The 144,179-nt window shown below is 39.4% G+C and overlaps 2 protein-coding genes across 7 annotated transcripts in view; both read left to right on the forward strand.

The window, feature by feature from the left end:
- The first annotated feature begins 1,180 nt into the window (after positions 1-1,180).
- Positions 1,181-74,852, forward strand: ranbp2 (RAN binding protein 2). Of its 4 annotated transcripts, none has more exons than XM_073043577.1 (31): positions 1,181-1,448; positions 1,948-2,015; positions 7,585-7,696; positions 11,519-11,674; positions 12,339-12,569; positions 12,973-13,118; positions 13,952-14,147; positions 14,265-14,355; positions 20,197-20,403; positions 20,778-20,959; positions 21,036-21,211; positions 21,295-21,418; positions 22,305-22,466; positions 23,143-23,280; positions 23,362-23,511; positions 24,528-24,737; positions 25,806-25,889; positions 26,469-26,604; positions 27,427-27,521; positions 27,599-31,955; positions 32,877-32,954; positions 39,600-39,737; positions 40,485-40,568; positions 40,645-40,734; positions 46,249-46,448; positions 46,860-47,073; positions 56,706-56,792; positions 57,246-57,388; positions 70,453-70,726; positions 70,957-71,291; positions 73,760-74,852. In XM_073043577.1, exons 1-31 carry the CDS (start codon positions 1,374-1,376, stop codon positions 74,066-74,068), a joined length of 9,048 nt encoding a protein of 3,015 aa, XP_072899678.1. In that variant the 5' UTR covers positions 1,181-1,373; the 3' UTR covers positions 74,069-74,852. The 4 variants fall into 4 exon arrangements, with proteins under 4 accessions (XP_072899678.1, XP_072899679.1, XP_072899680.1 ...); XM_073043578.1 differs by having other exon boundaries at positions 27,602-31,955; XM_073043579.1 differs by lacking the exon at positions 32,877-32,954 and having other exon boundaries at positions 1,182-1,448.
- Positions 74,853-99,646: 24,794 nt separating this feature from the next.
- Positions 99,647-144,179, forward strand: part of LOC140726769 (coiled-coil domain-containing protein 138-like) — a 62,992-nt gene continuing 18,459 nt past the window's right edge. For 2 of the 3 annotated variants that reach the window (XM_073043574.1, XM_073043575.1), the window contains exons 1-11: positions 99,647-99,810; positions 105,713-105,767; positions 110,811-110,949; positions 114,740-114,861; positions 116,626-116,807; positions 126,338-126,496; positions 132,181-132,300; positions 135,164-135,241; positions 136,437-136,550; positions 138,001-138,159; positions 141,201-141,320. In XM_073043574.1, the coding sequence (XP_072899675.1) occupies positions 99,700-99,810; positions 105,713-105,767; positions 110,811-110,949; positions 114,740-114,861; positions 116,626-116,807; positions 126,338-126,496; positions 132,181-132,300; positions 135,164-135,241; positions 136,437-136,550; positions 138,001-138,159; positions 141,201-141,320 (1,359 nt within the window). In that variant the 5' untranslated portion in view covers positions 99,647-99,699. Of the gene's footprint in view, positions 99,811-105,712; positions 105,768-110,810; positions 110,950-114,739; positions 114,862-115,238; positions 115,368-116,625; positions 116,808-126,337; positions 126,497-132,180; positions 132,301-135,163; positions 135,242-136,436; positions 136,551-138,000; positions 138,160-141,200; positions 141,321-144,179 lie in introns of those variants that run through there. The other variant, XM_073043576.1, reaches the window with a different exon arrangement.

A 144,179-nucleotide genomic window follows, 5' to 3' on the forward strand; every position in this document is an offset into this window, starting at 1 on the left:
AACGTTGTCTCATTTTTACTATGTACTGTACCAGCAGTTATGGTCGAAATGACAATAAAAGTGACGACTTGACTTGATAAAGGGCCAAAGTACCGAAAGCTCTCTTTATGACCCTATCTACCTGTAACACCACTTTTAGGGAATTATGCATCTGTATTCCCAGATCCCTCTGTTCTACTGCACTCCTCAGTGTCCTACCACTTACCTTGTATGTCCTTCCAAAGCGCAATAACCTCACACTTGTATGCATTAAACTCCATCTGCCATTTTTCAGCCCATTTTTCCAGCTGATCCAAATCCCTCTGCAAGCTTTGAAAACCCTCCTCACTGTCCACTACACCTCCAATCTTTGTATCATCAGCAAATTTGCTGATCCAGTTTACCACATCCCTTTCACATCATTTCTGCTAGTCTCCATTCTTTAGCAGACCTGTCTCTTTCGTTCTTTCCTGTCCTTAGGATCAGAATATCTATCACATCTCCAACTGTTCCCAGTTCCAATGTTGTTAGGTTGGAACTGGACAGAGTTGGTGATGTAATAGGTGTCTTAAATATATATTCAATAAGGTAGTTCCCAATGTTTCCATGGGCAGAGAATTCCAGATTCACCATTCTCTAGAAAAAAAGCTGTCCTTGTCATCTCTGCCCTAAATCTACTTCCCTGAATCTTGAGGCGATGTCCCCTAGTTCTATTCTTACCTATCAATGCAAACAAATTTCCTGCCGCTATCTTATCTATCCTTTTCATAATTTTGTTTCTCTAAGATCTCTTCTCTTCCTAGTTAGCTTCGTTAATATTTGATCAGAGAAATAATCGACTGCAGATGCAGATGGCAGAAAAACAAACTGCTCAGCGGGTCAAGCAGCATCTGCGGAGGGAGGATGGTCGAAACCCCCAACCCTGCTTCTGGAAATATGATTCCAGTTCTCTAAATGGGGTGGCGCTAAAAATGGAGAGAGGTACAGTTCAAGCAGAGAATCGCCAATCCAAGAGGCCAAAATGAGTCATTTGTTAGCAACGTGGAAATTACTCTCACCGACACCCACCGGCTTCACTCACGTCAGTCGAAATGTGAAACCTCGCGAGATTTGAACGTAGTCCCGTTTCTTTTCAGCCTGCGTTTGCTCTGCGCCGCTCGCTCGCGAGAGACGTCGGGGTCTCCTTGTGACGTCAGCCGGGTCCGTGGATCGTGAGCAGGCGCGGAAGGGGCAGGACGCGTTGGTTGGTTTCGTTTCTCCCGCGGAACGGCGCTGGAGCTGCTGCTGCTGCTGCGTTCCGAACGGAAGCGACAGCACGGGGCCGGAACACGGCCTGTGAGGGGCGGCGTTTGCCGGCCGTTGTGCATACAGCAGCTTGAAGCTGCCCAGCAAACATGATGCGCAATAAGGTGGAGGTAGAGAAGTATATCGCTTCATTGCAGGGCTTCAAGCCGCTGCCGCCCCGTGAGGTGAGTGTCTCGACCCGTCAAGTGAGGTGCCGGTGACTAACTCAAGGGTGTGGAAGGGCCGCCGACAGTGGATTGGGTTGTTGGGCCTTCTTTCTGGTTGGCAGGCAGGCCGGAGTTCGGTCGTGCTTTCAGCACCACGCTGTTTCTTTTACTGCAGGAGAGAGCTGTGGTCATTACAGCAATTGCTGTAAGTTATCGCAGTTCTTCGATCTGGAGGCAGCGCCTCTATCAGATTTTTGGCGGTATATTTATGTCTATAAATTATTTTGAACTTACATTTTAGTTGTGATGAGTTTCGGTTTGAATGCCTAAAGCTGCCTTCCACAATTGTTTTTACTTCCTTTTGAAGGTTTGAACTACTTGGTTGTAATACTTTTAGGTATTTATTTATAGTCCTGTTATTTGTGCTAATTGAAAGAATTTTCTCTAATAGTTTTATAGTTTGAACTTCGAAGTTTTATAAAAGCTTTTGGTTGTAATTTGTTTTACTTTGTTTTAGAAATCACTCAAAGGATTTTTGTTTGCAAAACTCTATTATGAAGCCAAAGAATATGAACTTGCTAAAAGGTAAAATAAATATTTCTAATTGTCTACAATATTGTCTTTATTGAACAAATGCAGGTTATTGACTTGTTAAGTAATGGTGTTTAACACAGAAAGCTGTTTGGTTCATTTTTATGTCAACTACTTAGATCTATTTAGCTGACTCCACTTCCTCTCTGTCAATAGCCTTACAGGTTATGGCCCATCTATTCTAAATACTGTTAAAGTGTGCAAACTATTGAAAGTGTGTGTATTCTATTGGTGGACTAACGCAGACCCCTGAACATTGGTTTTTCTTCCTAACAACTCTTATCAGTTGCTGTAAATTTATATAACTAAAACCTTATCACTTATCATGTATTTGTACACTTTTAATGATTAACTGTGAAGGAAATATCACAACAATATAGTCTTAATATTCTGTATGCCATTGTTTGGCTTCAACATCAGAGTGCTAATTTATCACGGGGTTTATTGAATGCTCTCGCGTAGCGGGAGGAATGGTTTACCTTTCTCCCAGTGTTAGCATGTTATAATTTTATATATAGTTGATACTGATTAATTGGGGCCAGTACATTTTGATCCAATTAAGTAGCTACCCCAATTAGCTGGAGTTTCATGGAAATAATTAAAGGTATAAAAAGATAAACTACTGGGTTTAACTAAGGAACAAATTTGAGCACTATCAATACTACTACAGTGCTATAAAACTGTATTAGTTCCTAATAGTTATTGATGGACTTCAACCGCTGTGTTCTTTTGATTGACAGTAAATGAGCAAAATCAATGCAGACACCTAAGTGCAGATAATGGACTGCCTTCATACAATGCTTTTGATGATTGAATCCTCCAAATCTTCATCTTCATTGCAACATTCAAGAGTATTTTTTGTACTTCCAAATTCTTCACAGTTCCTGAATTGCTGAAGTAATGAAATTGTTTTACTTTCAATTCCTGCCTTTTATGGCATCTCCAAGCTTGAATGCTTGAAACTGCAGAGAGCAAGACAGCACATCTAAGTTGCCTTACTGTTTATTTCTCACCAACTGTCAGTGACAAAAGTACTGTTCTGTGCAAAAATAACTTTTTTGAAAATAAGCACATTCAACTGGCTCTATTTAGAACTGCTCTATGAATGATCTTAACAGCACAAATTAGAAGCTGTTTCGCAACAGTCTCCTGTCCCAATTAAGTGGCATAGTGTCCACAATAAACAAAGGGAATCTGGCTAATATCTCAGTTAGTTTTTGTTCTTTAAGTGTTGACCCAAGTAAGCGACTCTCCCAATTAACTGTAATCAATAAAGCTTCAATTAAATCTTCCCTTTATTCCAAAGAGAACCAATTCAGCATAGTTACTCACTACTCAAAATGAGAATTTCAAGCCCCAGCAAAGTCCTCAAATTTTTGTTTTCTCTTTACTAGGAGGATGTGATGTTAATGTGAGCAGAATTGTGTGCAAAGGTGTGGCCTGCCTTTTGACAGCTCTAGTTTGGCTCCATTCCTCATTACTTAACTGTTGTATCCACCCATTTGAAGACTTCTGGGAATCTATAGTTTGGTAGAATGAAAATAGACCAGTCAAATTTGCAATATTTTTGCAGGCTTTGACTAGCTGTTTGTAGGGATGTTTCCCTGACTGAGGAACCAGAAGTCACATTCTGGGAATATGAGCCATACTGTTTTCTGGATATTAAAGCAAACCAAGAGATGTACAGTAGTGCAGAAAAATGATACAGAAGTACAGTACTGTGCAAAAGTCTTAGGCACATTAATATAGCTGAGACTTTTGCACAGTCTGTTCTGTGTCAATGTGGAACAGAGCGAGTTTGTAGATCTGGTAGGAGCAAAGGGTGTTGGGAATGGCGAAGGTGGGGCCGCAGGAGGGATGTGGGATAGGTGGCAGAAAAGAATTGCTGGGGCGGTGGGTGGGAGTGGTGCGGATGCAGACATATCCAGCCCTGAGGCATGTGGGAAGGTCATTTAATTCCAAACAATTGGTTTATCGATCATTACAGAATGTCTCTCTGGTGCTTCCCATTCCCTCCCTTCTCATTTTCCTAACCACTATTCCTCTCTCCCTGCCCCCTTTCCACTCTCAGTCCGCAGTAGAAACCCGTTACAGAATCAGGTTTATCATTACTCACATATACAGTGCAATATGTAAAATCACTATAGTATTGTGCAAATGTCTTGGTGCACCCTAGTGATCTATACTTATGTATATTTAGTGATCAACAACTATCTTAATGGATGCTTGCAAGGTTGGACAGTCTAGTTCTGCTGTTTGTTTTTATCTGTGATGTGGATATTAAGATTCCTGTTTCTCCACACTATCAGACCAGTTGTTGTATATTTATACCTTTAGATTATTTTCCTTCTCAAAATACATTGTCACATACTTTGCAAATTGAATTCCATCCCATTTTTTAACGTCAGACTTTTTTCTGTACTGTTAACCACTTTTTTGAAAATTTTATTTTGATATGGCTGTGCTGAGACCTGCAGAACTCAGCGTTCCTGCATTTATTCTGCTTTCCTGTCACTGTTGGTCATTGTTCTTGCTTTCTGTAGCAGATTAAACTTTGTGTTTCCACTTTCACTATTCTGATTAGATTCTTACAGCAGGCATAGGAATCGGGTTTATTAAATCAGGCCATGATTTTTTTTTTGTTTTATGGCAGCAATACAGTGCAACATAATATATTGTCAGTTGCGATAAAAATGTATATAATTTAAATACAGTATTGTGCAAAAGTCTTAGGGACTTGTAAACAAAAATCTCTAAAGCAAAGATACTTTCAAAGTGAGAAGCTTCTAAATATAAAAAAAACTATAAAGATCGGTAAACAGTAAAAAAAACTAAATCAAATCAATGTTTGATGTAATGACCCCTTACCTTTAAAACTGCATCAGTTCTCTTAGATACGCTGTTGTGCTGTTTTATAAGAACAAGTTGGTAGATTGTTCCAAGTATCTTGGAGAACTTGCCAGTTCTTCTGCAGACTTGGCTGTCTTGCTTCTGTCTTTCCAGGTAATCCCGGATAGCCTCAATGATGTTGAGATCAAGGCTCTGTGGAGGCCATTCCAACTGTTGCAGAACTCCTTATTCTCTTTGCTGAAAGTAGTTCTTTGTGACCCTGGCCATGTGTTTGGTGTCATTGTCCTGCTGCAGGATGAAGGTGGGACCAAACATCTCTCTGGTGGTATTGCGTGATGGATGAGAATCTGCTTGTACTTAGCATTGAGGATTCCATTAATTCTAACCAGATCACCAACAACACTTGCTGAAATGCAGATCCAAACCTGCAGAGTACCTCAACCATGCTTTTCTATTGGCTGTAGACACTCATAAATGTGGTGCTCTCCAGCTCAATAATTTCAAATTTTGTCTCGTCAGTCAAGTGCACTTGGTGCTGTTGTTAAGCACTCCAGCCCTTGTGTTTTTGTGCGTAAATAAGTCTCTTGGCTTTGTTTCCACTTTGGAAAAATGGCTTTTTGGCTGCAACTCTTCCATGAAGACCACTTCTGACAAGCCTTCTCTGGACTATAGAGGAGTGTACTTCCAGTGGGTTCTATGAATTCAGAGCTGATAGCAGTGTTGGACTACTTCCGATTTAGAAGACGTCAGTTTGATGTATCTCTTTGCTGCTGCACTCAGTCTCCATGCTGTTTCTGGTCCTCAATCTTGTCCGTTTCTTCATGCTTTTTCAGAAGAGCTTGAACAGCACATCTTGAAACTCCTGTCTCCCACAAAATTTCTGCTTGGGAGAGACCTTGCTAGTGCAGGATTACCACTTTATGCCTTGTTGCTATGCTCGCTCTTGCCATTTTGTAAGAATTGATGATCTGAAGGTTAAACTATCACATCTGCCACACCCTCTCTTTTAGTTTGGTTGTCATCTGCCCAGCTTGATTCCTTCTGCACCAGTTTTGTTTCAGTTAATCAGTTTAGTTTATTCAACTCTTTATGTCATTGATCTTGTTTGTTACCTTTGTTTATATACCAGAGTATTTTTTATTTGAAAAGTAGTCTCTTATTTAATATGGTCCTTTCTTTAATGAAATACAGAAATTTCTCTGCAGCATTTTTTTTTTGGAAATTGAATGTTTGAAAATCTTAAAATTTGCTCTGCTCTACTCTACTGACACACTTTTGTAGACGACAAAAATAAACATTTATAACTAAATTTATATAAAAATTCTAGGGAGTCTAAGACTTTTGCACAGTACTGTAAGCAGTACAAAAAGAGAACAAAAATAATAGGGTAGTGTTCAGAAATCTGATGGCAGAGGGGGAAAAACTATTCCTAAAATGTTTAGTATGTATCTTCAGGCCACTGTACCTTCTCTCCTTGGTGTTTGACGCCCTTAATGACTGATGATACCTTTTTGGGGCATTCCCTTTTGAAGATGTCCTTGATGGTAGGGAGCTTCGTGCCCAAAATGGAGCTGTCTGTATTTACAGCCCTCTTCAGCCTTTTCTGATTTATGCAGTGGCCCCTCCCTACCAGAAGGTAATGCAACCACTTACAACGCTGTCCACAGTACATCTGAAGAAATTTGTTATTTTTTTGCTGACATAATAAATCTCAAACTTCTACTGAAGTCTTGCCACTGGCATGCCACCTTAATAACTACATCAGTATAGATCTTAAGAGATGTTGCCACCCAGGAACTTGAAACTGCTCACCCTTTCCACTACTGACTCCTAGCTGAGGACTCGACTTCCCTTCCTGAAGTACAAATCAATTCCTTCAGTTAAGTCATTGTGCTTTTAAAATACAAATAAAACCAAAACTTTGAGCAATTAAGGGGCGCTCTGTGCAAAGCCATGTTGGTTCGTGAACTCATCAGTTGGATAGACTTGCAACACCAAAGTTCAACAGTGGTGTATATTACCAAGGGTGGAACTTATCCAAAAGTCATATCTCTGGTAAAATGATTATGCTTTAATTTCTTGTGATATCTATTTCAGTGTTGTAAATTTTACGTGCATTACTTGTGACTGTTTGGAATTAGCAGCAAGTTGAGATGCAAATAGCCAAATTGAACTGTGGGCAAGCTGAGGAAGTTGAATAATTATATTATAATGAGTTTGCTAGAATAATCTTTTTGCTTAAAGGGAATCAGAATAAATAAGGCCTATTAATAATTGCTGCAAAGAAAAGGTTTTGTTTGACTTTTTATCTTCAGTGCGTAAGAAACTATTAATAGGCCTTATTTATTCTGATTCCCTTTAATGTTTTTCATATCGTCATCCTGAAATGAGCCAGCAGAATTAAGCAACTAATTGATTTATATTGTGGATGCAGTTCAGAGACTCATTCATCATAGGAGGAGGTCATTTAATGAACATGGTGGCCTAAAGAGCCTGTTTCTGTTCTTGACATCTGCAATTCATGGGTGTGTTGTCTCTTGGAAGAGCCATCCAATTAGCTCCATACCCCTGCTCTTCATTTGTGGCCTGCCATATTCTTTTAAAGTGTGTATGCATTTCACTTTTTATATTTATCTCAAGTTTTGAATTGTAGATACTTGTTTTGCTGATTGTTCAGTGTAATAATCACTTTTTTTTAAAATGGCTGTTGCAGGGAGGTGTCAGCATACATAAAGGTACAGGAAAGGGATCCAAAAGCGCACAGGCTGCTTGGCCAGATTTATGAAATTCAGGGTGACATTGAAAAGGCCATTGGTTGTTACAAGGTATGGTCTAATATGTATAAAAAATTTGTTCATTTGCTTTGTATTAATTTAAAAAAATGGAAAAATGAACAGTTGATGACCTGTAAATATTGTGGAATTTATTTAGCATATGGTTTGAGAATTTTAAGGTGGAGGTAAAAAATTAATTCGTTGTTGAATCCATTCATTCCTTCCATTGTTGGTTTTAAAAAGTCAAAACAACATGAGCTGAAAGGCCTACACTGTTCACTTGTGTTTTACTGCCATTGCTGTTAATAATACAAGACAGTAGGCATAAGTACACAAGGATTCAATAGATACCAAATTCCAAATGTTAAAGATTCAATGTTCTTCATCACAAATATAGAAATTCTTAATACAGATTTAGTTAAATAAAACCATTGAATAAGAATATTTTGGGCTTGGTATGCTTGATGAAATTATATTACATGCAAATCAATTCTTAAAAATATGAACAAAATTAAATCAAGAATTTGTTTTAACATGTGGCGCCACCAAAATATATTGCAAACCATTTGTTTTTAAAACATAAGATTTGGGAATAACTGTCATCCTATGAACTGGTCATTGCCATATATGCATACTTAGTCCTATGTGGTACATCTGGATCAGGTTTAATATGCTTTGAAATTTGTTGCTTTACAGCAGCAGTACATTGCATTACATAATAAAAACTAAATTGCAACGAATACATTGTTTAATATATAAATATATGTATATTAATGCAAAGAGGAAAGAAGAAACAGTGAACATTGGTAGTGTTCATGGGTTCATTATCCATTCAGAAATCTGATGGCAGAGGGGAAGAAATTATTCCTGAAATGTTGACTTGTGTCTTCAGGCTCCTTGATGGTAGCAATGAGAAGAGAGTATGTCTAGGATGATGGGGTTCCTTATTGGTCAATGCTGCCTTTTTGAGGCATCACCTTTTAAGGGTGTCTTGAATCCTCGGCAGACTAGTACCCATGATAGATCTGGCTAGTTTACAATTTTCTACAGCTTTCTGTAATCCTGTATAGTGGTCCCTTCATGCCAGATGTTGATGTAAGCAGTTAGAATGTTCTCCTTGGCACATTTGTAGACATTTGCAAATGTCTTTGACCTAGGAATTCTCCTCAAACTCCTTATGAAATGCAGCCACTGTTGTGTCTTTTTAATTGCATAAATGTGTTGGGCCAGGAGAGTTCCCTCAAGGAAGATGACACTCGAACTAGAAACTGCTCACCCTTTACGTTTCCAGTCCCTCGAAGAGAACTGGTGACGTGCTATATTAGAAGTATGATGCCATGGTGTGGGATTGTTAGAGGTGTTGTAGGAATATTGGTGGAGAGAAGGGAAAATCATCAGTTGTGGTCCATGTTGGCATTAATAATACTGAAAAGAATAAGGTGGTTTCTTTTTCAGAGTCTAGTAGGAATTAAAGCTGGAAGTATTTTTTTTGACCAATACTTAAGTCACCTGGAAATTCTTACAAGGATAAGATGTGTAAGAAGATGATCATTGAACTCAGTAGCAAGGGGATGAAAATTCCATTTCATGTGGTGCTGACTCTTTCTAGCAGAGGCAGAAATGGTAATATTGGTGAGCACTATCATAACTGAGTTAGGTCCAGAGTGCTAGTAGAATGGATAAATGAGTTGATCAATGAGAGCTAATAAATGAAGGCAATGAGAAATGTTATTAATAATACATGCAAACAAAAATCAAGAGAGTAGGCAAATACAGTCGGCCCTCCTTATCTGCGAGTTCCGCATCCGCAAATTCAACCAACCACGAATCGAGAAAACCTAGCACTTGTTGTTTGAGCATGTACAGACTTCCTTTTTCTTATCATTATTCCCTAGAAAATGCAGTATAACAACTATTTTACATAGTATTTACATTGTATTAGGTATTATAAGTAATTTAGAGATGATTTAAAGTATACGGGAGGATTGTGTAGGCTATCGTGAATTGGGATTGAAAAAAAATGGAAGTTCTCTTACTAAGTAAGTCGGAACAGGTACATCTGGTTTTATTTAGCGTCAGTCAAACGTTTGTCTTATAGTATATATTTTACCTTTCTATGCATATAAAACACTTAAACATATATATTTCAATAATTAAATCACTGCATTGCTTAGCAATAATTGTAGCTTTCATCGGGGTAGGGCCTTTCACATGCTTCATTATTCACACTTCATCCTTTAAAATTGTTCCGATCATTGACCGACTGTAGCCTAAAGATTTTCCAATCACCGATGGCGTTTCACCTCTCTCCGATCGCTTTATTATTTCCACTTTATTTTCAATCGTGATAGTGATTATTTTTGTGATCAGAAACACTGCGGATTCAGAGCTCCGCCGGGTCTTAGTGTCCACCACATTGAGACAGGTTAAATAAGGGACTTGAGCATCTGCATTTTTTGGAATCCACAGGGGGTCCTGGAACCAATCCCTTGCGGATAAGGAGGGCCGACTGTAATCAAAAATTGGGCAAGCATTGGGAAAACTGAATTTTACAATGATCTGACTTGAGAAAGCTGTAACAACTGTAGAAGAATGAATTGCTGACTTGAATGTGATTTTAAAAGGGCTTGGCATGTTATTAAAATGTTGCTCCAAGATGATCATAACTGGGAACTGAAAATACTAGGTTGTAAGCTCTACAAGAGTGAAAGTAAAGATGATAACATTTGACTATTAGACTCTGTGATTAGGGTAAAGAAATAGTTAAACAGCATGACAATCCTTGTAATTAAGAACAGTGTTCAAGATTCTCCAGAAACTGCATAGAGGCCTTTTGGTAGCAGCTGTACCTGGTTAGAATCAGAGTTTCAAATAATAACTTCTACATAAGTCACATTAGGAAAAAAGCATTATGTGCAAAAAGATAGCAAGCCTATTGTAAACAGGGATAACTAATGAGCCAGATTTATTTAACAGCATAGAATGTATAAACATCTATCTAAATAGCAGCTATAATTGAACATAGTTTGTTGTTGCAAACAGCTATAAGCTTCTAGATTTAAATAAACGTGCAATGAGACGAAGGATTTGTGGTAGTTGGATAACCTAGAGAATAATGTTCAAAAATTAACTTGATGCCATTCACAGCCAATGACTGCCTCTAAGGTGCAGTAACTTGTCAAAATACCACAGTAGAATAGCACAGCATAACACTAACTCAATGGACATTCAATGAAAAGCATATTATGGGAAACCAGGCCAAACAAAGGTGACAAATAGTGTCATGAAGAGGAACTGGCATGGGTATGTTGTTAGTTACTGGAAAGCTATGTAACAAGTGTATGGTCTTTCGAAAGCTGATTGAGGTAATGGTCTAAATAAAAGTAGGGAATTGGGTGTGCTAAATAATTCGCATCATCATTTATGGTGGAGAGTTTTGTGTGCTAAATATCCTAAGTAAATTGATAATGAATTGGGGATAGTTCAGAAAAATTAAGAAGCAAAATAATAGAGGTTGCTCTTTAAACCAACTCTGCATTAGTGTTTGGTTGTCTGTCTTGCATTTCATTTTTCTTAATCCTGACAGTATATTATTTTGAGCTAGCAGTTACGACTGCTATTTCTTATCTCTTCAGAGTTGCAACTTAAGATATTAAAATATTGGTGTTCTCTTGTGCAAAATGATGGATAAAAGGTTAACTTGTCCTAAAGTTCTACGTTTCCCTCTTTGTAAGCCTGTTGCAAGGCTTATTTATTTGATCTTGGGTATTTGCACCCTTCCTTTCAGATACTTATGTTTTTTCCAACACTTTATTTATAAAGTATATGCAAGTTGTTTTAATTTTCTTTAAATTCTTTCTTAATTTTTACTAGCGAGTTATTGAACTGAATCCAGTGCAGAAGGATATTATCCTGAAAGTGGCTGATTTGCTCTGTAATAATGGAAACCTTATTGATGGAAGAGCTGAATACTGGTTGGAGAGGGCAGCCAAGCATTTTCCTGGTAATAGGATTGTTTATAAACTGAAGGTACGCATAGTACTAGAAATAATGAAAGTGAATCAAAATTCAAGAGCACTGATCTATAATTTTTCTGATTTTTTTTTCATTCTAGTGATATTTGCTGATTAATTTCATATGAGCTTTTGTGCTATTTAAAGTGAATTATGGACAATGCTGAGTTAGATGGATAAACTCGCAGCAAAGAATTTGTTTTCTGTTTACTAAACAAAATCTACAAAGAGAAAAGAAACATTTAATGGCAAACTTGCAACAGTCTAAATTCTTTACAGCAATACATTCAATCAACTTGTTTGACAGTAGTTTCCCTTATATAAAAGTATTAATGGCAAAATATGCAGCCAATTTAAATATTTTTAAAATCACTTCCAAGTTCTCAGACAATATGTGGCCCTGATATTAGAAATACCTACATGTAACTCTCCATGCTTGAAGATTCTGGGTTTAAGATATTTTTTGTTTTTGTTATTGTGCAATCATATTTCTAGTTTAAAACAACTGCTGGAAGAACTCAAGGTCTTGACACAGTGTCTTCACCCAAAACATCAATTCCTTCCCTCTACAGATACTCCTTGTCCTGCTGAGTTCTACTGACAGTTTTGTTTGCTCCAGATTTTGTCATCTGCAGCATCTTGGATCTTCATTTTACAATCTTGCTTTTTTATTTCTGAAGGAAAAGCTACTGAGCTCAAAGGGACAGTTGGACCATTCTCAGCTGTTTGATCTTATTCAGTCTGAACTGCAATCCAGACCAGATGATCCACATGCTAATATACGCTTAGTGGAATTCTACTGTCAATTTGGAAAACTTGAAGAAGCAGTGAATTTCTGCATGAACACAGAGAAGAGAAGAGCTCTCTCCAGAAGTCTGGAATGGAATGCCTGTCTAGTACAGACATTAAAGGTATATGTCAGTGTTATTTTATTTGCAACAGTTGTACTCTTTTTTTTAGCAGATCAGCTATGTCAGTATTTTCTAGCTGATGAACTTGACTTCAGTTAGATATACACACAGAATGCTGGAGGAACTCTGGGGCAGGCAGCATCTATGGAAATGAATAAACAGTCAGTGTTTTGGAAATCTTTCTCATTCTTGCTTTAAAAATGTGGGTAGTTCTAAAATGTAAATTGTTTGAGGTAGGCATCTATACTGTTTTTCATTAGTGAATACAAAACTCGAATTCTGTGGAAAAGCAGGGATTTTTTCCCCCCCTGTTCAACGTGAATTTTGATATTCAATTTGACATAATGTTCTAGTGCTTTAAACTTTTCTAATTGTCTAAATCATTTGTTCTTTTATTCTGCAGCGCTGTCTTGATTCATCAGATGTCTTGGGAACTGATAAAAGTAGATCGCGATCAATGCAGAGGGAGTTGCTTCTAGCTTCCTCTAATCTTATGTTTTTGACATTATCAAACAGAGATGTCCAAGATGCTATAGATGCTCTAATGAGGTAATCTTTTGTGAGGCTCTTAGTTTATTTTCCTAGTAACATTTAATTTGTGCTGGAGATTTATTTGATGAGTGATTAGTACTATATTAGGGACATACAGCACAAAGGCGATTATATGTCATTTAACTTCTGACTGAACAGGACAAATTATTCATAAAAGTTAAGACTGATCATTTTAAGGGACTGACCCGTGATCTGTTACTGCATTTCAAAGAATCCTCTTAAACTAGGAATTGAACCTTGGATTTTGCTCATACTGACAATGCTTTAATGAAGAAAGACTTAAATTTTATAATTTAAAGTAGAAAAATGACGAGTTATTTCTGAGTGGAATTAATTAGAAATTTGAAGATGCTGAAAAGAAGCAGCAAAAAACATGAATGAGTGTAGTAGTTTTCTTGATGATTTTAAAATAACAAATTAACCGTAGCTAATTTTGATCTTTCTGTGATTTCCAATAATTTCATAACCATCTAATGCTATTTTAAAATACTTCAAACTTCTGTTAAATTAACAATGCTACATGATTATATTGTTAATAAACTGCAAATTGTACAACTTTTTAAAACTGGTGAGAAAGGACTTAAGTGCTTTGGGATTGTAAATTTGATACTTTGGGAATCCTAATGTAGATGGTTAAAGTTAACTTGTTTCATCTGATCTGAATGAGATCAGACAAATTGGTGAGGTGTGCTTGGATTTCTTCACTTGGAGTTCAGGTCCAAACAGTTCATTGAGTTAAGAAATAGAATTTAGCTCAGTTGTAGATGTTAATTGTTCATATATCAGCCATGGGGAAAACATACCAATTCTATGCTTTGTGTATTTTTTAGTTTTGATCATACAATGCATGTCACAAAATCATATATTACCACAACTATGGATGATCTTTCTGCTGCTTTCATTGAAATAAGAGGACACCTGTATTTGCATACTGGATCATTACTTGTAAAGATGGCTCAGCAGAATGAGATCAAATGGAAAGCAGTTGTAGATCTTGCTGCATTGTGTTATCTGATTGCCTATCAGGTATGTTTCTTCAATGTTTAGAAAATCTTGAACCATTGCCTTTTGGGGAAGGGATTTTGTTACTGATTTTCTTTGTAGTAGTATTGCTGTAATACAAGTATCTATATGTAAATGCAGGTTCCTAGACCCAAAATAAAATCTATGAAGGCACAAGAGACAAACAAGGAATTGCTGAGCTGGTTAGCATCAGACAGACAAAGTCAATCAGGTAATCTACTTCAAAAAAACAGTTTCAAAGAGTACCATTCATGATCTTTTTGACCATCCCAAATGTGTTTGCAGGTATTGATATACTTTATGAAATGTAAGAACTTTTGGTCCTGGAAATGGAGTTGCTAATTTGTGTACAGAAAACTATAATAACCAGAGTTTAATACATTACTGTTTATTGGTTTAATATCAACTGGAACAAAGGTTAATTCCTTTATTCTTGTCCATAATAATCTCATGGTGTTTTCATAATCCCTTTGGAAAAGAGTTTCAGTAAAACAACAGTAGAGAAGCAGAAAATTGGAGTAGGCCTCTTCCTCATTCAAAATGTCTGGCTGATTATCTACAGTGCCTTGTAAAGGTTTTCAGCCCCCAACACTTTGTTCACATAAATGAGTATCACAACTGGAGATTCTGATCAACTGAGAATTGTTACTCTTTTGTGAACCACATGCTCCTTTTTTTTCTCAGCAGTGAAAACAGGGAAAATTGTAAAGCATGAAAGAATAAATATTCAAAATCTAAAATCGCTCTCTTCCCTACTACCTCTTACTGGCTATGACAGCTAGTCGTCTTTTCAGATAAGTCTCTATTAGCTTTGCACAATGTGATGGAGCAAGATTTTCCCATTGCAGAATTGTTCAAGCTGTGCCAGGTTAGTTGGGGAGCGGTAGGGGACAGCAGTTTTGAGGTCTTGCCAGAGATGTTGATCAGGTTAAGGTTAGGATTCTGACTGGGCCACTCAAGAACATCAATTTGCTTCATTTAAAGCAGGGGTGTCAAACTCATTTTAGGTCACGGGCCGGATTGAGCAAAATGCAGTTTCATGCGGGCCGGATCAGTCGGACGCATGCGAACGCAGCTTTCGTTGCCTCCGTTTTTTCAGCCTGCTCTCATGTGTCTCAGTCTCTGCTATAACTACAAAGTGTTTCACTTTACAAATTCCGTTTCTTATGAAGAAGACTGCCGAGCAAGACTGTCGAATAAACACTAAAAACCCTGAAAACCTGGTACCTGAATAAACTCAGCATTAGCCATATCATACGCCATAGGCGCTTCAATTACTGGGGCCAGCTTTAATAGTAATTAGATATTATCTCGCGGGCCAAAGTTAATTCCACCGCGGGCCGGATTTGGCCCGTGGGCCTTGAGTTTGACATATATGATTTAAAGCCAATCTACAGTTGCTCTGGCAGTGTGCTTTGGGTCATTGTCCTGCTGAAAGATGAACTCATCCCCCCCACGGGTTTAAGCTTTATCGCAGAAGCTAGCAGGGGTTTAGCAGCATTCATCTTTTCATCAACTCTGACCAGCTTTCAAGTCCCTGCTGCTGAAAAACATCCCCAGAGCATGATGCTACGTCCACCATACTTTACATCATGGGTGGTATTGCCAGGCTGATGCTTTTACACTACACGTACTCTTTAGTGATAAGGCCACAAAGTTCTACTTTAGTCCCAACTGAGCACAAGACCTTCTTCCACATCTTTATGGTATCTTCTAAGTGATGCTTTGCAAAATCTTTAAGGGAAAAGTTATTTTTTCAGCCACGGCTTCTTCCTTGCCACTCTTCCATAAATACCCTTTTAGTGCAAGGCCTTAGAGATTATGGAGTCGTGAACTTCACCTCCAGTTGCAGCCACTGACTTCTGCAGCTCAGTGAGAGTGCCTGTTGGTGTCACAGTAGTTATGATTTGTTCTATACTTTGTTTAGATACATAATTTATTGCGCAGTTAAAGGATAGTTCATCTTTTTATTTACTTTTTTTAACTATTTCCATGAAACTTGGCTAATTGGTGCAGTCGTTTAATTGGGCCAAAATATACTGGTCCCAATTAACCAGAATTCACTGTATTGCATTTAGTTCCCTTAACTAAATCATTAATACATATTGTGAATTGCCATGCACTACTCCATTAGTCATCACATTGCCATCCTGAGGAAGTTCCAATTATTCTCATTCTGTTTCCTTTTATAACCCATGACAGTATTGCACTTAACCCATATAACCCATGACAGTATTGCACATGCCATGAAATGCACTTAATCTTCTGCGTTAAACTCTCAGGTGGGTCTTCATCAAAATACTTTGGGAAATCAGAATACAGTATATCCACTTGTTCTCATCTATTCTACCAGTTACATCCTCAAAGGTCCAGTAGATTTCTTCTTGTTTCACTTCAATAAATCTTTTAATATTGTCGAATCCTGTTAATATTTTCTAGGTGTCCTGTTAATGCACTTTTTTGTACACTGTCCATTCCTGACAATTTTAATATTGTTAATTAATTCCATACCTCCACTGGTTCTTTTTTCCTGTTGGGGATCTTTAACATTACAGATTTCACTTCACTATTGATGTTTCCCATTCCTTTAATCCTCTACTATTTGCCTCCACATTTTTCAATTTGACTGAATTCCAATTTCAGCATTGTTGTAATGTAGTCCATGCCAACGGAGCAGCTATTTTCCCTGTACTGATGCCTGTGCCCCACTTTTCCCGCACCAGTCTTTGAGCCTCACTCATCTCCCTGATCCAATTAACACTGCCCATCTGTTTGTGGGTTAAGTATGATTGAAAAATTATTTGTGTACTTCTGTTTTTCAATTGGTGTCTATTTATTTAAACTCTTAGAGGCCTTTTTTGTATTCTGGAGTTTCTGTGTGGGCCATGGCAACCATAATTTATCCCCTCCATTTCATGTTTTCCTGGTTTCGTATCATTATGTGTTATGTGGGTGATCATGGTCTTTAATCTGAGAAGTTCCAATAAGCTCCTGAAAAATTTTGCCTGTCCATCCCTTAATGTAACTCATGAATGTCATGCATTGTTGACCACAACTCTTTCTTCCATCAGTTTTTCCCGTCACTCACTGCAAGGTGTTCAAGGTCGTTCCTCAGCACATGTCCCAGAAATTCCAGCTGCAGTTTCTTGAATGATATCAGCTATCTTCCAGCTTTTCACAACACTGCCTCATTTCTTGCTCTGTCCTTCTACAATCTTTTGATCATTCTTCTCAAAAACCACATTTCTGTAGCTTCGTCTTCCTTCATTTTGTGTTGATATTGTCCAACATTCGCTTTGATATGTTCATGTGCAATGAACATAGCACCACAACACTCTGCGTTTCATACCTATAGAAATTGTTATTCTTTAGTATCTTGCTTGTCCTTCTAATTTTGACATCAGCCCTACTGTCAGATGTTACCATGATTCCAAAGTAATTAAACTTCCATTTTTTGTTAAATTGCTTTGTTGCCTGCTTTCAGTTCACATTTCTCTACTTCTTTGTGACAACCATACATTTGGTGGTTTTGCAGTTGATGGTCAATCCTCTGTGTACTTTTGACCACTTCAGTATTTCTTGGAGCTTCTCTTTAGAAGTAGCTATTAGCACTGTTGTCTGCATTATCGTATGTTGTTCAAATTATATCCACCAATTATTATTCCTAGAACACTGCTGATTTCTCAAAATCTTCTTGCTATAAAGGTTGAATAGATCGGGCAAGAGAGCACAGCCCTGTCTGACACTCCTCTTAATCTGGACAAAATCACTTGTCTCATTTTCAACTCATTTCCATTCTTTGTTCCCAATACAAATTTCTGATGACTCTTTATATCTTTCCCATCAATGTTCAAATGCTGAAGGATATTTAATAAGCTCTTTATGTCTCACCTTATGGAAAGTTTTGGTAGAATTGATGAAACATAGGTATAGTTTTTCTGCACCTCTATGGTATGCTCACAAATCATTTCTAAGGATGAAGATGAAGATTGCATTTTGTGGTAATTGAGGTTTCGGATGATAATGTTTATACAACTCCATTTTCCATCTCTAACTATCTTCCTTTTCATTTCACCCTCTCTTCTATTTGCTTATCTGTCTCCATGTAGTTTAATGTTTGCAGTTGTAACACTTGCCCAACAGGCTGGTATATGTCTAGGAGGGAAAAAAAATCCAGCCACTCACCAACCCCGCCTCCTGTATACGCAGGTGCTGTGGGAATCAAGTTAATGCCGTATCGTACACACAATATCAAACTCACACCGGATACCATTATGGAATATACTTTAAAGATTTGACTAAAACTAAATGAGTACTAACAATACAGTATATAGTAGGCCGTATCTTGGGTAATGATGAGTCTGGGTACAGAGGAAATTAAGAACCTGGTGGCATGGTGCGAAGACAATAACCTATCCCTCAATGTCAGCAAGACAAAGGAATTGGTTGTTGACTTCAGAAGGAGTAGCGGACCGCACAACCCCATCTACATCGTGGTGTGCAGGTGGAACAGGTCAAAAGCTTTAAGTTCCTCGGGGTGAATATCACAAATGACCTGACTTGGTCTAACCAAGCAGAGTCCACTGCCAAGAAGGCCCACCAGCGCCTTTACTTCCTGAGAAAGCTGAAGAAATTTGGCCTGTCCCCTAAAACCCTTACTAATTTTTATAGGTGCACTGTAGAAAGCATTCTTCTAGGGTGCATCACAACCTGATATGGAAGTTGTCCTGTCCAAGACCGGAAGAAGCTGCAGAAGATCGTGAACTTAGCCCAGCACATCACACAAACCAATCTTCCATCCTTGGACTCACTTCACACTGCATGCTGTCGGAGCAGTGCTGCCAGGATAATCAAGGACAAGACCCACCCAACCAACACACTTTTTGTCCCTCTTCCCTCCAGGAGAAGGTTCAGGAGCATGAAGATTCGTATGACCAGATTTGGGAACAGCTTTTTTCCAACTGTGATAAGACTGCTGAACAGATCCTGACCCGGATCTGGGCCGTACCTTCCAAATATCTGGACCTGACTTGCACTATCTTATTCCCTTTTTTATTTTCTAATTATGATTTATTATTTAAATTTTTATTATATTTACTTCGACTTGCACTTCAGGGAGCGCAAAGCGCAGAAACAAATATCACTGATGATTGTACACTGTAGTATCAATTGTTTGGTGACAATAAAGTAAAGTGAGGTAAAAGAAAATAAAGTAAAAGGCGCCAAACTTATCAGAATTCAGTCAGTTTAGTGCACATCGTTGGAGCTCAACCATCGAACCATTCGACCCCTCGTCGCTTTCTTCTGACCTCCACATCCTTGCACCTGGGACCACCCTGGTGGTCAACCGAGCAGTGCAGCACACGTCCACCTTCTTTGGCGTCTTCTTCCCGACTCCCCCGAAAAGACCGCGAAAAACTCAGCTCCCAGACCCACAAGACAAAGTAACATTCCTCCATTGGTTAACAAAGGAACACAATCCCCATTGTCAGCAATTCTAAAGCTAAACAAACTGCTAGAAGCTTCGAGAATGCTCTGCAAGAAACACTCTGTCACCAGTTAGCATAACAAAGAAGCAGGTTCACTTTTACCCACAAAGAAGCCATTTTGATTAACGTACGCAATACATTCTACACAGTTTACTAGAATGAAATTTAAATGCTGAAGGTTAATCTAAAATTTAGCCAACAGTCACCTATACACAATTACCTGTCTCAGCTGTGACTTCCCACTGCTGATTCCTCTTGTTGCAGCTTTTAAACCATTTCCATATTCCTTTCCAAACTCCTGAAGCCTATTTTGAATATTAAATATAATAGTGTAGCACTGTCTCAATATTCTGCTGAATATAGGTTCTTGTTTTTAATTCTGAAGAGATCTTGATCTTGCAGCTGTTGATCAGGCAAAAGTACTAAGAACTTAACCACAGCTGACATTAATAGTGTTTTGCTTGATTTTTTTTTGGTATAACCTAGTATAATTTATTCATAAATTCACTAAATTTTTCTCTACTGAATTCCTTCCTAACAAAACAGCTCCTTCTCTTTTGTAGGTCACATGTTATTGAACTTAATGGTTGGTAAGCCTGACTATCACAAAGAAGTGGTGAAGACTTTTGCAAATAAAAGTGGCCAAACCGCATTGATTGAAACACTGTTTGGAAGTCTAACTTCTGAAAGGTCTTTTCTAGCCAATGATGACATCCGAGATGTTACAGGAAGCCAACCAGACATGAACTATCTTGTAAAATGTGATGATGGTAAGAAGAAACTTCTAAGATTTGAAATATTACAGTACTTCGTTGTTAAATTGCTGCATAATCCTTGTGTTTTCCTATGCAGTTTTGATTTTATAGATTAGTTGTATGGAGTGTTGTAATTGGAATTTTCATTCTGTTCATTCCCCTTTCTGAAATAACGAGATAAAGGGATGCTGCAGGTACATACATATGTGTAAAGTAAATTTTATTGCAGAATTGAATGGGGTATTTTTCTCTCAGTAAAAATAATCCTACATCAGGCTTTGATAAACTACAATTTAGATTAGCACATAATTTGGGTATTCTGTATTATACTTGAGTACATGATAAAACTTTCAGCTAAAACTAGTTTTGTTAATCTATGCTCTCTTTAGGTTGTGTTAGATTGCATGGTTCAAATTTGCAGCACCTTGTCTGGCTTGGCTTGCAGCAGTTTTCAATGGCTCAGTTACCTGTGGTCCGGAATTGGCTGAAGCAGTTATTTCCTAAATTGCCCCAGGAAACATCACGGCTTGACACAAATGCTCCTGAGACTATTTGTATTTTAGATCTTGAGGTATGATTAAAAGCAATACTAATTTTTTTAAGTGCTGTTAAAAGTGAACAATACTAATTTAATAAAATATTTTCAGGTTTTTCTTCTTGGAGTGATATTTTCAAGTCACACACAGTTACAAGATAAAGCAGCTCATCATTACAGTTTACACCAACCAAAGTGCTTGCCCCTTTCAATCAGTAAGCTACTCTATACAGAGCGACAAAAAGCCTGGTGGGATGCTGTTTGCAACCTTGTCTACAAAAAAGCACAGTAAATATTCTATTGCTTTTGTAATTTTTGTTTGAATTAAAAATTTGTTAAGACAGTTTACTGCAGCATCGTTCTTTTTTTAGACCAGGTACATCAGCTAAGATGAGACTTATAATCCAGCGTGAGCTTGCTACTCTAAGGGCATTAGAAAAACACGGACTTCAACCTGCCCTTATCATACACTGGGCACGAAGCTTGGTCAACATTGTAAGTCCTGAATGGTGTGCATTTTAGAAAATGTTAATTCAGTTTTATTATACTGTTATATCAGCTACTTAATGTATGCATTTGATTTATTAAATCAGTAGTATTACATTTTATAGTACTTTCAGCAGCTTTAAAACCCAAAACATTCACATTTGCTTGCGCAAAGTTTTACATTTATGTATTGTTAGTGTTCTGTCAAGCACTTATTACTCCTAGCTCATTCTGTTAAGCAAATCTTTTTTTTTCAATTAGTTGCCAGCTCTAGAAAATAACCCTTATCTCCACAAAATTTTAATCAGCACTTAAATATTATTACTGAGGTTTGATTGCTTTCCGCTGCACACACTCATTGACTGCTCCTCACAGACATAATGAAAGTATTATATCTCCATCTTTGCCTAGATCTTTATTTTTTTACAATTTCACCTCATGCACTCCATTTTTATCCTGTCCCTGAGGTGTATGTGCTTCTTTCCCTTTTTATAAGCATTGTCTTTGCCCTTTTGACATGAATGACTCTTCCCACCCCAAGGAAGACAATCTGAGCTCTTCAGGTGGTACTATCTAGCAGCCCTCTTTCCCCTTACATTCCTTTATTGTATTGTTGCTCTGAAATCTGGCATTTTATACTATTCTGTTCCTCACTTCCCACTGTCAACATTATGTGCATCGGACTGTAATTGTGATGTACTATTGGGAAAAACTGAAAACGCAACCTTTGTGTGCTCTCTTATCTATTCCATTGCCCTTAACAAATGTTTTTGTTTGAATCAGACTGCCTGAAACCTAGGTTTTATTTGCCTGAAATTATGCTAACATGTAATTTTGTTAGCCTGTCTTTAATTTAAAAAAATGCAGATCCTAATAGTTCGTATTGTCCGTATAGGGAAGTCGATTAAATTCGTATTATGACCAAAAAGACTACATTGGACGGGGTGCCTTCTATTGGAAGAAAGTTCAGCCATTGCTACAGATCATTAGGAAAAAAAAGAACATTCATGAGCCTATCGATCCGTTGTTTATGCACTTCCATAGCAAGGAAATTAAGGTAACTATGAAAAGTCTTATTTCTTTTTGGAACTGAAATATCTCTCTGTACTTGAAAAATCTTGTCCATGCAACTTATCTTGTAAAGATTTGGGTTAAGTTTGGAAATGCGTTTATCACTGAGGTCCCACATTGCCTAGTATACAACACTATTACTGTTTGGATATGTTGACATTCTCGTTTTTTTCCTAACTCCTTATGTAATGATATCAGTGCTTTGAAATACAGTTTACATTGTCCACAAATGAGCATCACCTTTATATTAAAAATAACCTATTAAAGCCATCAATTTGAAATTTGTCCATTTTATTTGAATTAGACATTTGTTGAGTCTTACATTTACCTGATTCTGTTTAAGTAGAATTCTTGAAATCCTTACAATGAGGATCCTATTTGCCATCGCTTCTCCTCTGAAAGCTGTTTTGCTTTTAGTCAAAGATTTAGCTATGGATTAAATATTGCTGCCTTGCCCCTGAAATAAATTGCTGTATTTGGTCTTTAGTTTTGCAAAATACTTCTGGCAAAGCATGATGGGTTCATAGAATTTAACCTGAAATTTCAGTTACAATGATAGACATTCATAAAGGAAATTATAGTAAATAAAAATTTACATATGCTATAGTATTATATACTAAAGTGACTGATGGCTACTTCAGTTAAGACTATGCTTATTTTAGGTTGATGAAGTTAACGATTATGAAAGGGAAGCGGAGATTGCTTTTGCTACACTTGATGTAGTTGATGGAAAAATTGATGAGGCAATTGCTGCTTTTGAGTCCATCAATAACATTGCTGCACATTGGAATCTTGCTTTGGTAAGTGACTGGTATATCTCTATTTATTTATTTATTCCATGTCTGTAAGTGCTATAATTTGGATTTTACCTTTTTTGTCAGATATTTCACAGAAGGTCTGAAGAGTATGAGAATGGTGATGGAATGACACCTGATGAACATGAAGAATGTAAAATTTGCTTACTGCGTAGCAGAGCATATCTAAAGAAAGTGCTGATTGAAGCTGAAACTAACGTAACAACTATTGACAGTGTAAGTGTCCATAAACTAATAGGGCATTTGCATTATGTAGAATTAATCTTGCTGACAGGTGAATTTTTGATCTTCATGGACAAAGTCTAGGCAAAATTGAATGCATTTCTCAACCATATGGATAACATTTTGTGCTTCATTTTGTTTGTTGACAATCATTTGTTTAGATTCCAAACTTCGAAATACTTGTCCAGTGAATAGATGAATTAAATGACCTATAGTTGTATTCTCAACTTGCAGAAATTCTAGTATTAGCAAGAGTGTTGAAATTGTACTCGGTGGCCATTTGTTAAACAATGAGAAAAATTGATCAGGGATCTTTGGGTAGATACTTGGTTGAACTCAGCTAAATAGCTGCTTGGTAGTTCTTTCCAGATCTGAGCATAACCAGTGTCAATTTGGCTTGTGTTTAATGGAGACTTGGCACTTAAGAAGAAATCTGATTTCACTTTAACAGTTAAATGTAAATTAGTTTTCCCTGATCAGGCCATTTAAAGTGGAAATTTTTCCATCCAGTGCCACTAAAGCAAATTAATTGGTTATCTCAATTGCTGTTTTAGAATGTTTCAAATTAATTACAATATTTGATAAGCTACTCTTCCAAAACAACTCTTGTCCATTTTTTGATCAATCAAAAATAGAGTATTAGTCCATTGGCATCATCTCATCTTGCTGCCTGCTGTTTGCAGTCATATCTTTACAGATAACATTTAGATTCTTCTTTTGCATATGCATGTTTCTGTAGTTTTCATCTCACTTTCTGAATATTGCACAACAGGAGGTCATTCCTAATCTGTTTATCCAATTTCCAAGACTTCATGTTATTGTGATTTACTTGCTTGTCTCTGTGTTTTAATTTGAAATTAAAATTGATTTATTGTCCTTACTGAGGTACAGTGAAAAGCTGTGTCTTGCATAATTTCCACTGTTGCTATGAAAATATTTAACTATTTTCAATTCCCCCTTGGTCATCCTAAACCTTTGGTTTAATTATTTATGCAACCTTTCATCCCCAGTTGCCTGTGCCTTTAGATGCAGTAAAAGAAATGCTAGAATTGGTAAGTCAGCATCTTCAAGAATATAATAATGATGAGCTTGACCAGGTTGAAGAAGACAACACATTTTCCCAGATAGCTGAAAACAGCACTTCTCCGGAGTTGACTCCAGTGAAACATTCTACCCTATCTCCGGTAAAGCTTAGTCCATCGCCAACCAAAAGTTACAAGGTAAATTCTTTTCAAATTGTTTTAAGTCTGCAACAAATAAATTTGTAAACTTTAACTTCATAGATTTAATATGAAAATTTTTAGTCTTGTCTAATAATTGTAATGCTATTCCTGACTCAATTCTTTCCATCCCTGTTCATTTTAGTTATGTACTTGGGGTGAAGGACATGCTTCAATATTAGTGATGTTCTATTTATAATTTATTTAGAGATGCAGTGTGGCACTTTGAGCTGCACTGCCCAGCTACCTCCACCCTGCCCCAATTTTTTAAGCCTAGCCTAATCGGGTCCATTTACAATTACCAATAACCAGTACATCTTTGGATTGTGAGGAAACTGGAGGAAACAGAGAAAATCCATACATTTCAAGGGAAGAATGTATAGATTCCTTATAGATGATGTCGGATTTGGAACTCCGAATGCTGCCCCGAGCTGCAATATCTTTGTGTTAATGTTAGCTTGATGCTATTACAGCTTGCAGCGTTGGACTTCAGGTGCATATGGGAAAGCAAAGATTGCTTTTGCACTGATCACGAACTTATTTACTGAGGCATTTAATCTGTTGGAAGCTATTCCTTATTAATGCTTTGCCTTAAACAGAAATTGTAATGATTAGGCAAGATTTACAATTTCATTGGCAGTGCAGTGACTTAACAGGTAGTGCTCCTTCTCCAGCATCTGTTTTTAATACTGACAGCAAATGGTGTCTGAGACATTTTCCCTAGATGCTTTGATTTTCTCTGACATCCTGAAGTTATTTGGTATGTTACTTGGCTGCTGTAAGTTACTGAGTATAGATGGGGTAATTGTGATGGAGTTGATGGGCACATGAGAGTGGAAAGATTATTGGGAAGTAAGTGGGGTTACTGGGAGTGGTGGGCTAGCTCTGCCTAGGCCAAATTGTGAGTAATATGAAATAGCACATATTTAAGAAGTTTGTTACACATGAGGGACGTAATACTTTGAATAGGGGTCTTTAACTGCTGGAAATAACTTCCATGAATTGTTTAGTTCATACTTCAAAAGGAAGGAAAAATTTTTGAGAGCTTAACTTGGGATTTTTCTTCAGTGGTCTCCAAAGACTCCTCCACGCTGGGCTGAAGATCAAAAACATTTGCTCCAGATGCTTTGCCAGCAAGTGGAACAGCTAAAGGTATGTCATCTTCAGAAAAGTAGAAATTTGCGTAGATTGATGAAGAGTTTGTGGAATAATTGGTTAAAAAAGTTACCTTCACTGGTTCTTGTATCTTTTTTTTTGCTGCACTTCATGTTGCTTAACATTTAAAGCATTGTGATCTCCTAAACAGCATGCAAAATATGCATGTTGTTTCCGGCAGCATGCAAACTTTATACATCATGATTCATTTGCGCAAGAAGCACTCTAAAGAATGTCAGGGAATGTCGGATTCCTGTCAAAGCAAATGAAAAGCTTGTCATTCCAGTTGAGGCATAGATAAAATTTCCAGTAGAAGATCCATGTAAATTTGACTGGTAATACCTTGTGTTGGGATAGAGTAACTTTCAGAATTTATGGTGGGGGGGTGGTTGGTGGGGGAATGTGTAATTTAAGTCTGTAGTGAAGTTGTGCTGAGAATTTTGGTTCCTTAGGAAATGCATTTTGAGTAACTGATTTGAAACTTCTCATTAATGTTTTTGTCTGATGCATTAAAATATGTACATTTTAAAACAACTAGAGCAGATACAATTTGCTATTTATTCAAAATATTACCAGGGTGAAGTCCGTGAGCTGAAAATGAATAATTCAAGTTCAACAGAATCCCCACGACCCCAGTGGCAAGCAGATAGTTGTGATCCCCATACAGAAAATTATCAAGGAGTACAAAGTTTTCAGGGGCCACCTTTAACAGGTAAATATGAAGCAAACAATTAAATGAGTGTCTCATAATAAAGGAGTGACATCTGTAAACTGCTTTGAGGGGTGGCATTGGAACTTCCGTTCCATGCAGCAAATAAAGTTACTAGCATTTTTATCTTGTATTGAAGTAATTTACCAATACAGAACTCTATTGATCTGTTTATTTAAAAGGCAAACACAAGGAAATCTGCAGATGCTGGAAATTTAAGCAACACACACAAAATGCTGGTGGAACGCAGCAGGCCAGGCAGCATCTATAGGGAGAAGTGCTGTCAACGTTTTGGGCCAGACCCTTGGTCAGGACTTCGTTGGTCCTGATGAAGGGTCTCGGCCCGAAACGTTGACAGCGCTTCTCCCTATAGATGCTGCCTGGCCTGCTGCGTTCAACCAGCACTTTGTGTGTGTTGCTTGATCTGTTTATGTTCAATTAGCAATATAACTTGGCTATAAATAATTAATTAAATTGTAACAAATTTTGTGGTCATATCACCTGAATGTAATTTACAACTGAGTTTTTAATTTGTGATAGCATGCCATTCATATTTGGTTTAAATAAATTTAGTTGTAATTCATTTTTTGATTGTTCAGGCAAACTGTAAAGAATTTTTACTAAGAAACATTACCCAGTAATGGCAGCAACAGGCTCTAGGGCTTCTAATTTAATTTACTCGGCCTTCAGATTATTGTTTTAGCTTTGCCAAATAGTTTAAACTACACATTACCTGAAGCAATTTGAATGTCATAATAGAGTGTATCATTAATATTTGTTAGTGAGATATTTTATGAAGGTACAAACTAAAACATATTCTCTCAGTTGCTACTTCAGGATCAACTGTGTTCTACAATCAATCTCCAATGTACAATTCCCAATATCATCTTAGAGCAGCAACCAACGTGGCTCCAACCAAGGTATCCAAAGTGATATTCTCTATTTGGAAATGTATATGTATTGACAGAATAACATTGTTTTTTCTCTTTTTTTGAAGCAGACTCCTACATATGGAATTGGTCGGATTCCACCGCAACAGTCTGTGTATGGATATCAGCAGCAAGCTCACACACCTCCTATTCAAACCAATTCGGCATGTATTTATTCACAGGATATGTATGGGCCACAATTGCATTTTGAATCTCCCGCAACTGGATTGCTTTCTCCATTTGGTGAAGACTACTACAACCATGGCATACCACAAACAAGCACAAACCCACCTTTGCCAGAGCCTGGTTACTTTACTAAACCACCTGTTGGAATGCAACCTATGAAACCTACGGAAACTAAAGGACGATTTGGAACACCTAATCAACAAATACAAAATGAAGCTGCAAAGAATTCATTGGTTACTGGACTATTGCACTCAACACCAGCAACAACATTTAAATTTAACTCAAATTTCAAGAATAATGAGGGAGATTTTACATTCTCATCACCACAGATGAAAGCCCAGACACCACCGTCATCTGCTAGTGATAGTCTCCTAGGAATTTTAACTGCTGGAAGGCCTATAAAAAATGATTTGATTCTGGGGCAAATGTCTACACAAGGAATGCACAGTCGAGAGAGTCCCTTTTCCCAAGGGGAGCAGCATTCTTTTAATGACGTTTTGCCTCAAAGACAAAATAAGAATACATTCAATGTATTGAGTAATCAGGTATTTGGTTTCAAGGATACTGGCAAGCCAGCAACTTATGGAGATAATGCTGAAGACAAGGATGGTGAAAGTGATCGCGACAGTGTACCTGATGAAGATGATGGGCCACATTTTGACCCAGTTGTACCACTTCCTGACAAAGTAGATGTAAAAACAGGAGAAGAAGATGAGGAACTATTGTTTTCCAACAGAGCTAAACTCTTCCGTTTTGACACTGAGACCAAAGAATGGAAGGAACGAGGCATTGGGTACATAAAACTACTGCAACACAGGACTTCCAGGAAAATCCGGCTTCTAATGAGACGAGATCAGGTTCTTAAGATCTGTGCAAACCATTATATTACTGCAGATATGAAGTTGAAACCAAATAAAGGATCTGATAAATCATGGGTCTGGTGTGCCTTGGATTATTCTGATGAAAAGCAAGTATTTGAGCAACTTGCTGTTCGCTTTAAAACAGCAGATGAGGCTGCATTGTTCAAAGCCAAATTTGAAGAAGCACAAAACTTGGTTAAAGATGATGAATTAAAACTCAGCAGTTTGTTTGGTCAAGAACAGAAAATGGGAATCAAATTGAAGTCTGATATGGTGAACTTGGGTACTGTTAAGTCTACTGAAGACTCTGGATTTGCTGCAAAGTTTTTTAAGAAACCTGGTGAGTGGGATTGCAGCACATGTTTTGTACGAAACACTGCTTCAGATTCCATGTGTCAATCTTGCCAAAGCCCTAACGTCACTAATAGAAAACAAAGTTTACCTTTTGCTTCAGAAATGGAAGTTGCAAAATTAGTGCAAAATGGAAGTGCAGTTGAAGGACCTGAGAAGATTACAGCTTTTACCAAGCCAAGAGGGTTTGGTGACAATCTTACCAATACTGATGCAAAATCTGCAACCTTTCAGGCACCCAAACCTAATGGCAAACTTCCTATTGTTACTTCATTTGGCCAGTCAGCCTTCAGTGAGAGAACATCTACTTTGACACGAGACGCATTACAAGGAATATTCGCCAGAAAAGGACAGTGTGATTGCAGCACTTTGCAGAAAAATTTGGAAGTGACAAAATGTATGACCTGTCAGGCATCGAAACCCAATGACAAAATTCCAGTTGTTACTACAGTTGCCCAACCAGCATCCAGTGAGAAACCCGCCACACAAAGCTTGGCAGAATTATTTTCCAGAAAGGAAGGGCAATGGGATTGTGATTCATGTTGTGTGAGAAATGAACCAGAAAAGACAAACTGTATTGCTTGTCAGGCACCCAGAGCAAGCAATAAAACGGCTGGAGTTTCAGCAGCTTCTACCACAACATTTGCTCTTGGCCGAGCTTGCCCCAAATCAGATGCACCTGAATTTGGATTTAAAGTTAACTTCCCAGCAAGTAGTTTTAAATTTGGGAATGGTAGTGTAAACAATACTGCAGGCTTCAAGGTTGAGCCATCATCATCTCAGTCTTCAAGACAGTTTTCCAGTCCTGCATTTACATTTTCTTCCTCTAGTTCAGGTGGTAACTTCACATTTGGTTTGCCAGATGCATGCAAAGATTCTGCTAAAAAAACTAGTCAGCAAGGATCGGCTGCACTCTTCTTAAAAGCCTTTGCTGAGCAAAAGGAGAGGGACAGAATCACTGCACAATCGGACAAAGATCAAGTTCCAAACTCTGCGATTTCAAACCAAAGTCAAGATTTTGTTCTAGGTAATGATATGAATGTCTCTACTTTTGCTGATTTGGCAAAGTCTGCAGATAAAGGTTTTCAGTTTGGCTCTAAAGATCCTAATTTCAAAGGTTTTGAAGGAGTAGGTCAGCAATTGTTTTCAACATGTACAATAGCTACTTCTGCTGATGAAGATGATGAACTGTACAAAACTGAAGAGGGGGATAATATTCATTTTGAACCTGTGGTTCTTATGCCTGAAAAAGTAGATCTGATTACTGGTGAAGAAGATGAATTGGTACTTTATTCACAGAGAGTTAAGTTATTTAGATTTGATTCAGAAAGCAGCCAGTGGAAGGAGCGGGGTGTTGGAAACCTCAAAGTTCTCCAAAACAAAGCCAATGGCCGGCTTCGAATAATAATGCGTCGAGAGCAAGTTTTAAAAGTGTGCGCAAATCACTGGATAACTACGACAATGAATCTCAAACCCTTAATGGGCTCTGATAGGGCATGGATGTGGTTGGCTAGTGACTTTTCAGATGGTGAGGCAAAGGCAGAGCAGCTAGCAGCAAAGTTTAAAACACCTGAATTAGCTGAAGAGTTTAAAGAAAAATTTGAGGAATTCCAAAGATTGCTGTTGGATATACCACTACAGACACCTCATAAACTATTGGACAATGGCAAGACTGCTCGGCTAATACAAAAAGCTGAAGAAATGAAAAACGGTTTAAAAGACCTGAAACACTTCTTGAAAGATGAGAAAGGAAGCTTGCAGGATGAAGGGAATATATTGAGTTCTGTATCTGAAAGCAGCAGTACATCTGGTTTAGTAATTAAACCACATTCTGAAAGTACTGGACCTACTTTGGAGTGGGATAATTATGATCTACGTGAAGAAGCTTTGGATACTAGTGTATCTAGCACTGGGTATGGATCTCCTGACACTAGCAGTCCAGTGAGGAAAAACCTTTTCCGTTTTGGTGATTCAGCAACTGGTTTTAATTTTAATTTCCAACCCTGTTTGAGTCCATTAAAATCTCCTAAGTTGAACCAGAGTGGGTTGTCTGTGGGTACAGATGAAGACTCAGAATTTGGCCAAGAGGAAGAAAAGGACATACAGCATTTTGAACCAGTTATTCCATTGCCTGATTTGATTGACGTATCAACAGGAGAGGAAAATGAGCAAGTTATCTTCTGTCACAGAGCTAAACTTTACCGTTATGATAAGGAAATGGTCCAGTGGAAAGAGAGGGGGATAGGGGACCTGAAAATTTTACAAAATTATGATACCAAAAAAGTTCGGATTGTTATGAGAAGGGATCAGGTGTTGAAAATTTGTGCCAATCACTGGTTGACACCAGATGTAAAAATTGAGCCCATGAAAGGAACTGAGAAAGCTTTTGTTTGGAGTGTAATGGATTTTGCAGATGATGTGGCAAAGGTGGAACAGTTAGCTGTGCGTTTTAAGCAACAAGAGGTTGCTAACTCTTTCAGAGACCTCTTTGAAGAAGCCAAGAAGGCTCAAGAACAAGGGACATTAGTTACACCATTGTCTTCAAGGGAAACTACCCCAAGGGAATCTCCTTGTAAGATTTCAGTGTCAATGATAGAGGAGACTATTAAGGAAACGACAGAGCAAACAAATAGTAATGTTTCAATTTCAAATAGTGCGGTCAAGTCAGCGAATACTAGCTTGACAGAAGCACCTCCATTAAAGTTTGTATTTGGATCTGCTTCTGTGAAAACCATTTTCAGCAGTGAGAATGAGAGACCTTTCACTTTAGGTAATTCAGCAGCCGGATCCTTTGGTTTCAGTTTTAAAAGTACAGGCTCAACGTTAAAAGACCAAGTGCAAAGTGACTCCTTTGCTGTAAAGAATAAACCGCAGGATGTTGCTAATGGTGGATTTGATTTTAGTAAAGCAGCTGCATCTCTCTCATCAATGGCCAACTTGTTTTCAAATTCAACAGCAGAATGTGTGGAAACTGCTTTTGCAACTGAAGATAAATCCAAGCAGACTCTATTTAATAGACCACAACCTGGTAAGTCACTCTATCTGAAAACTGAAAACAGCCTTTGATCACATTGTCTCCTTTGTACACCAATTTCTTGCTAGATATTCTTCCACAATTATCCTTCTGCTCTTAGAAGGAAAACCACCCCAGCCACACAGTATTCCCTTTCTGACAACTTTTCAAACTTGGCGTCATCACTTCTGGCTGAGTGCTTTTTAAATCCACTCTGTAGAAAAGTTTTCACTACCATTGTTCAAAGGAATTTCCAAACAATTTTCTTTGTTAAAGGCATTCTTAATGCATATTTTATCACATGCAAGAAGTTTCTGCAGAGGTCCTTTCGATTTAAAACAAAATTGATCTGCTTTTCCATTATAAAGATTCAATCTCTTGCACTGAAATTCTGATGTCATTGTTCATTTTTTTTCTGGAAATTCATTATTTTTGGTAGGATGACCACAGGAAATGCACGTATCTAGTGTAGTATAATCCAGTTTCTCTTTATGGAACTGCCTTTCTTGCAATTCTGAAGTCTAGTAGTTACTTGCAGGCACAATGATTGAATAAACTTGTATTGTCCACAAGAAAAATTAAATAAGAATCTGATTGGATTAGAGAAGTCCTGGGTAGGCACAAGGGGAAATCTGAACACTAGGAATTTTAAATTTTAACAGTAGTTATAAAGGCAAAGCATTTTCATTTTACCATTCAGAAATACTGTTATTACCATTTAACAGCATGGTATTAATTATGATTTCTTTGGGTTATTAATGTGTTATGAATGCTGATTTATGAGTATATTTAAATGGGGTGGATATAATTTTTAATTTGATTTGAATAAATGGTAAGAGTAAGTAGCTAACGTTCAGTAATTTGTGCTTTGCTTGGAAAGGATCCTTTGGCTATCTCTTTACAACTAGACACTTATGTGCACATTCTTATTTTTAGGGTTTAATTTTAGTCTTTTCAAATCTAATCCATCTGCCTTTTGGACAAGCACATCTATCCCATGGTGTGAATATAAAGGTATTTCTGGTATTTTGTATCTGAATTGTAGGATGATTCTGCAGTGGCATTTTTCAAAGCATATACTACCACAACACAGTAACTTCTGCATGTATTTTAATTTTTTGTTTGGCTTTTTGAAAAACGTTGAGCATGTTTTTAAAGGTGGCTGATGGGTAGAAATGGCTGCACTGAGACATCTTAACTCGTTAGCCATGTATTTTGAGAGAGTTCAAAGCAAGTTATAATGCAAATATTTTTTCCTTTACACTGGTAGGTTTAGGTCACCCCATGTATACCATTAGAAATCGCCCAATCAATACACTAATGCTCTCTGTATTTGATAATTATTGTAGAGTACTATCATACTGACAGATTACTGAAACTATCTTGTGTACTGGTACTTTCTGTGAATCTACCATCTCAGAATCTCTGCTTTTTTTGTTTTTCTCACTTCTGTCTCTTCCTAGCATTGCTTGTATTTACCACTACCTCTCCATGTGCCTGCTTCAGCTCATCACCTTCTAGAAGGTTCTGCCAATAAACTAGCTATTTAGGTGCACCATGCACTTCATTTGCTCATTATTTCCATGTGTTATCCCTTCCATGTGATGTCCATAAGTCAGGTTCATTGGTTGTATTTGCTTTCCTCAAGGGATCATCTGCCTTGCTAGTTACTTGCCCATGGTTCTCCCAAAAGCATATGATAGCTCTGTCTTATTAGTGTTGTCCATCTGGTTATATGTTCCAAACTTTTCCTACTGTAGCAGCTAACAATATGGCTCTCATCACTGATTAATATTTTACCTTTTATCTAGCTGTGATTTGTTGGTGTTGCTATGGTTATCATCCAAGTAAAATGAAAATGCCACAACAAATTTTCTGTTCATGGAATGCATGTAATATCATATCTTAATTTAATCTTTCCTTGTATTGCCCTCGTACCTGGAGTGGACAATCGATTCCTGTTGTCAATGCCAGCATAGTTTCATTTTCTGAATCTTTATCCATAGAATCGTATTAAACTATGAAGCTATTGAGGTTTCTAATACTGAAGTCAATATTGAGTGTTTGTTTATTTTAATGACAGCATTTGTTTGCCTCTTCTGTAATGCCTTGCTTCAAAAGTGCAGTTACAGTTCATAGTACAGTAGATAGAAGAAAAAGTAGAGTGGCTTTCATCACATATCTGAGGGCACTTAAACAACAGTCTCTGCATGTCAATTTTTTTTCACTCAAGTTTGAAGTTATACAACATTCTTGTACATGTAGAAAACAAATGTGTGAAAGCCTATGCTTAAACAAGCACCATGAGCATTCTTTCAAAAATATTCTTGTCCTTTAATTTCATCACCAGAGACTCACTTCTGTACATGTTCAAGTTGCTTTTAAGCTCTATAAGCAGCAGGAACTTCTGCCTTTTAGAGTTCATGAGTACAAGCATGGTTAGGTTTTGAGTAAATACCCGCAATTCTAACATCAATATTGCTTCCCACTTCAATGCACATAACATTGCAAAGCTTTCCATACTTGAAGTAAAATAATTTGGTACTAAATTGCATTTTTGATGCAGAGTATAAATGCTCCACTAATGCAATTGTTGTCACATTATTTAACAGTGAATTTTGTTGGCATCTTAGCTAATAATGGAAAACATAACTTAAGTTTAATGGCTTGCAACGATTATCCAGCCTCCTGATTGAGAACACTGGTTAATCCAATAGATACACTTTTTAAATAACTAATTCATTTTTGGAGCATTTCAAGCTAAAATTTAATACTGATTATAGTTTATGAATCTTCTGTGCTGTGAAATTAGTATTTGTAATGATGTGGTTTTGATTTAGTTGAGGCATGGTGATGGTTTCCAAGTACTGCTTTATAGTTAGCAAGCTCTTAATTAATGGAACTTGTATAGGGGAAAGTAAAACTGAATCACTGCCAAAATTTGTTAAACATTAGATGTAAAACAAGTCATGCAAGAAATCTTAATGTGTATTAAAATGCATATTTGTTTAGCATAGTCATTTAGTTCATTGTATTCAATGCCTTTTTAAAAAAAAGTATTCAGGCCCCACAAGTATTTTCACTTTTTACTGTCTCATTTTCTAAATTTAAAATGTATTGAAGTAGGATTTTCTGAGCTAATTTACAAACATTGTGCATAATATCAAATTAAGAAATTCCAAAACCTGTTAACAATTTACTTAAAAATTATGACACTGAAAAACTATTCATCCCCTATTTACTACGCTAACTTCTTTGGGGTGCAATATATTACTGTAGCTCACCCAATTTGTTGATGTAGAAAATTGGCAGATCAACTGTTTTCAATGAATTCATACAAACAAATACCCTCCTCTCTCTGTAAGCTATAATAGTATGGTAGATTTTCAATAGACCAAGTCAAAATGCAGATATAAGCGTTTTCAAGACAAGTCGGGGAAATGATAATGGAGAAGCACAAATCTGGGGAAGCCCATTTCAGACACATTCCTCTGAGTATACAGTCCATCATGACAAAGTGGAAAAAGTATGAAACCACAGCCAAACTGCCTAGTTCAGGCTGCCCTTCTAAAGCTAGTCACCAGAGAAGAATGATACTTTTAAGAGAGGTTACTGTGATGCCAACAGTCACTCTGAGCTACAGAAGTAAGTGGTTGCAACTAGAGGTGAAGTTCATGGCTCCACAGTAACAAAGGCTGTACACAAAAAGGATATTTATGGAAGAGTGGCAAGGCAGAAGTCCTAGATTTTAAAAAGCGTATCCTTACCCATAACAAATAAAAAGTCTGCAGATGCTGGAATCCAAGCATCACACAAAATGCTGGAGGAACTCAGCAGGCCTGGCAACATCTATGGAAAAGAATATAGTCGATGTTTTGGGCCGATACCCTTCAGGCTTGGAGAAAAAAGATGGAATCAGTTAAAAGGTGGAGGGAGGGGAGGAAGAAATACAAGGTGATAAGTGAAACTGGGGGGTTAGGGAGATCCCATCCCCTTCTCTATTCCTCCATCTCTGCTGCATCTGCTCTCAGGATGAGGCTTTCCATTCTAGTTCGAAGGAAATGTCCTCCTTCAAAGAAAGGGGATTCCCTTCCTCCATCATCAACACTGCCTGCAACTGCATCTCTTCTATTTCATATATGTCTGCCCTCACAATATCCTCCTGCCATTCCACCACCCTTCACATCCAGCTCATAATTCTCTGTAACTTCTGCCATTTCCAGTAGGATCCCACCACCAGGCACATCCTTCCCCCCCCCACCCCACTTTCTGCTTTCTGTAGGGATTGCTTCCTATGCAACTCCCTTGTTCATTCTTCTCTCCTGGCACTTATCCTTGCAAGCAGAACAAGTGCTAAACCTGCCTTTAGACCACCTCCCTCACTACCATTTGGGTCCCCAAACAGTCCTTCCAGGTGAGGTGACACTTCGCCTGTGAGTCTGTTGGGGTCATCTGTATCCGGTGCTCCCAGTGTGGCCTCCTGTATATTTGTAAGACCCAATGTAAAACAGGAAACCGCTTCTCCGTGCACCTACGCTCCATCCACCAGAAGAAGCGGAATCTCCCAGTGGCCACCCATTTTAATTCCACTTCTCATCCCATTCTGACGTGTCAGTCCATGGCCTTCTCTACTGTCAGGATCAGGTTGAGGGAGCAACATCTTGTATTCCATTTGGGTAGCCTCCAACATGATGGCATGAACATTGATTTCTCAAACTTCTGGTAATGTCACTCTTCACCGTTCCCCATTCCTATTTCCCTCCCTCCTTATCTCCTTACCTGCCCATCACCTCCCTCTGGTGCTCCTTCCCCTTTTCTTTCTTCCATGGCCTTCTGTCCTCTCCTATCAGATTCCCCTTTCTCCAGTTCTGTATCTTTCACTAATCAACTTCCCAGCTCTTAACATCACCACTCCCCACCCGAATCACCTTGTGATTTTTCCCCTCTCTCCCCCCCCCCCCCACCTTCTAACTCTGACTCCTCATCTTTTTTTCCCAGTCCTGATGAATGGTCTCAGCCCGAAACGCCAAGTATACTTTTTTCCATAGATACTGCCTGGGCTGCTGAGTTCCTCTAGCAGTTTGTATATCCTTTTCCCATAAAGAGTTTGCAATGTATCACTTAGAGGGAGAAGGATACTGTAAAGAGATGAAAGAAGGTCTTGTGATCGGATGTGACTAGAATGGAACTTTCTGGCCTCAACACTAAATAGCATGGGTGGCGTAAATCTAATGCGCATTTGCCGCGTAACACCATCCCTACTGTAAAGTATGGTGGACGTGGTATAATGCTCTGGGTATGTTTCTCAGCAAACCTGGTCAGGGTTAATAAACTCTTCTTGGGCTTCCAGCCAGATACAGATATAGATTATAACCAGTGTTCCAATGACAAACTGCCATCTTATTCAGGGATGATGCCTGAGAATGTCTCAAAAGCCATTGGTGCAGCACAGTAGTTGTTGGACTATCTGGTAAAGGAAACCATTGAAATAAAACTGGAGGGAAAGCATTTTAACTGAGGCAAAGATCTCACTCCAAGTAGGAAATGGAATTTGATTGTAAACAGGGTGGGAGAGCAGAAACCTGATTGGATGAGGACTAACCAATCAGGAGGGATGGACTGCAGGGTATAAGTACCACTGGACTAGACATGCCTAGGTATCATTCCTGAAGATGGCAGAATTTGTCTTCGAAATGTTGATTGTAATTGATACTTGTACCTGGCTGGGAGCCCGAGAAGAATTTATTCACTATATATCCCAGGAAAGCACTAGATCCTTTTTCACTAGTCAGGGTTGTTGGGAAGATGAATGCTGCTAAATACAGAGAACCTGGATAAAAACCTGCTAGCTTCTGCCAGAAAACTTAAACTGGGGAGGAAACTTGTCTTTCAGGAGGACAACAACCCAAAGCACACAGCCAGAGCAACCATAGAGTTGGCTTCAAGTGAATAAAATTGAGAGTACTGACCTTGACCTGATTGAGTATCTCTGGCAAATCCTCAAGATTGCTGTCCACTGCCGGTCCCCAACTAACCTGGCTCAGCTTGAGCAATTTTGCAAGGAGGAATGGGCAAATCTTGCTCTATCACATTAAGAAAAGCTAACAGATTTATCCCAAAAGACTACTGGCTGTAATTACTGCTAGAGGTGGTCAATTCAGTACTGAGCAAAGGGGGATGAATACTTTTGAACAGCTGACATTTCAGATTTTGGATATTTAGTTTTTCCGTGTTTTTTTTTGGACTCTACTATGGGGGGGGTGGGGAAGAAAGGAATGTGATTCACAAATAAAAATTCTCAGTTGAATTGATCAAAATCCCTAATTGTAATACTGATGTGAACAAAGGGTTTGGGGGCTGAATACTTTCAAAATGCACTGTGTTTTCTATAAAGCTGTCAAACTCATTCAGTTTTTTTAAAGTTTCTGATAGCCGTGCAAATTTTTAAAGATGTAAATCAGCTAAACTTTTTGAAGTTGCTTTTGAATTTGCTTCTCTTTTCTTTCCCACTCCTTCCCATCTCAAAATTAATTTCCAGTTCTTCATTGCTAAATGAGGATGTTCTCAACATTCCATGTCCTTTGATTACTGGAGATGTGGGGTAGCGTAATGGTTAGCACAATGCTTTACAGCATCGGTCGAAAGATTGGGGTTCTATTCCTATCGTTATCTGTAAGGAGGAGATTTTTGTGTTCTCCCCATGACTGCATGAGTTTCCTCAGAGTACTGTGGTTTCCTTCCACATTCCAAAGATGCACTGTTAAGGTTAGTGAGCTGTGGGCATGCTATGTTGGTGCTGCAAGAGTGGTGAGATTTGAGTGCTGCCCAGCACAGTCCTCACTGATTTGTGTCAAATTAAATGACACATTTCACTGAATGTTCCAACGTAAATGTGTCAAATAAAGCTAACTTTATAACCTATACTGCCAAGTGGAATATATTTCTCAGAAATGGAAAAGCAACAATCAAATTACCACCTCATACTCAAAAATTAGAATGGAAGTCTAGCTCATTATTTCACTTTGGAGCCTTGGCAACATTCGGAGGAATCCTTGTTACATACACCTATTTTTATGATATATATCTACCTGCGTCTCTATTTGGATTAGTCTATTGCATTCCTTCCAAGACCAGTCTATCTCTTGAAAGATCAAGTGTTCTACAGTGTTCTCACCTACTTCAAAGTTCTTGGGTGGAATCCATTGAATGCCGAAGATTTTAAGTTGATGATACATTTTATCTTGCAATGCTACTTTCTTGCTTTAATGAACAGAATGTGACACTGAATTGTCAGCCTGGATATTATTCCAAAGGCTCCGAAGTTGGAAGGCCCCAACAGACTTTCTTCTGTCTCACAGTCTTGTGCCATGTCTTGCCTGTTAACATTGTTATTGCTCTTGGTAAGATTCACACCCATGGAAGGAATGTGGTTCTTTTGTCTCATTTCATTTCCTAAGCTAAACCTAAATTTGAATTTTAATAATTTGAATGAGGCAACACTGAGTATAAAGTGTTGCTTCATTTCTTGCACTTGAAATGGATTGATCAATTAACATCATGTCAATGCCTCTGCCTAGATCTTGGTTCATTATCATTGTTATTTGGATTTGTGTCCTCTTGCATAAATTTTGTTTTCTAATGCAATTAATTCCTCTTTAGTTGAAGACGAAGACCTACAGATTATTTTTGCATCTGTACCCACACCTGAACAAGAAGCTCTTGCAAAAGAACTGAAGCTTCCTCCAACGTTTTTTTGCTACAAGAACAAACCTGGCTATGTTAGTGATGATGAAGATGGTAAGACTTGTAGATGTTTGTCTATCTTGCTGATAAAAGGTCAGTTTGTATGTATGTGTTTTTATTTGTGTGTGTTTGTGTGTATATAATATAGTTGCTAAGCACTTAATCCAAAACTTAAACTCCTAAAATTTCCTCAGTATTTTTCCGTCTACATCTCCATCTGATTCCACTTGTTTTTATATTTGCTTTTTTCCATCATTTGCTCCTCTCTCACTATTTTCTAACCTACATTGGCATCTTGTTGAGCATTGCCGCAATGTTGTTGTTTTCATTCATGTTTTTAAATTTGTCTGTGGCTTTTCTAATCTCCATCATATTCATACCCATTGTAATTGTGGCATCTTGTTCATCCTAAATGTAACTTGGTGGTTTTGACTTTGGCAAGGAAAATATTTTGAATTTGCTACATAAATGGTTTTCTCTTTGATCTAGTATTTCAGATATTTATGATTTGCTGTGCTAAAGGTGTTAAAAGGGTTGTTGTTGTGTGCCTCACTTTGTGTATGGTGACGCAGGAAGCCCTTCCATCTGCACTATATGGATTTTTTAAAAAACTGATGAAACTACTCTTTTTGATTAGGTTATGTGGTTACTATGTTTATGGAAATAAGTTTACTTAAAATACAGGTTTTTTTCCATTTAAAAGGAAAAACTATCAAATGTATCAGACAAATTTGCTAATTAGATTTCTTTTGGTCTTGAATTTCACGTAGCAAACTAATGTTAAATTATTCCTCTTTTAAGATGAAGACTATGAAACTGCAGTCAAAAATCTCAATGGAAAATTATATCCAGATAAGCCCCAAAGGCAAAAATCAGCTATCACAGGTACAGATAAAACACTTCAAACTATCTTTTAAGTTAAAAATGCAGGTTAAATTACCTAAGAATTTTCCAAACCTAGGTAAAAGCTGGAGAACTAACGCGAAACTGGTTCCAGGTGCGTCAGGGGGACAATTGGCTACTCTTGACTCAGAATGTGTGTCTGCACCAGGTAAATAAATTTCTTCATCTAAGCTCTCTTTTTAGACTAAAATAACTTTAACTCCGGTATTCATACTTAAAGTCAGCTGATAGAAGTCTCGGTAAAAATCTACACCCAGATCAGTGTAATGATTGGCTTCATCAGGATGCATCTCAACAAGAAGTCTCCAGTAAAACAGGTACAAGTTTTATACAAACAATACTGTCTCTTTTTTGATCATGTAAAAGTTCTAATTCCTAGCATCTTTTCAAGGCATTTTCTTGAAATCAACTGATACCAAGTTATGTTATAATGAAAAGGAGCAAAAGTCCTGTATGATAGGTATACTTTTTTTTGCAGTTTTGTAATTATCCGCTGGAATTCGTGATACCAATTTTTAGCAGTTGATGTCATTTTTAGAAATACATTTGGATATTTTAACAAGTAGTTTCATTCTTGATGTGGATCTAAATGGATCGACATGATTTTCAAAATAGATTGAGTTGATACGAAATTGCCAGCAATTGTACTCCTAAAGTAATCTGTTGTTAATATAGAGCAAAGGCTTTGGATATTTTAGCTAGTGTGTGTGATAACATTGCTTCAAAACTCAACTATATTAGATGCTAGGCTGGGTATTGTTAATGAGGAAGTGAAGGAGTAATGCAAAATATTCTCCATTAGGTCTTTTAAGAGGCTCCTAAATAGGTACATGGAGCTTAGAAAAATAGAGGGCTATAGGTAGCCCTAGGTAATTTCTAAAATAAGTACATTTCTGGCACAGCATTTTGGGCTGAAGGGCCTGTATTGTGCTGTAGTTTTTCTATGTTTCTATGTTAGTTCTGTTCAGGACACCAAAATCTGAGGGGCATTGGTACTGCTGAAGACTTAAAGGGTTGGACACAGTTTAAGTGACTTCACAGCAAATCTTGGCCAGATCTTTGTGCTGTGATTTGGAGCAATAGAGCCTCAGTGAGTGGTAGAAGTTGATGAAGAGGACTGGTGAGATCGGTTGTTTTGGAGTAGATGGGAGTTTGGTTAGGAGGTCAAGGGGCAGATGCTAGTAGGAAAACAATATATTTGAGTGAGGTTCCAACCCTAGGCTGGGATCTGTCCGAGATAGCTATTAAAATGTGTCTGTCCTATTGATTGGTATGTATCAAGCAATGTTACCTAATTTGTCTTGGAGCTCTTAAGGAATGTCCTTAGGAATTGGATGATTCTACAAATACCTGTGGTGTTGCATATTGGTGCAAGAGGATTCAATTTTATAAGAGTTGACAATGACATAAAAAACTTATACAAATTAAACTATTCACCACTTTTGAAAAAAATTCAGGAAGATCTTGATAAATGGATGGCATTACCAATAACATTAGTAGGTAGAGTAAATACTATAAAAATGAATATATTCCCTAGACTACAATATTTATTTCAATCATTACCAATACAATTACCCCAGAAGTTTTTTCAAGAGATAAACAAATATGTGAGGAAGTTTCTCTGGAAAGGTAAGATGTCAAGAATATCGTTGGAAAAATTGACATGGAAATTTGATCTAGGAGGGTTACAACTTCCAAATTTCAAGAATTATTATAAAGCAAATCAACTTAGATTTATTGCATCTTTTTTTGAGAAAGATAAACCGGCACGGATGAGAATAGAACTAGACAAAATAGGAGAAAACGTACCAGAAGATTTTATATATAAATGGGAATCTAAATGGATACGGGAAAAGAATCTCCTATATTAAAACATTTGATTGATTTATGGAATAAGATAAGTGTTGATGATGAGACAAAAAAATCTTTATTAGCAAAGAGATCTTTAATTCAAAATAGACTTATTCCTTTTACAATGGACAATCAACTTTTATATAATTGGTTTCAAAAAGGGATTAAATACATAGGAGATTGTTTTGAAGGAGGTATATTAATGTCATTCGATCAATTAAAGAATAAATATAAAGTATCAAATAACACTTTATTTTGTTACTTTCAATTAAGGGCTTACATAAGAGAAAAACTAGGTCAAACAATGTTATTGCCGAAATCTAAAGAAATAGAAATTTTAATTCAAAAAGGAAATATTAAAAAATTTATATCTTGTATGTATAATTTGATTCAAAAACAGGCAATTAAACAAGGAGTCCATAAGTCAAGACAAAAATGGGAAAGTGATTTGAATATTAAAATTGAAGAAACAAATTGGTCAAGACTATGTCTTGATAGTATGACAAATACAATAAATGTTCGGTTAAGATTAGTGCAATATAACTTTTTACATCAATTATATATTACACCACAAAAAATAAATAAATTAAATCCAAGTTTATCTGATCAGTGTTTCCGATGTAACCAAGAAACTGGTACATTTTTACATTCTACATGGTCTTGTTCTAAAATTCAACCTTTTTGGACAAATTTAAGACTTTTATTGGAACAAATTACGGGAATACAACTTCCTCATAATCCAATATTACTTTTATTAGGTGATATTGAAGGGACAAAACCGAAACTCAAACTAAATAAATATCAGAAAGAATTCATAAAAATTGCACTGGCTGTAGCCAAAAAGGCTATTGCAATTACTTGGAAATCAGATACATATTTAAGTATAGATTGTTGGAAAAAAGAAATCTATGGCTGTATTCCATTAGAAAAAATTACTTATAATTTAAGAGATAAATATGAAACATTTTTGAAAATTTGGGGCCCTTATTTACAAAAGACAGGATTAAATATATAGGTGCTCTGAAGATGAAATAATTGGCTACTTGGGGAAAGAAATAAATATATATACTAAAGTTATTAAGAACTTCATGGAGCATGTGGAGACCTTCCAACAACCAGGCACTCTTTCTTTCTTTTTTTTCTTTCTTAATTTTTCTTTTTCTAAATAGGGAAGTTAGGGGGGAGGGGTTAAGGGGAGGGGGGAAGTGATATATACTTTTTTTTCCACGCTTGTAATCATTTAAAAATGCAATTAAATAAAATTTTAAAAAAAGAGGATTCAATTTTTAGTGATTTACTACCACTTTGTAAATTTTATTAATGCAAGAAGCATAACTTCTGATTTCTAGATAGTTAGAAAATTAAACTCAATTTAAATAAGTAGCTCTTCAACCATGGTTTCCATCTGTTACTATTTTGTCTCATCCAATATGGGCAGCTCTTTAATCACCATAGAACTGGTGATCCAGTTTAGAAAAACAAAGTTGAACTGTCATCTGAGATTTTCTACAACAAGAATTGAGGCAGAATCCAACAGCAATATCTTTTTAAGATAGTGGTTAGTTAGTTCTGTCTGGTCTTAGAAATTCTTAGATGTGCATGAGCACAGTAAAATATTGGGAGACGGTTTAAGGATCCAAAAGTAAGCATAAGCAAGATGGACTTGTGAACAGCTTGTAAAATTGAAATAAAAACAATTCTGAAGCTGCTCAACAGATCAAGCAGCCTCTGGAGAGAGAAAAACTGAGTCATGTGAGCAGTAAATGCAGTACACTAAATAAAAAGGAGTGCAGATGAGCTATTGAAAATCATCCTTGGGTGGCTGGATGAAAGAGAAGGGCACCTTTGTCATCTGGATTCTCTTCATCATAATAATTATTCCTGGCCTGCTGAATTCTTTGCAATTTCAAACACACTGCTTTTTCACTTTTTCCAATTCTGACAAAAGATCATTGACTTGAACTTAGAACATTCTCTGTCTTTCCACCCCTCTCCCCCCCCCCCCCCCCCCCCGATCCTCTGCATCTCGAGCATTTCCAGTTTATTTTGGATTTCCAGCCACTGGTGTGTTGCCTTTAGACTGATAAAATTAGCTTGTTTTGAATTCTTATTGTTTGTTGACTTTCAAGCCTTGAACAAAAGAGAATGATGTGAGGAAATGGGTATAATCTTTTTGTAAAAATAGCTTTTACAGATTAGAATATACAGTACTGTGCAAAAATCTTAGGCTTTAGGGAAAAAATTCTGTAAAGCAGAAGTGCTTTCAAAAATAAAATGTTTCAGAATATCAAAAATTTACTATGAAGAGCAATAAACAGTAAAAAAAAATACATTAAATCAATATCTGGCATGGCCACCCTTTACTTTTAAAATTGCATCAATTCACTTAGGCACACTTTTGTGCAGTTTTATAAGAAAATCAGCTGGTAGGTTGTTCCAAGCATCTTGGAGAACTTGCCACAGCTATTCTACAGACTTTGGCTGTTTCACTTCTGTTTCTCAGGGCAATCCCAGACATCCTCAATGATGTTGAGTTTTGTGGTCTGTAGTTGCAGAACTGCCTGTTCTTTTCACTGAAGGTAGTTCTCTTTGACCTTGGCCATGTGTTTGGGATCATTGCCCTCCTGCAGAATGAAGTTGGGAGTGATCAGATGCTCCCTGACAGTATTGTGTGATGAATGAGAGTCTGCGTGTACTCAGCATTGAGGATTCCATTAATTCTGGCCAGATCACCATATCCATTTGCAGAAATGCAGCCCCAAACCTGCAGGAGATGTCAGCTATGCTTCACTGTTGGCTGCACACACTCATGTAGTGCTCTCCAACTCTTCTACAGACAAACTGCCTCCTATTTGAGCCAAAGATTCAAATTTTGATTCCCAGTCCTTGAGTTTTTGTGCATGGGTGAGTCTCTTGGCTTTGTTTCCAATTTGGAGGAATGGCTTTTTGGCAGCAACTCTTCCATAAAGGCCAACTATGACAAAACTTTTCTAGACTGTAGAGGGTGAACTTGGGTTCCAGTGGTTTCAGTGAATTCAGAGCTAATAGCAGTGCTGGACTTCAGATTTAGAAGATACATCAGTTTGATGCACCCCTCTCACTCAGTTTCTGTGTCTGCCCACTACATTTCTGGTCCTCAGCCTTGCCTGTTTCTTTGCGCTTTTTCAGAAGAGCTTGGGCAGCACATCTTGAAACTCCTGTCTGCCACAAAATTTCTGCTTGGGAGAGCCCTTGCTGAAGCAGGATGACCACATTGTATCTTGTTATGATGACCCTTAACATTTTGTAAGAACCGATTTGAAAGTTAAACTGTCACATCCAGCACACCCTCACCTTTTAGTTTGGTTGTCCTTCGTCCAGTTTGAGTCTTCCAACACCCATTTCTGTTTCAGTTAATCAGTTTAGTTCATTCAAAATCATTATGTCATTGATCATTAGCATCCTGTTTGTTACTTTGTTCAATCATGCACTGGGCTGTATTTTGACAGTAATATAGTTTTTATTTGATTAGTAGTCTATTATTTTATATGGTACTTAATGAAACACATTTTTCTGTAGCGTTTCTTTATTTTTGGAAAATGAGAGTTTGAAAATTTTGCTCTTTTTAAATTAAAAATTAAAATTAAAATTTGCTCTTTTCTACTGACACTAATGCAGAAGAAAAAAATTGTATAAAAATCCATGGAGTTCAAGATGTTTGCACAGTACTGTAGTGTATTATGTGGTAACTAGTGCTAAAGGTGTTTTGTTTAAAATCATGATTGGGATGAAATTTTCCTAGTATTTTGTGACCATCCTGCTACTTTTGTAGGCTCCAGTGTGGGTAATCTGGAAGATGGTGAGAGTGACTGTTTCATTGTCTGGGAGAAATTGCCAACAGATGAACAGAGGATGAAAGCTAAAAGTCTGCTGCTCCCTTCTACCTTCTTCTGTGGTTTAAGCAGCGATACAGAAGGAGAGAAGGATGATGATGACTTTGAGACTGAAATTAGAAAAATCAGGGACTTTCAGGTGAAATTAAAAATATCTTCTTTGTATTCTATTAACTCTTGAACAGTGTATCAAATTTCAATTTCCAGCTGGATGACTATATTAAAATATTGGTCCTTATTTCATAAATTGCATCTTTCATAGGAATAACTTTTGTCAGTTAGCAACAATAAGACTATATGTCTAGCGAAGTTAATTTGTATCATTTTGTTATTTCTTAAGTTAATGTGCCAGTGTTCTATTTTCTGTCTGAATTGTGTTATATATTAATATTTCATTCATGTTTGGCTTAAAATGTTCACATGATTTCTAAATTAATCCACTGAGGTTTAATAGAGCTTAATTAGAGCAATTGTGTTTTTAATTTGCATCCTAATGATTATTGCAGGTGAACCATCCATTTTAACCGCAATAGTTTTCTTGTAACTATAGATTGCTCAAGAAGGGCACATCAGCAGCTCCACTGATGCACAGTCTACAGTACAGTTGAATAAACAGACAATGGATACACCAGCTGCTGTTTCAAGGATTGAACCAGACTCCACAACAAATTCCATACCGAAGGCAGAATTTCCAGCATCAGATGATGGCTGCCCCATTGATTTGTCAGCTAGAAAAGAAATGGAACCAGATTCTACCACTCAGGGTACAAAAAAAATGGGATGAATTAATATGGAATTGTTTTCAATTGAATGTAATGGGATGTTAGTGGACCTTCAGATTTATTAACAGGGAAGTTATTAGTGGGGAAGGAAGAGGAAATATTTCCATTTATAGGGAACCATTAATTGATGGCATTGTAGATCAAGAATTTGAATTGTTCTGAAACCTATTAAGCTGCTGACCCTGGGGAGCTAAAGTTTTCTCATACTGCTTATGCAGCCTGTTCTTATTGAACTAGTGGCAAGGCTTTCAGAGTAGATGAACCTTTAATTTTCTTATTTTAAAAAAGATTATATTTCTGTCACCACCTCTGAAGAGAAACAAAAATTAGTTTTCAGAGAATTTCGCAATGTAACATTAAATATAGTGAACCAGCACAACCTTGATAATTAAGAAATGCAAAGTCTAACAATTCTCAGGGTGAAGTAATTTTTTTCTCTCATATCAGAATTAAGAACAGAATAGGAGTAGGAGTAAACCATCTGGCCTGTCGAGCCTGCTCCACCATTCAATAAGATCGTGGCTGATTTGGCCATGAACTCATCTCTACCTACCTGCCTTTTCCCCATAACCGTTAATTCCGCTGCTATGCCAAAATCTACTCAACCTTGTCTTAAATATATTTACTGAGGTAGCCTCCTGCTTCATTGGACAAAAAATTCCACAGATTCACCACTCTCTGGGAAAAGCAGTTCCTCCTTGTCTCTGTCCTAAATCTACTCCCTGGAATCTTGAGTCCATGTCCCCATTGAATGACTGGCCTTTACTTTGGGACTGTCTGTTGGTTCTTGATACCCCAGTTAACAGGCAAAGCTCAATGTTCATCTAAAAAAACTTCCAAAAATGTTGTGTATGTTTCATCTCTAAGGCCAGTACACAAAACTGTAGGCCCGTTCTCAGCGAAAAACCTGCCATTCCCGGAGTCAATCTGTCAAACCTTAGTTGCACCTCCTCTACTGCAGATATATCTTTCCTTGGCTATGGAAACCATATGTATCCAAATTTCTGTATGTAGAATCATTGGGGCCCATATAATTGGAGCAAGATGACTGAACATGTGTTTTTTTGCATTAGAGGTGAGCTTATTTGCCTTCCTACTTGCCGTATCTTCAGTTTAACCTGGTGATTTGTATACACTAACACCCAGGACCCTCTGAATACCTTTTTAATCTCTCACTTTTTGAAATACTTCATTTCAAAGTGGATGGCTTCACATTTTTCAGTATGTTCCATATACTTTGTTCTTGTCTGTTCATTAAACCAGTCTTCACCCCCTGAAGCTTCTGCATTCTCCTAATAACCAGCAGTTCCACTCAGCTTTGAATTGTCAGCACACTTGTGTGTATGTATATGGGTCCATGAACTTCACTATTCTTCTTCTGAACCATTTAATTATTGTAACTTTTTGGTTTTTTTTTGTCTTGCACTGTGGTGCTGTCATAAAACTAATTTCATACCATGTCAATGAAAATGAATCTGATTCTGAACTAATCAGCTCATTCAAATATCAGATATACATTTTGAATGGCTGGGACCCCACCTTTAATGTCAATGCACTGTCCACGTCCCTCGTAACATCATGACAAAGCAGTGGAAACTAAATGCTTGTTTGGCACACCGTCTTAACATCCCACGTCATTAAGAAAGCTCATCACTTTCTGAGGAGGCTGAAGAGAGCTGGACTATACTCATGTCCTTCTACAGGTATGCAGTCAAGAGCATCATAACATGCTGCGTCACGACTTGATATGGAAGCTGCACTACAGCATACAAGAAGGCTCTGCAACAAGCAATCAAAACTGCCCAACGCATTACTGGCTCTGGCCCATCCACCATCAAGTACGTAGCCACAGAAAGGTGGTGGAAAAGGGATCATGCAGGATCCCACCCACCCTACTGATCGATTTTCGTCACACTTCAATCAGGGACGAGGCTACATAGCATCCATGTCAGGACTGCAAAACTCAAGAACTGTTACTTTTCCCAAACAGTAAGGCTGATCGACACCTCTACCCACTAACTCACCCCTCCACAACCTACACCAACACTACTTCATAATTTCCTATCAGTCACCTTATATACAGACACTCCTGTGTCTAATGTCACTTTACAGACATACAATCAATCTATGTATATATTTTGTGTATTTATGTTTATTGTGGTTTTTTTATTATTGTGTTTGTTGTGCCTTTTTTTAAATGCTGCATCGAATCCGAAATAACAATTTGTTCTCCTTTACACTTGTGTACTGGAAATAACATTAAACAACTTGAATTTAGCATACCACTTAACACCATTTCCAATATAGAAATAGCCGATTTATTCCAACTGTTTATTACTCTGCAATAATCAAATTTATTTAAAAATTAAGTGGTGCCTTATTGAAAACATTCTGAAAGTCCCAAGACATATCAGCTGGTCTGCTTATTCTTTGTTACAACTTCAAAAGGCTCTTGTGTATTTTGGAGATGTGATTGCTGTTTCATAAATCCATGAATATTCTGCTTTATTTATTTATCTTTTTTTGAGGTATGGTGTGGAATAGAACCTTCAAGCAGCGCTGTCCAGCAACCCCCAATTTAACCCTTTCCTAAACACAGGACAATTTACAATAACATATTAACCAACTAACCAGAACACCTTTGGACTGTGGGAGGAAACGGGAGCACCCAGAGAAAACCCACACATTCCACAGGGAGAACTTACAGACTCCTTACCAACGACATCAGAATTGAACTCAAAACACCTCCCCGAGCTGAACTGGCATCACACTATCGACCACACTGCAGTGTGGCCACTTCCTTTATGAGCAATTCCAGCATTTTTCTTACTACAGATACCATGCCAATTGATCTGTAACTCCTTCTTTCCTACTGGGTTGGATAGAGGGATTGCAAGTGCCGTCTTTTAAATTGTGGGAACTACTTTGTGTACTCTTGAAGATAAATAACCAGTGGGTTCAAAGGTGCACGGAAATACATAGTTATAGAGTTCCTCTTGTCCTTGCTTACCACTCTATCAGCCTTCTCATCCAACGCGTTCTATGCAACTTCCGTCATCTCCAAAGGAAACCTACCATCAAACCTATCTTTACCTCTGCCTTCCCTTCCCCCCACCACAGCTTTCTGCAAGGATCATTCCCTCTGTGATTCCCTTATTCATTTATCCCCACTTATCCCTGCAAGTGGCCAAATTGCTACAGCTCGTCTCATTTCCCGTTCAGGGCCCCAAATAGTCCTTTAACGTGAGGCAACACTCCAGCTGCGAATACACTGGGGTCGTGTATTAATTCTGGTGTTCGCATTGAGGCCTCCTTGGTGAGACCCATCGTAAACTGGGAGACCACTTTGTTGAGCACCTCTGCTCCATCTGCCAAAAGCAGAACTTCCCACCAGTCTAACATTTAAATTCCAATTCCCATTGTCGGTCCATGGCTGCCTCTGGAGCCACGATGAGGCCAACCTCTGAGTGGAGGAGCAAAACTTTATTCTGTCTGAGTAGCTTCCAACTTGATGGCATGAATATAGATTTCTCCTTCCTGTTTTTTAAAAAAAAAATCCATCCCCTTTCCTCCTATTCCCCACACTGGCATCTTGCCTCTTCTCACCTGCCCATCACCTCCCACAGGCCCCGCCCCTTTTTCCTATGGTCTTTTCTCCTCTCCCATCAGATCCTTTTCTCTCCAGCCCTTTATCTTTCCTGCCCACCTAGCTTCACCTATCACCTTCCAGCTAGCCTCCTTCCCCCCCCCCCCCACTTTTTTATTCTGATGTCTTCCCCTTTCCAGCTCCAAGGAAGGGTCTCTGACTGAAACGTCGGCTGTTTATTCATTTCCATAGGTGCTGCCTGACCTACTGAGTTCCTCCAGCAGATTGTTGCTTCAGATTCAGCATTTGCAGTCTCTTGTCTACTGTACCAAAGGCTATTTTTTTTTTTTCACACATCAGTAAGTTAACATGGACCGAGTTTGGTGAAGGCACTCTTTGCTGATTTGGAAAGTTGTTCAAGCCTGACTGCAAGAACTGGCAACAGAGATTCACACTACTTTGGAGTGCTTCCAGAGTACTGTTGATGATGGAGAGGAATTAATAGCTTCTGTGACTATTTAAAGAACAGCAAGGATATTCTTCCAGTCTTTTAATACAAACCCAGACCTAGTTGAAGAATAACTGGCAATTTACTGCCTTTCTGCTGTTCAACAATATGTACACTAGTTGCTTTGTCTGCATGACATGAAATACAGAATTCCTAGTGAAATGTTTTGATATGCTAGCAATGAGGCCTGTATATTAATATGAATGTACTCTCTTTTGTAAAGGACCCATGTTAGTTTCACAATACCGTTCTCTAGAACAAGGGTTAGAACCATAGAACACTACAGTGCAGAAACAGGCCATTTGGCCCTTCTAGTCTGTCAGAACTTTATTCCGCTAGTCCCATTGACCCGCACCCAGTCCATAACCCTCCAGACCTCTCCAATCCATGTATCTATCCAGTTTATTCTTAAAACTTAAGAGTGAGCCCACATTTACTGCTTCAGATGGCAGCTCGTCCCACATTCCCACCACTGAGTGAAGAAGTTCCCCCTAAACCTTTCCACTTTCACCCTAAAGCCATGTCCTTCGTATTTATCTCTCCTATTCTAAGTGGAGCCTACTCACATTAACTCTGTCTATACCCCTCATAATTTTGTAAACCTTTATCAAATTCCCCCTCATCAAGTCCTAACCTGTTCAATCTTTCCCTGTATCTCAACTCCTGAAGACCCGGCAACATCCTAGTAAATCTCTGCACTCTTTCAGTCTTACTGATATCCTTCCTATAGTTAGGTGACCAGAACTGTACACAATACTCCAAATTTGGCCTCACCAATGTCTTAAACAACCTCACCATAACATCCCAACTCCTATACTCAATACTTTGATTTATGAATGCCAGGATGCCAAAAGCCTTCTTTACAACCCTGTCTACCTGTGACGCCACTTACAGGGAATTATGTATCTGAACTCCCAGATCCCTTTGTTCCTCCGCACCCCTTGGTGCCCTACCATTTACTGTGTATGTCCTACCTTGATTTGTCCTACCAAAATGCAACACCTCACACTTGTCTGCATTAAATTCCACCTGCCATTTTCTGGCCCATTTTTCCAGTTGGTCCTGATCCCTCTGCAAGCTTTGAAAGCCTTCTTCGCTGTCCACAATGCCTCCAATCTTAGTGTCATCGGCAAACTTGCTGATCCAATTTACCACGTTATCACCTAGATCATTGATATAGACAACAAACAACAATGGTCCTAGCACAGATCCCTAAGGCACACCGCTAGTCACAGGCCTCCAGTCTGAGAAGCAGTCATCCATTACCACTCTTCTCCTACACAGCCAATTTCGAATCCAGTTTACAACTTCTCCATTGATACTGAGTGTCTGAACCTTCTGAACTAACCTCCCATGTAGGACCTTGTCAAATGCGTTACTAAAGTCCATGTATACAACATCCACAGCCTTTCCTTCATTTACTTTCTTGGTAACCTCCTCAAAAACTCTACAAGATTCGTTAAACACGATCTACCATACAAAGCCATGCTGACTGTCCTTAATCAGCCCTTGACTGCAAATACTCGTATATCCGATCTCTCAGAACACCTTCCAATAATTTACCTACTACTGATGTCAGGCTCACTGGCCTGTAATTACCTGGTTTATTTTTGGAGCCTTTTTTAAACAATGGAACAACATGAGCTACCCTCCAATCCTCCGGCACTGCATCCATGGCTAAGGACATTTTAAATAATTCTACCAGGGCCCCTGCAAATTTCTACACTAGTCTCTCTCAAGGTCCGAGGAAATATCATGTCAGGCCCAGGGGATTTATCTACCTTTATCTCCCCCATCTCATGAGGCTCCACACATAGATGACCACTCTGATCTTCTAGAGGACCAATTTTGTTCGTTACTATCCTTTTACTCTTAATATACTTGAAGAAACCCTTCGGGTTTACCTTCACATTACCTGCCAAAGCAACCTCATGTTGTCTTTTTGCTTTACTGATTTACTTCTTTAGTATTTTCTTACATTTTCTATACTCTTCAAGTACCTCATTTGTTCCTTGTTGCCTATACCTGCTATACACCTTTCTTTTTCTTAACCAGATCGCCAATATCCCTTGAAAACTAAGGTTCCCTGTGCCTGTTAGCTTTGCCTTTAATCCTGGCAGGAACATGCAAACTCTGCACTCTCAAAATTTTGTCTTTGAAGGCCTTACGCTTACTGTACACATCCTTGCCAGAAAACAACATCCCAATCCATTCTTCCTAGATCCTTTCTTATTTCCACAAAATTGGCCCTTCTCCAATTTAGAACCTCAACTTGAAGACCTGACCTATTCTTGTCCATAAGTAACTTGAAACTAATGATATTATGGTCACTGGACCTGAAATGCTTGCCTACAGATACTTCTGTCACCTGACCTGTCTGGTTCCCTAATAGGAGATCAAGTATTGCATCCTCTCTTGTAGGTACCTCTATATATTGATTTAGAAAACTTTCCTGAACACATTTGACAAACTCCAAACCATCTAGCCCTTTCACATTGTGGGAGTCCCAGTCAATATGTGGAAAGTTAAAATTTTTTGTTTCTTACATCAGTCTGCTATCTCCCTACAGATTTGTTCCTCCAATTCTCTCTTGACTGTTGGGCGGTCTATAATACACCTTATTAGTGTGGTCACGCCTTTCCTGTTCCTCAGCTCCACCCATATGCCTCTGTAGACAAGTCCTCTGGACAGCTGTGATATATTCCCTGGCTAGTAATGCCACTCTTCTCCCTTTCATCCCTCCCCCTCTATCACATCTGAAACAACAGAACCCTGGAACATTAAGCTGCCAGTCCTGCCCCTCATGCAACCGAGTCTCACTAATAGTAATAATGTCATAATCCCACGTGCCAATCCACACCCTAAGCTCATCTGCCTTACCTACAATACTCCTTGCATTGAAATAGATGCACCTGAGAAAATTTCTATCACATACAAACCTTTGATTTCTGTCTATACATGCAGTCCTTGCATGACCTTTATCCTCCTCCACTTCACTATCTGCTCTAACACTCTGGTTCCCCTTCCCCTGCAAATCTAGTTTAACCCCCCCCCCCCCCGAGCAGCACTAGCAGATCTATCTGAAAGGATGTTAGTCCCCCTCCAGTTCAGGTACAAACCGTCCTGTTGGAACAGGTCCCACCTTCCCTGGAACAAGGCCCAATTGTCCAGAAACATGAAGCCTCCCTCCTGCACCATCTCCTTAGCCATGTATTTAGCTGCATTATCTTCATATTTCTAGCCTCATTAGCACGTGGCAGGGATAGCAGTCCTGAGATTGCAACCATGGAGGTCCTGTCCTTCAACTTTGCACCTAACTCCCTAAACTCTTTGCAGGACCTCTTCCTCCTTCCTATCCCATGTCATTGGTCCATACATGGATCACAACATCTGGCTGCTCATCCTCCTGAGAATACCTAGAAGTCGATCCAAGATATCGCAGACCCTGGCACCAGGAAGGCAACAGACCATCGGGGATTCTTGATCTCTCCCACAGAACCTCTTATCTGTCCCCCTAACTATCAAATTCTCTATCACTACTGCTCTCCTCTTTTCTCTCCTTCCTTTCTGAGCTGAGGGTCCAGTCTCGATGCCAGAGTCGCAACCACTACAGCTTGTCCCTGGTAGGTTGTCCCCACCAACTGTATCCAAAACACTATACTTATTGTTGATGGGAATAGCCACGGGGTCTTCTGCTTTTTCTGTCTATTCCCCTTCCCTCTCCTGACAATCACCCAGCTACCTGCCTTCTGAGTTTTAGGGGTGACTGTCTCCCTGAAACTCCTGTCTATTTCTCCCTCACGAATGATCTGAAGTTCATCCAGCTCCAGTTCCCTAACTCGGTTTGTCAGGAGCTGCAGCTGGATGCACCTTTTACAGGTGTAGTCATCAGGGACAATTGTGCTTTCCCTAACTTCCCACATACTGCATACAGAGCACTCAACTGTCGGAACTGCTGCCTCCACTACCTACTCCTAAGTTAATTAAATTAATTAAAGGAACTTACCCAGCCTTACCTCACTGGGAGCAAGCTCGTCCTCAGCCAAGATCTTGAGCCAAAGCCTCAAAGTGCCACTCCTACCCTGAGCCACTCACACCACTGGCCGCTCCTCCTTTTATTTGTCCCTGCCAATTATATCAAGTACTCCCTCCCTCTAATCAACACTGTTTAACCCTTCAGTTGCCCTCCACGCTCCTTTTAAAGCACACTCACCTCAGGTCTTTAGCTGCTTCCCAGCACTCAGCACTCTCCCGAGCCCCTTGCTCCTCCTGCTGCGATGGCTCCGTGATCACACATAAAGGGTTCTCAGCCTTTATGCTGTGGACCCTTACCATTAACCAAGGGGACCCCTGCTCTAGAATCTTAACTGTTGATATTAGATGTTTCTAACCATCTGGAATTATGGAATGTTAGATCATTGGTCAGCAAGTTGTTAAATTTTAGCTAACATTTTTCAATATGATTTGTATGGACTCTGAGTACCACAAGAAAACAAATTTGTATTAATAGAAACAAGAAATTTTGCAGATAACTGGAAATCCAGAGCAACACACGAAATGCTGGAGGAACTCAGTACATCAAGCAGCATCTATGGAAATGAATAAACAGTTGACATTGGTGCATGAGAAACAGAACAATAAATTTCCAGATAATGACATTATTTGAAAAATACTTGTTAACTTAAAAGAACTTTCTGAGGCCGGGGAAAGTGTGGAGGAAATATCTGTTCAGTATAAGCTTACTGCTATATAGGATGAACTATCTAATTTTCCTAAAGATGTTTCTCAGAACTAAAAGTGCTGTTTGAATACCTACATATATACCTGCAGAAAAATATTACTTCTCCTTGGCATCCCTATTTATAGATTTTTGGTGTGCTCCAAAAACACTGCTTTAAACCTGGATCTGTTTAGAGCAATAGCATAAATGTGACTTGCTCTAGCAGAATTCATGTGATTTTCACCATTTCTATGTAAAATCTAAACAGGCAGCTTTCATCCCAACCTTTGACTAGGTTCCAAGATAAATAATATGTTGGTTTTACTAGAATCTAAAGTGGTAAGAGAACTGTTAAACTTTGAAAGCACCTGTAGCAAATGTAGCTGACTTGCAGTGGGCTCTCTGTTTTGATGCTAAGTATGCATTGAATAAAGTTTTATAGATTAGCTGTTTAAAATAACAGTAAAATATAATACATATTTGGGACTATATGATGGGATGCTATTTAGTAAAATCCCCAGTGGCTGTTTGGTGATCAGTTGTGTTTTAAAAGCTCAACATTGGTTTGGATTTATTTGATAAGATGGACTCTTAACCTCAGTCTACCTCGCTATAGCTTTGCACGTTATTACCTGCCTACACTGCACTTTATCCATAACCAGTACTGTATTCTGCATTTCTCATTGTACTGTTGTAATAAAATTATCTGCATGGATAGCATGCAAAACAAAGTATTTTTCACTGTGCCTTGATACGAGTGACAAATAGTTAACCAAATACGTTTTCTTTTCACTTCACAGAGAATGGCATGTTTGCATTTAACTCTACAGGAGTTTCTTTTGCAGATTTGGCTGCAAAGAATAAAACTTGCACATTTGCAAAGAAAGGTAACATCTGAATTCAGTTTGATAATCTACACGAAAATAAAGTTCATTTCTTATTAGCTGTTGTGTTCATTAAGGCAACAAAGTAAAATAGTGGTATATATTTTAAAATATATTAGAAAAGGATCTGTGGCACTTAATCACATGAATTTTCTTTTATAGAACCAGTTCATCTGATGAGTTGCTGCCTTATATGGTGGTCTTTTAAGAGACTAAGAAAGTGGATTATTGGTATTTCCTTGCATTTTTAGGAATTGAATTTGCCCAAAACTATACTAAAATTGGAGCTCTGCTCCTTTAATGATTTGTTGATCTACTTTCATTACTACGCAGCGTTGATGTTTTTAATTTTTCTTTGTCATTTGTTTAAGGGTGCAGAAAAATAATAAAATTGGATGTTGTATTTAACTGCAATGCTCTTAATAATACTTTTTTTTTCCTCCCTTTTAAAAAAAGAGACCGATTTTGTATGGAAAAATGCAGGAATTCCTGTTTTTAATTCGATGGTGACTCATACTCCAGCTGATGCGGAAGATGATGGTGCTGATGTGGTAGCTGGTGAAGATATCCATTTTGAACCAATAGTTTCTTTACCAGAGGTAAAAAGTAAACATTGTGCATTATCTGTAGGTTGTCCCTGGGTTCAACAGTCTTAATTCCAGTGACATTACTTCAGGAGTGATAGTCATACAGTAGAGAAACAGAATCTAGCCCAGCTGGCTCATACCACCAAGGTGTCCCATCCAGGCAGGTCCCATTTGCCAGCATTTGGTTAATAACCTTCTAAATGTTTCCAATTGATGTACAAGTCGCTTCAAGTTTCTTCAATTTTTTTAAAATATGTATGCCCTCTAGTTCTTGATTTCCCCAAGCCTGGGAAAAATTAGTCTATTCACCCTATCTATTCCCCTCATGATTTTATATACAAGATCACTTCTCAGTCTTGTATTATTCAAGAAATAAAGTCTCAGCCTGTCCAACCTCTCCCTATAATTCAGTCTCTCAAGTCCTGGCAGCATCCTTGTAAATCTTTTCTACATTCTTTCCAACTTAATAACATATTTCGTATAGCAGAATGAGCAAAATTGAACCTCACTAGCTTCCTATAGAACAGCACCATGACCTTCCAACTTTTATACTCAATGCCCTGGCTTAGGAAGGCAGTGTGTTAAAAGCTGCTTTCACCACCCTGTCTACATGTATCTCCACTTTTGTTGAACCATGTAGTTGTATTCCAAGGTCCCTTTGTTTTTCAACAATCCCAAGGGCCTTGCCATTCACTTTGAAAGTCCTATATGGTTTTGGCTTCCCCAAATGCAACACCTTGATCTTATCAAGCTTAAGCTCCGTTTGTCATCTCTTGGCCCATTTACACATTTTGTCAAAGTCCCCCTGAATTTTTTGATAATCAACTTCACTGTCAACTCTAGCACCTATCTTGGTGATATCTGCAAACTGTCTATTTCTTGTACATTTTTATCAAAATTATTGATATAAATAATAAATATAGTCTCCATACCAATTCCTGAGGCACACTACTAGTGATGGTCCTCCGGTCTGAGAAGCAACTTTCCACCATAACCCACTGCTTTCTCCCATCAAGCCAGTTGTGTATCCAGTCAGCCAGTTCTTCATAGATCCCATGTGATCTGATCTTCCAGAGCAACCTACCATTTGAAACATTAAAGGCCATATAAGCTGTCTTACTACCCTGTGTTCATCATCTTCCTTGGCCACGTCATCAAAAAATTTAAATCAAGTTTGTAAGATGTCCCATGCACAAATCCATGTTGACTACCCTGAATCAACCTCTTTACAGATGTATGCAGATGTATCTTTTGGAATCATCTCCATTAATTTATGTACCTCAAAGATTAGACTTGCTGATCTATAGTTCCCAGTTTTTTTTTGCTCTCCTTCAATAAAGGCACAATATTTTTACCAGCACCTCACCCATGGCTAATGATGCAAGTATCTCAGCCAGGGCTCCTGCAATTCCTTCTCTTGCCTCTTGGTTATCTTGGATATACTTGGTTAGGCCCTGGAGATTTGTCCAACTTCATACCTTTTAAGGTCATCAGTAACTACTATAATGTGGTCTATCCCCAAATCATACTCGTACAGCATGGAAACAGACTCTTTGGCCCATCTAGTCTATGTCAACTATGTTGCCCAGCGAGCTAGTTCTATCTGCCTGCATGTGGCTCATTACCCTTTAACCCTCTCCTATCTATGTTACTTATCTAGATATCTTTTAAATATTCCTAATGTGCCTCCCTCAACCAGTTCCGGCAGCTCATTCCAAGTGGGCACCACCCTTTTGTGTGAAGAAGCTGTTCCTGATGTCCCTTTTAAATTTCTCTCGTCTGATCTTAAACCAATGCATTCCTGTTTTTAGCGCCACCTCCACCCGGGAAAAAAAGACTGTTTTCACCCCACCTGTGTCCTTCATGATCATGTATACCACTATTAAGTCACTCCTGTATTCCAGGGATAAAGTTCTAGTCTATGCAACCTTGTAACTCTGACCCCAATCCAGGCGACAGACCTGGTAAATCTCTTCTGCACTCTTTCTCATTTAAAAACATCTTTTATATAAGAGGGGGACCAAAACTGTGCACAATACTCCGCAGCCTCACCCAACATTGCTATAACTGCAGAATGATTCCAATTCTTAGATTCGTCGCCCTCACTGAAAATCAGCAGGACAAAATCCTCCATAACACTTCCCAGAGCTGTACCCTGCTTTATCTCCCAAAATGCAATATCTCACATTTAGAACAGTACTGGCCCTTCATCCCACAACGTTGTGCCAACTTTTAATTTACTTCAAGATCAATTTAGACTTCCCTCAGACGTAGCCCTCAAATTTTCTTTCATCCATGTGCCAATCTAAGAGTTTCTCAAATGTCCCTTATGTACCTGCCTCTACCACCACTCCTGGTGCCAGATTCCCCACACCCACCACTTGGTCTAAAAGATAAACTACCTTTGACACCCTCCTTCTCCCCCCCCCCTCCTCCAAGCATTCCTCCATTCATCATAAAATTATTCTTTTGTATTATTCATCTCCACCCTGGGGAAAAAGGCAGTAGCTGCCCGCTCTATCTGTGCATCATTATCAAGTCACCTCTCATCCTCTTCCACTACAAAGAGAAAAGCCCTGTCTTGCTCAACCTTTCCTCATAAAACATGCTCTCTAATCCTGGTAGCATCCTGATAAATCTCTGCACCTTCTCTAAAATTTCCACGTTTCCTATAATGAGGGAACTGGAACTGAACACACTATTCCTAGAGCAAACACGAGAAAATCTGCAGATGCTGGAAATTCAAACAACAACACACACAAAATGCTGGTAGAACACAGCAGGCCAGGCAGCATCTATAGGGAGAAGCGCTGTCGACGTTTCGGGCCGAGACCCTTCGTCAGGACTAACCGAAAGGAAAGATAGTAAGAGATTTGAAAGTAGTGGGGGGAGGGGGAAATGCGAAATGATAGGAGAAGACCGGAGGGGGTGGGATGAAACTAAGAGCTGGAAAGGTGATTGGTGAAAGTGACAATATTCCTAGTGTAGTCTAACCAGAGTTTTGCAGAACTGCAACACTATATCATGGCTTTTGAACTCGATTCTTTGATTTATGAATCCTAATATATATGCACCTCCTTAACCACTCAACTTGTGGAGCAGCTGAGGGATCTATGAATGCTGTGTGTCTCCACACCACTGAGAATCCTGCCATTAACCTTGTATTCTTCCTTCAAGTTCAACCTTCCAGACTACCAATTTACATTTTTTTGGATTGAACTCAGTCTGTTCAGCCCAGTTCTGCATCCCAGCCACGTCCCTTTGACAACATTCCATCCACAACATCACCAACCTTCATGTCATCTGCAAATGTACTAACTTACCGTTTCACTTCCTCAACCAAGTTGTTTATAAAAATCACAGCAGGGATCCCAGAGGAACAAATCCCTGCAGAACACCACTAGTCACAGACCTCTATGCAGAATGTGCTCCATCTGCTCCCATCTTCTGCCTTCTGCAAGTTTCCCTGGGTCCTATTTAAACAGATTAAAAACCACTTGCCAATCCTTAGCCCGTTTATCAAGATCCTTCTGTAACTTTTCATAGCCTGGATTATCAACGCTTATTTTGGTATCTGTAAACTTACTCACTATACCTTGTACATTCACATCCAAATCATTTATATAAATTACAAACAACAGAGATCCCAATGGCATGCAAAAGTTTGGGCACCCCTTGTCAACATTTCTGTTACTGTGAATAGCTAAGTGAGTAAAAGATGACCTGATTTCCAAAAGGCATAAAGTTAAAGATGACACATTTCTTTAATATTTTAAGCAAGATTACTTTTTTATTTCCATTTTTTACAGTTTCAAAATAACAATTAAGAAAAGGGCCCGAAGCAACAGTTTGGGCACCCTGCATGGTCAGTACTTACTAACACTCAAGTTCACAGCTTGTAAACGCTTTCTGTAGCCAGCTAAGAGTCGTTCAGTTCTTGTTTGGGGGATTTTCCCCCCTTCTTCCTTGCAAAAGGCTTGTAGTTCTGTGAAATTCTTGGGCTGTCTTGCATGCACTACTCTTTTGAGGTCTCTCCACAGATTTTAGGTTGGGGGACTGTGAGGGCCATGGCAAAACCTTCAGCTTGCGCCTCTTGAGGTAGTCCATTGTGGATTTTGAGGTGTGTTTAAGATCATTATCCTGTTGTAGAAGCCATCCCCTTTTCATTGTCAGCTTTTTTTTCAGACAGTGTGATGTTTGCTTCCAGAATTTGCTGGTATTTAATTGAATTCATTCTTCCCTCTACCAGTGAAATGTTCCCCATGCCACTGGCTGCAACACAAGCCCAAAGCATGATCTATCCACCCCGTCCTTTACAGTTGGAGAGGTGTTCTTTTCATGAAATTCTTCACCCTTTTTTCTCCAAACATACCTTTGCTCATTGCAGCCAAAAAGTTCTATTTTAATTTCATCAGTCCTCAGGACTTATTCCCAAAATGCATCAGGCTTGTTTAGATGTTCCTTTGCAAACTTCTAACGCTGAATTTTGTGGTGAGGACACAGGAAAGGTTTTCTTCTGATGACTCTTCCATGAAGGTCATATTTGTGCAGATGTTGCTGCACAGTAGAACAGTGCACCACCACTCCAGAGTCTGCTAAATCTTCCTGAAGGTCTTTTGCAGTCAAACAGGGGTTTTGATTTGCCTTTCTAACAATCCTACGAGCAGTTCTCTCAGAAAGTTTTCTTGGTCTTCCAGACCCCAACTTGACTTCCACCTTTCCTGTAAACTGCCATTTCTTAATTACATTATGAACTGAGGAAACGGCTACCTGAAAACGCTTTGCTATCTTCTTATAGCCTTCTGCATTGTGGGCATCATTTATTTTAATTTTCAGAGTGCTAGGCAGCTGCTTAGAGGAGCCCATGGCTGCTGATTGTTGAGACAAGGTTTGAGGAGCCAATGTATTTATAAAGCTTTGAAATTTGCATCATCTGGCCTTTCCTAACAATGGCTGTGAACAAGCCATAGCCCTAACAAGCTAATTAAGATCTGAGACCTTGGTAAAAGTTATCTGAGAGCTCAAATCTCTTGGGGTGCCCAAACTTTTGCATGATGCTCCTTTCCTTTTTTTTCACTCTAAAATTGTATAAAACAAAAATAATACACTAACCCTGCTTAAAATGTTGAGAAGAATGTTCCATCTTTAACGTTATGACTTTTGGAGATCAGTTCATCTTCTACTCAATATTCACAGTAATAGAAATTTTGACTGGGGTGCCCAAACTTTTGCATGCCACTGTACCTCCAGTCTGAGAAACAGCCCTCAGCCACCTTTCTCTGCTTCCTTCCACTGAGCTAATTATGAATTTATCTCCTGATCGCATGCAGTCTAACCTTCCATACTAATGTACCATGAAGGAACCTATCAAATGTGTGTTGAAGTTCTTATAGATCTGTACAAAATTACTGTCTTATTAAGACCATTAGATACAGGAGCAGAATTGGGCCATTTAATCATGGCTGATCCTTTCGTCCCCTCCTCAGCCTTCTCCCCATAGCCTTTATTGCTGTGTCCAATCAAGAACCTATCATGCTGTGCCTTAAATAAACCCAGCGACCTAGCCTCCACGGCTGGTTGTGGTAATAAACTCCACAAATTCACCACGCTCTGACTAAAAGAAGTGACTCCGCATCAGTTTTAAATGGACGCCCCTCTATTCTGAGGCTGTGCCCTCTTGTCCTCTACTCCCCCACCACATCCTCTCCACATCTGCTGCCTAGGCCTTTTAACATTCAAAGGGTTTCAATGAAATCCTTCCTCATCTTTCTAAATTCCAGTGAGTACAGACCCAGAGCTATCAAATGCTCCTTGTATGATAGCCCTTTCATTCCCAGAATCATCCTTGTGAACCTTCTCTGAACCCTCCAATGTGAGCAAATCTTTTCTTACATGAACCCAAAACTGTTCATAATACTCGAGGTGAGGCCTCACCAGTGCCTTAGCATCACATCCCTGCTCTTGTATTCTAGACCTCTTGAAATGAATGCTAACATTGCATTTGCCTTCCTCAACACCAGCAAGTTGACCTTTAGGGTGTTTTGCACAAGGACTCCCAAGTCCCTTTGCATCTCAGTTTTTTTGGATTTTCTTCCCGTTTTGGAAATCGGCTGCATATTTATTTCTACTACCAAAGTGCACGACCATGCATTTTCCTACGTTGTATTTCATTTGTCACACTCTTGCCCATTCTCCTAATCTAAGTCCTGCAGCCTACCTGTTTCCTCAACACTACCTGCCCCTCCACTAATCTTCATAACAATTGCAAACTTGGCAACAAAACCATCTACTCCATCTAAATCATTGATGAAGCGGGCCCAACACCAACCCCTGCGGAACACCGCTAGTCACTGGCAGCCAACCAGAAAAGGATCCTTTTATTCTCACTCGCTGACTTCCAATCAGCCAATGCTCTAACCATGCCAAGTAACTTTCTTGTAATACCATGGGCTCTTAACTTGGTAAGCAGCCTCGTGTGGCCCCTTGTCAAAAGCTTTCCTGAAAGTCCAAATATACAACATACACTGCATCCTTTTTTGCTATCCTACTTGTAATCTCAAAGAATTCCAACTGGTTCATCAGCCAAGATTTTCCCTTGAAACCATGCTGACTTTGTCCTATCTTGTCCTGTATCACCAAGTACTCCATAACCTCATCCTTAACAATTGACTCCAATATCTTCCCAACCACTGAGGTCAGGCAAATTGATCTATAATTTCCGTTCTATTGCCATCCTTTTTTTTTAGAGTGGAGTGACATTTACAATTTTCCAGTCCTCCGGCGCCATGCCAAAGTCCAATGATTTTTGAAAGATCATTGCTAATGCCTCCACCATCTCTACCACTACCTCTTTCAGAACCCTAGGGTGCAGTTCATCTGCTTCAGGTGACTTATGTACCCTTGGGTCTTTCAGCTTTTTGAGCACCTCCTCCCTGTTAATAGTAACTGTACTTACTTTTCTTCCCTTGCACCCTTCAACATCTGGCACACTGGTAGTGTTTTCCACAGTGAAGACTGATGCAAGATAGTAATTTAGTTCATCTGCCATCTCTTTATGCCCCATTATTATTTCTCCAGTCTCATTTTCATATTTCAGTTTTTACTATCCACTTTGATGTTGTTTGCTAGCTTGCTTTCATATTTCATCATTTCCCTCTTAATGATTATTTTAGTTGTTCTCTGTAGGATTTTTAAAAGTTTCCCTGTCCTCTGTCTTCTCACTAATTTTTGCTTTGTTTTATGCTCTCTTTTGCTTTTACATTAGCTTAAGGACCTTGCCCATCTCCTGAGACTGCAGACAAAGATGACCCTTTTGGTCTTTGAAAGGCTGTATTATTGCTTACTCTTTTGCCTTAATATACTGAAAAAATCTCCGGAATTTACATAATCTCTGACAAAGCAATCTTCCTTTGCCTTCATTGTTTTCTTCTTTTGAGTACTTCTCTGTATCCCGTGTGCTTCTGGGTCTCAACTTCCCTTGTCATCTGGGTTGCCCTCTAATTCCCATTGACTATTTGGGGGCCTATAGTCAAAGCCCAACAATGTGATCATCCCCTTACTTATAAACCATCACTAGATGATCTTTCAATAATTCAATAATGATCTTTCAGTAAAGCTCATAAATTGAGCTGTAACATTTCCTTTTTTTTAAAAAAAAAAGCAATTTCCTCCTTCTCAAAGCATCTCGGCCTGAAACATTGACTGTTTACTCTTTTCCATGGATGCTGCCTAGCCTGCTGAGTTCCTCCAGCATTCTGTGTGTTGCTTTGTGAAGCTGCCAGTCCTGCCCTCCTTTATTCATGTTTTTTTGTAATGGCTGTAATATATCAGCCCCACACAGCTATTCATACTGAGTTCATCTGCCTTCCTTGTCATACCTTTTATATTAAACTAAATGCAATTTAATCCAATTGGCTTTCCTCGCTCCCTGCTATTTCCCTGCCTGTTATTCTAATTCAAATTGTCACTGACACTTGTATCACTTTCCAGCCTGTCATTTGCTTCCCTGCTGCTTAGGATCCAACTTTCCTGCCAGACTAGTTTAAATTCACTAGCCTGCCAGATATTGGACCCCATCAGTTCAGATTTAAGCTGGCTGAACTGAGGTAGTTTGTGTACAGAATTTCAGTGTGTTGTAAATTTCACCACCTAGTGCTGAAGTAAGATGGCTAAATGCTTCATAGGTGTTGTATACAGTATGTTTTTGAAACAAAGTGTAAACAGACACCCGAAACAGTGTTTATCAACTGGGGTTTTCCTCCCTGGTGCCCCATGATTATTCTTTTCCAATAAGCTTGGGAAAACTGATCAGAAGGGAAAATGCTAAGATATTAAGGTTGCCTATAATACTGAATCACAGTAATTTACACTAGTTTGGTCACTGCAATAGTGAAGGTGATATTAAGCTGAAAAAAGTGCAGAGGAGATTTGATGTTGCTAGGACTTGAGGAGCTGAGTTCTGAAGATGCATTGATTAATCTGGGATTTTATTTTCATAGGGGCATAGGAAAATGACACATGATCTTAAAGAGATGTATAAAATAATGAGTATTAATAGGCTGAATGGATTCAGTTGTTTTTCCTAGGGATGGCGATCAAGAACTAGAAAGCAAAAGTTTAAGGTGAAAGGAGAGAGATTTAATAGGAACCTGAGGAGCAACTATTTTACCCAGAAAGTGGTCTCATGTAATGTGCTCCCTGAGGAAATGTTTGATGGGGGTGGGTTAATATTTAAAATGTATTTGGAAGGAATAGTTTAGAGGCAGTTGGGACTAGTTCAGATAGCAATCTTGGTTAACTTAGACCAGTTAGGCCAAATGTCCTGTTTCTGTGCCTTATGACTCTGACTATATAGTACTATCCTTTAACGCAAGATTAAGTAGTCTTTGTCATTCCGTAAACATTGTTGAAATCCTTCAGTTTACTAAATTTACACAAGATCATTATTTACAAAACAATGATGAAGATGAGGTGGGAAGTAGCAGTAGTGCTGGCATAATTTATCACTGTGAATTAAAATGATCAAAGGGACAATATACACAAATGATCTTACCCCACCTAGTGGATGAGTAGCATCTCTAAGTTGTGTATGTTATGGCAATAATGAGGGAAAATGTACCTGTAGATTTAGTTTGTCATGCACTCGACACTTTTGGATGCAGGTGACTACTTTGTTAACAGAAATTCACCAATGCAGAATTCATAAATTTCTACTCACATCTGAAAAACAGAATAAAATTGACACTCTCAGAATTCATGCAGGGAGGGGTGTCTAAATGCAATTTCTTTTATCAACTGGTGTTTCTTGCTGCATTCACAGATAACGTGGTATTTTTAGCATAATATTGCTAAAAAACTTTAGTTTTCCAGCACAGTAAACTCCACCCATAGCAAGGGTCATCTGTGTCATTCTATCAAAAATCTAAACAACATAAAAACATAAGAGATAAGAGCAGGAGTAGGCCATCTGGCCCATCAAGCCTGCCCCGCCATTCAATAAGATCATGGCTGATCTGTCTGTAAACTCAGCTCCATTCACCTGCCTTTTCCCCATAACCCTTAATTCGCCTACTATGTAAAAATCTATCTAACTGTATCATAAATATATTTAGTGAAGAAGCCTCAACTGCTTCCCTGGGCAGAGAATTCCACAGATTCACCACTCTCTGGAAAAACAGTTTCTCCTCATCTCTGTCCTAAATCTTCTCCCCTGAATCTTGAGGCAATGTCCCCTAGTTCTAGTCTCACCTACCAATGGAAACAACTTTCCTACTTCTATCTTATCTATTCCTTTCAAAATTTTGTATGTTCCTATAAGATCCCCTCTCATTCTTCTGAATTCCAGAGAGTATGGTTCCTGGCGACTCAATCTCTCCTCATAGATTAACCCCTTCATCTCTGGAATCAACCTGGTCAACCTCCTCTGCACTGCCTGCAAAGCCAGTATCCTTCCTCAAGTATGGAGACCAGAACTGCACACAGTACTCCAGGTGCGGCCTCACCAGTACCCTGTATAGGTGACCTCCCTGCTCTTGAATTCAATCCCTGTAGCAATGAAAACTAAAATTATGTTTGCCGCCTTAATCTGTGTACCTGGAAGCCAACTTTTTGCGATTCATGCACAAGCACTCCCAAGTCCCTCTGCACAACAGCATGTTGCAATCTTTCACCATTTAAATAATAATCTGCTCTTCTATTATTCCTTCCAAAGTGGATGATCTCGCATTTACCACCGTTGGATTCCATCTGCCGGACCTTGGCCCACTCACTTAACCTATCTATATCCCTGTGCAGACTCTCCACATCCTCGGTACAATTTGCTTTTCCACTCAGTTTAGTGTCATCAGCTAATTTTGCTACACTACACTGAATCCCTCTTCCAGATCATCAATGTAAATGGTAAACAGCTGCGGGCCCAGCATTGAACCCTGCTGCACCCCACTCACCACTGACTGCCAACTGGAGAGACACCCATTTATACCAAATCTCTGCCTTCAATTGGTTAACGAATCTACTATCCATGCCAATACATTTCCTCCGACTCCATGCATCCATATCTTATTTCTAAGTCTCTTGTGCCGCACCTTATCGGATGCCTTTTGGAAATCCAAGTATATGATATCCTCCTGTTCCCCTCTATCCACTGCACTCATTATGTCCTCAAAGAACTCCAGTAAGTTTGTCAAACAGGACCTGCCCTTTCTGAATCCATGCTGCGTCTGTCTAATGGAACCACTCCTTTCTAAAGGATGAACAAAGTTCAGGAGGGTGACTTGATACTAGAGGACACCTCAAAGCTACTAAAATAATTAATTTGTAAGCTGTGACAGGTTATTTTGAAAACTGTTGAAACTATCTTTCCAGTTTGTTACCAAAATGTTGAACTGTCTTAAAACTGTCCAAACTGTCATTTGGTGATGGAAATGATAAATGGTCTCTTATTAAAACTTTATACAAATCTAAAATCACCAGTTCTCTTTAAAGGAGATTAAATGGACCATGGGATACTGTATTTTAGAAGGTCAAATCTTGATTTTCTTTTAAACTAACCTGCTAATTTCATTAATATTGTTCCATTCTGATGCCATTTTGCCTCTTCATAAAATCATTTCTGTTAATCAGTTGTTTCCACTTAGCTTGTGAAAAGGTATTCTTTTATTTTGTATAAATCATGTACTCTTTACAGACCCCCATCAACATTGTTACTTTTTCCAAAATATGGTTTAACAAACACATTGTAAAAATCTTAGCTTGCCTTTGCATCTACATGTTATCCGAATTCCCAATACTGCTCTTTTGGAGTTTTTTCTTCAGTCTTGTGTTCATAGCAGCAGGACTTGCAATGGTACATTAAAGAAAGCAACCCTTGAAACTTCCTCAGGTGCTTTGACAGCCAGCAAAACACCAACCCCCAGCTTCACCCACTGTAGAAGTTTATTTTGAAAAAATTTTAGTAGTTTCAAAATGTTTCTGCTGTTGAGGAACACTTTGTGAAAGCTGTTAAAGGTGATGCTTTTAAGTTATCCTGAGTCCTCATTATCTGCTGGATTGGCAACACCCGGGGGTGAGAAAAAACAGCTGAAACCTGAACAATCTGAAATGAAATTAATGACAGCAGTGGTCAGGCCATCCATGGATGAGTTATGGCAGCCTTCATGTCAGTACAATGGCTTCTTATGCGCCATAGGCATGTCACCTTTTGTTTGTTAAGCAGCTAAACAGTGACAATTCCAAGTATCAGTGGGTTCTGGTCCACTGATTCACCACCATTCTACTTTTTAGTTATGTCTCTTCTCATTTATATAAATTAAGCCATCAAGAATAGGCATATACCAGCTGTAGGGTTCCAAATCCTAAACACATTCAATTAGTCATTTAACCTTAGATTTTCCTGTCAATACAGGTAGTCCCCGAGTTACGAATGTCTGACTTACGGACAATTTGTACTTACGAACCAAGGAAGGAGAACGCCGTCCGCCATTTTAAGTCAGATTGCAGCGCTGTCTGCCATTAAGTCGAATCGCGACGCCATCTGCCATTTTAAGTCGTTGCCGTTGACACTGTGTTGAGTGTTTAACTTTGTATTTGGCTTAAATTTTTCTTAGTAAGGTTCAACCTGACCCTGCCCCACCCCCGTTCCAGTCAGCTGGTGGTGCAGTGAGATCAGTGCCAGGCTGGAGAACGGAGTTCCCGAGTTCGATCCAGTGATAGTCCGTTCCCGTGCCAGGTTGATGTTGAGCTCGCAACTTGACCTCATAAAAAAAAAAACACTGCCACCTCCAGTTTAAATTCCCACGCGGAATATTGTGGATGATTAAATACCCAAACCCAGCACAGCCCCCACTTGTCCCATTTAGCCTGTCTCAATGCGGTAGTCCTTAGGACCCCGCGGACCTCGGGAGCCGCTGCCCGCAGTGTTTCTGTTCCATTGACGGGAAGCGATCGTGATTGAAAATAAAGTGGAAATAATAAAGCATTTGGAAAGAGGTGAAACGCCATCGGTCATTGGAAAAGTGTTAGGCTACAGTTGGTCAACAATCGGGTCAATTTTAAAGGATAACAGATAAAGTGAGAATAATGGAGCATGTGAAAGGCGCTGCCCTGATTAAAGCTACAATTATTACTAAGCAACACAGTGCTTTAATTATTGGAATACATACATTTCTTAAGTGTTTTGTTTGCATAGAAAGGTAAAATATATACTATATACTGAGACAAACGTTTGAGTAACTGACGCTAAATAATACCGGATGTACTTGTTCCGACTTCCGTACAAATCCAACTTAAAGACAGACTCAGGAACGGAACTCGTACATAACCCGGGGACTGCCTGTACAGCTAATGTCCAATTCATTTATCACCTGAGTCATCTAATTGCAAATTAAATATTAAAGTGAACTGTTTTTATGCTAGAAATTTTAATGCATCCTTGTCTAATTGTTAGAATTAGGGTCTGTAGTTAACATTGTAACACAATTATTGGCCAATATTGTCCCTTTGATAAGGTCTTTATAAATTTTCAATGAAATTTTTTATTGTGAAAGTCTGAAGAGTTAACGATTATTTTGTGATATTAGGTTGAAACAAAATCTGGTGAAGAGGATGAAGAAATTATATTTAAAGAAAGATGCAAACTGTATCGATGGGACAGAGATGTTTCTCAGTGGAAAGAGCGAGGTGTTGGAGATCTAAAAATTCTGTACCACTCTCAAAAGCACTGCTACCGTATTCTTATGAGAAGAGAACAGGTTCTGAAGGTCTGTGCAAATCATGTTATTACTGATGAAATGGAACTCAAATTACTGAATACATCAAATAATGCATATGTTTGGACTGCAGCAGATTACACTGGTAAGCATTTGTCCTTCATTACTTAAATTACAAATAATTTAAAAATGTTTTAGATATGATTGCTTTTTATGGATATTCCAGTAACACATTTTAGAATTCTCTATAGTCTATATTCTTCAAAACTGAGAGTAAATGGACTTTAAGGATTAAATTACTTGGGTCATTATTATGTTAAGATAAATTGTCTCTTCCTATTAGGTAGGAAAGTAATATGTGATATAATTTTTCAGATGGCGAAGCAAAAATAGAACAATTTGCTGTCAGATTCAAAACTCCAGAGTTGGCTGCAGTTTACAAGACAAAATTTGAAGAATGTCAAAAAGCACTTTCACTGCTCCAAAAATCTGAAGAATCGCAAGTTGTATCCCAATCAGATAGCAATAATCCTATTGTTTATTTTGATGTATCAGTTGATGAGAAGATCTTGGGACGAATTATTATGGAGCTGCTAGCAAATAAGGTTCCACGGACAGCTGAAAATTTCAGAGCCCTTTGCACTGGGGAGAAAGGTTTTGGGTTTAAAAATTCACTATTCCACAGGGTCATTCCAGGATTTGTTTGCCAGGTATTTATTAAAATTCATTTACCATCCTTGTCATAGTAAATAAAATGTATGACTGGGGAGATAGATTTTTATTCTGCAATTTCTCTGATACAGCCTACCTAGCCATAGCTTAATGGATTCTAAACTGTCCTTTCCTGCTAAATTTCAGTATCAAGAATTGCATGAAACATAGAAATAGCCTAGTTGTTGATTATGGTGTTCATATTCCACACAAGTTTTCTGCCTTTACATTGTTGCTCTAAAATGTTGAGCAACATGTACTCAACTGATTTTCTTTTGAAGACATTTAAGATACAGTGGTGCTAGAAAGTTTGTGAATTTTCTCTATTCTGCATAAATATGACCTAAAAAGTGATTAGATCATCATGCAAGTCCTAAAACTAGATAGAGAACCCAATTAAATGAATAACACAAACATTATACTTCATTTATTTAATGAGAAAAATGATCCAATATTACATGTATTTGTTGGAAAAAGTATGTGAACCTTTGCTTTAAGTAACTGGTTTTGACCCCCTTGTACAGCAATAATTTCAACCAAAAGGTTGAAATACCAGTAACTGTTGATCAGTCCTGCACATAGGCTTGGAGAAATTTTAGGACACTCCTTATAAAACTGCTTCAACTCTGGGATGTTGGTGGGCTTCCTTGCACGACCTGCTTGCTTCAGTTCCTTCCATAACGTTTCTATAGGATTAAGGTCAGGACTTTGATTCGGCCATTCCAAAACACAAATTTTCTTCTTTTTAAGCCATTCTGTTGTTGATTTACTCTTGCATTTTGGATCATTGTCTTTTGCATTATCCAACTTCTATTACGCTTCAGGTGATAGACTGCTACCCTGACATTCTCCTGTAAGATGTCTTGATACAATTTTGAATTCACTGTTCCCTCAGCATTGCAGCAAAGCAACCCCAAGCCATGACACTCCTTCCACCATTCTTCCACACAGTTGGAATGAGGTTTTGGTGTTGGTGTGCAGTGCCCTTTTTTCTCCAAACATAGCAATGTGGATTTCTGCCAAAAAATTCAACTTTTCACTCAACTGTCCACAGAAACATTGTCCCAGATGCGTTGTAGAACATCCAGGTGGTCTTTCGCAGACTTGAGATGTGCAGCAATTTTTTTTTGAGAGTACTGGTTCCCTCTGTGGTGTCCTTCCATGAACATCATTCTTGTTCAGTGAATTTTTTCTTACAGTGGACCCATGAACAGAGACTTTAGCAAGTTCTAGAGATTTCTGCAGGCCTTTTGCTGTTACCCTTGGGTTCTAGTTCTCCTCCTTCGGCATTGGTGTGATCTCTGCAGGATGCCCACTCCCAAGGGAGAGTAGCAACAATACTGAGTTTCCTCCATTTGTAGACAATTTCTCTCCTGTGGACTGATGAACACTCAAGAATTCAGAAAAGCTTTTGTAGCCTTTTCCAGCTTCATGCATCTCTACAAATCTTCTAAGGTCCTCTGAAAGTTGTTTTGATCAAGGTATGTTGCACATAAACAGATCTTTCTTGAGAAGAGCAGGCTCTGTCAGTAACCTGACTTTGTGTCCTTTTTGAAAGGGCAGGGCACCTCTACAACCCACACATCCAATCTCATCTCATTGACTGAAACACCTAACTCCAAATAGCTTTTGTAGAAGGCATTACCCCAGAGGTTCACATACTTTTTCCAACAAATGCATGCAATATTGGATATTTTTCTCAATAAATAAATGAACAAGTATAATGTTTGTGTTATTTATTTAATTAGGTTCCCTTTATCTAGTTTTAGGACTTGCATGAAGATCTGATCACATTTGTGGTCATATTTATGCAAAAATAGAGAAAATTCTACAGGGTTCACAAACTTTCTAGCACCACTGTAGTTGCCTCTGGGTCGGGAGGTTCCGCATATAACCAAATTTGACCTTAATTCCCTATTTGATTTACCAAATAACTATCCATGTCTTTTAATTATAAACAACATCTTTGTTTTCTTAAACAATTCTTCTTCTGTCTTGCTCTAAATGTTTACTGGCACCAGTGTTCCATAATTGAGGGAACAACCAGTATTGAAATAAATTCTTCAAAGTAAATATTGGCATACAGATGTGCCACTAGTATTTTCATTTAAATATTATAACTAACTGTGATGTTGTGCTCAAAGTTGTTATGCGTATAGATTTCAAAAAAAATTAAAACTGGAAAAGCCATTATCTAAGTCTAAGATGACATGAATTCCCCCTATTTCAGCATAAATTCTTAGCAACCCTTCTGGTGCTTAATTTGAGTTCATGCTTAAGTAAATAATTTTGCAAGGGAATGGTCTGAGATTTATTAGCAGAAACAGTATCTTCAAAATTATTGTATTGCCAAGTGTACAGCAATTCACAGCGAAACATACATAACTAATCTTAGGGGAATTAGGTTTAAAATATGGGTGATATGTAGCTTTGCAATGTTACTTAATGGAACTGTATTTTGTTTCAGGGTGGTGATATCACTCACTCGAATGGAACTGGTGGAAAGTCCATTTATGGCAATGAATTTGAAGATGAAAGCTTTAGTTTGCGACACACCCGCCCTGGTTTATTGTCTATGGCAAATAAAGGCCCCAACACCAATAATTCGCAGTTTTTCATCACGCTGAAAGAAGCCCCACATTTAGATTTTAAACACGTGGTTTTTGGCTATGTCAAAGGCGGCATGGATATTGTAAAACTAATTGAAACATTTGGTTCAGAAGATGGCCACACAAGAAACACCATTACAATATCTGATTGTGGACAAATTTCTTAAACTGCCCCATGGTTAAGCACACTATTAAAATCTTACATTAAGGGTTTGGAATGGTGTAATACTGGATATTGCCTTGGTGCAAAACTTTGCTGGTCTTTGGATGTCAATTTTTTGTTGGATATTGCATGTTTCAGAATAAAAAATTGACAAACATTAACAAGCAGTATAATCAATCTTAAACGTACACATAACATGGTTTTGTGACGTTTACAGTCTTGTTGAACTCAAGAGGAGAGGTATTTTAAACCTGCCAATTGATTTGGAGAAAATATTGTTGTAATTACAACCTTTGGAAGCTTTTCATTTGAGAATTGTTGAGATGCAATGTAGTAATTGCATTCCAGCACTAAAAGTGGAAATTGACAGGTAGACTTGGATGATTTTTATTTTTGCCTTGGTTATGCATCATATTTTGGTGGTGTTCAGATTACTGCAGCAGAATACCAGGTGATTTATCAATTCCACTCATAGAATGGAGTTAAATTTTTGATGGTAATTTACTGTCGGTGAAGAATTAAGTTCTGCTATCAACATTGCAAATACTGAAATAGATTGACATGATTGTAAAATGTAAACTTTTTTTAAACAGATTCTTTAGTATTTGCTAATGTTTGTGATTGGCTCTGTAATTTTGAAAATTTAATTGTTAAAATCCATAAGTTTATACATATTTATAATAAAGGAGTAATTCTGTATCTACTTTAGCATTTCTTTTAGGTTCAAATTCATGCAGATTTCAAGCAATGGTGTTTGCAAACTTGCATTAAATTTTACACTTTCTAAATGCTTTCAAATTGGGTATCTATTTACTTAATGCTTTGTCATAGAAAGTGATTTAATACATTTTACTTAATGCTGCTGCACAGACTTTCATGTGGAAACTACCTCTTGTCCTTATTTTGCTTAGGCTATTTACTTCTCAGTTTATTCTCAGTGCTACATTGCTCTTAAACAATAAGAAAAGCGTGGAAGACCTATTACCTGAGAGGAACCTCTCAGTGGAAGCAAGTGTGAAGGGTGAAACTTGGCATTTAGTTCAGAGTGAAATACAACTTGTGTCCATGTGTGAAAAGTGTTTAAAGATTAAAAAAAAAACTTTGAACCCAGGGTAAAGATATACTTTACCTCCAGTATGTAACTTAGGTTAATTTATGCCTGCTGTAGAAATACCACTGTTGATGTCTCTGCAAACTTTTAACTTCACAGCAGGATAAGAGAACTCAAGTCAGCAATGTCTCCCAGATAAATTTCCGTGATCTTAAAATAGTATTTAGTTGTCTTGGTTACAGCACTTCCCTTGATTCCCTCTCACTCTGACCCCATGTGCATTGGCATACTTAACAACTCACTTTTGATTTAATAGCTACGTATTTTTAAATTGCCTATACCTGGAAATTTCAAAGATGCCCACTGATTCAATGGTTGAAAATGTGACAGTGAAGGATGTGCCTGCTTTGTGGAGTCCTTTAAAACTGACACCTGAGAACACTCCATTTAGAAGTTCAAATGGCCAAGCATGAGTAATGCATGCACAATTTTGAAGCAAATTCTAGAGAGATTTGATTATGCAGACTTGCTGAAAAAAGGCAGCTTTGTCAATTTTGTGCTCCCATCAGGCAAGTTAAAATGTTTCAATTTGTTAAATTTGAGTTTTTCAGGTTGGTTCAAGAACCTGATGGCAGTGGGGAAGAAGCTGTTAAACCTTGATCTGTATCTTGGTTTAAACCTCTTGTCTGAAGGGAGCAACAAGAAGGCATAGTCTAGTGGAGGGTGTCCCTAATGATGGATGTCACCTTATTGAGGCATCACCTTATACATGTCCTTGATGGTGTGTAGAGTTGAATTCATGATGCAATTGGCTCAGCTCACCACTCATTGAAGCCGCTTGCTTTCCTGTACAATGGTGTTAACATGCCAGGCTGTGATATGACTAATCAATGTTTTCCACTCTACCTCTGTAGAAGTTTTGTCAGTGTCCTTGACATGCCAACTCAAACTTTTAAGGAAGTGGAGATGATACCACACATGGTTGCATCAATGTACTGGCCCAGGATGCATCGTTTAAGATATTGATATGAAGGAACTTGAAGCTGCTCACCCTTTCCATATCTAGCACATGGGCTCTTTAATGAGGACTGATAGTGCGACTGTCACTTCCCAAAGTCCACTATCAGTTCCTTGGTTTGGTTGATGTTGAGTACAAGGTTGTTGTTATGACACTAACCAACCAGTTAACATATCCCCTATTTGCCTCCATCACCTTGAGAAGGCATATAGGAGATGCGTCTTAGAGTCTGGCACCTTGCCAAGGCTTTACGTTCTGACATCAGCCTTAGAGATTGAGATAAAGGAATAGTCAGGTGCAGTGGGGACTTGCACAGGTGCAGGTTACAGCATTTGGCAGCTGAATGCATGGTGATCCTTTGAAATTAATCACTAAACTCCAAGACCTGGGCCATAACACCTCCCCGTGCAATTGGATCCTTGATTTCCTCACTTGCAGACCCCAACCAGTATGGATTGGCATACTCTGGACTGACCTGGACAAACCTCACCTGCATCTTGTGCCAACGGGGAAAACAAAAAGATCATGTGGATGACGTTGCCATGCTGGGCTTTAGTGTTTCTTTTACTTATGCATGTGCCATATCTATATTGCTTTCTAAATTTACCCCCTCCTACCTTCTGAAGACGATCACATTACAGCCAAGCACATGTGGATAATGAGAGTTTGCTTGTAGCAAAGTTGGAAGACGATGTTTCACTTTCTTCTCAAGGAATTGTGACATACCTGAGCCTATATCATCTTTCAAAAAAATTAAATCAAAAGTACATGAGGGAAATCTCATCACAAAGATCTCTAATCTCCATGAAGAAGCCCCAGGCTGCTACTGCTTCTGTACACTACACAAAAATAAATGGTATTCCATTCAATGTCAGGTTGAAGCAAGAATAAGATTAGAATCTCCCCTGGCATCTTGATAGAATTATTAAATCCTTGGAAGATTATGATCTCTCCCTGTCAGATAAGCCCTACCAAACTTGTAGAGTCCACAACTTTTTTTATATTTTTATATATATAAATGCAATCCACATCGCGTATTTACTTTGTAGATTTTTCACAATCTTAGGATGCTCCGAACATTTCTTAGTAAAGTTATAGCAAATAAACGGAGACAAAATTATCAATTAATTAGTTAAAACAGTAACTTCCAACTAAGCAGTAATCTTTGGTACAATATTTCATAATTATACCACATTACACTTCTTGAAAGTACATAGGAAATGCACTGGGAAATCAAGTATTTCCCCTTGTATCAAAAACCATACAAATCAGAAATTCATCTGAATCCTAGTCCCTTATTCACTGAATTAACTCTAAACTGTAATTGAAGTGTTGCTTGAACTGCTGATAATTCCAGATGAACAATTGTTCAGGTATACCTTATATACACACACAATCTTAGTGTTTTCAAACCACAAGCCATAGATGAACCAGGAGATCCACTCACTTCATAAAACCAGGTCTGTAGAATACAAATCAGGAGATCCTTACATGTATATTTTTTAAAAATCAAGTTATGTCCTCAGAGATGTTGAGAGGCAAAACCAGTCCGATCAAATCTCAGTCCAGCTGTCAGCTGAGGCAGGGCTTATATACTATTATGGGTTACAAAACAAAGTTGGGCAGCATCACCAACAGCAGTATATCCCTTCCCAATTAACTTAACATATTAAAAACACAAAATGCTGGCAGAACTCAGCAGGACAGACAGCATCTATGGGAGGAGGCAGTGACGACGTTTCGGGCCAAAACCCTTCATCAGGAGTAATCTTTGGTACTGTTATGAATGTGCCACAACTCTGAGGGGCCGAAGGGTACAAAGTAGCCCCCTCCTTTGTGAGAATCGCTATTAATTCGGGTCTGGGACCCAGGAAATGAGAGAGAATCCACAAGGTTTTGAAATGTGTCCTGGCCTCAGTGAAAACAAAGCCACTGATAACGGCCATTGTCTCTTGGAGACGGAATTGTGTATTGAGTACTGTACTATTCAGTGAAGCCCTCAGGGGACGACCAGAGTGGGCTGGTTGAGGGATTGCATCATCCCAACCTGATTGACATCTGAGACCCCGTGAGTAAGGATAAAAGAGGGGTCTGGGGAACAACCCCTTTAGACGCACCAGGAGAAATGCTAGCAATCCCGTGACAGTGTTTAATAGCGACAGTGGGTGGGGGCTCGTGTGCATCCTTTTCCCTTGCCTGGGAATTGGCGGGCTCACCACGGAAGAACGGCTTAGCTAAAGGAGAGGCCACAAGTGAACAGCCACACCAACGGGACTCCTGACGGATTGAAATCTTAAAAGGAAAGCCGGCAAGTTTCTAAAAAAATCTCTCTCTCTCTCCAACAAAAGGCCGCAGCCTGAATGAACTGCGTGACTTTTATATTTCCATTGAACAATACATTATCCCCTAGACAATGATAGAGCTATTTCTTATTGATTATTATTATACCCACACTTTTAGATTTAGTATTGATGACATATATTATCTGTATGTTTGCATTGATATTATTTTTGTGTATTTTTACTAATAAATACTGTTAAAAATAGTACCATCAAGACTTCAACGGACCTCTCTATCTTTGCTGGTAAGTGACCCAGTTACGGGGTTTGTAACAGTACAATATTTCATAATTATACCACATTACACTCTTCTTGAAAGTACATAGGAAATGCACTGTTTCCCCTTGTATCAAAAACCATACAAATCAGAAATTCATCTGAATCCTAGTCCCTTATTCACTGAATTAACTCTAAACTGTAATTGAAGTGTCACTTGAACTGCTGGTAATTCCAGATGAACCCTCCTGATGAAGGGTTTCGGCCCAAAACGACGTCACTACCTCCTCCCATAGATGCTGTCTGGCCTGCTGAGTTCTGCCAGCATTTTGTGTTTTTATTTATTTCCAGCATCTGTAGATTCACTCATGTTAACTTAACACATTAATGTTTTTAACAGAAAGAAACAGGTATGTCACTACCCACCATGACTGTCTCCAGTGCACCTAAATCTACGGTCACATTCACAAGTGTAAGATCAGTATTCCAGAAAGTGAACCTGCAGAAACCATCAGGCCCAGCAAAAGTCCCTAACCATGTCCTTAGATCCCATGTGGATCTGCTGGCAGGGGCATTTGCAGACATATTTAATCTCCTTGTTTCAGGCTGTAGTTCTTTTCTGTGGAACACCACTGTCATCCTGGTACCTGGAAAAAACAAGATAATATGTTTTATTGACTACTGTCCGGTGGCTCTAACATCAATCATGATGAAGTGCTTTGTGAGGTTGGTCATGGCATACATCAGCTCCAGCTTTGCAGACAAACTTGATGCACTGCAATCTGCCTACCATTGAAACAGATTTCCGACACTCACCATCTTCCTGGCCCTATACTCGTCACGTCTACATCAGACTATTAGTTATTGACTACAGTTCCATCCTCAATATCATTATTCCAAGCAAACTCATCGCAAAAATCTGGACCCTGGGAGTTAATACCTCCCTCTGCAACTAGATCCCTTACTTTCTGACCAACAGACTGCAATCAGTAAGGTTGGCCAGCAACACCTCCATCGTGATTATTCTAAACACGTGCTCCACAAGGTGTGTCCTCAGCACCCTACTCTACCACCTGTACACTTCAGGGTCAGATTCTGCTCCAACTCTATCTGCAAGTTTGCAGATGATATCACTGTACTGGACCACATCTTGAATCACAATGAGCCAGAGTACAGGAAGGAGATAGAGAACTTAGTGATATGGTGTCATGATAAAAACCATTCCCTCACTGTCAACAAAACAGAAGAGCAGGTTATTGACTTTAGAAAGGGGGGTGATGCACATGCTTTTGTCCACATCATTGGTTTGAGCTTCAAGTTCATAAGTGAACATTACCAGTAGCCTACCCTGGTCCAACCACATTGACGTCATGGCCAAGAAAGTTCACTGCTTCTACTTCCTTGGGAGGCTAAAGAAATTTGGCATCAATTCTTACCAATTTTCACCAATGGACCTTTGAAAGCATTCAGTCTGGATGCATAAAGGCTTGGTATGGCAACTGCTTTCCACATGGCCACAACATTCCTGGTAATTTCCTTGAAAAAAAAAACTATAAGATTTGTTAGACAGGACCTACCATGCACAAAGCCATGTTAACTATCCCTAATCGGTCCATATCTATCCAAATATTTATATAACCAGCCACTTAGAATCTCTTCCAATAACCTACCAACTACTGATGTCAGTCTCAAAGGCCTCTAATTTCCTGGCTTATACTTACAGCTATTCTTAAACAACAATACATTAACTATCCTGCAGTCCTCCGGCACCTCACCCATGGCTAAGGACATCTTAAATATCTCTGCTAGAGCCCCTGTAATTTCTGCACTGGCTTCCCTTAAGATCTAAGGAAACATCTTGTCAAGTCCGGGGGATTTATCCACATTAATTTGCCTCAAGACACTAAGCACTTCCTCCTGTTATCCGTACATGGTCCATGATCATGTTTTGCTTCACTTCTATAGACTCTGTCTCCCAAGTAAATACAGATAGAAAAATCCAATTAAGCTTTCTCCCATCTCTGTGGCTCCATGCATAGATGATCAATCTGATCTTCCAGGGGAGCAATTTTGTCTCTTGCTATGTTTTTGCTCTTAATATGTCTGTGCAAACTGTTGAAATTCTTCTTCACCTTGTCTGCTAAAGAAATTTCATATTTTATTGTAGACCTCCTGATTTATTTCTTAAGAAAACAACCTGCTCCAATCCATGCCTGTCAGATCTTTTCTGATGCCATCAAAATTGGTCTTTCTCAAATTTGGATACTCAACCCAAGAGGCAGATTTATCCTCTATAATTATCTTGAAATTAATGGCATTATAATACCTAGATCGAAACAGGAGATCCCGTATTGCACTCTCCTTAGTTGGGACCTTTATATATTGATTAAGGAAACTTTCCTGAAAACATTTGTCAAACTCTATCTTTTTTACTGTATGGGATTCCCAGTCAGTATGTGGAAAGTCAAAATCATGTACTATCACAACCATGTGTTTCCTGCAACTATCTGCAATCTCTCTACAAATTTGCTCCACTAAATCCTGCTGACTATCGGGTGGTCTTATCCATTCTTTCCCAAACTCCAAATACATTACATCCACTTTTACTCCATGATCTATTCTACTAATCAAAGAATAAATCCTCTGTAGTGGTTCTTTATTATTTTGAAATACTGTTGTATTACATTCTTCATTATAGATTCAAACAATTCCATATCACTGAAGTCAAATTAACAAATCAGTAGATCTATTTTCTCTCTTCTTTCTTCCTTAAACAGTGGGGTCACATTTGCTACTTGACAATCCACAACAGAGAATTTCAATGTCTTTCCAACTTGGGAAGAAAATAACCAGAAAATCTACTTTCTCTAAAGCCCCTGCTGAGTTCCAAGTAACTAGATCCTTTGGGTTTATCAGCTTTCAAACTCAGTAGCTTCCTTTGACTAATACTTAATTCCTTTAGTTCCTCATTCTCACTAGATTCTCTGATATATAGAGCAGGATTTGTTCTATATTCTGTCTGTACAGGCCTTCTGTACACTCCTGAGGCATTTACTAATTCCACTAGTTTAGTTTGTTTTTGATGGTGAAGGCCATTTTGTAAAATTGATTTCCTACTTTCAGTTTGTCCCTTGTGAAGGTCTACACATTCCCTTATTCATTAAAAAAGCTATTTCCTGCCCTTTGATTCTGAGTTGAAGATCCTGAGTTCCCAAGATTCTCTACAATCTTTTTGGTCTGTTGATTTTGGAATTGTTCATGAATTCGCAGACTTCATATCATGGAGTGGAAGATTCCTGTGAGTGGGCTGGCCATTGTAAACTAGCTACCACACAGGCTCCAGAAAGCAATACCTTAATCCAGCGCAAGGAGAACCAAAACAAGTGGAGACCAGGCTCTGCTGCATGGGTAATTAAGCTCCCACAAGAAGGTGCACACATACATCGATGCTACCCAGCATGTGCCCACTCACTTGCTCCCAAGTGCATGTGTGTGGATACACAAACACAGGGCTACATTTAAACTCAGGCACAGCAGCCTTTTCCCAATGCCTTCCTCCTCCCTTCTCAATCAGTCACTAGCCCCTGAGTCTGCTTGTGTTCTCTTGTAATTCCAGAAACTAATCGGAAGGAGAATACAGGAGCCTGGAATACTTGTATACTTAGTTCTTCTTTACTGAGCTGCTCACATATGATGTGGTGGTATATTGATGTATGCCATTCACAGACTTCTTACATATAACCCATAAATTATGAAACACAGAATGCTTAATCAAATAATGTATTTACAATATTACTGAAATATTAAATATACTACACTCCTCCCTGCAAAGCAATGAACTCAACTCAACATAGAATGCATCTCAACTCAAATATGTAACGTATTGCTCTCTAGGCATTTATATACATACACAGTATACTGCATAATACAACTACTACATAGACATCCAGAGCATGGCCAATTTTTAATTGACCTATTCAGGCCTAAGAATTAATTGCAATGGAAGATTTCTTACTTGTGGGATAACATCTTTCCTGACAAGAGAGATCACTCTTCCAGGGCAATGGAGGTCATTCCCATGGATGGAGAAGCACTGCTCTTGGCAGTATGCTCTTCTGGATGTGTTGGCATTTCTAACAGTGCATGGCAAGCTGCTCGATCTGCTGATCCATCCCAGGCAACAAGACATAGCTTCAAGCCAATGTTTTCATTTTGACCATGACTAGATGTAGCTCCTCCAACACTTCATCTCTTAGCTTGGGTGGTACAAGAACTCTCAATCCTCACTTAAGGTAACCCCTCCCTCCTGCCCCCGTCAAGGGCAAGTTCATTCTGGCAGTGATAAAAATGAGGGCACTGGAATTCCTAGTGCACATTCCAGCCATTTTGGGTTGTCTTGTAGACTTGAGACAATGTGGGGCCTATTCTGGTTTCCCTTTGCTGTAATATCTGCTGTAATAGGGAGACTTTTGATTTGCATTAGAGCAAATACTTCAAAAGAGCATCCTGTTTTATAAATGTTTCAAGTACTTCATTTTCCAAGGGTAAATGGGACAATCCATCAGAATTTCCATGATTAGTTGTCCTCTTGAACTCGATCTTGTAACTGTGTGTCCTCCGAGAGCCCATCTCGGCATTCATGCTGCTGCTGTTAGTGAAACTCCCTTCTGCGGATTGGAAATGGACACTAGAAGTTGATGATCAGTAATGAGGGTAAACTCTCCAATACAAGTACTGGCTAAAATGATTTACACTCCAAACTAAACGCAAAGCATCTCTGTCAATCTGTGCATAATTTTTCTCCGCAGCAGAAAGAGAACATGACACAAAGGGCATTCACTTCCATCACTCGTAACTTGTAACATAAGTGCACCTATACCACAAGGCACAGGCATACTGAATGATGTGGATCATAATGTGTTAGTAGAGTAACCATTTCCTTTACCTTTTGGAAAGCCACCTCACATCTCCATTGCCATTTCTTCCCGATCGGTAGTACTGAGTTCAAGAGAGGGAGCACAGTAGGCAGTTGACAAATCCTAAAAATGACCACAACTATGACCGCAAATATCCTTTGACCTTGGGTCATCCACTACTGCTTGAATTTTCTCAGCACACTTGTGCAATCCTTGTGCATCAATGGTGCGACCATAGTAAGTGATGCTTGGTTTGAAGAATTCACACTTGTTGCATCATGCCCTGATTGCATAATCCTCTGATCTTTGTAACAGTGTTTTGCACTACTAGGTTCAAGAACAGTTACTACCCCTCAACCATCAGGCTCTTGAACAAAAGGGGAGAACTGCACTTACTTTCCCATCCATTGAGATGTTTCCACAACCAATGATCTCACTTTAAGGACCCTTTCTCTTGTTGTCTCATGTTCTCAATATTTATTGCTATTTATTCATACTTGCATTTGCACAGTTTGTTGTCTTGGGCACTCTGGTTGATCTTTCATTGATCCTGTTATATTCTATCATTTACTGAGTATACCCACAGGAAAATGAATTTCACGATTGCAATTCGTGACATACACAGGATGTACTTTGATAATAAAAGTACTTACTTGGAACTTTTAGATTTTGGAGATGTTCCTTGTCATCCTCACATGATGTCAGGATGACCGTGCAGTCTTCCAGCACCTGCCCGAGTGTAGGTGCAGACGCTACTCCACTAATAACGATAAAGCCCTTTGCGCGTTTATGGTGAGAAACACTTTGGACGCTTCTTCCAGCTCCATCTGCAGGTAGGCCTCAGCTAAGTTCACTTTGCTGAAGTATTTTCTTCCAGGAAGGTTTGCAAAGATATCATCTATCCTGGGCAGAAGGTATTGATTTACTTTCAGTACTTGGTTGATTGTTGCCTTAAAATCACCACAGATCCTGTCATGCCCATCCTTCTTGGCTACGGGGACCACCGGTGTTGCTCTCTATTCAACCTTGGAAACAATTCCTTCAGCCTCCTCGTGATCTAGCTCACTGGCTACTTTGGTCTTGGTGGATGGCCTTCCTGTTTCTACCACATACAAGCCCAATGTAGCGTGTTAGTTGTAGTATTTCACTGTTTCAAATATCATTCCCACAAGAGTTATCTTTTCTACAGTATAGGTTCAAGCTTCAGTTCAGTATCTTTGAGATGGCATTCAGACTAATTTGTCTAAATAACTGAAACAGCCGAGCTGGTGTCCATTTTAATTAATTTGCTGTAAGCCATATTGCAGTCTATTGTTCATTTTCACACTATAAATCTCAAAGCTATCCAGTCCAGTGCCACTCTCATCATTATCAGACTTTTCATCAATAACATGCAGATTAGTGCTCTTACAGAAACTGCAACTTGCCTCTCAATCTCTTTCTCTTCGCTGTGTATCTCACTAGCTACTTTATCATGGATGGTATAAGGAACTGGACCGGATTTGTAAAACTTGGGTGTGGCATTTTCACTTAACACAATTTTACCTTAATATATTTGAGTTTTCCACTGCCATCCTTGAACACTGCTGTGACGTCATCACTTAACATGGGTTAAGTCACTTAACACTTTAGTGCAAGGGTATTTATTAGGTGAGTCAAAAGATCAAACTAACAAGAATTAGAGAAAAATGGTGAAAGAAAAAGATATCTACAAGCAAATATTAGAGGGGCAGAGCGAAGTGATGGTGGCGCTAAACGGCGACTCCTTTGCTTGCATCTTCAGAAACAGCTCTATTTCTATCTTTGATTTTTTTTTTTCCTTTTCAAGGTAATTTTGTAGACCCTGACCTGGAGTTACACTCTGACTGGGTCTTTGCAGGAATGGGACCTGCTCTCAGGGCCCCACGAACTGGCCGCTTTTCGATATTCCGAGGACGCAGCCTGCAAGACAAGCTCACCTTCAGGGTGCCGGATATTTATAGCTCTGGAGATGGGCAGATTCTGGGCCATTGCCCCTGACTGAGGCAACATGGGAGAACACAGAACATCGGGAGCAGCGGGTTAGCTGCTGGGGGTTGTGTGCCTTCTGGGGCTGACTCTCTGGGTGCAGAGCCGGTCAGACTGATAACGTGGTAAATCAGCAAGTTGTTTTGTTATGTCTCCCCTCTCACTGTGAAACCGCGACGCCTCTTTTTCCCTTATTATTATTAGAGAGAGAGACACTGTGATATGTCAAATACTGGGTGAACGAGCAGTCTTTGGGGTACTGCAAGTCTGTGTCTTTATTGACGCTTAGCTGCACGCCTGAGTGCTCAATGGGGGGTGTCAATGTTTTATGCTGGTGGGTTGGGGGGGGTTGTTGCCTTGCTGTTGCTTGTGCATGGAGGGGGGAGCTGGGGGGGTCTTTGGTGTTCTAACATTTAACTATCAGTCAATCTTTGGGGCACTCCTCTGTTTTCATGGATGTTTACGAAGAAAAAGAATTTCACAATGTATATTATATACATTTATCTGACATTAAATGTACCCATTGAACCGACCTATTAATAGCTCCATATTAATTCTTCTCCAGTACAAACTCCTGGATGACCCTATCTCCCTCTCTCACTGAGAGCAATGAGCTCCTCTTATTAAACACTAGGACATACCATCTTTAATTACCAACAATGTTAACTTAAAACTACACATGAATTAGAATATATTACATCCCATAGTATAATTACAATCAAATTATAAAATAAACAGAAGTATCTACCTTAAATACAGGCTACAAACAACATTTACTCATTTACATATTCCTATTACTAAAGAAATGGATATTCTGCCACATATGGCAGGAAAAGGCACCATAAAACCAGCCCGAGAGCATCAGCTCCGTTTAGGACCCAATGGACGCCACAAGACTGCGGAAGTGGTCTGTGTAAAGGTCAAACTTCCTGCCAAGGAAATAGTATCGGAGGCCAAACACTCCTTTTTAATGGTGGAATATCTGGTTACCCTTGGGAGGAGTTTTTGGCTCAGGTAAGTAACAGGCCACTTACCCCCAGGTTCCCCTTGTGCCAGCACTGCTCCAATGCCTGTTCCTGAGGCCTCAACCGGGAGAAGGAACTGTTTGTCAAAGCCTGGGCTCTGAAACACAGGTGAAGAACACGTGTGGGTTTTAAGGGCTTGTAAAGCATTTTTTACACTCACTTGTCCATGTCATTGCGTTGCTTACAAGATTCCTAGGAAGATCTGTCAGCGGTGCGGCCAGATTGCCTAATTGGGGAATGAACTTGCGATGTCACCCTACCAGACCCAGATAGGACTTCACTTCCTTCCTGGTGTGAGGTCAAGGACTGTTGCGGATCACTTCCACTTTGTCCACCTGTGCTTGAACCTCTCCATGTCCTAGCTGGTAGCCAGGCTGTCTGGTTTCCCTTCTTGACCACTCACATTTTTCTAGATTGAGGGTGAGACCATCAGCATGAATGAGACCCAGGACCCCGTGCAGATAAGACCATAAGTCATAGCAGTAGAATTAGCCAATTGGCCCATCAAGACTGCTCTGCCATTTCACCATGGCTAATCCATTTTCCCTCTCAGCCCCAATCTCCTGCTTTCTACCCGTATCCCTTCATACCCTGACCAATCAAAAATCTACCTCCGCCTTAATATACATAAAGACGTAGTCTCCACAGCTGCTGGTGGCAACAAATCCATAGATTCACCACTCTCTGCCTAAACAAATTCCTCCTCATCTCTGTTCTGAAAGCATGCCCCTCTATTCTGAGGCTGCATCCTCTAGTCTTAGACTCTCTCACAATAGGAAACATCCTCTCCACCCACTCCAACAAGCCCTTTCAACATTCAATAAGTTTCAATTAGATCACCCCTCATTCTTCTGAATTCCAGTGAATACAGGCCCAGAGCCATCAAATGCTCTTCATATGACAAGCTGTTCAATCCTGGAATCATTTTCGTGAACCTCCTTTGTACTCTCTTCAGTTTCAGCACATCCTTTCCAAGGGGCCCAAAACATTGCATTTACCTTCCTTACCACAGATTGAACCTGGAAGTTAACCTTTAGGGATTCCTGCACAAGGGCTCCCAAGTCCCTTGGCACCTCAGTTTTTTAGTATTTTCTCTCCATTTAGAAACAGTCAACCCTTTAATTTCTTCTACCAAAGTGCATGACCACCCACTTTCTGACACTCTTTGCCTTAAGAAGAGGGACGCCTCACGTCTTAATAAGCTGGTAAGGAAGGCGGGCTCTGTCGTGGGCACAGAACTGGAGAGTATGACATCGGTAGCAGAGCGAAGGGCGCTGAGTAGGCTACGGTCAATCATGGAAAACCCTGAACATCCTCTGCATAGCACCATCCAGAGACAGAGAAGCAGCTTCAGCAGCAGGTTGCTATCGATGCAATGCTCCTCAGACAGGATGAAGAGATCATTACTCCCCAATGCCATTCGGCTTTACAATTCAACCGCCAGGGATAAGATATGTTAAAGTGCCGGGGTTAGGACTGAGCTTAAGTTACCATTCAATGTATTTTAGTAAACTATTTAAGAACTTTTAAAAAGCTATTTATTAATGCTTTTTGAGAGGGTGATTTTAGATGCATATCATATTTATACTGAGTTAAGTATTGTTTGTGATTAGTTTTGCTACAATAAGTGTATGGGACATTGGAAAAAATGTTGAATTTCCCCATGGGGATGAATAAAGTATCTATCTATCTATCTATCTATCTATCTATTCTTCTAATCTGTCTAAGTCCTTCTGCAGCTTCTCTACTTCCTCACGACTACCTGCCCCTCCATCTACCTTCATATCGTCTGCAAACTTTGCAACAAAGCCATCAATCCCATCATCCAAATCATTGACATATAACATAAAAAGAAGCAGACCTAATACAGACTCCTGTGTAACACTACTTGTCACCGAGAGCCAACCAGAAGACTCCCTTTAATCCAAATCTTTGTCTCCTGCCAAACAGCCACTGCTTTATCCATGCTAGAATCTTTCCTGTAATACCATGGGCTTGCAACTTGTTAAGCATCCTTGTGTGGCATCTTGACAAAGACCTTCCAAAAGTCGAAGCACACAACTATCCTGCTTGTTATTTCTTCAAGGAATTCCAACAGATTTGTTAGTCAAGATTTTCCCTCAAGGAAACCATGATGGTCCAGGTGCTCTGATCACATCTGGCTGTAGATGACTATGTCATCTAAGTAGGCCGCATTGCAGTCCTCACAGCCTTGTAGCACCTGGTCCATCAGCTACTGGTGCACCATGAAGACCAAAGAGCATCATGGTGAACCGAAACAGACCCAGGGGTGTGCAAAAGGAAGTGAGGGGTTTTGATTGGCCATCCATGGGAACTTCCAGTTACCTTTGCAAACCCCTGTAGTAATGTAGTTTGCCTGTCCAATTCTTTATAGTAGGTCATCAAAGCGGGGCATAGGATAAGCATCAAAAAATAAACTGGCATTCAGCATACCCCCTGGGCGCCATCCCTCTTGGGGATGGTAGGACTGCTCTACTCACTATTTGAAAGCTCGATGACTCCCAGCTCCAGTATGGTCTGAATCTCACCCTTCAAGGCTCCATAATTCACTCTGGCTCTCTGTAGCAGAGTTGGCATACTGAACCATGGTCAGGTCTGATCCTGATGGAGTGTTTTTAGGACCTTTGTCAGCCCTGGAACAGCTCCACTGGGAGAGATCAACCTATCCGGGCCCTTTCCAGGTCTCCATGACTCCTTCTGAGTCATCCTCTTCTGAGGTCTGGAGGACCAGGAGAGATGTGCTGTTGGCAGGAACCCTTCTGTCCTTCCAGGCCTTCAAGGGATTAATGTAATAGGTCTGACGCTCTTGCCCCTTCTCTGGGTGCAGGACTTCATAAGTCGTTGGGCACAGCTTTCTCACTACTGTAAATGGGCCTTGCCACTTAGTAAGGTTACTAAGGGATGATGGTAGGAGTAGCGGGGCCTTTTGCATCAGTTCAAATTCTCGCTGGCGGGGCTGCTGACCATACAATGGCTTCTGGGCATCCTGGAGGTTAAGGCAGGCCTCCTCTTGGTACTGTTCTAGACGGTCCCTCATTACAGGATGTAATAGACAACTCCCTGCCCATCAGAAGCACCGTCTGGTCCTGCCTAGCACTGCATCAGCAAGTCCAGGGGTCCCTGTATCAGGCACCTAAGCAAAAGTTCAAAGGGTGAGAACCGTGGATACCTGAGGGAATTCCCAAGATGGTGTTTGCTTGATTGAACCTCTCAACCAGGCCATCTGTCTCCAGGTGGTATGGAATGGCTTTCAAGGCCATGATCCCCAGCTCCTGATGCGGACAAGCCATCAGTCGTAAGGTTAAGTGTGTTCCTTGGTTGGTAAGGATCTCTCAGGAATACCCACACAAGAAAAGAGCTGGACAAGGGAACTGAGTAGCTTTGGTGTGGTAACAGAGCAAAGAGGAAATGCGTCAGGAAACCGGGGAGCATATTCACACACCACTACTATGTGCTGGTACCCTGAGCTGCTCTTCTCCAATGGGCCAACGACATCCATTGCAATGCACCTGGATTTGTATTAATAATTGGCATGGACTGCAGGGTGCTCAGTCAGATTTACAGAGAACACTGCTTTTTTTTTGGACTCTCTACGTGTGTTGCAATATGTTTGCATGTCAGTGTATGTGGAGGGCCATAAAAATCGACTCCCTAATCTTATGTAAACTTTGTGCTGCCCAAGGTGTCCAGCCCATGGTATTGTGTGTGCCAGATGGAGTATCAATGGCTTGTAAATACATAGCAGCACCAACATTCTACTGTTCAAATTTTTACCCGGGTACAGAATTTGGTTATGAATGCTGAAAACGGAACCTCCTGAATATGCAGTGTGGTTATCCCCCCAGCTAAAACTTTTTTATACAGAGCTTTCAAAGAGGATCTGACCTTTTTAGTGTGACAATGTCCTGTGGTACATCACTTAAAAAGACCCCTCAATATCATCATCAATGGGTATATGATCTGTACAAGTATCATCAGAGACAGGAGAACCAGCATATTCCTCAAGGTGCCGTTGCTGGTGTGACCTTCTAGACCTTTCTGTTCCTCCCTTGTACAGACTCGCATCCAAGTCAGGAAGAGGTTGTAAACCAGCCATTGCTTTGGTTTCAGCATGAGTCATGACAAAATAAGAAACAGTACTACCTACTCCTGGATTAACAGATGGGTGTGATTGGCTATTTCCCCTTCCTCAGTAACTCATGTAACACAGGCAAATCTCGATCCAGAATCATGTCAACTGGTAGTTTCTCCAGCAACCCCACCCATTCATCAAATACTTACAGTCATCCAGCTCAAAAGTGAGTTTCGCCAGTGGCTCAGACATTTTTTCAGTCACCATGGACACATTGGACTGGTGTTCAGTGACTGCAGTCAACACCAAAGGCAGGGGCATAATTTTCTCTTAATTAATGACAATGAGCCAGCAGAATCTAAAAGAGTTTTGATGGGTTTTTCATTAACTTTGACAATTATAAACGTAGGTTCTTTCTCCTCACATTCTGCTTGTTTTCAATTACCATACTCACCATCATTACAGTCATTATCATCGTCTTCACATTCTCCCTCCCTTAGTACATAACACATACCTGATAAATTGGGTTGCTTGAGAGGACAGAGAGAGAGAGGGCTGCTGATATTTGATAGCAAATAAAAATCTTAGAAGGAACTACCAGAGTTTCTTTGCCCTCGTTTATCTCACTCCCCAATTCTACAGAGTTATCCTGAGCACCCCTTGGAGGGTGAGAGTCTCTGTTGTTTTGGAATGATCGCTATGATGGCGCCTCCTTGTAGACATTGAGGTAGTGCAGGGTGCCGCGCCACAGTGAGTCCATTCACTGGCTCGTGCTCTCGGACCCCTTGTTCTGGTGTCTGGAGGAAGAACCCTCAGCAGCTGCTCCAGAACAATGGCCTCATTAATCTCCTCCTTGGACTTTATTGAGAAATATACCTGACATAATCACTATAGATACCTGAAATATAACCACTATGTACTAGCTATTTACTACACTATGTAACCACTCCTATGTACTGAATATTACTATGTATTATTTTACTAGACACATTTTGCTATGTATTGTTTTACTAGATACCTTGTATTCTCTTAGCTACATACTGTGGCAGTTAAAGAACACCTGTTTAGCTAGCAGCACTAATTAGCTGAAATGTACTCCATGTATTATACTCAGCCTTTGTTTATTAAGAGATAACGGTGGCGGACAGGATGCTGCGAGCAGAAGGTGTAATGTGAGGGAGGTTAAGGAGGCTGACTGAGAAACAACTGTGGCCAGGAATGAGGCCCAAGATGTGAACTGGAAAGAAATACTGGTGGCACACCGAGAGCTAGGCAAGAGCGATTGATTAGTTAATGTATAGATGATATGCAACTAAAAATTGATTGGGTATGCTGATAAAACCGAAATGTAACTAAGATAAGAAATTACTATAAAGAATGCTGTGCTCGGTGGGCTTTTGGTGACAAGTTCATTGATTGCCTCAGCCTTTGTTTGCAAATAAAGGTTTAAACTTCTCAAAGAATTGTCTGCGTCTCCTGGTCATTTCAAGTAACCACGACAACTTCTCCTCTGGTTGAAACCATTGGCAGTAGAGACCCTTCAGGTGAAGATACCTGCCTGTGGTTGAGTACTGGAATGGAAGGATTGGTGATAGGTTTCTGCAGAGATATAAAACTTAGCTGGCAGTGCCCGCTTCACGTCAGGGTAGTTGTTGGAAGTCTCTTCATCCTTTGCAGTGTGGGCTTCGAGAGCTTTACCCATCAGTATTGGCACCTGCTGACAGGTCACTCCTCCTCTAGCCATCCTTTCAAACCTGAGGAGATACTTCCCAATATTGTCACATTGTTGATAAGAAGGCATGTTGGGACCTTTCCACAGCAGAGCAGGGGAGCTGAAGGGATGGTCAGATGGGAAGACAGGTAACTCAGGCTGGGCGATGGCCTCAAGAGACCTCCGCAGCCTCTGGAGTTCCTTTCTAAAACCATCATCTCTCCTCTACTGGGCAAACAAGAAGTCTCTGATTTTCTAGTGAGGGGTCAGAGGTAGTGGCATTTGAAGACCCTTCTGCTTCTGGCCTGAATTTGGCCCTGGGCTGAACTTCTTGCTTCTCTGGGACCTCTGTTGTTTCTCAGGCATCTGCTTCATTTTTAGCTTCGGGGGGGATTCCTCACTTGGGACCGCAATCCCACTCTCTCTTTATGACAGGCCATTCCACCGCTGCCACCGGGTTATGAACAAAGATAAATGGGCTGGAGTCTCTTACTTTAGTCCAAGGGGGTTTATCAGGTGAGTCAAAAATCAAATTTACAAAATCTGGTGAAAATTAGTTAAAATGGTGGAAAGGAAAATGCCAATGTTTACAAAAAGATAACTACAAGAAAACATAATAATAGCTACAAAATTTTTCTTGTCCTGTGTTAACTCCTGGCAGCCCCTAATCTCTTTCTCATACTGAGCAATGGGAGTCTTTTATTAGACTCTAGGATATATCACCTTTAATTACCAACAATGTCAACACTATACATGAGTTAGACATGATGCATCACACAATGTATTTACAAGCATATCACAAAATAAACTGAAGTATCTACCTTAAATACAGTATACAAACAACATATACACATTTACTGTACATATCCTCATTACTAAAGAAATGGAAATTCCGTCATATATGGTGGGAAAAGGCACCGTAAAGCCAACTGAGCTTGGTTTAGGACCCAGTGGAGGCCACTGACTGCTGGGAGAAGACAGCATGAAACAGTACAACACTGAACACAATCAGCCCCTTACAGTTTAGTACAAATAAAGAATGAAATCAAACTAAACTTTTGGTACCTAACAGTGAATGCATGCAACAATGTGGAGGCAAAACAGTGTGTCAATTATGAGAGTACACCGGGGAAGACATTGCAGTGTTTACACTGTGCACCGCAATGACAGCAGAATGACAAGGCAGTGTTTATGTGTGAGTGAATGTACAGAGTGCGTTTACCAAGCACTCTCCATCGGATGTACCTTTCTAATTTACTTGCAGTTGATTATTCCAGGGGATTTGGCATGCATATGGTGGATGGATCTCCAATCAGGCTCTCTCAGCCAATCATGGTCCCATAATGCTGGCCCTCCTGTTTTTACCACTTACAAATCTGATGTGGCTTGTTGATTGTTGTATTTTGCTGTTACACATGTCATTCCCACAGGAGTTATACTTTCTTCAGTATAGGTTCTCAGTTGAAAATCTGCAGGCTTCAGTTCTGTATCTTTGAAATGGCTAAAACAGCCAAGCCAGTATCCAATTCTATTTTAATTAATTTGCCGATCACTTCTGATGCATGGCTTATTGCTTGTCTCTCGTTGTTTTCAAATTGTAAGTCTCAAGGCTGTCCAGTCCTGTGTCACTCTCATCATTATCAGTTTTTTCATCAACAGCATGCAGGTTTGTGCTCTTTTTGAATCTGCAACTTGACTTTTTATCTTCTCTCTTCCCTGTGCAATCCATTTATTTTTGTCTGCCTGGCATGCTCTTTGTTGCAAGTTTCATCTTTAAATGAGAATTGATCTGGTATATGTGATCCACTGCCACAAGAGTTACACAATTTGTTCGTCCAAATGGATTCTGTTTAGACATTGCAATTTTGTTCATGTTTACTTTCATTCCTGACTGTGACTCACTTGTGTCTCTGGCTGCTGTTTCAATTGATACAGCGATTTCAACTGCTCTTCCAAATGAGAGTTGTGCTTCAGTTAGGAAGTTTCAGAATGTTTTCAGTAAGATTCCACAAACTAAAGAATGTCTCAGTGTGTCATTAAGCCCATCACTGAACTGACAAAGTTTGGACAATTTCTTCAATTCAGCCACGTAACCTGAAATAGACTTCCCTTCCTTTTGATTCCATTTATGGAACCCAAAGGGTTCAGCAATCAACAATGGTTTTGACTCTAAATGTTCCTGCATTATGTTCATGATAGCAACAAAGCTCGTTTTGGCTGGTTTGGTTGGAGCAGTCAAACTTCCAAGCAAACTATGCTTTTCTACCTATTACACTCAGCAACACTGGCACTCGTTTCTTACTGGCTAATCCATTTGCTTTAAAATACTGATCAATCCACTCAGTATACATGTCTTGTAGTAAGCTGACCCCAACCCTTTGTTCTCATAAATGAGTTTCACAACCAGGGATTTTGATCAATTTAACTTGAGAACTTTTATTTGTGATTTTTTCAATTTTCTACATTAACAAATTGGGTGGGTTGGTAAGGTAATATACATTAATACACCTGAGGAAAGTTAGTATAATAATTACAAAGGAATGAATACTTTTCCTGCCTCACAATTTTGGTTTTTAACTTTTAGTAAATTACTGATAGGTTTTAGAAATTTTCTTTTGATTTGACAAGATGTATAATGTTTTGTAGATTGGCTCAAAATCCTACTTCAATATATTTTATATTAAAAAATGAGACATTAAAATATAAAGATAATTGTGAGGGCTGAATACTTTTTCAAGGTTTTGTACATCATCCAGTTATCTGTTGTGCAATCAAGCATGTCTGTTGTTCTGATGTAGCCAGTCATTTCTGTTCTTGAAAAGTTATTAATATCACCTGGTACTCACTGTTTATTAACCTGTGACTATAGATAGATAGATAGATAGATAGATAGATAGATAGATAGATAGATAGATAGATACTTTATTCATCCCCATGGGGAAATTCAACTTTTTTTCCAATGTCCCATACACTTGTTGTAGCAAAACTAATTACATACAATACTTAACTCAGTAAAAAATATGATATGCATCTAAATCACTATCTCAAAAAGCATTAATAATAGCTTTTAAAAAGTTCTTAAGTCCTGGCGGTAGAATTGTAAAGCCTAATGGCATTGGGGAGTATTGACCTCTTCATCCTGTCTGAGGAGCATTGCATCGATAGTAACCTGTCGCTGAAACTGCTTCTCTGTCTCTGGATGGTGCTATGTAGAGGATGTTCAGAGTTATCCATAATTGACCGTAGCCTACTCAGCGCCCTTCGCTCAGCTACCGATGTTAAACTCTCGAGTACTTTGCCCACGACAGAGCCCGCCTTCCTTACCAGCTTATTAAGACGTGAGGCGTCCCTCTTCTTAATGCTTCCTCCCCAACATGCCACCACAAAGAAGAGGGCGCTCTCCACAACTGACCTATAGAACATCTTCAGCATCTCACTACAGACATTGAATGACGCCAACCTTCTTAGGAAGTACAGTCGACTCTGTGCCTTCCTGCACAAGGCATCTGTGTTGGCAGTCCAGTCTAGCTTCTCGTCTAACTGTACTCCCAGATACTTGTAGGTCTTAACCTGCTCCACACATTCTCCAATAATGATCACTGGCTCCATATGAGGCCTAGATCTCCTAAAGTCCACCACCATCTCCTTGGTCTTGGTGATATTGAGACGCAGGTAGTTTGAGTTGCACCATATCACAAAGTCCTGTATCAGTTTCCTATACTCCTCCTCCTGTCCATTCCTGACACATCCCACTATGGCCGTGTCATCAGCGAACTTCTGCACATGGCAGGACTCCGAGTTATATTGGAAGTCTGATGTGTACAGGGTGAACAGGACTGGAGAGAGTACGGTTCCCTGCGGCGCCCCTGTGCTGCTGACCACCGTGTCAGACCTACAGTCTCCCAACCGCACATACTGAGGTCTATCTGTCAAGTAGTCCACTATCCAATCCACCATGTGAGAGTCTACTCCCATCTCCGTTAGTTTGTGCCTTAAGATCTTGGGCTGGATGGTGTTAAAGGCACTAGAGAAGTCAAGGAATGTAATCCTCACAGCACAACTGACTCCCTCTAGGTGAGAGAGTATACCCATTGCTTGGCAATTTCGTCCATGTTCTGCCTTTTTAAAAAAACTTGAGTTATGTTTTGTAACTCCAGAAACCAATCGAAAGAAAAATACGGGGGCCCCAAATACTTGTGTACTTAGTTTTTGCTTTTGTGAGGCACAAATGTGACATCTACCAATTCTACTTCTTACATATAACCCACAATAAATTATGTACACAAAGAATGCTTAATCAAACAATATATTTATAATATTACTCAAATATTATTGAAATAATAAATACTCTACAAGTTACACTCCAAGCCCCAGCTCAGGTCACATACCTGGGTGTGATACTACCCAAAATAACTGTAGAAATGCTATTTTTGACTTATCTGCACCTGCTAGATTGTATTCTAATGGCTCATGACTCAAAACATATTTTCCCTAATGACCGCTCTCCCAGGTCTACTTCTAATGAACTATTGATTTTTCTCCAATCTCACTTGTTAATACAAGTCAACCGCCTCGAATCCGGCAACCAGTAATCCGATTCTACTGCTGGTTCAGACCTAATTTTCGCCAGCCCAATTTCAAATTTCCCATGTTGCTGTGCCAAGCTGTCACCGCTGTTTTGGTGGTGCCATTAGCAGAATCAATTGTTGGCACAGTCTTTAAAAGAAGAAAGTCATTCCTGCATTACTGTTTGGTATGGGGGGCTACTACACAGGACCGAAAGAAGCTGCAGAGGGTTATAAACCTAGTCAGCTCCACCTTGGGTACTAGTCTACAAAACACCCAGGACATCTTCAGGGAGTGGTGTCTCAGAAAGGCAGCGTCTATTATTAAGGACCTCCAGCACCCCTTTCTCACCCAATCATCAGGTAGGAGGTACAGAAGCCTGAAGGCTTCAGGATTCAGTGATTCAGGAACAGCTTCTTCCCCTCTGCCATCCAATTCCTAAATGGACATTGAACCGTTGGACACGATCTCACTTTTTTAAATATACAGTATTTTACTCTTTGGAGAGAAGGAGGATAAGAGGAGACATGATAGAGGTATACGAGATATTAAGAGGAATAGATAGTGTGGACAGCCAGCACCTCTTCCCCAGGGCATCACTGCTCAATACAAGAGGACATGCCTTTAAGGTAAGGGGTGGGATGTTCAAGGAGGATATTAGAGGAATGCACTGCTTGAGTCAGTGGTGGAGGCAGATACACTAGTGAAATTTAAGAGACTACTAGGCAGGTATATGGAGGAATTTAAGGTGGGGGGATATATGGGAGGCAGGGTTTAAGGGTTGGCACAACATTGTGGGCCAAAGGGCCTGTACTGTGCTGTGCTGTTCTATATATTAATATGGCTAAATGAAACAGCATTTCTCCAGGGCCAAGGTTTAAAACACAGCACACTGCACATAGCACATATGGTTACGACAAAAAAAAAAATAGTCACAAAGAAAGAAAGTAATATAGCCCAAGTCCCTGAGTGGCATGGCCTGTAGATAAAAGGTAAATTATCCTGGTCCAGCTTGTTCTTCCACCGATTAGCACTACAGAAGCGCAGCACTGATGGGAAGGAGCACCCCTCAATCCAGTACAGATTGTGGCTCACCCACAGCGGCCTCTGGCATCTCCTCCACTGGGCGGCTGCAACAGGTGACACTGCGGCATGAGAGCCTTATCCGCACAACCGAAACAACGCAATACCAACCCCCACCACTGGTCTCGCAGTATTCCACATTACCGGTGTCCAACAGGGTCTTGCAATCACAAGAAAAACATCCAAGACAATCACTTGTACCATGCACCATCTCAGCACAATGGTACGCAACAAGTCCATTACTGCTGAGCAATTCGCTGATGGGGTACACATGCAGTACTTGCTCTTCTTAGTATCCAGCAGCATCTTGCAATCATAAAAAAGAAGTAAAGAATGAACAATTACAAATCTTCTCTGCTTCCTTTCCAGTTTAAGTATATCTTCCTATAAAAGTGACCAAAACTATACACAGTATTCCAAATATGCCCTCACCAATGACATATACAAATACAACATGATGTCCCAACTCACATAATCAACGTTCTAACTGATAAAGGCCAGCACGCAACATGCCTTTTTCACCACCCTATCGACTTGTGACACTGCTTTCTACAGCTCTGCTTTCTACTTGTATTGCTTGGTTCTTCTGTTTCCTTACACTCCCCAGTGCTTTGCTATTCATAGTACAAGTTTACAGACAGACAGACATACTTTATTGATCCCGAGGGAAATTGGGTTTTGTTACAGCCGCACCAACCAAGAATAGTGTAGAAATATAGCAATATAAAACCATGAATAATTAAATAATGATAAGTTAATCATGCCAAGTGGAAATAAGTCCAGGACCAGCCTATTGGCTCAGGCTTATCTGTATTGAAGTCCATTTGCCACTCCTAGGCCCACTTCTCTATGCAATCAAGATCCCCCTGTAATCTATGATAAACTTCTTCACTATCAGCATCTCCAAATTTTGTGTCATTTGTACATTTACTGATCAAAGCTTGTACATTTGTACTTAGTTATATAAATAACAAGGGCTCCCAACACCAACCCCTGTGGCATACAACTGGTCACTAGCCGCCATCCCAGAAACAACCGTTAACACCACCATATGATAATAAACTTGACTTGGCCGTAATGAAAATAGTTACAAATCCAGCCACCCCCCCCCCATCACAGGTTAAAATGCAAGATAAAATCAAAAAAATACGTGCTTGAACTGTCACGTATGGTAAGAGAAATAAGCCAACGTTCAGATCAATGGCCTTTCACCAAAACGGAGAATGTTCTGCGGTATTTCAATTATGAAATTTATGTGCAAGTACTTTATTAAACACGGAAAGGCTGAAGATTACATGGGACAACTGTAGTGAGGAGTTTCCACTGGGTCTGCCTCAGTAAAACCCACGAGTTTTCAAAATATGTTTGGAAAAGTTGAGAATCGTCACAAGTAGAGTCATTCATGGTTATCATCTGAAATTAGTACAAATGCCTTTACTCTGACAATGAAAGACCATCAAGCTCCTGTTGATGAACATTTAACGCTGTGGGGAGGGTCAATCTGCCCTGCCCTTTAACCCCGAACAAGCGGAAGTTGTTTCCGAGCGGCCAGATTCAAACGGTTGCTGTGGAGACGCTTCTGCCTCTCGGCGGCGGGGAGTTGGAAGGACATGGATTCCGATATCGAGCGGTTGAAGCGTCGCTATCTCGGTAGTACAGAGGTGGACGACGGCACAGTGCAGCAGCGGTACAGGTCGCGGTTCGGGACCTGTGAGGGTCGGGTGAGTGAAAGTTGTGTGGGCCGGGGAGATGGAGCGAAAGAGAGGGCGGAGGGGCAGGCCGAGCTCGGGAACCCGGCAGCTGGAGGTGGGGGGATCGGGGAGGGAAGGAGTGTAGGGATTTCGGGATGGGGGGGTCGGGGAGGGAAGGGGGAGTGTGGAATCTGGGAAATGGTGGGGAATTCCAGGAACTGGGAGGAGATGGGGGGGGGGTGGGGGAGTGGGGGCAGGACAAACTGAGTTGAGGGCATAAGAGGTGGGAGATGGGGGAGCTGAGGGGCTCTGTGGGGGGGGGGGGTGGTGGTGTCGAATCGGGAAGACGACGCGCCCAGTATGGTGGTGGGGGGTGGTGGGGGAGGGGGGTAGAGCGAGCCAGACGTGGATGGGTAATCTGAGAGTTTGGAAATAGCCAGGTATGGGAGGAGGGAAACTGGGAGATTTGGGAGCGCAGAGTGCAACTAGGTACAAGGGGGTGCCGGGCATGTGGGTGGGGCAGTCTGGGATAAGGGAGGAGCCAGATATTGGGTGGGAGTGGGGAATCTGAGAGAGTGGAGGGGGTTAATTTTGGGAGATTGAGGCTGCAGCGTTTAGAGGGGATTTTGGAAGATTAGAGAAGCCATGTGTAGGAGGGATTTTGGGAGATTGAAGGAATTGGACATTGTGGGGGTGGAAATCTGGGAGATGGTGGGTAACTGGATGTGGGGGGATTGTGGCAGATGGGAGAGTTATGGGGGAATCTGACAGATGGGTAGGGAGATTGGCATGGGGGTGGAATCTGACAAATGAGGGGAGACTGGCATGGGAGGGTGAGGAATCTGTGAGGTTGGTGGAGCCAGTGTGTGGGAATTGAGAAATTAGAGCTATGTGTAGGAGGGAATCTAGAATTTTGTGGGCATCTGGGCATGGGGGGGGGGGGCGGTGTTCATCTGGTACTTGGTGAAGCAAGGCATGGGGGATCTGGGAGATCGGAGAATCTGAGATAGGTGGAGTTGGGCAGTGGGAACTGTTGTAAGGAATCTGGGAGTTGGTGGGGAATCAGGTATTGGGTGTGTGGTGGCTGGGATTCCAGGGATAGTGGCACTTCAACACAGTTGGAAAAGAGACTTGCTGTTGTGTTTCTACCATCTGATTTTAGTTTGGATACTTGGAGATCCAAAAGTTTGGACAAGATTTTGCTTAAAAATATTAACATAGAATAGTACAGCACATTACAGGCCCTTCGGCCCACAATGTTGTGCCGACCCTCAAACCCTGCCTCCCATATAACCCCCCCACCTTAAATTTCTCCATATACCTGTCTAGTAGTCTCTTAAATTTCACTAGTGTATCTGCCTCCACTACTGACTCAGGCAGTGCATTCCACGCACCAGCCACTCTCTGAGTGAAAAAACCTTCCTCTAATATCCCCCTTGAACTTCCCTCCCCTTACCTTAAAGCCATGTCCTCTTGTACTGAGCAGTGGTGCCCTGGGGAAGAGGCGCTGGCTGTCCACTCTGTCTATTCCTCTTAATATCTTGTACACCTCTTTCATGTCTCCTCTCATCCTCCTTCTCTCCAAAGAGTAAAGCCCTAGCTCCCTTAATCTCTGATCATAATCCATACTCTCTAAACCAGGCAGCATCCTGGTAAATCTCCTCTGTACCCTTTCCAATGCTTCCACATCCTTCCTATACTGAGGCGACCAGAACTGGACACAGTACTCCAAGTGTGGCCTAACTAGAGTTTTATAGAGCTGCATCATTACTTCATGTCTCTTAAACTCTATCCCTCGACTTATGAAAGCTAACACCCCATAAGCTTTCTTAACTACCCTATCTACCTGTGAGGCAACTTTCAGGGATCTGTGGACATGTACCCCCAGATCCCTCTGCTCCTCCACACTACCAAGTATCCTGCCATTTACTTTGTACTCTGCCTTGGAGTTTGTCCTTCCAAAGTGTGCCACCTCACACTTCTCCGGGTTGAACTCAATCTGCCACTTCTCAGCCCACTTCTGCATCCTATCAATGTCTCTCTGCAATCTTTGACAATCCTCTACACTATCTACAACACCACCAACCTTTCTGTCGACTGCAAACTTGCCAACTCACCCTTCTACCCCCACATCCAGGTCGTTAATAGAAATTTAAAAAAGTAGAGGTCCCAGAACAGATCCTTGTGGGACAACACAAGTCACAACCTTCCAATCTGAATGTACTCCCTCCACCACGACCCTCTGCCTTCTGCAGGCAAGCCAATTCTGAATCCACCTGGCCAAACTTCCCTGGATCCCATGCCTTCTGACTTTCTGAATAAGTCTACCATGTGGAACCTTGTCAAATGCCTTACTAAAATCCATGTAGATCACATCCACTGCACTACCCTCATCTATATGCCTGGTCACCTCCTCAAAGAACTCTTATCTGGTTTGTTAGGCACGATCTGCCCTTCATAAAGCCATGCTGACTATCCCTGATCAGACCATGATTCTCTAAATGCCCATAGATCCTATCTCTAAGAATCTTTTCCAACAGCTTTCCCACCACAGACGTAAGGCTCACTGGTCTATAATTACCTGGACTATCCCTACTACCTTTTTTGAACAAGGGGACAACATTCGCCTCCCTCCAATCCTCTGGTACCATTCCTGTGAACAACGAGGACATAAAGATCCTAGCCAGAGGTTCAGCAATCTCTTCCCTTGCCTCGTGGAGCAGCCTGGGGAATATTCCGTCAGGCCCTGGGGACTTATACGTCCTAATGTATTTTAACAACTCCAGCACCTCCTCTCCCTTAATATCAACATGCTGCAGAACATCAACCTCACTCATATTGTCCTCACCGTCATCAAGTTCCCTCTCAGTGGTGAATACCAAAGAGAAGTATTCATTGAGGACCTTGCTCAGTTCCACAGCCTCCAGGCACATCTTCCCACTTTTATCTCTAATCAGTCCTACCTTCACTCCTGTCATCCTTTTGTTCTTCACATAATTGAAGAATGCCTTGGGGTTTTCCTTTACCCTACTTGCCAAGGCCTTCTCATGCCCCCTTGTTCTTCTCAGCCCCTTCTTAAGCTCCTTTCTTGCTACCCTATATTCCTCAATAGACCCATCTGATCCTTGCTTCCTCAACCTCATGTATGCTGCCTTCTTCCACCTGACTAGATTTTCCACTTCACTTGTCACCCATGGTTCCTTCACCCTACCATTCTTTATCTTCCTCACCGGGTCAAATTTATCCCTAACATCCTGCAAGAGCTCCTTAAACATCGACCACATGTCCATAGTACATTTCCCTGAAAAAACATCATCCCAATTCACACCCGCAAGTTCTAGCCTTATAGCCTCATAATTGGCCCTTCCCCAATTAAAAATTTTCCGGTCCTCTCTGATTCTATCCTTTTCTGTGATAATGCTAAAGATCAGGGAGCGGTGATCACTGTCCCCCAGATGCTCACCCACTGACAGATCTGTGACCTGACCTGGTTCACTACCTAATACTAGATCTAGTATGGCATTCCCCCTATTCGGCCTGTCAACATACTGTGACAGGAATCCATCCTGGACACACTTAACAAACTCTGCCCCATCTAAAGCCTTGGAACTAATCAAGTGCCAATCAATATTAGGGAAGTTAAAGTCACCCATGATAACAACCCTGTTATTTTTGCACCTTTCCAAAATCTGCCTTCCAATCTGCTCCTCGGTATCTCTGCTGCTACAAGGGGGCCTATAGAATACCCCCAGTAGAGTAACTGCTCTCTTTCTGTTTCTGACTTACACCCATACTGACTCAAAAGGGGATCCTGCTACGTTACCCACCCTTTCTACAGCTGTAATAGTATTCCTGACTGGTAATGCCACCCCTCCTCCCCTCCCCCCCCCCAATCCCTTTTAAAGCACTGAAATCCAGGAATATTGAGAATCCAAGTCTCTGTAATGGCCACAACATCATAATTCCATGTATGTATCCAAGCTCTCAGTTCATCACCTTTGTTCCTGATGCTGCTTGCATTGAAGTACACACACTTTAGCCCTTCTACCTTACTACCTTTATACCCTTTATTCTGCTGTTGGTACACACTTTTTGATGTGAAAATTCTCCAGCAACCTATACCAAGGAAATAACTCACCATGAATTGTGAATTGCCACGTTTTTTTTTAATGTATTTCAGCCATTCTAACATTAACTCTGCCCAAATAGTATCTAACATTAATCATGTCAGAATTTACTCATTTAATTTAATTCAACACACAAAATACAGAGGAGATTTATGGTTTAGAGGTATAAGTGAAAAAATTGCTTGAAATGGCAGTGGTTGACAAAGGGATCAGCAGGATATTGGGCTAGGTTTCTGTCAGATAATAGCAGAACTGGAAATGACCAAAATTTTTTGGCTTGTGATCGAAGTTCAAAGTAGATTTATCATCAAAGTGCATGTATGTTACCATATACAACCTTGAGATTCATTTTCTTCTGGGCATATTCAGTAACCATAATAGAATCAATGAAAGACCACAGCAACAGGTCTGTGTGGCTAAGCAAAGCTCCAGTGCTACATTTAAGTTTGTTGATGACATCACTGTCACGGGCCGAATCAAAGGTGGTGACGAATCAGCATAACGGAAGGAGAAATCTGGCTGAGCGATGCCGCGACAACCTCTTACTCCATGCCAGTAAGACCAAGGAGCATATTGACTTCAGGAGGAGGAAACCAGAGATCCATGAGCCCGTACTCATTGGGAGATCAGAGGTGGAGAGGGTCAGCAACTTTAAATTGCTTGGTGTTATAATTTCAGAGGATCTGTCCTGAGTCCTTGAAAGTGAATCCATATGTTGTGGAAACAGTTTATTGATAGGACAAGTCAAGTTGAACCCTTCTGGTTCAAGAGTTTGGTGGCTGAGTGGTAATAACTGTTCCCAAGCCTGGTGATGTTAAGTCCCGTCAACAGGATGAGAGAAGTGATTGGATGGGGTAGTGGAAACTAATTAGCAAAATGATTAGAGAGCTTGGGCAGACGGAATGGCAGAAGGCAATAGTAATGAGGTAGCAATCATTCAGGGTAAAAAGTTAAAGGAGGAATAAAGTGTATTTCTTAGATCCTCAGGTACCATAGTCCTCAGCCCTTGTTTGTATTTTCCAAGGGCAAATGTAGAATTTTGCATCAGTAGCATCATACATTGAATGTCATTTGACATGTGTGCTCATGTCCAGAAGCCTCTATGTATAGTTAAGTTCGGTGCATGGATATCCAAGCAATGGTTTTGGCTCACTCTCTTCCACAGAAGAATCTTTGGGCAGCCAGTTCAAGTATTCTTAAACTTATTGCTCAGCAGATTATAAACAAAATACTTGAATTTTGAGTACATCTGAGTTAATTAAATTTTCATGCAACAAGTATCCACTACTTGCATAGAGTTAAGTCCATGCCTCTATGACTTGCTGTTTATTTACATGTTAAAGCTGTAATATTTAATGTGTTGATGTTGCTTGATTTTATTTTGTTACAACCAAAAGACTAGTCTAGCACTTTAGCTTTATCATGGGTTGTTCCTACTAAAGAAAAATTATTTTAAAAAAGTTGAACAATAATAATCCTTGATGTGATCAAGCATAAACTTGAATGTCAAGCTAATAATTGAGTTTTATTTGTTCAAGGTTCTGGAATTTACTAAAAAATCTGAGATTCTCCTGTTGTGTTACCATATTTATGAAACCAGTCACTTGTTAAATTAAAATTGAGATGTTCTAATATGAAAATGCATTTTAAGTATCCTAGGAATTTTTATCTTGCCCTTATAATTTTAAGCAATTTAGCACAGTGTAAGTGTGGTCCAATATTTTGCATGTATTGTACTTTGTGCAATGAGCTTTACACATTTTGATTGCTGGATATCTGACTCAAAAATCATTATTTATCTTTAGGACACCACAATAAATATAAGCGAACATAATTCAAATATCAATCCATTGACTGAAGGTATGATTATAAGTTTCTTACTATTCTGTTAAATGAAAATAGTAACTGTGCAATTTGAAAAATTTTAGGATGCTCTGGTAATCAATGTATTTTTATAATGTCTGAATTGACACTAATATTGGTGGAGTTGTGGGTAGTGTAGGGGATTGTCAAGGATACACCTGAATATAGATCAGTTACAAATATGGCAGAAAAATAGTAGATGCAGTTTGATGTAAGTGTGAAGTTTTGCACTTTGGGAGGTCAAATGTAAGGAGAAGGTATGCAGTTAATGGCAGGACCCTTAACAGTATTGATATACAGAGGGATCTTTGTGTTCAAGTCCATAGCTACCTGTAAGTAGTCACTCGAGTAGATGGGGTGGCAAATAAGGCAAAGAGCATATTTGCCTTCATTGGTTGAGGCATTAAGTATAAGTGCAAGGGAAGTCATGTTCCAGCTATGTAATACTTTAACTTAGCCACACTTGAAACGTTGTGTACAATTCTAGTCATCCCATTACAGAAAGATGAGGCATTGGAAGTTATTTATTTTATCTTTTTGTTTATTTCTAGACGTACAATGTGGAATAGGCCCTTCCGGTCCTTTGAGCCATGCTGCCCAGCAATTTCCCCACTTTAATCGTAGCCTAATCATGGAACAATTTACAATGACCAATTAACTTACCAACTGGTACGTCTTGGGACTGTGGGAGGAAACCGGAGCACCTGGAGGAAACCCACACTGTCATGGGAACATGTACAAACTCCTTACTCCTCTCCAGGCAGGCACAGGCAAGGTCCCAGAGGACTAGTGAATAGCTAATATTCTGTTATTCCATTATTCAAGAAGGGAATTACGACCATAAGATATGAGTAGAATTAAGCATTCGGCCCATCGAAACTGGACAGCCATTCCATCATGGCTCATTACTATCCCTCTCAGCCCCATTCTCCTGTCTTCTTCATATACATAGAGCATAGAAATCTACAGCACAGTACAGGCCCTTCAGCCTCAATGTTGTGCCAACCATGTAACCTCTAGAAACTGCCTGGAATTTCCCTAGCACATGGCCCTCTATTTTTCTAAGCTCTATGTACCTATCTGAGAGGCTCTTAAAAGACCCTTTTGTATGCACTTCTACCACCACTGCCAGCAGTGCATTCCAAGCACACACCACTCACTGTGTGAAATACCTAACCCTGACATCCCCTCGGTACCTATTTCCAAGCACCTTAAAGCTATGCCCCTCCTCTCCCCCCCCCCCCCCCCCCCCCCCCGCCATGTTAGCCATTTCAGCCCTGGGAAAAAGTCTCTGGCTATCTGCATGATCAATGCCTCTCGTCATCTTAAACTGAACACAGTACTCCAAGTGGGGTCTGACCAAGGTCTTATCAATCCCATGGTTGATGAATGCCAACACAGCATATGCCTTCTGAACAACACTGTCAACCTGAGCAGCAGCTTTGAGTGTCCTATCGACACAGGCCCCAAGTTCTCTCAGATCCTCCACACTGCCAAGAGTCTTACCATTGATATTATACTCTGTCTTCAAATTAAACCTATCAAAATGAACCATTTCACACCTATCTGGGTTGAAGTCCATCTGCCACTTCTCAGCCCAGTTCTGCATCCTATCGATGTCCCACTGTAACCTCTGACAACCCTCCAGACTATCCTCAATCTTTGTATCATCAGCAAATTTACTAACCCACTCTTCTACTTCTTCATCCAGGTCATTTATAAAAATCAGAAAGAGGAGGGGTCCCAGAACAGATCCCTGCGGAACACTGCTGGTCATCGACCTCCATGCAGAATACAAACTATCTACAACCACCCTTTGACTTCTGTGGGCAAGCCAATTCTGGATCCACAAAGCAAGGTCTTCTGAAGGAGCCTTGCATGGGGAACCTTATCAAATGCCTTACTGAAATCCATATACACTACATTCACTGCTCTACCTTCATCAATGTATTTTGTTACTTCCTCAAAGAATTCAATCAGACTTGTAAAGTAGAACTTGCCCTTGACAAAGCCCTGCTGACTATCCCTAATCAGATTATGTCTCTCCAAATGCTCATAAATCCTGCCTTTCAGGATCTTCAACAACTTGCCCACCACTGAAGTCAGACTCACTGGTCTATAATTTCTTGGGTTATCTCTACGCCCTTTCTTGAACAAGGAAACAACATTTGCAACCCTCCAATCCTCCGTTTCTTCTCCTGTCCCTACTGATGACACAAAGATCATTGCAGAGGCTCAGCAATCTCCTCCCTCATTTCCCACAGTAGCCTGGGGTATATCTCATCTGGTCCCGGTGGCTTATCTAACTTAATGCTTTTCAAAAGCTTCAGCGCATCTTCTTTCTTAATGTCAGTATGTTCAAGCGTTTCAGTCTGCTGTAAGTCATCCCCACAATTGCCAAGGTCTTTTTCCCTGGTGAATACTGAAGCAAAGTATTCATTAAGTACCTCCACTACCTTCTCTGACTCCATGCACATGTTTCCATTATCACACCTGATTGATCCTCTTCTCACACAGCTCAACCTCTTGCTCTTCACATACTTATAGAATGCCTTGGGGTTTTCCTTAATCTTGCTCACCAAGGCCTTCTCATGCTCGCTTCTGGCTCTCCTAAATCCATTCCTAAGCTCCTTCCTAGCAACCTTGTAATTGTCTAGAGCTCTTAACAGTACCTAGTTTCTTGAACCTTTCATAAGACTTTATTTTCTTCTTAACTAGATTTTTAAAATTATTTGTACACCATGGTTCTTTAACCCTACCATCCTTTCCCAGCCTCAATGGAACATACCTATGCAGAACTCCATGCAAATGTTCCCTGAACACTTCCCTGAGAACACCTGCTCCCAATTTATGATCTCAATGCCTAATAGATAATATTTTCCCCCACCCCAATTAAATGTTTTCCAAATTGTCTGCTCTTATCTCTCTCCATCGCTATGGTGAAAGTGATAGAGTTGTGGTCACTACCTCCAGAATGCTCTCCCATTGAGAGATCCGACACCTGACCAGGTTCATTTCCCAATACTGGATAAAGTACAGCCTCTCCTCTTGTTGGCTTATCTACATATTGTGTCAGGAAAACTTCCTGAGCACACCTAACAAACCACCCCATCTAAACCCCTTGTGCTAAGGAGATGCCAATCAACATTGGGAAAGTTTAAAATCTCTCATCACAACAACTTTTGATGTCCTTACTAATCAAAACCAATCAACCTCTGTAAATGCACCTATTAACTTTGCCTCTGCAGCTGTCTGTGGCAATGAATTCCACAGATTCCTTACCCTGTGGCAAAATAAATTCTGCCTCCTCTCTGTTGTAATGGTACCTTCTTCTGTTTTGCGGCTCTTACCTTTGGTTCAAGACTGACACACCACCATTGAAAACATCCTTTCCAGCTTATTCTATATAAGCTTTACAATATTACTTTAGCTTCTCCGTCTCAACAGCAGGGTAAATTCTATCATATTATGATCACTGCCTCCTAAGAGTTCATATCTTAAGCTCTCTAATGAAATCTGATTCATTACGTAACACTTTTCCCCTAGAGGGCTCAACCACAAGCTACACTTCAAAGTCTTTTGCTTAGCATCCAGTAACAACCTGATTTTCCCAATCTACCTGCATATTGAACTCCCCAATTGCTCTTTTTTACATGTCTTTTCTGTCTTTCATTGTACTTCCTACCCCTCATCTTGGCTACTGCTTGGAGGCCTGAATACAGTTTCCATGAGGGTCTTTTTTTTAATCCTTGCAGATTCTTAACTCTACCCACAAGAATTCTGCATCTTCTGATTGTATGAAACACCTTTCTCAGGATTTCATTTCATTGTTTTACTGACAAACTCACCCCAGATCCTCTGCCCTTTTGCCTGTCCTTGTTCTTTGAAATAAGCCAGATAAACATCTGCACCTTAACACAACCCAATTAGTTCTTCAACTCCTGTTAGGTAGCATTTCCATCTTTGGCCATACAGACAAATTAGATCACCACTGCTAAGAAGCTTGTGGTGGTGGAGGATTTATTTTTGCTTTTCATTCCAAATTTGAGGAAAAACCTATCAATTCCAGAAGAAATGTTTTTCTCCTTCAGAAACATCATTTTAAAGTTTCCCTTGTTCAATAAACTAAAGTTGTGTTTATGCAACCTTTTGCCACACTATCAATCAACATATAGCATTTGTGACAGTTACTTGGGTATAAGCAAACCCCACTATCGAGGAGATTGTCGTCCTAGAAAACCATCCATATTACAATTTTCTGTAATGTGAAACCCTATTTTCCATTAAATCCCATGTTATATGGTGATGTGTTCCTATAGGACAGTGGTCCCCAATCATTGGGCCGTGGACCGGTGGTTGGGGGCCACTGCTATAGCATGCTTTTTCTTCCAAAGATAATGCTGGTTCTCGGCGCATGGAGGTTGAGGTGCGTCACTTAAGAGATCGCCTTGTCTTTTTTTTCTAGAACAAATTTCTTAAGTGGGTAGCATCTGTATTTGAAGACACAAGTAACTCAGCTGCAGTAGCAAGTCCAACAGCTTCAGTTATTGTACAAAGTTTTCTCCGGCAATCGTTCTTTGTAAGACGTTAGGTTTTAAATCCAGTGAAATTCCTTTATGCATTTGTTTAGGTTTATAACTTGCACTTAAACTTGCTGTCTTTGCAAATTATATGGAAAACAGTTGGAGAATTTAAAATAAAGTGCTGGTAGCAAAATTTCTGGCACTTAAAAATAAATCACATTATCTGCATATACATATAGAAATGCAAATTGGATGGAAAATTTTGTATTTTTTTGCATTTTGTTTATTTTTTTATTGACTTTAATCAAACACAAATTTCAAAAGAGGAAGTTTTGTTCTATATCTCAGATTTTTTTAATAAGGGTGAATTTCTGTAATCTGAGTAGCCATAACATGAATGTTGCCTGTATTCTTATTTCAGATTTGAATACTTTTTCTAAATTAAGTAAGAATTAATAGCCATGTGTGTGTGATTAAACATTCTTGGTAACCCAAGATAGTTCTGTCCTTCAATCAGGTGTTCTAGAAATATTAACAGAAGAAAGATGTGGACCTACTATGAAGTCACCAACATCTGGTCTGACCTACAGTGAAAGGAAGCACTACAACAGATTATTACAAAATCTATATAAAACAATAAAGCGCAATTCTGCATGGTAAGATTGAAAACCTATATTAGTGTGTTTAAGTCAATTGCATCTACTACTTAGTTCGAATAACCTTTTATTAACAATATTAAAGGGAAAAAATTCCTTTCTGTTCAGCATTTGACAATATCAAAGAAAATTACACATTAACAAGGAAATCTGTTATTTGAGGATAAGATGGGAAGTTAAAAGTATTCATGTCAATATGATTGCATGTAAAAAGAAAATGGAATATTTTTAAAAATTAATAATGTCAGCTTGAGTCAAAAAATGGTTGTAGTTGAATTGTGTTCTCCTTATTCTCTCTTTCCCCATCCTTGTGCTGTCTACGCCCACTCTGATGGTGTTTTTCACTCTCCTATCCTCACAGGCTTACCAAGTCTCCGTTTGGAAGCTCACCTAGTGCCCAGATGCCCTTATATGCCTGCACTGCCCTTACCACCTATACCCTTACCTCAAGGGCATTCTTTTTCCGATTGCCCTGCATTTATGTACAGTGGCATGCAAAAGTTTGGGCACCCCGGTCAAAATTTCTGTTACTGTGAATAGTTAAGTGAGTAAAAGATGAACTGATCTCCAAAAGTCATAAAATTAAAGATGGAACATTCTTTTCAACATTTTAAGCAGGATTAGTGTATTATTTTTGTTTTGTACAATTTTAGAGTGAAAAAAAGGAAAGGAGCACCATGCAAAAGTTTGGGCACCTCAAGAGATTTGAGCTCTCATAACTTTTACCAAGGTCTCAGATCTTAATTAGGTCGTTAGGGTTATGGCTTGTTCACAGTAATTGTTAGGAAAGGCCAGGTGATGCAAATTTAAAAGCTTTTAAATACCCTGACTCCTCAAACCTTATCCCAACAATCAGCAGCCATGGGCTCCTCTAAGCAGCTTCCTAGCACTCTGAAAATTAAAATAAATGATGCCCACAAAGCAGGAGAAGGCTATAAGAAGATAGCAAAGTGTTTTCAGGTAGCCGTTTCCTCAGTTAGTAATGTAATTAAGAAATAGTAGTTAACAGGAATGGTGGAGGTCAAGTTGATGTCTGGAAGACGAAGAAAACTTTCCAAGAGAACTGCTTGTAGGATTGCTAGAAAGGCAAATCAAAACCCCCGTTTGACTGCAAAAGACCTTCAGGAAGATTTAACAGACTCTGGAGCAGTGGTGCACTGTTCTACTGTGCAGCGACACCTGCACAAATATGACCTTCATGGAAGAGTCATCAGAAGAAAACCTTTCCTGCGTCCTCACCACAAAATTCAGCATCAGAAGTTTGCAAAGGAATATCTAAACAAGGCTAATGCATTTTGGAAACAAGTCCTGTGGACTGATGAAGTTAAATTAGAATTTTTTGGCTGCAATGAGCAAAGGTATGTTTGGAGAAAAAAGGGTACAGAATTTCATGAAAAGAACACCTCTCCAACTGTTAAGCAGGGGGGTGGATTGATCATGCTTTGGTCTTGTGTTGCAGCCAGTGGCACGGGGCACATTTCACTGGTAGAGGGAAGAATGAATTCAATTAAAAACCAGCAAATTCTGGAAGCAAACATCACACTGTCTATATATAAAAAAAAAACAAGCTGAAGATGAACAGGGGATGACTTTTACAACAGGATAATGATCCTAAACACATCTCAAAATCCACAATGGACTACCTCAAGAGGTGCAAGCTGAAGGTTTTGCCATGGCCCTCACAGTCCCCTGACCTAAACATCATCAAAAATCTGTGGATAGACCTCAAAAGAGCAGTGCATGCAAGAGGCCCCAAGAATCTCTCAGAACTGGAAACCGTTTGCATGAAAGAATGGACGAAAATCCCCCAAACAAGAATTGAAAGACTCTTAGCCAGCTACAGAAAGCGTTTACAAGCTGTGAACTTGTGGGTGTTAGTAAGTACTGACCATGCAGGGTGCCCAAACTTTTGCTTTGGGCCCTTTTCCTTTTTTGTTGTTTTGAAACTGTAAAGGATGGAAATAAAAAAGTAATCTTGCTTAAAATATTAAAGAGATGTGTCATCTTTAACTTTATGCCTTTTGGAAATCAGGTCATCTTTTACCCGCTTAGCTACTCAGAGTAACAGAAATTTCGACCAGGGGTGCCCAAACCTTTGCATGCCACTGTATATATGTAACTTCATATATGTGTTCTATTTGTCTGTCAGCATCTAGAAGAGGGTAATGAGCCACGCTAGGGACTTTGACCCAGAGGGGAGGAATTGCATCTCATGCATTTCCACACAGTAGAACATAGAACAATGCAGCATGATATGGGCTGTTTGGTCCATGATGTTGTGTAAACCAATATAAGCCTATTCCATGATCTAACCCTTCCCTCATACACAGCCCATAGCCCTCCTTTTTTTTTTGCATCCATATGCCTATCTAAGAGACCTTTAAATGTCCCTATTGTGTCACCTCCAGCAGTGCATTCCAGGCACCCATTATGTAAACAAAACACCAAAAATACTACCTTTGATATTTCATTTTATTTTTCCGCCACTCACCTTAAATAGATTCATTTGCTTTTGGTCATTATCACCCTGGGAAAAAGTTGCTAGCTGTTCACACTATGTCTCGCATAATCTTGTACATCTCTATCAAGTTGCCTCTCATCCTCTGTTTCTCCAAAGAGAAGAATACTAGCTTGTTCATCCTTTCCTCATAAGACATGTTTTCTAATCCAGGCAGTATACTGATAAATCTCTGCACCCTCTGTAAAGATTTCACATCCTTCCTCTAATGAGACAACTGTGAAGACCAGTATGCCATAATCCCTTCTTAGTTACCCTATCAACTTGTGCAGCAATGCTGAGGAATCTATGGACTTGGATATCAAGATCCTACTGTTCCTCCATACTGCTTTGAATCTCACAATTTAACTTGGTACTCCATCTTCAAGTTCAATTTTCCAGTGTATCACTTCACATTTTTCCATATTGAACTCCATCTGCTTTTCTGCCCAACTCTGCATCCTGTCAATATTCTGTTATAACCTATGACAATCTTCTACACATCCACAATACCTGTAATCTTCCTGTCATCTGCAAATTTACTAACCCATCCTTGTAATTCACAAAGAGCAGGGGTCCCAGAACAGATACTTGCAGAACACCTCTAATTACCGATCTCCAGTCAGAAATTGATCTATATACTACTACCCACTGCCTTCTGTGGGCAAGCCAATTCAAAATCTACACAACCAGGTTTCTATGGATCCCCTGAGCTTACTGTGGAACTTTGTTAATTGCTTTACTAAAATCCACATATACTAACAAAGAAGGGGAGAGAACTGAATCTGGGGACTAGATCAGAAGAAACATGATGTCCCAGTAATCTGAAAATCTGAAATAGTTACTTTACTCAATCAGAAACGGTATACATTAACTCTTTTCTCATTGCTTATTGTAATCACAAAAATGAGGGTAAGATTCTATTTTCTGTTTTGAGAAGTGAGCCCTTCTGAATTTCTATAGTTCTTCTGATGGTGTTACCATAATGGATTTGGTTATGGAACAGCAGATACATATAGAAAACTCCTTTAATAATGTTATGTTAACAATTTTAGTTATACTTTAATTTTGACAAAAATAATTTTGAAGCATATCTTTCATGTTCAGATTGTTCCAAGTTATTGCAATACTTGTGAATCTTAGTTGAATTTTGCAGACAAACAACTTTGACTACTCAATTATCCATTCTTGGGTAATAAACCCAAGGAAATAGATTTTCTTTGTAGAGAGAAGATTATTTGCAAATTTTAACTTCAATTTTAAACCATTTTATGATTTTTTTAAAATCATTAGTGTTGATGATGATAATAATGATTATCATTGCTCCAATGAAGAGCTAGAGGGATATTTGAATGAGAAAGAATTCTCAACCTATGAGAAACAAAACAGTGGAACACAAGTTTACACTGAAACTGGTAAGTATTAATGGATGGTGAACTGCTTTTACTGTTGGATATATTGTAATATAATGCAATTTGCTTACAGTATAATCGGGTAAGGAGATGAGAACATGTTCTCAGCTTGGAGGAAAATGGATTATAAACAAATTAGTCTTTGAGATTTTTTTTCTTCTGCTGTTGAACTTTGATGTGGTGTGCTAGGGCTTTGATTTTTCAAGTTTTCTACTAATTGCCAATGGCTTGGTATGGGGTCTGAACCTTTATAAAAACAGTTATAGATGAGTGTGTCCTCACAAAATCATTCGGAGTCTTCTTTAACCAGAAGCTCTAGATAAACCTGCTGAGGACCAGATCAGCTGTACTCCGGTCTAGTGACCAAGTAAGGAACAAGATATCAAGATACAATCTCCAGAAAGCCATCTCAAGGGCGAAGCTGCAAATTCAGACAAACATAAATCACTGAAGGATGCACAATAGCTGTGATATTGCTATTAACTCTTTACAAAGTGAAACCAAGCAAGGTAGGTGACAACAAGGCTTCACCCAGATGAGCTCAGTGCCTTCTATACTCGCTTTGCCTTTCAAAACGTTCAGGAACCTTCATGAACGCCAACAGCCTCTGATGACCCTGTGATTTCAGTTTCTGAGGCCACAATAAGAGCTTTCTTCAGGAGGGTGAAGCCATGGAAAGCATCTGGCCCAGATGGGGTACCTGGCCGAGTACTAAAGACATGTGCTGATCAACTGGCTGGAATGATCACGGATGTTTTTAGCTTCTCACTTTGGTAGTCTGAAGTAGCCACCTGCTTCTAGCAGTCCTTAATTATACTAGTGCTTAAGAAGAACATGATAACCTGTTTCAATGCCCAACGTCCAGTAGCTCTTGTATACACTGTGATGAAGGGCTTTGAGAGGTTTATGTTGAAAATATCAACTCTTGTCTGATAGGTGACTTGGATCTTCTTCAATTTGCCTAACAGTACAACAGGTCCACAGCAGATGCCATTTAATTGCCTCTTCACTGAACCCTGGAACACCTAGACATTGAAGATGTATACATTAGGATGCTAACACGAGGAAATCTGCAGATGCTGGAAATTCAAACAACAACACACACAAAATGCTGGTGGAACACAGCAGGCCAGGCAGCATCTATAGAAAAGAATATAGTCGATGTTTCGGGCTGAGACCTTCCAGGGCATCTTGGCCCAAAATGTTCACTATAATCTTTTCCATAGATGCTGGTTGGCTTGCTGAGTTTCTCCAGCATCTTGTGTGTGTTGCTTGGATTTACCATCCATTCTTCTTTGCTTTTAAGAAGCTGGCAGTAAGTGGTGTACCTGAACTTCAGCACTTGGGCTGTTAGATAGGAATGACAACAATCAACGATATATCTGCAGACCAGGGTGGTGTGTGCCTGCCTTGGTGGGAACTATAAGTGATTAATATTCCCTGAAGTGTGTTGCTCATTGACCCTAAAAGCATCAAAGTACCTGGTCTCTTTCATTTTCCTTGAGCCTGAGGCATAGAAGGTAGCAAAAGAGTCTTAGTTTAGTTTAAGAACCTTGGTTGACCTTTGGCAAGAACTATGCAAAAAATTGAAGCAGATGAATGAAGTTGTATGTGCAGGCAGAAAAATGTGTTTGTATGAAAGCAAAATGAAGGCACCATGTTTGTATACAAGTTGCAAGAGAAAGCTTTAACTTTTTCAATTTGTAACAATGTGCAAAACAAGTTCCTTGCCTCACCAAAGAATTTTCACCTTGTTTTTATCTTTAGATGTTACCTTGCCTTCAGGCTTAGCTTCCAGCAATTTTACATCAGCAGTAATTCATGTAAATGACAGTATTACACATTTAAAGAATGGAAGCCTTTCAGAATCTTGGGAAGGTCCCTGCCTTTTACCAGTTGAAATAGAACAAATTCATAATGAGCTAACATCCATCTGGCAACACTTACAGGTAAGTTTTACACAGCCTATGATTGTTACAATTAGTTTGAAAGTCAATTTAATGGTCATAACTGCAAAAAAAAATAGAGCACTAAATATTTCTTCATCAAGCACTAACCTTTAAAGGAAGCCAACTTTTTCATTTTTCTCTTTTAATTCATTATTTTTAATATACCGTAAATTCCGGTGTATAAGCTGAGAATTTGGCCCTAAAGTTTGGTCCTAAAATTAGGGGGTCGGCTTATACAGAGGGTGCCAACTTTGGAAAAACGAATACACAGAAGACAGGTTGTATTTATTGGTTGTTTTTGAGTCAATTTGGTTCCACTGTCGACACATGAATTCTTTGATTTGTTTAAACTCACATCTTGTGGCTGGATCATGGACGTCAAACCACCGGGGATGACTGCAATGTCTGTATTTTCAGCTTTCAATGCTGCTTTTGTCTCACTTGACAAGTGTGCTTTGAACATGCCCCAGACAAGTAGCAACCTTTCCTTCCTGACACCTTCGGGACGTGGACGCCACACCTCTTTAACCCACTTCAAGCAACCTGCTTCATCCATCCAGCAGCGTTCTTGAACGTAAACAACACCCCCCCACGGGAATTTTCTGAGCAATCTTTGTTTTTTGTCTTAACACAAGATCATGTCTATTCATAAATCGGGTGCACCAACTTCGCGTAGCTTTGAAATTTTCACTGACCTCATGGTGTTTTTTGTCCCATTTCAATGCTTGAACTCGAATCACTTCTCTGGTAACAATGTATCGTGATGATCGCTGGTGATTCACCCATTCTAAAACTTTTTCTTCCAGTTCTGGCCACTGGCATGTTTTCCCGCAGTTTGCACATTTTGTCTTTGGCATTTCCCTCAGCGTGTCCTCTGCCTTTTTCCACTCTCTCACTCTGTCTAGTTTACACTAAACTTCTTAGCAGCTGCAGAATTATTTGTTCCTTTAGCAAAATCAACAACCTTCAGCTTGAAGCCAGCATCATATCTCATTTGTTTTAATCTTTTGTACATGGTGGTAGCAAACTCAATACTGAGTATACGTACTGATCCCGCCAACCCATGTTATATTTTAACGAGATTGCGATGGGCGCTAAGTGGTTTCACGGTGGTTACATTTCAGAGGATTCTTTTCCATTGGAAACCTAATCCAAAATTTCTCTCCCTGATTTATTTATTAAGAATTCGCCTATAACACTCTACAATGTATAGGCCTGTCTTCTTAGCAGGTACTGGTTCACAAAATTTCCAGAGTTCGGATCTGGCAAAGCTGAGTACCGGCATGTGAGATCTTGTGATCTTTTCTGGTTAAATCAAAAACCTCTACAAAAGGGGTCGGCTTATACAAAGGTAACATGAAAAAGTCACCTTTTTAACCTTGAAAATGGGGGGGGGGGGTCGACTTATACTCCGGAATATACGGTACTGACAAACCTGCTGAAATGATACTTTCTTGGGCTTCTTTTAATTGATCACAATGCATGTTCCTAAACACGAAAGAAAACAATGAATACTGATGCTACCAGCTGAATTTTTAAATGGGTTATGAAGCAATGTACACTGCGGACTTACATCACTGTTGCATACTAACTTTTGTTGATATGAATTGTAGAGGCTGTAACTGCGCTTGAGAAAACTGCTTGAAGTACAAATTTAGGAACAAATCTGGTCAGATGAAATCAAAATGTCTTGATCAATATCTCTTCAAATTGACTAGTGGCTGGTATTTGATAAAAGCGTTGGAAGTAAAGGGAGGTACAGATGATATGCACACATGCAAACATGAGCCAGGTTCTACCATTCAATCAGATTGTTGCTGGTATTTCACAAGTCACTTTCTTGATGAATTCCCATATCCTTTCATTCCAAAATCAATTTATGTTCAACCATTGAAAATTGATGTCCTCTTGTAGTATTTATACTTTATTGAATGTGGAACTTTCTACTCATTTCACATTTAAACAGCTCACACCTTAGTCTGACACTTAATTATCGTTCTCGCTCCTTACCCTGAGTCCATACTTCATTGCTCTAGATTCTACCGCTAAAGAAGGGTTGTTCAGAATCTTGAGTATTTCAAAGATCCGTTATCCTTCTAAACTTCATTAAATTTAGGCAATTCTATTAACTTAAATTGAACTGACCTTTTACAACCTTCATATACATAAGTAAAAATGTTTACATACGTCTCTATCTAAATGTGCAATTTATAGTAATTTATAATAAATGGTGTGTACAACAGTACAGCAACAAGATGGTTAAATATGAACAGTCAGTATAACATAGAAAAGCAGTTGTGTCAGCATGAATTAATCAGTCTGATGGTTTGGTGGAAGAAGCTGTTCTGCAGCCTGTTGGTCCTGGCTTTTATGCTGCGGTACCATTTCCTGGATGGTCGCAGCTAGAACAGTGTGTGGTTGGGTTGACCTGGGTCCCCAATGCTCCTTTACGCCCTTTTTACACACTTGTCTGTGTAACTATTCTGAATAGTGGGAAGTTCACGTCTACAGATGTGCTGGGCAGTTCGAACCACACTGCAGAGTCCTGCGATTGAGGGAAATACAGTGATGCAGTCAGTCAGGTTGCTCCCAATTGTGCCCCTATAGAAGTTCTTGGGATTTGGGGACCCATACCAAACTTCCTCAACCGTCTAAGGTGATAGAGGCGCTGTTGTGCCTTTTTCACCACACAGTTGGTATGTACAGACCACGTGAGAACCTTGGTGCTGTTTATGCTGAGGAACTTAAAGCTGTTCACCCTCTCAACCCCAGATCTATTGATGTCAATAAGGGCTAGCCTGTCTCCATTCCTCCTGTACCCCACAATTGGCTCCTTTGTTTTTGCGACCTTGAGGGAGATGTTGTTTTCTTGACACCATTGTGTCAGGACAATGACTTCTCTGTAGGCTGCCTCTTTATTATTTGAGATTAGACCAATCAGAGTAGTGTTGTCAGCAATTTTAATTAGCAGATTGGAGCTGTGGGTGGCAACATAGTCATGGGTGTACAGAGAGTAAAGGAGGGGAGCTTAGTACACAGCCTTGAGGGGCACCTGTGTTGAGGAGCAAAGGTAAGGGTGCTCACTCTTACCACCTGCTGGTGATCTGACAGGAAGTCCAGGATCCAGCTACACAAGATGGGGTGGAGGCTGAGATCTCAGCTTCTTGTCAGGCTTGGGGGGAATTATGGTGTTGAATGCTGAACTGTAGTCCAAGAACAGCATTCTCACATAAGTATCCTTCGTCTCCGTATTTGAAAGGACAGTGTATAGAGCTGCGGCTATTGCGTCATCTGTCGATTGCTTATGTTAGTAGGCGAATTGTAGGGGGTCCAGTGTGGGTGGAAGCATACTGCAAATATAGTCCTTGACCAACCTCTCAAAACATTTGCTTGAGGTGAGTGCGACAGGACGCCACTTGTTCAGACATGTTACCTTGGTCTTTTTTGGTACCGGAGCAGTGGTGGATGTTTTTAAGCAGAGGGCACTCTACACTGGGAGAGAGAGAGAGATTAAAAATGTCTGCAAACACACCAGCAAGTTGTGCCGCACACATCCTGAGATTAAATGACATCTGTCTTTCTTTACTTCTATTTTCAATCTATCAGCTGCTATTAAAAATGTAACTAATATTAAAATAGAATGATTATTGTAATTGGATTGTTAGGGAATGAGTGATCAAACAGACAGATATATTAACTCCCTGGACTCACAACATCAATAATTGCAGAAAACTCTGAAAAATTTAGAAATTAATGTGCCAGATTTTTGCTCTTTCCATCTCCACCCTACAAACATGCTTCTCTCTCCCAGTGCATTTCAGGAATCTGTCAGTGAACCAAATCTTATATTTCGAACCATAGCCCTGCCAAACCTCAGATTCCTTCACCACTGTGGTGCTGACAAAGATTTTTTTCATTTTGCACACTTCCATCTATTCCCATTGTTCAAGCACTATAGCATGACACACTTGCTTTGCCAAACCCAATAACTGCTAAATCCTGAGTTCAGCCAGCTAAGCCCCTTTGTATTGCTATGTTCAGATTACTTGCCTCCAATTGTTATATGTTGTAAACCAACTGTGGATCTCTTTTTTTCCTAATTATTAGATTATTGAAAATTGTAGGCTTAAAAATTAAAATATACTGCAAAGAAATACCCAAGTTACTTTGTTAAACGATAGGAATTCTTCAGAATGTATTCTTTAACTTTGCCAATAATCAAAAGATTAATGGAACTTTTTAAGTTCAAAGTAAATTTATTATCAAAATACATATGTCACCACATATGTACAACCCCGAGATTTGTTTTCTTGTGGGCATACTTGATAAATCTAATAGCCATAATAGAATCAATGAAAAATCACATCCAACAGGGCAAGCAACCAGTGTGTAAAAGACAACAAGCTATGCAAATACAAAAGGAAAATAGAAGTAATAATAAATAAACAATAAATATCAAGAACATGAAATGAAGTTTCCTTGTAAGTGAGAACATAGATTGTGGAGTAGTTCAGTGACAGGGCAAGTGAAGTTTAGTGAAGTTGTCCACTCTGGTTCAAGAGCCTGATGGTTGAGGGGTAATAACTGTTCTTGAACCCGTTGGTGAGTGTCCTAAGGCTTCTGTACCACCTTCCTGATGGAAGCAGTGAGAAGAGAGCATGACCTGAGTGTTGTGGATCTCTGAGGATGGATGCTGCTTTCCTGTGACAATGCTCTATATCAGGGGTCACCAACCTTTTTTGCACCGTGGACCGGTTTAATATTGATAATATTCTTGAGGACGGGTGGGGGGGGGGGGTGGGGGGGTGGGGGTGTTAATCACGACCGGAATATAGGTGGTAGTTCAACTATAAGTCACTTATAAGTGGCCAATACACACAATTTCGTTTCTAAAAGGGTTTATCTAACGAGTTTCATATTAAACACACAGCGCATATTTTCCTTGCATGAATATAGTGATAAGTCAATTATAAGTCACTTAAAAGTCAATAGCATCATAACATTTTAAGTAACGTTTGGATATTAAACACACAGCACAGATTTTCCTTGTATGAACATATAAAATCATTGCAACACACCAATATTGCTGAATCAGTGGGAGCCCTGGGCTTGTTTCCCTGCAACAAGATGGTCCCATCGAGGGGTAATGGGAGACAGCGATACTCGAAGGGGGTTCCTTCTGTCCAGTCTATTCTGCAATTTAGTTTTCATTGCATTCATTGCAGAAAACCCCGCTTCGCAGAGATATGATGTTGAAAATAGAAGCAACGTTTTCAGTGCTTTCGTGGCTACCACAGGATATTCAGCCTTGACTTTGATCCAGAATGCCGGCAGAGATGTTATGTCAAACATACTTTTCAGCCCACCATCATTTGCAAGCTCGAGGAGTTGATCTTCTTCCTGCGCTGACATGGATGATTCACCGGGGACATTCACAAATGGGTCACGGACCCATTCCTTTGCACGTCTTGGGTCATTTGCGGTTGGGAAGTAACGCTCGAATTCTGTCGACAGCGAATATAGGTGATCGTGCACCAGCTGTGAGAAGGACGGTGCAGCCTCAGTCTCTCCCAAAATCCCAGCTAATGTTGGAAACATGTCAAATATGCCTCTGTCCACTTGCCGTCTCCACAGTTCCAGTTTGGCTTTGAAAGCAGACACTTTATTGCCAACTTGAAGACAGTTGTCATTCTCCGCTGAAGTGACAAATTGAGTTCATTGAGCAGGTTGAAAATGTCACACAGATAAGTAAGTTTTGCTGTCCAGTCCTCGTCACTGAAGTGTGCTGCCAGTGGTGACTTTTTTCCTGAAAGAAATCTCTGTAGCGGCTCTCTAACTCAAAAACCCTGGCCAGGGCTCTCCCCCTTGATAACCACCTGACTTCAGTGTGTAAGAGAAGGTGTTTGTGCTCTGCATCCATTTCCTTGCAAAGCTGCTCAAACGGATGTGAGTTAAGGGCTTTTGCTTTGATGTGATTGAAAACTTCAACAACATCACTCAATACGCTTTTAAGATCAGGTGACATTTTTCGGCTAGCCAGCGTTTCCCTGTGTATGACACCGTATGTAGACTAGCATTCAGGAGCAACCTCTTTGACTCGGGTAGTGAAACCAGATAGCTGTGCAGTCATAGCTGCAGCCCCGTCTGCATATTCCAACACAGAATGACCAGTCCAGTTTGCCTGGTGTGTAGTCATTCAAAGACTTAAATAGTTCTGCCCCAGTTGTGTTAGTTGGCAGTGGCAGTGCACATAACATATCTTCGTGCACATCATCTTGAAATATATATCGCACATAAACCAGCAGTATTGCCTTGTTGTCGACACCGGTAGACTCGTCAACCTGGTAGCATACCATGGTGACTCATTAAGCTGTTCCAACAGCTGTGCTTCTGTGTCATCGATTCTCCTTGAAACTGTGGTAGCTGAAAGAGAAACCTGTGCCATCTTGTTAGCTGCAGCTTCTCCCAACAGTTCACAGCACATGTCCTTGGCAGCAGGCAGAATCAATTCTTCACCACAGTGAAAGGCTTCTTAGCCTTAGCAATACGGTTAGCCACTAAGTACGATGCTCTCAGAGCAGCAGCATTTGTGGAGGTGGTGACTCTCAGCACTTGCTTCTGTCCCGCTTGCTCATATTTTTTCCGCTCAAAAATCTCAATGGGTTTGTCTTTAAGTGCAGGGTGCTTGGACTCAATGTGTCGAAGCAGTTTTGAGGGCTTCATTGCCTCATTAGACAGCTTGTCTCCACATATCACACACAGGGGGCTTGGAGCGTGCGAGTCACCGGTCGCATTAAAGCCATATTTTATGTATGACTCTTATTTTCTGTTGAAGGAAGCTTTTTTTTGCAGTCTCGGCCTCAGCTGTCTCTGCATTATCATCATCGTTAGGCCTATTCTGTCCCCTACCACCTCTTCTCAAGTGACGTTTGTTTTTTACTCATTGAGTAGTTGTAGGTTAATGACCAACTGATGACCTCGCGTGCGTTCAAGTTCAACAGTGGGTGTGACAGGGAATGAGGAAATGTGCAGCTGATTCATATCGTTTCATACCGCCAAATCATATTGTTTCCTTGCGGCTCGGTGGTTGGGGACCACTGCTCTATGTAGATGTGATCAGTGGTGGAGAGGAGTTTACCTGTGATGGACTGAGCTACAAACTGTATATCCACCATTTTCTATAAGATTTTCTGTTCAAGGGCATTGATGTTTCCATACCAAGCTCTGATGCAGCCAGTCAATATGCTCTCCACACACATCTATAGAAGTTTATCAAAGTTTTAGATAGCGTGTTGAATCTTCGCATACTCCTAAGGAAGTACAGGTGCTGCCATACTTTATTTGTAATTGCACTTCCATGCTGGGCCCAGGACAGGTCCTCTGAAATGATAACACCAAAGAATTTAAAGTTGCTGATCCTCTTCACCTCTGATTCCCCCGATGAAGACTGGGTCATAAATCTCCAGTTTCCTCCTCCTGAAGCCCATAATTAGCACCTTGGTCTTCCTGACATTGAGTAAGAAGGTGTTGTGGCACAATTCAGCCAAATTTTCAATTTCCCTCCTATACGCTGATTCATCACCACGGTTGTTCAGCCAGTGACAGTGAGGTCATCAGCAAAAGCTTAAATATGGCATTGGAGCTGTGCTTAGCCCCACAGTCATAAGTATAAAGCAAGCAGAGCAGGGGGCTAAGCATACAGCCCCCTGTGCATGTGTGCTAATGGAGATTATGGTGGAGATGGTACTGAGGCCATGGTCTTGAAGTTTAGATTAGTTTTGAGGGCATGATGGTACTGAATGTCAAGCTGTCCTGATAAAGAGCATCCTGATCTATGCATCTTTGCTGTCCAGGTGTTCAAGTTTTGAGTGAAGAGCCAATGAAATGACATATGCTGCAGAGCTTTTGTATCAGTAAAAAAAAATGGAGTGGATCCAAGTCGCTTCTAGGGTAGTAGTTGGTATTCTTCATCACCTATCTCTCAAAACACTTCATCACTGTGGATGTAAGTGCTACTGGACAACAGCAATTGAGGCAGGTTATTATATTCTTTTTAGGCACTGGTGTAACTGAAGTCTGCTTGAAGTAGGTAGGTATCCCAGACTGTCAAAATGAGAGGTTAAAGATTTCATTGAATGCTCCAGTAGTTCAACACAGGTCTTTAGTACTTAGCTAGCTATCCCATCTGAGCCAGATGCTCTCCATGGGTTCACCCTCCTGAAGGATGCTCTCAGAGACTGAATGAAATCACAAGGTCATTGGAGGCTGTGGAAGTTTGTGATGGTTCTCAGTGTTTTGACGGTCAAACCGAGTGTAGAAGACATTGAGCTCATATGGAAGTGAAGCCTTGTTGTCACTTGATTTCACTTTGTAAGAGGTGCTTGCTTGATAGCTGTGGCAGGGCTTGAATGCTTTCTTCATTGATTCAAGTATAGTCCGGAATTGCCATTTTGCCCGTAAGATGGCTTTCCTGAGATTGTACCTGGACCACTCGTAACTTTTTGGTTGCCAGTCTTGAATCTCTCTGATCTGGCTCTGATCAGTGTGCGGATACACTGGTCTAGAACAATTTTTATAAAGTCCATGACAACCATGATGTGTTCATTCATATGAGCCCTTGATCATGCCCCAGTCCTCCAACTCGAAGCAATCCTGCATCAGCTCCTGTACCTCTTTGACCAGCTTTTTGTTGTAATCTCTGGAGCATTGCTCTTTAGCCTCTACCTGAGAGTAGGAGAGGACAGCCAAGTGATCAGATTTCCCAAAGTGTGGAATATGTTCTTTAAGTTTGCAGATGGAACTTTTTACATCTAATATTAATAGTATGTTTAAAAATAATCTTTCAATCAGTGGTATCATTACTAGGTCTTCAGTTCTTTACGTTGCATAAACTAGGAATGTTTTCCGTTATATTGTGGCAAGTTAAGGGGTGATTTGATAGACATTTATAAGTCTAGAAGTATTTGATGGGGTGAGTCTGGAGTTTCAGAATTAACTAATTTAACAGACTTGGATCTAGAATATTTTGGAATTGTTGCAAAATCTATTCAATCAAAGATGGTAAAGCTCCCATAAAAAACAGTTGACTCTAGATGGTTAATCAATATATGTTTGCTAGCTAATTATTGTATGAAGACTGAATGGGATATCTTATTGAAGAGAGAAATGTGTTTGAGGGGTAAAATCACCACCAGCATCCATGTTCCACTATTTCTGCATTTTTAATTTTAAAAAATAAGTGTTTAGTACAGCGTGGAACAGGCCCTTCCAGCCCACCAAGCCGCACTGCTCATCAATCCACCTATTTAACCTTGTCCTAATCACAGGACAATCTGCAGTGACCAATTAACCTGCTAATGGGTTTCTTTTACATAGTGAGCATTTTCCATTTGTCGTTTCTGTAGAATCTGGGACATGAATGCAAAATTATATATTAGAACAATTAACAGCTATTTTGATTTGGTTTTAACAATGTGATGATTCATTATTTATATCTAATAGGTAAATGTTCTGATTTTTGTGTAATGCAGAAAGAAAGCATAGCGCTACAGGAGTACAGATTGCAGGTACAATCACATGAACAACATCTAGCTGCCAGAGAGGCTTTGCTCATCAAACATCAAGATGCAGTAACAAAGTTAAGAGGTGTGGAAGAAGAGGTTCATGCCAAGTTTGAGATTATGAAGGAGGTATGGTTAATCACGTTTAAATATAACTTGTAAAGCAGTTATGATGACTTTTTAAACACGTAAATCTGGAACACAATGTGTTACTTGAACACCATAAATAATTTATCAAGTGAAGTACAGTATGCAGAACTGGGCTGAGAAGTGGCAGATGGAGTTCAGTAAGTGAAGTGGTTCCTTCAGGTAGGTCAAACTTGAAGACAATATAGTATTAATGAAGACACTTGGCAATGTGGAGGATCAGAGAGATATTGCAGTCTGTGTCTATAAGACACTTAAAACTGCTGCACAGGTTTTTCTCACAGAGTGGTGGGTGCGTGGAATGCACTGCCTGCAATGGTGGTGGAAGTGGATACAATAGGGTACATGGAGCTTAGAAAAATAGAGGGCTATGCAGTAAAGTAATTCTAGGTAGTTTCTAGAGTAGGTTACATGGTCGGCACAACATTGTGGGCTGAAGGGCCTGTAATGTGCTGTAGATTTCTATGTTCTATTTCCCCTTATTTCAGCATGTTTATACATTGAAGACTGGGAGAGTTTTATGTCAGGTTGTAATTTTGTTCTCACCCATGTTAGTGATAATGTAGCAGTTAAGTTTATAACCTCTGTGTGTGGAAAGAAAATTGTCATCTGGAGTTCCTCCTGCTGATATTTTTATTCATGATTTCTACTGTAACCAAATGTGGGAATTCTGAGTAACAAGTCGGAATCACACAGCATGCAGCAGGCTCTTAACTCCACCGAGCTCTTGCCAGCCTCCAGGCACATCTGTTTATACTACCATACTGTATTTTGTTCTCATTCAAACAACCCCCCCCACTTCTATCACTCAACTACACACAGACCTCCCACTGCTGAAAGTGTGAAGTGTGCATGTTTTCCTTGTGATTGTATGAGCTTCTTTTGGATGCTCCAGTTTCTTCCCATATCCTAAAAATGTTAGGGTTGGTAGATTAATTGATCTTTGTAAGTTGTGAGGGGAATGGTAGAGTCTTGGGGGAATTAATGAAAATGTGGGGGGAAATGGGTTACAGGAAAGTTAGTGGGGAATAGGATTCTCTGTGGGCCAGCAAAGATTTAATGGTCTGAAATAACTTATTTTTGTATTGTTTGGAAAAATGGTTTTCAATTCCTGTTTTGCACTTAGGAATTTGTCATTGTTGCATATTATAGGTTTGAATTAGTGAAAAACTGATAGATATCACTTTCTTTGCTGTGCTTTGAACAAATTTTGTCATGGGGTTAACTCATTTCTATTAGGTCTGAGTTGGTACAAAACCGCTTCTAATTTAGTGATAATTGAGTTTTAATATTAGGAAATGTTCTAAAGTTAGGAAATTTACATTGTGTGTCTTGGAGAAAGAAGTATTAGATCATATTAGAATTCTGAATTAGATGATATTTATACCCAAAATTGGATGGGGGGAAAAAAAACTTTGGACAATTGAATATCTTTCAATTGTGTCTTCAATATTTTTAAAAAAATGATAGCTTGGTGATGCCTTGTTGTGCTAATAGAAGATGATTTGTCCTATAATTAAAATTTTAAATTTAAGCTTGCAATCAGTAGAAAAATCCTTTCAACTTTCTTCCAATTTCTATTAAAAAGCATAATAAAATGTAGATCATTTGGGATTTGCTGATGGCATACATCATTGAAATGGTTCACAATTAATGTTTTGGGCCCTCAAAATATTAATTTCATATACCAAAAGTTTAAAACTTAAATCAAACAAAATGTTTAAAATATGCACTCAAATCTGGTAGAAATTAGTTAACTGGGAAACGTAACATTAATTTTAAAGTGCTTTCATTGCCAAAAGCTATGAATCTGCATTTTCACTAAAAGTGTAATCTTTTGGGTAATTCAATAATTTTTCTTTTACTTCAGTTGCTACCCCTGTTCATTATTTTTCTTATCCAATCCTTTGTCCAACTGGGCTGCTATCTGAATGGACCCTATCACTTAAGGAAAATGTGATTGGTCCTGATGAGATTGTAGTGGTTAGTTGTAATGGAGGAAAAGGCTTCAAGGATTTTGGGTACACTCCCCCCCCCCCCCCCCCCCACTGCAGTTGAGCCACGTTCTGATCTGATTTGGATGTCATGCATGTAAAATTGAATCTTAATGGAATACTAACAGGCTGCATCACGGTGGGGGCTACTGCACAGGATTGAAAGAAGCTACAGAAATTTTTTAAATTGGCCATCTCCATCTTGGGTGCTAGCCTTCATAGTACCCAAGTTATCTTCAAGGGGCAGTGCCACAGAAAGGTGATGTCAATTATTAAGGATCACCATCACCCAGGGCATGCCCTCTTCTTATTATTACCGTCAGGAACGAGGTACAGAAGCATGAAGACACACACTCAGTGATTCAGGAACAGTTTCTTACCCTCTGCTATACGATTCCTAAATGGACATCGAACCCAGGAAGACTATCTCACTTTTTTAGTACAAATAATTTCTGTTTTTGCATTTTTTTTAATCTATTCAATATGCATATATATTTTTATATTTCTTATATTATCATGTATTGCACTGCTGCTGCTAAATTAAAAAAATTCACAACAAATGCTAATGATAATAAATCTGATTCTAAAGAAAACTAAGCTTTTCTCATATGCCTGAATTGGAAAAATTGGCATCAGACTCTCTACTATTTAATGTGACTGTATTTAGAAAATTAGTCAATGAACAATAAAACTATTTGGGAGTTCTGTTGTTGCTTGGAACTGAAACTGGTATTGGGAATTGATTTCAATTATCTAAACTTCTAGGCCCATTCTCCTTTGAAATCCCCACATGTTCTATACACACATCAAGAACAAGAGGATAACTAGGGAGCTGGTAGGACCACTCAAGGATTAAGGAGGGAACATGTGCCTGGAGGTAGAGGATGCGGTTGTGTTCTTAAATGAGTATTTAGCATCAGCATTTTCCAAGGAGAACATGGAGGATAAGCAGTTCAGTGTGCTAAAATATAAGGCTGTTTTGTGGTAAAGAATCAGATTCCAATTTATTATCTCTGTCTTACATGACATGGAATCATAGCAGTAGAGTGCAAAGATATTAAAATACTGTAAATTAGAAAATAAATATATTTAAATTCATCTGATGGCAAAGAGCTATAAGCTGTTTCTGAATCATTAAGAAGGGGTTAGTTTTGGGTCTTTTTAATAACATTTAAGGTGGATAAAAACTCCAGTGCTTGATGGGATAGACCTCAGATTATTGAGAGAGGCAAGATATGTGATTGCTGGAGCCTTGACCAATATCATGGTGTCCTCTAGGCACTGGTGAAGCCCCAGAGGACTAGGTGAGTAGAATATGTTGTTCCATTATTCAAGAAGGGAAATGGAGATAATTCTAGAAACAATTGACCAGTAGGTTTCATGTCAGTGGTAGGGAAGATATTGGAGGAGATTCTTAGGGAAGGGATTGATAAGTATTTGGAAACCTGTGGTCTAATTAGGGATAGTCAACATGGCTTTGTGCAGTGCAAGTCATGTCTTATTAACTTAGATTGAATTTTTCAAGATGATGAATGAAGGTGATCAATGAAGGTGGAGTTGTAGACATTGTCTATATGGATTTTAGTAAAGTGTTTGACAAGATCCCTCATAGGAGGCTCATCCAGAAGTTTAAGATGCATGAGTTGCATTATGAATTGGCCATTTGAATTCAGAATTGCTCACAGAAGAGGTAGTGGTTGATGGGATTTATTCTGGCTGGAGTTCTGTGTCTAGTGATGTTCTGCAAGGATCCATTCTGGGACATGTTCTGTTTATGATGTATATAAATGACTAGGATGTAAATGTACAGTAAGTATGTAGATAATGCAAAGATTAGTAGTGTTGTGGATAGTGTACAAGACTGGCAAAGGATACAGCAAAATTTAGATCAGTTGCAGATATGGGCAAAGGACTGCCTGATAGGGTTTAACCTGGTCAGATATGAAGTGTTGCACTTTTGATGATCAAATGTAAAGGGACAGTACATGGACTTTGTTGTGCAGAGGGATTTGGGATCCAAGTCCATAGATCCCTGAAAGTGGTTACACCGGTTGATAGGGTAGCAAAGAAGACACATGGCATGTTTGCCTTTCATTAGTTGAAGAATTGAGTTCAAAAGTCAGGAATTTATATTGCAGCTTTAGAAATCTCTAGCTACTGTAGGCCATATTGGAGTATTGCATTCAGTTCTGGTTGTCCTATTATAGAACTGATATTGGAGCTTTGGAGAGGGTGCAGAAGAGTTTTACCAGGATGCTGCATGGTTTAGAGAACATGTGCTATAAAGAGAGGCTAGACAAACTTGGTTTGTTTTCTCTGGAGCGACGGAGGCTGAGAGGAGATATGATTTACAAGCAGTCCCTGGGTTACGAACGAGTTTCGTTCCTGAGTGCATCTTTAAGTTGGATTTGTATATAAGTCGGAACAGGTACATCCAATCCAGTATTACTTAGCGTCAGTTAGTCAAACGTTTGTCTTAGTATATATTTTACCTTTCTATGCATATAAAACACTTAAGAAGCATGTATTTCAATAATCAAACCGCTGCATTGCTTAGTAATAATTGTAGCTTTCATCGGGGCAGGGCCTTTCACATGCTCCATTATTCTCACTTTATCCTTTAACTGTATCCTTTAAAGTTGTTCCGATCGTTGACCAACTGTAGCCTAAAGCTTTTCTAATGACTGATGGCGTTTCACCTCTTTCCAATTGCTTTATTATTTCCACTTTATTTTCAATCGTAATCATTTTCTGTCAACGGAACAGCAAACTGCGGATTTTATGTTCTATCTTTGAGCAGCAGTGAACTGTCTGATTGGCCTATCAGAGTTCCCTTTAGGAACTAGTTGACTTGATCAGCATTTCTGATCTGGATATTGTTCTCGATCGCACTTAATATAAAAAAAATACAGCAGCAGCCGCGGGCTGCGGGTCTTGTGCTGCTCCGGGTCCTAAAGTCCACCTGCACTGAGACAGGTTAAATGGGACAAGTGGGGGCGGTGCTGACTGGAAAAGGTGGTGGGGGGGGGGGGGGGTCAGGGTGAATCTTGCTAAGAAATATTTAAGCCAAATACAAAGTTACACACTCAACACAGTGTAAATGGCAATGACTTAAAATGGCGGACAGCGTCATGATCTGACTTAAAATGGTGGATGGCGTTCTCGTCCCTCCATTCGTAAGTACGAGTTGTCCGTAAGTCAGATGTTCGTAACTCAGGGACTGCCTGTATAAGATTAGTAAGATTCATAAAATTTATAAGAATATGACAAGTATGGATACAATAGACAACCAGGGATTTTTCCAGGGTTAAAACGTCTAATACTAGGAGGCATTTATTTAAGATGAGAGGGGGTAGTTTTAAAGAAGATGTGCAGGACAGGATTTTTTACACAGTGGTGGGTGCCTGAAATGTGATGCGGAGGGTGGGGTGGACAGATACAACATAGGCATTCAAGGGGGTCTTAGGCACATGAATATGCAAGAAAGGGAAGGAAATAGTCTGTGTAGGCAGAAGTGATTGGTTTAGTTGGATATTTGATTACTGATTTAATTTGCTCGTCACACCATGTGTGAAGGGCCTGTTGTGCTCTATGTATTGATTGCTGATGTACATTATCACTTTTGCACCTAAGCAATAAGTTGAAAATCTCTTCGTATTTTAACCCCCACAGCAACATGTTGCTGAAGTCAATCAACTTACAAATGCCATGAAAGAGAAGATGAAAGAAAACAAAAGACTTAAATCCTCTTTTGACTCATTAAAGGATTTAAATGACTCCTTGAAAAAACAGGCAAGAACAATTTTGTAAAGTTTACATGACTATGATATGATTGAATCAACTAGTGTAAGCCATAGGAAAAATAAAATAAAAATGGAAAATGCTGGAAATACTTGACAGATAAGGCTACATATGTGGAAAGGCAAACACTTAGTTTCAGGTAGAAGACTCTGTCAGAACTGGGAAGCAAACAAAAGAAGCTGTTAAGCTGCAATGAAGGGAAAATATTTCTGATGGAGTGAAATGCAGATGACTGGTGGATAAGCTATAACAAGGTTATCTGAAAGTTCAAAGTACATATATGTTGCCATATACCATCTTGAGATTCATTTTCTTGTAGGGATTTACAGATTTAAAAAAAATACAATGAAATTTACAAAAAAGCTATATATACACAGACCAGCAACAATGTGCAAATAAAAAAAACTGAGAAAATGAGTTGTAAAGAGTCTTTGAAAATTAGTCTGTAGGTCATAGAAGCAGTTCAGAATAGTGGTGATTGAAGTTATCCATGCTGATTCAGGAGTCTGATGGTTGTAGGGTAATAACTGTTCCTTTATCTGATGGTGTGAGATGTAAGGTTTCTGTACTTCCTGTCCAATAGTAGAAGTGAGAAGAAGGCATGACCTGGATGATGCGGTCTTTGTTGATGTTGCTTTCTTGTTGTAGCACTCCATAGAAATGTATTCAGTGGTGGGAAGGGCTTTGCCTGCAATGGCTGGGTGTAGCTTACTTCAGGAGACAATGAGTGAACAGGAGCAGATTGAGGGTGAGAACATAAACTAAACAATGTAGGAAATGCAAAATGCAAAGCAGAAAAATATACCTGATAGGTCAGTCTGGGTGTGTCTCCACTCTGAGGAGTGAAAAAAGAATAAAGAGGAAAGCTGTAGAGAATAGCTACCCATTGTCATGGACAACAGTGAACATTTTCTGTGCATGATAAACCTTTAGTGACTAGCATGTATGATCAAATTAGTTACTTCACAAGTTAATTTGTCTTGGAAGCTGTTTTAGTTCTTTTTTTACTTCCTTGAGTATTGCAACTTTTGTCCTTTTTCTGTTTGACAATGTCATACCATGTGAAAAGAAAAAAAATACTAAGTTTCATCAGGCTGAATTGCCAAAAGTTCTAATCATTTAGCTATTGAAGTTAAGTCCCAGATTTCTGACTGTGAACTGTAGAAGTCTCAGATTTATTAGTAGATTTGGGCTACTAAAAATGTTGTGTAGTTCTTCAACTCTCAAAACGCAGATTTAGGAGGCAAAGAAATGGGGGTACTTAGAATTATTTTGCTTTTTAATTTTATATTTGCAGTTAACTTTATATTTTCTACATTTTAATTTCAGTTCCTTGAATTGAATTCAATTTTAATAGTTTTTAAGTGTCTCAGAATATAAGATAAATTTAAAAACTTTGAAAATCACTTAATATGCTCAGAGCACACTGAGGTTTCGCTGACATTTCAAGGATAGTGGCATCTGTAGGAATCCTAGGCAGAGGATAATGCCAGAATGATCTGGTCCAATTGGAACAAAACAAGAACACAATTATTTGCAGGTTAAGGAAGACTTTTTATTATCCTAGCCTTTGCTGTATATTTCATGTCCCTTCCTGACTAATCCTCTGGCTGAAAAATCTTACATAAAAATTAAGAACCTGAATCTTTTTCTGACCCATATTTGATCCATTAGCAAACACGCTCTGGCACTTTCTCTGATCCTTAGGCTTTTATTTTTCTTCTCTGTTCCATCTACCTTGCTGTTGTTAAACCCCGATTTATACTTTCATCAGCTCTAGCTGCTAATTTTTCAACTTCTCCCTCACCATTCTTCTGATCAGAACTTCTGCAAACTCAAATTTGATCAAAGCTCCACTACCTATAGCCTTTCCTGAATTAAATCTGAAATGTTCATGATGCTGCTCTATCAATCATTTGTTAAATTATACATTGTAGAATTGTCAAACCAAAAGTCAATTCCAAATCCTTAAATTTGAGATATTGTTTCTAGTTTGTAAAGGATGTTGGTTTCTATGTATAAGAAGCATCTAGATAATAAATAAATAGTTATTGACAAAATAAATTAGAAAACCATCCAACTAAATTAAGAAGTCATATTTCATAAATTCAACTAGAATTTGGTACAAAATTAAAAATGCCAATGCGATAAACAAAGTCACAACAAAATCTGTTGGAAATATTTGGCTGCATCTGTGGAGTGAAACATGCTAGTTCAGGCTGGTAATCTATGATTTCAACTAAACAGTCATCTAATCTCAGCTGTTGAACGAATCTGAAATAGAAATTAAAGAAATAATCAACTATCTCTGCCAAAGGCTTTACATTAGAATATTCCATATTTGGATCTGGATAAAAATACTAACAGTACATTTAATGAGACATTCCTTATTTAGCCAATGATTTTATGCAAAACATTTAATGAGTAGAGAAACATTATTTTGGATGTATGAATTTTTAAAATGCTCTCTTGGTGAAATGGACACTCTTTTAACTTCCTTGTATTTATATGCAGTTTATTTTGAGTATATGGAAAATAATCTCTCAAAAAGTTGTATAATACTTTGATCTACTAAAAAAGTGTACAGTTGACCTTCATGTCACAGGATGAGGGTTACATTCCTAGAAAATGGTAAGAATTATTAATTTTCACAATGTGAAGTCACAATATCTGTTAGTGTCAAAACACCAATAAAATTTTTTGAGCCCTTTATTTACATAAATTCCATGAGACTGAATTTTGATTCATTTCACACATTTTTGGGTGTTAATTTGTAAATTCAGTAAGAGCAGCTATAATGCATGGTTTGCCTGCATAGGGATATGTATTATAATGCAGTGGTGTTATTTTGCAGATTAACAATATAACACAGCAGAACAAGAAACTGCAAATTCAGAATAAAAAGATTCAAAGCCGTTTAGAAAATCTGCAGGTGAGATTTGGATATCTGGAGAAAATCTTCCAAAAGTCATGGAAAAATAAAAGTAATGAAGGAAACCTAGTTTTACCCCATCCCCGACTGTGACTTTTTCTTTATCCACCAACTCAGACTATGAAGTCCTTACCTTGAATTAATCAAATAACTGAAGTACTAAATTGCATGTTATTTTTATTTTGGTTGAGAAATTTGTTTGACCACTTCCTGGACTGGTTCTTTATGCAATTTCTGGATATGGAATAAATATGTATTGCAGGGAAACTTGGCCTAATGTAGAACATTTTGGGAGTGATTGTCATTGAGTGTTGCTCAGATGATAAGTTAGATTGCTGTCTCACTGCATCTCATACGACATGGCAATCACTCTCTTTCCCACTACACGTGGCTTGGGTGAGTTGTTGGGGTGGGTTGGAACGGTCAACTAAGCCGATGGTGGGTCGGAGGCAAAATTCAATGTTCTAAAAATTCAAGCACAGAAAAGAATTCCAGTACAGGTTGAGTACCCCACAAATGGAAAATTCTACAAGGTGCTGGGAAGGTTCCCAAGTGATATAACCTCATAAATGTAATGAACAGAAATTATGAAAAATAGAAAATCACTGCATAAAGTGAAAAATAAAGATCTTGATTGTGTATTGAAAGAGTAGATTTGTCAGCAGGGAGTGAATATATGTTGCTTAACAGTATGCTGATTATGAAACAAGTAAAGATCTATCATGTTGAACTAAAAATTGAATGTAATCGTTTCATGCACAAAATAATTTAAAATATGTAAAACTCTCCTCCCTCCTGTTGTAGTTGCTGTGGAACAGACAGCTGCTTGAAATCAATGGCAGATATGAGCCAATCGCCATTACTGGAACCCAGTAATGATGCATTCTGGGGGGAGTGGTCATTTAACTCTGACAGCCTATGGAAGACTCAGCTCCATCACATCAGATTGTTCACTGTGAGCTTCACACCAGCTGTCTCATCCCCAAGCTATCTCATTATATAGATGCAAATATTCCAAAATCTGAAACATTTCTGGCCCCAAGCAGTTTGGATAAGGGATGCTCAACCTGTATTGGCAATTAAAATGAACCTTCTATGCGAGCTTTATCTTTTTGCAGCAGTGATTAAACTATATTCCAGTATTGGTTGTGAGTCTTAATGTTAAAAAGTGTGCACTAATTATACCTCCTTGCAGAGGAAGCATGATTTACCCGTGATGCGGAAAATTCATGAAAATGTTTCTACTGGTATGAAAGAGATTGGATTGGAAAAAGAGGAAAAGATTCAACCAGTTCATAGAATCAATCGTGTAAGATATTTTGCTGCATTATTTGATATTGATCCAGTGGAAGATTTGCTGTGTGCTATTTCAATTTATATAATTTTTCAGCTTTCTTTTGATGTACCTAAGGCCCAGGCCCCGTCACTGTTACTTATTCACTTAAGTATCCTCTTCTCCTTTATGATTTCAATCAATGCATGGCAATCAATGAATTTTCTCTCAGCTTCCCTTGCTGATAACTTCCATGGTTATTTTCTCTTGCTCCTTCAGTCATCATATCCATCAATTCTTGATTAACACCCAATTTAATTCTTAATGCAGACATCATTTTATATTAATAAAAACTGCCAGATCTTGTATGGAAAGCTATCCTCAGCTGTATTCTTTCCTGTTAACATATCTAATCTTACTCCATGCCCAACCCTCCCAAGTGAAAGCCACTTTGTTACGTACACCTGCATACTTCGTTAAGGCAAATATTTAATCAGCCTATCATGTGGCTGCAACTCAGAGCATAAAAGCATGCAGACATGATCAAGAAATTCAATTGTAGTTCAGTCCAAACATCAGAATGGGGAAGAAAGTGACTTTGACCATGAAATGTTTGTTAGTGCCAGACAGGGTGGTTTGAGTGTCTCAGAAACTGCTGATTTCCTGGGATTTTCATGAAGAACAGCCTCTGGGGTTTACAGAGAATGGTGCAAAAAACAAAATGGGGGCCATTTCTGTGAGCAAAAATGACTTATTAATGACAGGTGAGTGGAGAATGGACAGTTTAGTTCAGGCTAACAGGAAGGTAATGGTAACTCAAATAGCCACGCTAATAGTGGTATGTAGAAGAGCATCTCTGAATGCACAACACATTAAACCTTGGGATGGATGGAAACTACAACAGAAGACCACAAACATACACTCAGTGGCAAGTTTAGTAGGTACAGGAGGTACCTAATGAAGTGGCCAATGAATGTAGCTTTCTCTGTCATTCCAAAATTCCTTGCAAGTTAGATCTTTTGCCAGACAGTGGTGTGCTTTGTTGTCAAACCTTTCAATGCTTAATAAACTCAATCATTGTATGTTTTGCGCTTTGGTCCCGGAGGAACGCTGTTTCGTTCAGCTGTATTAGTTAGTTAAATAATAATTAAACTTGATTTGATATAGTATTGAGGAAATGCTATATTGTTGGAAGTACTATCTTTTGACCTCTTGCATGACTTGTGTTATAAACATAGTGATCCCATGGGACTACTTCGAAAACTATTTTGGTATAACATGAAACACACAGTCTGAGAAGGTGGTGGTAGATAGTCACATGCATTTGGATCACCAGGACATAGTAGGCTACAAACCATGCATTGGCAAATGGTATTGCTATACTGTAGCTATGTGATGATTGAATTGACATGATGGCTGGTCTGTTGCTATGCTCTGGGACTGTATGATTCCAGTGAATTCAGTCTAAGATCTCTCTCTGTTTCAGTCTTTAAATTCCAGTTTCTGTGAACTATTTGGACTCCTTCTGGACTGGACATCAGATGGTTATCTTTGTTATTTAACTCCAGAGGATAAAAATGATACTCAAATGTCATTAGGTCCCAGATGTTTACCTAGAAAATCAGTTCAACAGATGTGTCTGAAGGTAATCCTATTATTCTTCAAGTATTTTGGCATTCTTTGCTTTTGAATATTAACTTGGAATTAAATTATTTTGCATTAGATTAGTTAAAACTAGCAATTTTTGTGCTGACTGATAAAGTAATATTTAAAATAGGAATGTATCTGAGAAGGACCTAAGCTCCATGTGCATTTTTATTTAGCTATTTTGGTAACCTTTGAAGTGGTTTTTGATATGTTATTTGACATAACTATGCATTTTAAAATTAGATCGTAATTAATTTATTGTTTTATGAAGAAGTTTAAAAAAATTAGCATCAGAAGTATTAGTTAAAACATACCAAATCTACAGTCGTGCTCTCAAATACTTTATCAAAAATGATTTACTTTCCTTTATTGGGAACAATCTTGGTGTTGCTATATATGTGCTTATATATGCGCAAGAGTAAGCAGAATTTTTAATGCTAATATATTGTGTTACTACTAAAATAAATGAGGGAAAAAGCTTTTGTCCCTACATCCCATTGTATGCTGTTGCATTTATACATAAAATTTACCAGAGATGAAGTGATTGAGGGTTAGAAATGTGAAACCAGAATAATTGAGTAACAACAAGCCATACAAATTAACTTTTTATGTATATCACTCATCTGAAAATCTTTTGTATTTGCTTGAGCTGTAGATGGTGCAAACTGTTCACACAGTAAGAAATGGGTATTTATAATGATTGCACAATCTGTTTTAACATTGTTTATTTCCCTGTAGTTTAGAGCCTTGATCCTTCTATTATCACTTTGAAAAATTAATGACCACAATACTAACCTGCATGCTTACCGGAGGTCTTTTTCATCTTACTCAATTTCCTCCATTGGCACCATTATGCAAATTTAATATCCGTTGGGTATTTAGAAGAAATTCAGGCCAGTGTATTCCAGAAAAATCACACGTGAATAGTTCACTAGTTTGTAATGTTTTAAATCTTTCATGAGCAAATGAAATCCCCTTTGTGGAGAAATAATTTTAATTTCTGTCCTCGTTATCAGCTGCTCTTTTGCATTTTATATGTGCAGCATAATATATTTTATCTTTATGAATGTTGTAAAGTTGCTGGTGTCACTAAGCTCAAAGTTTGCAATGAGGAGACACATTTCATTAGAAGAAATGGAAATTTGCTTAAGGTTGTTAATGATGTTTATGTTGATGGGTGCAGAAAAAAGTTAGAAAATAGGACTTATCAAGGAAGCAACATACTGTAGGTCATGAGGTTGATATAAAATTATTCAAACAAATAAAATTTATAATTTACTTGCACAGGTATTTATTTCTCATACTGGCTATTTTAAATTTTGCATTGGATATATTCTTTATTTAAGAAATCTGGGCTACTTAGTAGCTATTGATGTGTTTATGCCAGAAGTGTCCATACCTTCCCTGTTTAATCATGTCTGGGAAAACTGTCATTTCCTAATCTATTGGAGTTTTATTCTTCATGCTTGTTAAGTCAAGAAATATTTCAATTCCTTTCAGGCCATTAAAAATACTTTATAGGCAGGAAGATACTTCAGAAATTCAGTCACTTATGTATTTTGAAAAAAAATGGAGGCAGTCAGTTTTCCAGTTGCAACAGGCTACAGTTCTCCTGTGATAATGGCCAAAAGCTATTTTTGTAACACCATTGGCACTATGAATAATTCTGCTTCATGCTAGTGCCATAAAGATATTTTATGCTTACCTGAAGCATATTACCAGAAGATTGCTTCTCTGACAGTGTAGCACACATTCAGTTTTGTGCTGAATTTTAGCTGTATGCTTTTGTATGTGAATCTTTCGAGTAGGAGTTAAATGTAAATCTCTTGGTTTGGCAGTCATGATGACAACTGGCTCTTTTAATGTGTGTGTTTTTTCTCTCCAGGGTATACTTAGAAAAGTTATTTTAATATTTTCTAGTTTTAGAACTTAAGTGACATTTCTGAAATAGTAGCAATATACACAAAATGCTGGGACAGCTCAGCAGGCCAGGTAGCATCTATGGAAAAGGGTATGGTTGATGCTTTGGGCTGAGACTCATCTTTTCCATAAATGCTGCCCGGTGTGCTGAGCTCCCCCAGCATTTTGTGTGTGTTGCTTGGACTTCAAGCTCCTGCAGATGTTCTCTTGTTTGTTTTGGAAGTAGTGACAGTTTGAATACTTGACCATTTATGAGGAAGGACCACAGATGGCTGAATGACTGAAGAGAAAGGTTAAAATGAACCAGAAAAAAATAGTTTATGATACATATCATTTTCTTTACTCCATTGAGAATGAAATAGCATACTAAATGCAAAAGGAAATGATAGATTGAAAGACTGTATGCATCTCAATTAACATAGGATGAAAATAAAGAAGTATAACATTTGAAAATGAGTATAGTAACAAGTTTCAGATGGACACAGGCATGCTGTGTCAAGAGGGGAAAACCTGTTAAATGTGGATGATTAAGTATGGTTGTAAGAAAGAGAGATGGCAATGTAAACTAAATGTTATATTAAATGGGTGCAGGGATAGGGAAACCCAAGTATTCAATGAAGATAGATAGCAAAATATTCTTAAAATGCTATTTATGATTCTTAGATTTATAAATAGACAACAGAGAATATGGACGCAAGGGAGATGCACAAGAAACAAAATTTGTGTTCTGTATTCTTTTGTTTTAAAATGCACTACTTCAAAGGCTGGTGAAAACAGATTCAATAATATTTTTCCAAAAGGAAATGGATAAAATTTTGCAAGGATATGGGGAAATGACAGGGCAGTCAGACTAACTAGAAAACTCTTGCATATGACACAAATGGCATCTTTTTGAGCTATTTCATTCCATGATTCCAATCAAAATGGTATAGAAAATACTTTTAGCAAAAGCGTGGAAGTCTTTGACTTGAAGCATTAACTGCTGTGACGCAGCTGATCTCTGGGAAACAAACATAGCTGATCCAGCATTTACTGTTTTTACATTTATTTGGAGCATTTAATTAACTTTTACATTGCTCTAACAAGACAACCATTTTTGTTCCTGACTTTCTGCTTCAGATCCTGCCCTTGATCACAGCACAAATTCATTTAATGCCACCTGGGAACATCAAACTGCAGCTCGCACTGGTAAAATTCATTTATTGGGCTTTAAGGCACGTAGACAGAAGAGGGACACAGGTAAGTGGAGAGATTTTTCTTCCTTCAACCGATACTCTGCTTGTTGGATACTCTGAGTGGAATCCAATAATGTTCATCATAAAACTTTGGTTGTGATCAGAAAATAGTATTTTTTCAGAAGACTACCTTTAACCATACAGTAATATTATGATTGGAATGTCACTTTAAAGAGTGCTCTTTCATATTTATTCACAAAATAGTGTGCTGAGAGAACCTGGTTCCATGAAGGCAAGATGACCAGTAGTTAAGCCATTGAACATATTGGACAAATGCAGTTGGTCCAGACAGTGTAGTGTCTGAAATTCTTTATAAGAAATCAGCATCTACACACCCAATTGCTTCCTTCAGACACGTATTTTGGTTAATTCGGTTCCTTCAGACATGTATTCCATAGTTCCTATGGAACTAGATGTTTTAGAAAGATATTACAAATACTCAAGACTCAAATACAGTAATCAAAATTGCCACTACTTTAGCTCCTTTATCTCTGTCAGTAACACCTAATAGATCAAGCTAGATTCTAGAATTGGACATGTCAGTTAAATCCATACCTTATGTGGAATTAACTATTTGAGTAGCAAAAAAGATTAAAATCTGTCTGAACAAAAATCAGTATGTTCTTGTTTACTCTTTGTATAAGCGGAAGGGGTTGAAGAAGAATGGGGTTATGAATCTTGAATGGAGAAAACAATCAAGCTCAGAAGCAGAAATTTTTCTTTACATCTAGTCTTCAATTTATCATTTATCTATTATTGTTAATGCTATTCACTGATTGTTACCTTTTAAGTAAGGAAGAAACTTCCTTACACCCTCTACCTGGCCCTAACCCACCTGGACAAAAAGACACATATGTTCAGATGCTGTTCATAGACTTCAGTTCAGCATTCAACACAATCATCCCTCAGAAACTGATTAGAAAGCTGAGCCTACTGGCCTGAACACCTCCCTCTGCAACTGGACCCTAGACTTCCTGACTGGGAGACCTCAGTCAGTCTGGATTGGGAGCAGCATCTCCAACACCATCACACTGAGCACACGGGATCCCCAGGGCTGCGTGCTCAGTCCACTGCTGTTCACTCTGCTGACCTACGACTGTACTGAAACACACAGCTCGAACCACATCATCAAGTTCGTCGATGACACAACCGTGGTGGGTCTCATCAGCAAGAACGATGAGTCAGTTTACAGAGAGGAGGTGCAGCGGCTTAACAGACTTGTGCAGAGCCAACAACCTGTCTCTGAATGTGAACAAAACAAAAGAGATGGTTGTTGACATCAGGAGGCCACAGAGCGACCACTCCCCGCTTAACATTGATGGCTCCTCGGTAGAGATCGTAAAGAGCACCAAGGTTCTTGGTATTCACCTGACGGAGAATCTCACCTGGTCCCTCAACACCAGCTCCATAGCAAAGAAAGCCCAGCAGCGTCTCTACTTTCTGTGAAGGCTGAGGAAAGTCCATCTCCCACCCCCCATCCTCATCACATTCTACAGGGGTTGTATTGAGAGCATCCTGAGTAGCTGTATCACTGCCTGGTTTGGAAATTGCACCATCTCGGATCGCAAGACCCTGCAGCAGATAGTGAGGTCAGCTGAGAAGATTATCGGGGTCTCTCTTCCTGCCATCACAGAAATTTTCACTACATGCTGCATCCGCAAAGGAAACAGCATTATGAAGGACCCCATGCACCCCTCATACAAACTCTTCTCCTTCCAGTGGTCTGGGAAAAGGCTCCAAAGCATTTGGGCTCTCATGACCAGACTATGTAACAGTTTTTCCCCCCAAGCTATCAGACTCCTCAATACCCGAAGCCTGGACTGACACCTTGCCCTATTGTCCTGTTTATTATTTATTGTAATGCCTGCACTGTTTTTGTGCACTTTATGCAGTCCTGTGTAGGTCTGTAGTTTAGTGTAGCTTTCTCTGTTGTTTTTTCAGTCTAGTTTTTGTACTGTGTCATGTAACACCATGGTCCTAAAAAACGTTGTCTCATTTTTACTATGTACTGTACCAGCAGTTATGGTCGAAACAACAATAAAAGTGACTTGACTTGACTTGAACTTGAATGTGTTGAGGAATTAAAGAATATGAATTATATTACAAATGATTAGACCAAAAAAATATAATACAAATTAACAAATTTTGTTCCAATTTGTTTACAAAAGTGTTAACCAATTGAAAATAATTGTGGTTGAACATTTAAGACCATTAGACTAGGAGCAGAATTTGGCTATTCGGTCCATTGAGTCTCCTCTGTCTTTCAATCATGACTAATTTATTTTCCCTCTCAACTCAATTCTCCCGCTTTCTCCGTGTAACCTTTGAAACCCTTACTAATCAAGAACCTATCAACCTTGGTGCTAAATATACAAAATGACAGCCTCCCAAGCTTTATGTAGCATTGAATTTCACAGATTCACCAGTCAGAGAAAGAAATTCCTCCATATCTCTATTTATGAGTCTGTTCCCTCTTGTCCCAAGACTCTCTTACTATTGGAAACATCCTCTTCACTTCGATCCTATCTAGGCCTTTCAGTATTTGGTAGGTTTCACTTCAATCCCTCCTCATTCTTCTAAACTCCAGTGAGTACAAGACCACAGCCATCAAACACTCTTCATATCTTAACCCTTTCATTTTTTGGGGATCATTCTTGTAAACTTCTCTGGATCCTGTCAAATGCTAGTGCATTCTTTCTTGGATGCGGGGCTTAAAACTGCTCATAGATACTCTAAATCTGGTTTGACCAAAGCCTTATAAACCTCAGCTTTATATCCTTGCTTTTATATTCCAGTCCTAGAGAAATGAATGCTAACATTACATTTACATAGAACCATAGAACATTACAGCATAGAAACAGGC

The sequence above is a fragment of the Hemitrygon akajei genome, chromosome 4 (genome assembly GCF_048418815.1).
Source record: "Hemitrygon akajei chromosome 4, sHemAka1.3, whole genome shotgun sequence".
NCBI classification, from domain to species: Eukaryota; Metazoa; Chordata; class Chondrichthyes; order Myliobatiformes; family Dasyatidae; genus Hemitrygon; species Hemitrygon akajei.

What these genes read in the sequence shown, in the direction of transcription:
- ranbp2 (XM_073043577.1), top strand. Translation starts at nt 1,374, where the DNA reads ATGATGCGCAATAAGGTGGAGGTAGAGAAGTATATCGCTTCATTGCAG. An exon ending in CACGAAGCTTGGTCAACATT is followed by an intron (nt 21,419 to 22,304) that starts GTAAGTCCTGAA and finishes TTGTCCGTATAG; the next exon opens with GGAAGTCGATTAAATTCGTA. An exon ending in AGAATGTGTGTCTGCACCAG is followed by an intron (nt 40,735 to 46,248) that starts GTAAATAAATTT and finishes CTACTTTTGTAG; the next exon opens with GCTCCAGTGTGGGTAATCTG.